General features: G+C 45.9%; 1 protein-coding gene, 2 non-coding genes and 1 pseudogene across 3 annotated transcripts; 3 read left to right on the forward strand and 1 right to left on the reverse strand.

Moving 5' to 3' along the window:
- Positions 1-33,960: 33,960 nt before the first annotated feature.
- Prp6 (pre-mRNA processing factor 6) lies at positions 33,961-107,444 on the forward strand. The gene is made up of 23 exons (XM_037421989.2): positions 33,961-34,096; positions 34,218-34,277; positions 34,698-34,794; positions 35,744-35,862; positions 37,777-37,855; positions 38,971-39,065; positions 41,214-41,295; positions 57,607-57,738; positions 59,062-59,156; positions 62,794-62,858; positions 63,563-63,690; positions 69,513-69,638; positions 71,579-71,746; positions 74,761-74,875; positions 75,632-75,810; positions 78,870-78,991; positions 80,168-80,261; positions 85,692-85,856; positions 89,613-89,789; positions 100,450-100,651; positions 103,566-103,704; positions 105,945-106,071; positions 107,041-107,444. Exons 1-23 carry the CDS (start codon positions 33,996-33,998, stop codon positions 107,191-107,193), a joined length of 2,820 nt encoding a protein of 939 aa, XP_037277886.1. The 5' UTR covers positions 33,961-33,995; the 3' UTR covers positions 107,194-107,444.
- LOC142796359 (uncharacterized) lies at positions 43,543-45,660 on the reverse strand (annotated as a pseudogene).
- A 4,740-nt stretch (positions 107,445-112,184) lies between the features above and the next one.
- TRNAA-AGC (transfer RNA alanine (anticodon AGC)) lies at positions 112,185-112,257 on the forward strand. The gene has a single exon. It is a non-coding gene; the product is annotated as a tRNA-Ala (tRNA).
- Positions 112,258-115,100: 2,843 nt separating this feature from the next.
- TRNAA-AGC (transfer RNA alanine (anticodon AGC)) lies at positions 115,101-115,173 on the forward strand. The gene has a single exon. It is a non-coding gene; the product is annotated as a tRNA-Ala (tRNA).
- The last annotated feature ends 29,006 nt before the right edge of the window (positions 115,174-144,179 follow it).

Below are 144,179 nucleotides of genomic sequence, written 5' to 3' on the forward strand. Positions count from 1 at the left end.
ATTTTGGTAAACTTCTTTGTATGATGGAAGTGTGCTGTGATGAAAGCATAGGTCGGCACTTTGAAAGACTACTCACTCATACTCACTCACCACAATTTTTTCAGCCTTCACCCTCACTCACATTCATACTCACGTCTACTCCCACTCATAGGCCCTCACTCACGTTCATACTCACGCCTACTCGCACTCATAAGTACTCACTAACGTTCATACTCACTCTTTCTCACACTCAAAGTACTTGCTCACGTTCATACTCATGCCTACTCACACTCACTCCTACTCATTCATGTTCATACTCACTCCTCACATTCAAAGTACTCACTCACGTTCATACTCACTCCTTGTTACACTCAGAGTACTCACTCCTGTTCATACTCACTCCTTCTCACACTCATGAGTACTCACTCACGTTAGAACTCCTACTCACACTGAAAGTACTCATTCACGTTCATACTCACTCTTACTCATACTCATGAGCACTCACTCACTTTCAAACTTACGCCAACTCACACTCTTGGCCCTCACTCACGTTCATACCGACGACTACTCACACTGATGAGTACTCAATCATTTCATACTCACGACTACTCACACTTGTGAGTACTCACTCACGTTCACACTCTTGCCAGCTAGCACTCATAGGCCCTCTCTCACGTTCGTACTCACGACTACTCACACTGATGAGTACTCACTCATGTTCATACTCACGCCTACTCACACTCATTGTTCATGGCTCACGTTCATACTCACACTCTTAGAGAAACACAAACTGCTGGGCAAGTTGGTAATTCATATTAACTGAGGTGCGCGAAAAATTGAAGTACAAAAGGAAGACACCTCGAGACAGCGCACCGTGTCCAGGTGTCTCCTTTTTGTACTTCAATTTTTCGTGCACCTCAATTAGGACTCATAGTTACTCACCTTCATACTCACACCTGCTCAAGATCATAAGCCCTCACTCACCTCTACACTCACATAAGAATTTACCTTCATACTTACGCCTACTCATACTCGGGGGCACTCAGCCACGTACTTTTACGTTCCCATACTCGTCATCATCACAGCAGGACAAAGGCCTCTCCCCTGTTCCGCCAGTCAACTCGGTCCTTTGCTTGCTGTTGCCACTTCATACCCGCAAACTTCCTAATCTCATCTGCCCACCAAACTTTGTCTCCCCTTTTCCCGCTTTCCTTCTCTTGGAATCTACAAAATTACAGGCAGAAAACGAAAGTAATGAACAACAACCTCGAGAAAGAAAACAGCGCTTCGAGATAGGTAGCAGTGCACTTGAAGTTGGAAAATGTATATACGTCTACTTAGGACAAGTAGTACCTGCGGAGCCGAGCCACGAGACTGAAGTAACTAGAAGAATAAGAGTGGGGTAGAGAAGATTCGGCAAGCATTCTCAGCTCATGGCTGGTAGATTGTCACTATCTCCTCAAGACGAAGGTATATAACAGCTGCATCTTGCCGGTACTTACCTACTGAGCAGAAACCTGGAGGCTTACAAAAAGGGTTCAGCTTAAATTGAGGGTGACGCAGAGAGCGATGGAAGGGAAAATAGTAGTTGTAACCTTAAGAGTCAAGAAGAGAGCAGAGTGGATCAGGGAACAAACCGGGGTTAAGGATATCATAGTTGAAATCAAGAAGAAGAAATGGACATGGGCCGGGCATGTAGCGCGTAGGCAAGATAACTGCTGGTCATTAGGAATAACTGACCGGATTTCCAGAGAAAGCAAACGGGTTAGGGGGAGACATGAAGTTGGGTGGGCATATGAGATTAGGAAGTTCGCGGGTACATAATAGAAGCAGCAAGCACAGGACCGAGCAGAGTGGCAGATCATGGGAGTGGCCTTTGTCCTGCAGTGGACGTTGTCAGGCCGATGATGAATATTAACACTGAGGTTGCGTTACGTGTACTCAGGTTACTCAAGAAACAATCGAGCTTAACAATTGTCGCTTTCTTTTAGGGTCAGTAGGCTTCACAAACAGGCAATGACTCAGCGCAATTACGACGCACCTGCACATTCATTTGTGTGCCATGACGCGTATGAGACGCTGAGACATCGTTTAGAATCTCAGTAATGTGTTACTAGCACTCAAAACATGCTTTCGTAGGCTACGACGAACGCGCGTGAAATAGAGACGCTCTCGACAGCTTCAGTATACTACACGGCCGCCGCTGTGATTACCCGCCAGAACCCAAGACGTTGCCATGCCATCCGGCTCGGCCGCTTCGTTCGTTCCAGTGACCCTAGCCCCTTCTGACTGCACTAGCGGGACAGGCGGGCGCCGGGGACTCGCCGCCGCGGCCGCCCGGCCACTGGTAGGTGTTCTGTGGCCCAGCGCGACTGTCGAGACGGCGCCTCCCCTCTCTGCCTCGCCTTCAGATGGAATGCGTTGCGTACGGCGTACGGCAGTTTTGCATTCGAGAAATTGTGCGCATCTTCGGAGATGTTTTCCTTCCTCTCTGGGTCGTGCTCACGCGGAGACTTCGTTGGCTCTGTGCCCCCACTGACGATTGCAGGGGGCCTTATTTATGGATCTGCGGACGGGGTTAAGGTTCATTGGCAGTGTGCGTACGCAGGGTTATCGCGGACAGCCGAATAAAACGGTAATTAACGAGCTGCATTATGTGTGTTTTTGTACAAGCCCGCGTTATGTGAATGATAGAATAAATTATCAAGGGTGATTGGGCGCTCATTGCACATTGTGTCTGCACTGTTGAAGGTATAATAAGCCGCCGAAAAGTGAAGCGAGGGTAGAGATTGAAACGGCGATGCGAACAGGGTCCGATTACGCTATCGCATACTATACTATTGACGGCGAAGCTCAACCGTCCTCCAAGCTTTCCTTTTTTTTTTTTTTTTTCTTAATGGGGCACTGAGAAGGCGAAGTTTGCACACAGCTTCGCGCTTGAGAGGTCATGAGATCACTTAAGGTTTTCGTTCAAGGCAACCTTCACTTGAGGAACAACGCAGAGATAGAAACTGCAAAATGTCTGCGCACAATGTGCGTAGCGCACACAATGTGCTTTCTCTCGCGGGCCATTTCAGAGCCTTTTTTTTTTTTTTTTGGTCGCTTGCGCAGTGCATTTCTTTTTTCTGAACCGGCTCGCGCGGCGATTTTCGTTAAAGGGCTTCTCAAGACCTTGTTGTTTTACATGTATAATCAGCGGGTTGCGTAGACTGAAGCGCCAGAGGTAAGTGCAGCAAGAACAGTAGCTATAGGGACAGGCAGTTCAAAGTTATTCAGCCTAGAAAATTCAAATTACAATAAAATGTACGGCTACCCTCAACTCGAGTTTTGCGCGATCACCTCGCCCCCCCACCCCCATCTGATGTAGGATGGCTCCCCAGTTTCCAAACTAATTGAAGGCTTTTACATACAGGAAACTTGCATGCCATATTGCCCGTTATTTCCAACGTATTGAGGACGCCGTTGTGATGGTTACAAATATTTGTCACACTCATAGTAACTCACTCATGTTCCTACTCGTTGCTACTCACAACTCACTCACCTTCGCAGTCAAGTCTACTCACACTCATGAGTACTCACCCACGTTCGTACTTACTCCTACTCACATTCATGAGCTCTCACTCACTCCTAATCACACTCATGAATACTCACTCACGTTCATAACGAATACTCACACTCATCAGTACTCACTCATGTTCAAACTCCTACTCACACTCATGAGTATTCACTCACGTTCATACTCTCTTTTTCTCACACTCAGAGTACTCACTCACTTTCATACTCACTCCTACTCACACTCACAAGCTCTCACTCGATCCTACTCACACTGATGAATACTCACTCACGTTCATACTTACGGATACTCACACTGATGAGTACTCACTCACGTTCATACTCACTCATATTCACACTCAAAGTACTCACTCACGTTCATACTCACTCTTACTCACACTCACAATACTCACTCACATTCGTACTCAATTCTACTCACGCTCAGAGTACTCACATTCATACTCACTTATACTCACACTCAGAGTAATCACTCACGTTCATACTCACTCCTATTCACACTCAGAATACTCATTTACGTTCATACTCACTCCTACTCACACTCATGAGCACCCACCCATGTTCATACTCACTTCTACTCACACTGAACGTACTCATTCACGTCTATACTCACTCTTACTTATACTCATGAGTACTCACTCACGTTCTACTCACTCCTACTCATACTCATCAGTACTCACTCATACTCACACTCACCATGTTCAAATGAGTATGAATGAGTGTGAGTGAGTGTACTCATGAGTGAGTATGCCTAGCTATGGATGAAAGTGACTTAAGTGTCCTGCACCTAATAGATCAGGGACAAAAAATTAAAACAGCCGTCATTTGTTATTGTACACAGGATTACTTTTGCTCCTTCACTTGAGAACTACACGTTTCTCAACTGCTAACGTGCATGTCGGGCCAGCACTGCCAAAGGTGGGCTTTGTATTCGCATTTCGAACCTTTCAGCTGTAAGCATCTTGAATATCGAATCACTGCAAAAGCTCCTCGATCCGGACCCAGAACGGCAAGTGAATCTTAAGAGAGAAGCCGTCGACAAGGAAGGATGGCGCAGTATTCTGAGGACCTGACCACAGGATATACCATAGAGGAACTATACATTAAACCGCCGCAACCATATATAACTTATTAGAGCTAGAAAACTATGGAGACTACAGCTGGAGCATGTTCCATGAAATAGCAATGAGCTTTAGTATCTGGTTGTCAGCTCAACTCAATAAAATTTGAAATGATTTCGTGGTCAGATCCACCGAACAGATTTGGACATTGTAATAATAATGTGACGGCGTTAAAGAGCTGGTTTCGCAGAAATTGCGGCGTCCATGTCGTTGGTTGAGAGCGAAAAATCATCTTGTGCGTGACCAAAAAAATCAGAACGATGCGCAATAAAAATAAGTAATGAAAAAAATCCGCGCATATCCACGAAGTAATCCTGATGAGTGGGCGAAGATCTGGGTATTGTATCGAGTAACCATACGTTGGGCAAGCGTTACATATATATGTGTATATTATCATCAGCCTGACTATGCCCACCATGCAGTGTTGCGGCCGGAGTTGCTGGGATCATTCCACATTTTGGGGACCCTGGAATACAATGGGATGGGGACAATGCTTGGAGGAATGGAGTTAGGCACATTTTGTCCGGAATGGAATTGTGTAGTTTTCCGAAAATAGAGCCCACGCGCTGTTTTTCAAACTCAGAACACTATAGTAAATCAGAGCCTTGAGTTTACCAATAAAGCAGCATTTTTAAAATGGCTCGGCTGGTTACAAGCAAGTACGTGTATAAACGCGCCTACGACAACTCTGTCCTTATATCGAGAGTTTGCCTCTATTCTTGGAGTTACCGCGGTTAAGCGGAACTACGGCGGCAGCATCTAGCTCCTCCCTTTTACGCTTTATGTTTTTTTGTTTTTGTTTTTCATCTGGCCACCCCAGCCACCTGCTGTCTCGCTCTTCACCCTTTGCGATATGTCGCCGTCGGTGACTCGGACGCATATTCGAAACAACGCTTCTCGAATTGATGATGCGTATTAACGCTGGCGCGATGCTTTTGTTCATTGCAAGCTTTCGTGCAACAGCTTGCGCGCCCTCTCACTTCATACCCCCCGTCCCCCCTTGCACTGTCTCGCCTGTCTGCGGAGGTCTGCAGCACACTGTCGTACACGATGTACTGCATGCGCTCCCCTCCGTACAGACAGACAGAGATTAAACTTTTGAAAGGATTGGTTCGGGAAATTTAACCGTCCGAAGCAGGAAAGCCCACGTAACCACGGCCACTGATCACGGTCACGGCGGCGCCTCCCTGAGTCCTGAAGCGACGATTCGTGCCGAAAAAAAAAAAAAAAAACACAGGAAGGCCCGGGTGGAAAGCCACCGCGCCTGTTGGCTGCTAGAGTAGCACTACCATAATGCACGACCAGAGTCTCTTGCGTCCATGGTGGCCCACGCTCGAGCAGCTCATGTTTGTGCGCGCAACATATAGATAAGTGGTTAAGTGTTATGTCTAATTTGTATTAGAACCAATCGTTCAGACAGCCGCCATTCACAATTCTGGTTTTAAAAACTAAACGGTGAAGCACCTATTTGGCTCATAACTTAGAAGTGTTATGAGCTAAATGGGCTAGTTGGTATGGCATGACGATAGTTATAGCGCGAGAACAGGACGACACAGATACAAGAAGGACGCTCATAAGGAGCTCATAACATTTTGTGGCAAAATTTCTACGAATAAAACCAAAATAACGCCTCTTTTCTTCACCTTGTCCGGCGTGCGACCTTTATTGCAGCATTTAAAAATCAAGGTAATGCGCTTAAGCACTTTTGTGACGTAAGCCTGGTGACCAAGAACTAGTGACCAATTGCCGAATGTGTTCGAAAAACAAGGCGTTCGGGAGATCAAGCCCAGGAGATCAGGCGTTTCTGAATCTCGAGCTGACCTGGTCATCCCGCACTTCCACTGCTTTGGGGAGGGATCATTTCATTATTATCGTTATATTTTATCTTTTCTTGCAACTTCACTCAGTGCCTATGACTCGGCATATATCCGTGTTTGCATCGCCTAACAAAGAAGTTATATTGTGGAGGAATGTAATATCACACTCAAGTTAGTCATGTAGGCCCAAGTACATTGTTGCGTTTGGCGAGCCAACCTTTTGCCATGGACGCCAGAACGGAAGAAAAGCTGCCGTCTCATTTTGTGGAGATAAGGAGCAGCAGTGCGAAGACGCCCTGCTGTTTCCATGTACTGGGCGCTGCATGGCTGAAATTACTCCACGGAGCACCCCTGTCCTCCCAATCCGTGCAGAGATGCTACACGTACGTGGCGTCTTCGTGCTCCAGTAAAAGCCACTATGCCGAGCTTCCGCGCCGATTACGGACTTCAGACCACCACGCTGTGCGTCACTGACTGATGAGCCGCCGACGCTCAAATCAGTACCAGATGTACAGGCAATGACCCCTTGGAGGCGCCTAGTCGCGACCACCGTTTGACAAAGCATGTGTGGTCGGCTTCAGCAGCGAGGTGAAAAAATGGCAGTGGCAGGATATACGTAGCGTTAGCAAAGGTTCAGCTGATTATTCTTAGCTTTCCAGATATCATGCTTACAGCTGTTCCAATGACACACACACACGGTATATGTGGCACATCTATATTTATTTTGCCGGGCAACTACTTCGGGATCCGATGAGTTAAGCTTCTCCGCTCTACTGCACCGTTGAGCAGCATTTGCACTCTCCTTCTCCATGGCTATACCACAGTGGCAAACGCCAGTCAGAGGCGCTATCAAGCGGCTCCAGCGCAGTGTCAGATGGCGACTGCACAGGGAAGTCGTGCGCGTCGGCGTCCATATGTCTACCAAGGCTATGACGGCACTCCTCTGGAAAGGGCACACCGGTGGTGGCGAGTCGCGCGCGGCCGAGTGCGAGGGAGGTGCCGGCTCCGCTGCGTGACACCACTGATCGTCTGCGCTGCACATCGAATTGCGCGCACACCAGCGGCGAGCCGCTCGCGGTGGCGACGGAGTATCATTGCGCATGCGCAGACCAGTGCCACGCGAAATTGGCTCAGCGAGGCCAGTGTAGCTAACGCTGCAAAACTCATTTCACCCCGCTCGCTGGAAGCGAGATTCGCCGGAGGAGCCAGCATCGCCGGGACCATACACGTATTTGGGCTGTGTATGTGTGTTTGTTCGGGCGATGCCGGCACCCTCGTGAGTGCTGTAGAAGATGTTATAGGGCAACTAGTGCAGTAAGGACCTATTCCCCGATATAGGGATCTGGGGAAATGAGACTGTTTAAAATATTCACGGTGCTGATTACATGGAGAGCTTTGCAATGTAGAGCTTCTCAGTGTAGAGCTTCGGGCCAGAGAGCTCATGCCATGTAAATAATGTAAAACCCTATCTGCTAAGTTCAACCTCCTCCTGCCTCGATATCTCGATCTCCGGTGCCTGTAAACACCGGTCGCAACAACATGTTCTATCGAATTCGAAGGCCACGACGTATTCTCTAGGTCCACCTTAGCTAAAGCAAAGGGTTGGCATGGTGTAAAGGTGGGAATAATCTGCCATTTTGTAAAAGAGAAACCGAGGCATGGTAGAGCACAAATGCATTACGCCAACAGATACTGAAGAGAGAAACGAATTATCCATGCAAGTTCGTTCACATTGGTTCCCCACACAAAAGTGGCGGATGCTCTGTGCACTGCCTGATCTTTATCTCAAGAGCAGTTTAGTACCTGACACACGTAAATAACCTTTGTGACAAGCAAGGCATTGCATAGCTGCGTACATGCGAACACTGAAAGATTGCCCCCACCCATGCTTACTAGACGCACTTGACAAGCGGGAGTGCTGACGAGCGGTGGTGCACTGTTCCCACTAATACCTGTAGATCTAGAGGGTTTTGATACCCTATTAATGAAACTTTAGTAAATCTTAGTTTTCTTCATATTCACGACCGCTCCATATGCGTCACAAAACAGCTTGGTCTTTTTGAACGCTACTTTTTGTCAGCATATAAATACACGCTATGTCGACATTTTGGCTTTAGCACATTTAAGCTTAAACATTATCAAAACATCACATTCATTCAAAAATGCTCACTATGCAAATACTGCTTGCAGCAGAAGAACTGCTCCCATGGGAATTAATAGGGTGGTTTTACAGCACGGGTTATGATGCAAAGTTACTTTTCCTCAGCTTTGGTAACGTGTTTTGCATACGTTTGCAGTTTTAATGCACCTCGTGACACCAGCTTTATGGGGGCGTTCATTATTAGCTCAAAGAGCTATCAAGATACATTTCCTACATTAATAAATCATAGGAATGGAATTGAACTGCCCAGCCATTCCCGGAGTGGGAATGGGCCAAGTTTTTTTTTTCATTCCGAGGAATTAAAATGAATAGAAGTGTGGTGATTTTTAATTCCCCGGAATGAAATCGGAATGGAACGGATGTGCTCATTCCGCAACACTGACGCCCACTGAAGGACAAATTGCTTCTCCTGTGTTCCACCAGTCAAGTCGGTCCTGTGCTTGCTGTAAATATCTGCCCACCTACTTTTCCTCTCCTCTTCACTCGCTGGCCTTCTCTTGGAATCTGGTCTATGATCCTTAATGACGAGCGCTTATGTTGCCTTTGCGCTACGTGCCCTGTTCATGACCAATTCTTCTTGTTGATTTCGACTATCAAAATTTCGTGGCCGAGATAGCCTGCGGGATCAATTCCCGTGAACATGCGTATACCGTCGGCAAAATAACAAATATAGCTTTAAACGTATTTTAAGATACTTTGAAGCTTGCGTGAGCCATCGTCTCTACCGTGCTATTGACACCATCAAAAAGGACCCTCGGGGGCCTCCTACTTCCCTCCCATGAGCACGCTGCAGCAAGTTATGACGACGTCATAGCCACCATTTTTCTTTGGTCGCGTTTGTTTTAGCAGGCTACTATTCGGCAGCTGCTGGTAAGTCCGTGCCGCGGTGCAAGAGTTGAGAAAGAGAGAGAACACAACTTTATTGTCGTCAGACTTGTGAAGGTAGGTGATCCGCCAGGCTGAGCCTGGTGGCCACCTCCTCTGTCCTTTGTATACGGCCTGGATAGCCTGGAGCTGAACTGCCAGGCTAATGGAGGTCAAAACTGCCTCCCATCCTTTTGGTGAGGGAGTGGCCACAATATCGGATCGGGAGAGGGGGATCTTCTCTTCAGACCCAGAGAATGTGATTAAACGTGGCTATTGAGCCACAATGCGAGCAATGCATATCAATCGTGTCGGAGTACACATGTGCGTAAATGTATGGGCACGGGAACGAATATGTGTTTGTAAGCGGCGCCGTAACGTCCTGGTGCTTATAGTTAGCTTATGATGCAGGGGTAGTTTTGACTGCCTCGAAAGACGGTAATACTGCGCGATGTCATGGTAGGATGTCAAGGCTTCACCGGAGTTTTCTGCATCAGAGGCGGGTACCACCGCTAGAGCTCGACTGACGAATCCTCTAGGTGGGCCGCCTCGATTGTTCCCTGGGTTCCCTGCGTGAGCCAGCACCCATAGCTCAATGGAGCATATAGTGCGTCTTTCTCAACATCTGTAAAGAGTTTGGGCAAGAGTAAACGCAGAGTTGGGCGGGCCAAAATGCCGCGTGTGAAGTTGGATACGGCAGCATTTGAATCTCTGGCTGCTGCTGCAATAGCTATGGCCGCTTCCTCGGCTTCTGTCGTGTCAAGCACATGGACGGCAGCAGCCGTTGTAATATAAGGTGAATTGGCGTTGTTACCGAAGAGAGTGATTACGCTTACGTTATTGCATATGCTTTGGTATTGGGCGGCGTCAACGTACGCAATGGTTGAGTTGTATGCATACGTTTTGTGCAAGGATTAGGCCCTCGCTTTCCTTCTACCGTCGTGGTGGTTGAACATGTTATTTGGGAGTGGTTTTATGAGGAATTTCTTTTTTGTTGTACATTACTTTCGTTTTCTGCAGATTAAATTTAGGACCTTCTTTTTTCCTCCTATGGCCTCATTTAGTAATCTTGAATTGTAATTGATCCCCTGAGTTACTCAGCAACGCTATACCATCAAAGCGCAGGTTATTGAGGTACTTTCTATTGACTCGTATATCCATAACTACTCCCATTCTATGGGCCCCAGAAAACATTTTATAAGCACGTGATAAATAACATTGGGGAGATCGTATCCCCTTCTCTTACCCCCTTCTGTATTGGTATTCTGTCGCTTTCTTTATGGAGCACTACGGTAGCAGTTTATACGCTGTAGATTTTTCCAGGATGTTTATATATGCTTCGTCGACGCCCTGATTGCGCAGTGTCTGCATAACTACTGATATATTTACTAAATCAAATGCCTTCTCGTAATCTATGAATAGTGGTTGCGTGCATTCTGAGCATTTCTTTATCACCTAATTGATAGTATGAATACGGTCGATTGTTGAGTAGCCTGTACTAAATCCTGCTTGATCACTTGGTTCATTGAATTCTAAAGTTGTCTTAATTCTTTTTGTGATTACCTTTGTAAATAGCTTATATATACGACGGAGAACAAGCTGATCGGCTTGTAATTCTTCAATTCCTTGTCGTCTCCTTTCTTATTGTTTAAGACCATGTAGGCATTCTTCTAGGATTCTGGCATGCTTGTCGTGTCAACCGCGGCCTGTCTTTAGATCTTAACCAGTACTAAATTAAGTAGCGTGGTTTTGCGCATTTCCTTCAACAAAAATGAGTCTACCGCAAGTATGCTTTAATACCTATTTGATGCTTCAATTCGGCACGGAATGACTCGTTATATTTCACAACAGCAGCGTGCTCTATCCCCGGGCGAACTGTTGATTGGCGTGACCGACCCTAGCCGCCTGATGGCCTTCGCGCTGCCCATGGCGACGGCACTGCAGTCGATTAGTACTGAAAGCGCACCGCACAGACAGGCAAACAGACGTACAGACAAACAGACGGAGGTACGCACGTACGGACAAACGGAAGTACGGACTGATGGATGGACGCAAGCACGGACGGACAGGTGGACGCTTCGCCTCACTTACCATCATTTTCTCCATGGATATGCTGTGATTTTTTGATGCAGCTGTCTTTATGGCTGCGCATCATTCATGTCTAGCACACGCTGTCATAACCATTGAGGGATGACACGCCAAACAGCTGAATTTCAGCTCAATAAACCCTCGTGAGAGATCGAAAGTTATTTATTTTCTTGAGGTTGAACCGTTAAAAGGGTTATTACGGGTATAAAAAATGAGAAAAAAATACCCGATCGGCACAGTGAGGATACAGTCTCGGTATTATTACACACGTTACCTAAAGTTATATGTGCTTTAAATTACTTTTCTACTCCGAATATCAGCAGAAGCGCGTGGTCTATATTATATATAGCAGGTAACGCGTTAATCAGAGAGAACTTGGCTTTGGAGATTCAAACAATCATTATTGTTGGGAGCTCATATACCTTGTCAAAAGCACTCTGAAACAGGAGGTCGTAGGGTACAGGAAGGGACAGAAAGGGTATTTAACGCCCCCCCCCCCCCCCCCAAAAAAAAAAAAAAGAAAAATCCTGCGCGCCGAACGTTACCGTTGGCGAAGCTAAGTATAGCATCTCTTTACAAATGCGCAACGTAAATATGGTTTTTTCGACATTATGAGGTGAATATTTCAAGTCGGACGTAGTCGTATGACAAATGCACGGCGAACACGACCGCGTACATATAGCGGCCGTTTTTAGGGGGCATTTCATGGATGTTGTGAATGGGTGAGGTAGGGACATGTGACTTAAAAGCATTGATTTTATTGATTGATTTGTGGACTTTAACGTCCCAAAACCACGATATGATCATGAGAGACGCCGTAGTGGAGGGCTCCGGAAATTTCGACTATCTGGTGCTTATATATATATCTATATATATATATATATATATATATATATATATATATATATATATATATATATATATATATATATATATATATATATATATATATATATATATATATATATATATATATATATATATATATATATATATCACAACGGGAGCGTTGTCAACAAGGATAAATATATTTATTTCCCAACAGTTTCGGGAGGGGTCCTCCCTTCATCAGGGGATGAGTTAACTCATCCCCTGATGAAGGGAGGACCCCTCCCGAAACTGTTGGGAAATAAATATATTTATCCTTGTTGACAACGCTCCCGTTGTGCCATATCCCATACCTTCACGAAGACTAACTGGCCCATTGAATTATTACTCCCACTATATATATATATATATATATATATATATATATATATATATTCAGCAGGAAGTTCAAGGGGTCTGGTACGTATAAAGAACACAAGCGAGTACACGTACGAAAGAGCAATACTTTTATGCCAACGTTTCAGCCGTGGCACGGCCTTCGTCAGGGAATAAAGAGTAGACAAGCAGATGCCCCTTTTAAGGGCCGTTGAAATCACACAATTGATCAGAATAGTGATTAGAAAGTGCGAAAGCAATACCAAAACAACATTGTCAGTATAATTTGATACGAGTATTGAGCAACAATATCGCTGTGGATAACTCAAGATATGAGCGCATAGCTTCAGCGTAGGGCAAATTTTTATGCGTAGGGCAAATTTTTAAAGCAATAAAGCACTTCATAAGCCAAGCGAATATCATGAGCACATGTCACGCACACTGTAAGATACCCGAGGGACAGTAAACAAAATTCAACTGGTAACTGAAGCGTCAAGTTTGATGCCAAACTACTGCATGCGCACATATAATAAATGGAAGCACACACAAAAAATATATATAATCAAACAAATGAGAGAAGAAACGATGGCATGGGTTGGGGGGCATTTAACGCATTCCTGTGATGGACAATGCTACATAGAAAGGAAAGTAACGCGTCCAACGCTTTCGTTGATGCCTGAGTGCAAAGTGTTGAACTTGTTAATGAGATAGGACTCGCGAACTTCTCGGTCATGATGAGTTTTAAACCCGGATTGTAATATTGTGGCTTTGATGTTTTCGAAAGAGTGCCCTGGCATCTGGACATGTTTTGACAGTGGAAGATGAGGAAGGTTAGAAGCATGGGCTCTGTGGTTGTTAAAACGTAACCTGAATGATGTTTCGGTATGCCCAATGTATTGCATACGGCAAGTGGAGCACTCAAGCATGTAGATAACATTAGCGCTGTCGCAAGTGAAGTCTCCGTTGATTTTTAAGGAAAAGTTTGATGCGGTGCTAGTTGCGGTATGAGTACTTGACATGTGCGGGCAAACCTTGCAGCGGGGCTTATTGCAAGGATGGCAACCACTGTAGTTGGACCGATTAATTATTTTCGATGATGTTAATGTATCATGCAGGTTGCGTGATCTGCGGTAAACTACCCTCGATGGTTCCGTAAAAATGTCTTTTAAGTGATCACTTTGTTGCAAGATATTGTGGTGTTTTCTTAGAATATTGGCCACATTAGGAACCGAAGCTGAGTGCGTAAGGATGAGGTTAACACTGTTACGTGAAGTGTTTGCAGATCGTTTGTTGCTTGTGAGCAACTCTTTACGGTCAATGTTGTTAGCCTTCTTGAGGGCGTCGTCTATGATTCCCGATGGGTATCCTTGCCTCGTAAGAGCACCTCGTAGGTCTTCGCAGTTGCGAGCGAAATCATTGTTATCAGAGCAGATGCGTTTAAAGCGAATGGCCTGACTATATGGAATACTGGTTTTGCAGTGTTTTGTGTGACTACTATGGAAGTGAAGATACTGATGTCTATCGGTTGGTTTCCTATATAGTTTGGTCGTCAATTTTCGATTGCACAGTGTCACTGTGACGTCAAGAAAGTTGACACTGGTGTCCGAGTATGAGTGCGAGAATGATATATTTGGATGGGCATTATTATAATCGCTGATGAAAGAAAGAAGCTGGGATTCACCATGATGCCATACTAAAAAAATGTCATCGATAAAACGCTTGTAATAAAAAGGCTTCAAATCGCGGCTGGCAAGAAAATCGCGTTCTAGAGAGCCCATAAAAATATTTGCGTAATTCGGGCCTATTCGTGTGCCCATGGAAGTGCCGCTAACTTGAATGAAGTGTTGTCCGTTGAACTCGAAATTGTTTAGTTCGAGAATTAATTTGAGAAGCGTAGCTAGTGTAGAGGAGTCTATCGATTTGTCGAGGTCAGACTCGTTATACGCTTTTACAACAGCGCGGATACCATCAGAATGGGGAATGTTGGTGTACAAAGAACAAACATCGAGGAACACCAAAAATGACCCATCAGGAATGTCTAAATCAATGATATCATTTAAAAAGTGATTGGTGTCTTTAATGTACGAGGGAAGTGAAACCGGAATAGAAGAAATGAGGGTATCAACGTAGCGTGACAAATTTTCTGTCACCGTACCTATACCAGACACAATCGGTCTACCGGGAATGTTTTCTTTGTGAATTTTGGGTAGGGTGTAGAACCTACCAGCCACCGGGCTTAGTGGAATCAGCGTACGTAATGCAGACTGAGCGATTTTGTTTTCTTTTACAAGATCTGTAACAACATCACTGACAATGCGTTTAAATTCCGCTGTCGGGTCGTCATTTAGACGCCTGTAGTATGTGGTGTCATCAAGTTGTCTCTGGGCTTCACCAATATAGCTGTCAGCATTCAATACCACTACTGCACCACCTTTATCTGCTGGCTTAATTACTATATCATTGCGGCTAGCCAATGCTTTGATAGCCTGAGCCTCTTTAAAGGTGACGTTATGGCGGAAGGGAAAACGTGTTTTGTACGCTTGAAGTACATCATCCTGTACAGCTCGTATATATAAATCGAGGCATTTATCCCGTTGAGTGGGTGGATTATCCACCCACTCAACGGGATAAATGCCTCGATTTATATATACGAGCTGTACAGGATGATGTACTTCAAGCGTACAAAACACGTTTTCCCTTCCGCCATAACGTCACCTTTAAAGAGGCTCAGGCTATCAAAGCATTGGCTAGCCGCAATGATATAGTAATTAAGCCAGCAGATAAAGGTGGTGCAGTAGTGGTATTGAATGCTGACAGCTATATTGGTGAAGCCCAGAGACAACTTGATGACACCACATACTACAGGCGTCTAAATGACGACCCGACAGCGGAATTTAAACGCATTGTCAGTGATGTTGTTACAGATCTTGTAAAAGAAAACAAAATCGCTCAGTCTGCATTACGTACGCTGATTCCACTAAGCCCGGTGGCTGGTAGGTTCTACACCCTACCCAAAATTCACAAAGAAAACATTCCCGGTAGACCGATTGTGTCTGGTATAGGTACGGTGACAGAAAATTTGTCACGCTACGTTGATACCCTCATTTCTTCTATTCCGGTTTCACTTCCCTCGTACATTAAAGACACCAATCACTTTTTAAATGATATCATTGATTTAGACATTCCTGATGGGTCATTTTTGGTGATCCTCGATGTTTGTTCTTTGTACACCAACATTCCCCATTCTGATGGTATCCGCGCTGTTGTAAAAGCGTATAACGAGTCTGACCTCGACAAATCGATAGACTCCTCTACACTAGCTACGCTTCTCAAATTAATTCTCGAACTAAACAATTTCGAGTTCAACGGACAACACTTCATTCAAGTTAGCGGCACTTCCATGGGCACACGAATAGGCCCGAATTACGCAAATATTTTTATGGGCTCTCTAGAACGCGATTTTCTTGCCAGCCGCGATTTGAAGCCTTTTTATTACAAGCGTTTTATCGATGACATTTTTTTAGTATGGCATCATGGTGAATCCCAGCTTCTTTCTTTCATCAGCGATTATAATAATGCCCATCCAAATATATCATTCTCGCACTCATACTCGGACACCAGTGTCAACTTTCTTGACGTCACAGTGACACTGTGCAATCGAAAATTGACGACCAAACTATATAGGAAACCAACCGATAGACATCAGTATCTTCACTTCCATAGTAGTCACACAAAACACTGCAAAACCAGTATTCCATATAGTCAGGCCATTCGCTTTAAACGCATCTGCTCTGATAACAATGATTTCGCTCGCAACTGCGAAGACCTACGAGGTGCTCTTACGAGGCAAGGATACCCATCGGGAATCATAGACGACGCCCTCAAGAAGGCTAACAACATTGACCGTAAAGAGTTGCTCACAAGCAACAAACGATCTGCAAACACTTCACGTAACAGTGTTAACCTCATCCTTACGCACTCAGCTTCGGTTCCTAATGTGGCCAATATTCTAAGAAAACACCACAATATCTTGCAACAAAGTGATCACTTAAAAGACATTTTTACGGAACCATCGAGGGTAGTTTACCGCAGATCACGCAACCTGCATGATACATTAACATCATCGAAAATAATTAATCGGTCCAACTACAGTGGTTGCCATCCTTGCAATAAGCCCCGCTGCAAGGTTTGCCCGCACATGTCAAGTACTCATACCGCAACTAGCACCGCATCAAACTTTTCCTTAAAAATCAACGGAGACTTCACTTGCGACAGCGCTAATGTTATCTACATGCTTGAGTGCTCCACTTGCCGTATGCAATACATTGGGCATACCGAAACATCATTCAGGTTACGTTTTAACAACCACAGAGCCCATGCTTCTAACCTTCCTCATCTTCCACTGTCAAAACATGTCCAGATGCCAGGGCACTCTTTCGAAAACATCAAAGCCACAATATTACAATCCGGGTTTAAAACTCATCATGACCGAGAAGTTCGCGAGTCCTATCTCATTAACAAGTTCAACACTTTGCACTCAGGCATCAACGAAAGCGTTGGACGCGTTACTTTCCTTTCTATGTAGCATTGTCCATCACAGGAATGCGTTAAATGCCCCCCAACCCATGCCATCGTTTCTTCTCTCATTTGTTTGATTATATATATTTTTTGTGTGTGCTTCCATTTATTATATGTGCGCATGCAGTAGTTTGGCATCAAACTTGACGCTTCAGTTACCAGTTGAATTTTGTTTACTGTCCCTCGGGTATCTTACAGTGTGCGTGACATGTGCTCATGATATTCGCTTGGCTTATGAAGTGCTTTATTGCTTTAAAAATTTGCCCTACGCATAAAAATTTGCCCTACGCTGAAGCTATGCGCTCATATCTTGAGTTATCCACAGCGATATTGTTGCTCAATACTCGTATCAAATTATACTGACAATGTTGTTTTGGTATTGCTTTCGCACTTTCTAATCACTATTCTGATCAATTGTGTGATTTCAACGGCCCTTAAAAGGGGCATCTGCTTGTCTACTCTTTATTCCCTGACGAAGGCCGTGCCACGGCTGAAACGTTGGCATAAAAGTATTGCTCTTTCGTACGTGTACTCGCTTGTGTTCTATATATATATATATATATATATATATATATATATATATATATATATATATATATATATATATATATATATATATTGCTACGTAGCTGACGTATCAGCGGTCAGAAGACGACAACGAGGAAGTGGTCTGTCGGTTGTGCGTGCTGCTTCCATTTTAGTCGACGCCATACGCATCATTTTGAACATAGATTTTAAATAGACACACCTCGTGTCATTTTCACGTAACATCTTTGTGGTGGACGTGCTGGGTACTTCCCCGTCTTCATCACGAAGCTCCGCAACGGTCGCATCATCATAGGTCCAACCATGTCACAGGTTGAACAACCATCGTCTTCACCACCTGCCCCTACCGTGACTTCTGCATACGTCGTTCTACCTCCTGCTCGTGATCCCGGTGTATTTTCCGGTCAGGATGGCGTTGACGTCGACAAATGGATCAACCGGTACGAACGGGTCAGCACAAGCTATAGGTGGGACCCGACTCTTATGCTTGCCAATGTGCTTTTTTACCTCGATGGCCCACCGCGAGTGTGGTTCGAGACGCACGAAGCGGAGATTACGAGCTGGGACTCCTTTAAAGAGAAGATCCGCGACCTTTTTGGCGACACCATTGGGCGGCAGATCGCAGCGCGGAATCAACTGGCGGCTCGTGCACAGACGTCGACGGAGTCGTACGTCACGTACATTCACGACGTCATCGCCCTATGCCGCCAGATTGACGAGCACATGAGTGAATCGGAGAAAGTGGCTCATGTGCTGAAAGGCATAGCAGACGACGCATTCAATCTTCTAGTTTACAACAACGTTGTCACCGTCGACGCCATCATTAAAGAGTGCCGGCGGTTCGAAGAAGCCAAGAGCCGCCGTATTACTCAGCGATTCACCCGGCTGCCCAACACGGCCGCGACCTCATCGTGTGAAGCCGCCCGCCAGTCCCCCACGTATGACAACGTCACACGCATTGTTCGTCGGGAAATCGAAGCCGCCTGTCCGGCTCCTCTTCAGCCACCCGTTTTCGCAACGCTTGCCTCTGACCAACAACAGCCGTCAGTGGCGTTAATACAAGCTGTGGTGAGGCAGGAGTTTGCGAACCTCGGACTTCCATCAGCATGTCCCTTGACTCGCCCTGAAGTCCCGTCCTACTCCCGAGGACACGCTCGCCGTTCACCTCCAACAACGGTCGTCGGGTGGCGAACACCCGACGACCGGCCTATTTGTTTTTCCTGCCACCAGCCTGGGCACGTTTCTCGCTATTGCCGCTGCCGTTGGTCCAACCAACCACGTCAGACTTTCTCTACCTCGGCGCTCATGCATCCGACGACCCCTCGATGTTCAGTCGCCGCACCCTTCAATTTCTATTCGTCGTCACCTTACGAGCCTTCTACTGACGCCCCTTTGCCCGGTCGCCGCTACCCTGACGCCCCTTCGTCCGGTCGCCGCAGCTCTCGCTCCCCGTCGCCGCTACGTCGCCAATCCCGCTCTCCGCCACCTCGGCGCTTTTCCTCGCCGAGCTTCTCTGGACGACCGCAGCAGGAAAACTAGATATCGCAGCTTATAGAGGTGAAGCTGCAATACCAATGACGGTCGAAAATTCTCTACTGACGCTTCCCACGCACCATAGTCTGCTTGAAGTACAAGTAGACCATGTTCCTGTGACCGCCCTCATTGACACAGGTGCGCACCTGTCTATTATGAGCGCTTCTCTACGCTGCCGCTTACAAAAGATTATGACGCCATCTACGACGCAGGCAATACGTGTTGCCTATGGCGGTACTGTAGCAGTAATGTGAATGTGCACTGCTCGTGTCAGCATTGCCAGTCGTCACGCCGTGGTCCTTTTTGCCGGGCCAGCCTGCTGCCCTCATGACCTCATACTTGGCCTTGATTTCCTTTCGGCACACTCGGCCTTAATTGATTGTTCGTCTGGTACCCTCAGCCTTGATCTACCAATCTTTGCCGACTACTCTGCAAAGCCCACCAGCCGCTTGAGCCCAACCACTTTCGTTCGCCTGCCACCTCGAGCCGTCACGTACGTGTCTTTGTCATCGACCCCTCCCGTTCCTGACGGTGATTATATCGTTACGCCAATTACTGACGTTCGGCTGACGCGCAGTGTTACTGTGCCCTGTACCATCGCGACCATAGCGGATAACTGTGTGTTACTTCCGCTCCTTAACTTTGGTTTCACCCCTCAAGTGTTGCCCTGCCAGATGTCTCTTGCCCAGCTAACTGCCATAACAGAGGACGATGTCAGTGTTGTCGCTGTATCTGCTCTTGATCGAAGCGCAGTCTCACGGTCACCCAGCTCAGACAATGGTATATTTCGAAACATGATTACATCGGAGCTGTCGCCTCACCAGGCCAACGCTCTCTGCCAAGTTTTGGCCGCATACAGTGACATTTTCGACACCGATGATCGTCCCTTGGGCCAGACTAAAATTGTCACTCACCGAATCAACACTGGTGACTCTGCGCCCATTCACCGTCGGCCGTACTGCGTGTCAGCATCTGAGCGAGAAGTGATTCAGAAAGAAGTGGCCAAAATGCTTACGAAAAACGTAATCGAACCATCAACAATTAAGCCCTTGGGCATCTCCCGTGGTATTAGTAAAAAAGAAAGACGGCTCATGGCGTTTCTGCGTTTATTATCGCCACCTCGACAAAATTACCAAAAAAGACGTGTACCCTCTACCACGCATTGACCATGCCCTTGATTGCCTCCATGGCGCCACCTTCTTTTCATCTCTCGACCTCCGATCTGGCTACAGACAAATTGCTGTAGATGACATGGACCGAGAAAAGACCACCTTCATTACCCCTGACGGTCTTTACCAATTCAAGGTCATGCCCTTCGGTCTCTGCAACGCTCCAGCGACCTTCGAGAGAATGATGGACACGCTCCTACAAGGATATAAATGGTCGACATGTTTGTGTTACCTGGACGACGTGATAATTTTCTCACCTACCTTTGCAACCCACCTTGAACGCCTTTCGAACATTCTATCCATATTTCGACGGGCCGGCCTGCAGCTCAATTCCTCCAAGTGCCACTTCGGTCTTCGTCAGATTACCGTATTGGGTCACCTTGTTGACGCTGCCGGCGTACGGCCAGAGCCGGCGAAAGTACGCGCTATAACAAACTTCCCAGTCCCACGCTCTGTCCATGATGTTCACAGTTTTGTGGGCCTCTGCTCCTACTTTTGCCGGTTCGTGAAGAACTTTGCGGCACTCGCACAGCCACTCACCGACCTTCTCAAACAAGACGTCCCATTTTCTTGGGGCCCTCCTCAAGCTGACGCCTTCTCTCAGCTAATCACCGCTCTAACGACACCTCCTATTCTTGCACATTTCGACCCCGATGCTCCCACAGAAGTGCGAACAGACGCGAGTGGTCACGGAATTGGTGCAGTTTTGGCGCAAATTCAGCGGGGCAACGACCGTGTAATCACTTACGCAGCCGTCTGCTTTCTAAGTCTGAACGCAATTATTCGATAACAGAACGGGAATGTCTCGCTCTTGTTTGCGTGGTTTCGAAATTCCGTCCTTACTTGTATGGCCGCCCTTTCCGTGTCATCACAGATCATCACGCGCTGTGTTGACTTTCTTCTCTGAAGGACCCCACTGGACGACTTGGTCGTTGGGCATTACGCCTACAGGAGTATTCCTACTCGGTTGCTTATAAGTCTGCACGTCTCCATCTGGACGCCGATTGCTTATCCCGCTACCCTGTTGATCAGCCCGATGAACCAGACATCGAGCCTAGCCTCAGCGTCATGTCAATGTCCCAGTTTCTTCAGATTGGTGATGAACAACGTCGTGATGCTTCTCTGCGACAATTTATTGACCGCCTCGAATCTGCTCCGAACGACACGTCACTTCGCATGTACGTCCTCCTGAATGGCACGCTGTACCGTCGTAGCCTCCAGCCAGATGGCCCTGAGCTCCTTCTTGTCGTGCCGAAAAATTTGCGTTCAACCGTGCTGCACGAGCTTCACGATGAACCAACTGCTGGTCATCTGGGTGTATCTCGGACGTACGACCGCGTGCGTCGCCGCTTCTTTTGGCGCGGTCTCGCCCGGTCCGTTCGCCGTTACGTGTCCTCCTGCGATAAATGCCAACGTAGGAAGCGACCTACTGCGCCCCCGGCTGGACTTCTTCAACCGATCTCCATCCCAACCGAACCTTTCTTCCGTGTTGGTATAGATCTTCTCGGTCCTTTTCCCGAGCCGAAATCGGCCAACAAGTGGGTCGCTGTTGCTATAGACTACGCGACTAGGTATGCCATCACTCGAGCGCTCCCCACCAGCACCGCTACTGACGTTGCGGACTTTTTGCTCCACGACGTCATCCTACACCATGGCGCTCCTCGCCAATTACTCACGGATCGTGGCCGCGCATTTTTGTCCCGTGTGATCGACGATCTTCTGCGCTCTTCCTCGACGCAGCCCAAGCTGACCACTTCCTAACACCCCAAACAAATGGCCTTACCGAACGGCTAAATCGGACCCTAACGGACATGCTCGCGATGTATGTGTCCTCCGACCACCATGACTGGGACCTGGCGCTACCTCACGTGACCTTCGCGTACAGTTCTTCGCGCCACGACACCACTGGTTATTCACCATTTTATTTGCTTTATGGCCGTGATCCGACGTTACCACTCAACACCTTACTTCTAACCACTACAACGCCGTCAACCGAATATGCACGCGACGCTATTGCTCGTGCCGACCACGCACGTCAGATCGCCCGCTCTAGACTTTCGGCTTCGCAAGCCACCCAGAAAGCCATCTACGACAGCCGGCATGCTGACGTTCACTTCTCACCCGGTTCTCTTGTTCTCCTGTGGTGCCCAGTTCGTCGAGTTGGCTCATCAGAGAAGTTATTGTCTCGCTACATGGGTGGTCCTTACCGTATCATCCGCCAGGTAACCGACGTCACCTATGAGATCGTTCCTGCACCTGAGACCACAAGCCTGCCTGCAACCACACCCAATGACGTTGTGCACGTCAGCAGGCTAAAACCTTACCACCTGCCTACTCAAGACCGTAGTTAATGTGCACCGAGACGGCGCTTTTACTGCCTGGGGGGGGGGGGTAATGCTACGTAGCTGACGTATCAGCGGTCAGAAGACGACAACGAGGAAGTGGTCTGTCGGTTGTGCGTACTGCTTCCAACGGTCGTGCTGGTCGCCATTCCTGGTAGAACGTGTCGCCCATCGCTTTGTTCGTCGACTGTGACTGTGAGGCTCGACTGTGAAGAAGCTGCCCGGGCTCAGGATCGGGCGGCAGTATCCTTATTGTTCTTTAAGAGTTCGTTATTTTCCGGTAACTGTATTGGTCTTTCTCAGCTGAAGCGAGTCATTCAATCTTGATGTCATTGTCTTCCCCCGGCCAAGGGCACTCCCCTTGGTTAGCTTCCACTCCCGCCAAGGATTGGCCGATAGACTATTTGTTACGCAGTGGAGCGAGAAGTGTCCCTGTGGCGCTGGTACCTACAGATGGGGGCAGTATTCCGATGAAGAACCCAAAGGCGATTCAAGTAGAGCTTCGAAAAGCCACTTCGCATCTCCAGGAGATCACTGAGGTCCGCCAGTTTGGTCGCAGAGCCATCGTATGCTGTTCCGCAGATCAGGAATGCATTCGTGAGCTCCTGCAATGTTCCGAATTCGCAGCGCATCCGGTAAGCCCATTTATTCCAGCACACCTCGCATGCTCGAAAGGATTAGTCCGCGGTGTAGACACAAGCCTGACACCTGCAGAAGCGCTCGATTTGTTTTCGGTGGCGGGTGTAATTTTAGTGTACAAGTGCACCCGTACAATTGACAACATAAAATCCCCAACGGAATCGGTGATAGCGACCTTTTTAGGAACAGTCCAACCTTCCGAAATTAAGGCATGACCACTGATCTATAAGGTAGAGCCACTTTCCCCCAAACCCCTGCAGTGTTTGAAATGTTGGTGATATGGACATAGCGTCAGAGGGTGCCGATCAGTTCTTAGATGCCGTCTGTGTGGTGAAAATCATGACAGCCGCAAGTGCAGCTCTGAAAAAGAGAGGTGCTGCTTATGTAATGGGGCGCACCCTGCAGACTCCGCAGACTGTGCAGCAAAAGAAAGGGAGCTTGCCACATTGGATATTGTAGAACGCAAGAGGTGCTCTCGGAGAGAAGCCGTTGCAGAAATGCAGGAGAGATCCAAAGGATATGCAGGTGTTGCAGCACGTAATACCACCGCCATGGATGCATCTCTCGCAACATCTATCGCAGAGGCCCGTAGAGAAGGCTATGGAAAAGGCAATGGAACGCCTCGCAAACAATCTTCTTGAAAGCTTGGCACAATTGGTTTCCAATCAACTATCTCAAATTCTAGGTGTAGCATCTACGAACGATTGGGCTCCTCAGACATCATTGGTATCGCAGCGTACGGAAACAGAAAGTGCGACAACACGTCAGCGAGCGGTTTCTCCTGAGGCAGGGACTTCCAAAACAACGGAAGACGGTGATCTTACGGATGATTCGGAAGCATGTGCAGATATGGATATGGACTCTCATAAGGCTCTGAAGCGAACCCGATCTCCCCAATCAAAAAACTCTTCGCATAATTCAAAATCTAAAAAGTATCTATCTAAAAAAGAATTCTTTGAGAACATGTCTAAGAAAGACTTTTTGCGAAAGGACATTTTGGACCAAGCAGTTTCTGTGACGGTTCTGTCGCCAAAATAGGTTCGCTAAGCGTATTACAATGGAATTGCAGATCTATATTTTCCGCAGCTACAGACCTATCATACCTTTCTTCACAACTTTCCCCGGATATTATATCACTGCAAGAAACCTGGCTTTCAACCAGCCAGAAGTTTTCCCTAAAAAATTATCGGCTATTTCGATTGGACCGACCTAGCAGAGGTGGTGGGCTTGCTGTCTTGATAGCAACTAAGTTTAGTCACAAAGCTACGATCTCTTATCGTTGTGTGACTCCAGATTGTGAAATTTTGATAGTAGACATAATATTACCAGACGCTTCTCCCTTGTCGTTTGTAAATGCGTATTTCCCAGCAGGGGTGGCAAGACACACGAAGTCTAGACGATATGTTTTCTGTCTGCAGAAATGATATATTAATCACTGGAGACTTCAATTCACATCATGTGGCCTGGGGTTTTAAAACAGATTTAAGCGGAGAACGCTTGTGGGAATGGGCTATTGACAAGAATTTATCTTGTTTAAATTCGCAATCTGCTACTTTTGTCCGAGGTCTCTCTAAATCTGTAATTGACTTGACATTTTCAAGCTCATCTCTATATATATGTTCGTGGCAAACTTTAGACTGTGCTACTAACAGTGACCACTTGCCTATTAGTTTTGACTTTCCAAGAATACATGTCGCCGAAAAGGCCCGCTCATTTCTCAACTATAGAAAATTAGAAAAAGACTTGAGGGCTACTTTTGATCACCGCAAGGACATACAAGGTGACATCAGGGCTATGAGTCTGTGTGCAGTGTTAAAAAGATCAGTAAAAGACGCAACGTTTAAATTAGACTCGGCCACAAGAGGTTCTTTTAGTCCATGGTGGACTGAAGAGTGCATGAGGAGCTATAGAAAACGGAAAGCTGCTTGAAAACAACTGCTGGTCATCAATGTCCAAAAAATTGGCGTGATTAAAAATTCGCAGCAACAGACTTCAAATGCACAGTAAGTACAGCAAAAGATGGTTATAATATGAAACGACATGAGTATCTTTCTAGGGCTAAAAACAAAAAAGCGCTCTTCAGATTTTTAAGATCTCAAAAGATGTTACCACCCGCTGAAAACATTGACTCTTCTGTTCTTTCCCCCCGTGAGCTCTCTGATTTAGTAGAAAATATTGCGAAAGTGCTCCAAGATAGATTTATGTCAACTATACCACTGCACATTGTGAACCCATTGGCAGGCGAGGATTTCGAGGAGGTTACTCTAGATGAGCTGGCAGAGATAATAAGGCACTTATCTCCTTCGGCACCTGGACCAGACGGGGTAACAAATGCAATGATAAAAGTAATATTCGAGATTTGTCCAACTGAAGTACTTAATCTGGTGAATTTTTCTTTGACAAAAGTTTGGATACCTGCGGAATGCAAGCTGTCTAAAGTGATTCCACTTCTTAAAAAGCAGGAAAAAGGATTCGCCTTGGACAATGTAAGGCCGATATCACTCACGTCAAATCTGGTTAAGCTAATTGAAAGAGTTTTGAATGCCCGGGTAATAAAATATATTAATAATAACGCAATATTAAACCCCAGTCAAATTGGTTTTAGATCTGGTTGCTCATGGTGTGCGCATGTTGATTTAGAGAGCCGAATACAACTGGCTCGGCGTCGGCGCCAATACTGTGCTTTAGTTACTCTAGATTTGGCTAAAGCGTACGATAGGGTTGAGCATTCATTTTTTTTTTAAACAGATGGAATATCACCACTTTACCAACTACATCACTGCGTGGGTGTCGGGGTTTTTAAGAGGGAGAGAATATTACTGCTTTAAAGATGGGTACTCATCGAATAGATATAAGCAGACACGTGGCGTACCACAGGGGGCTGTCCTGTCACCAGTTTTATTTAACATTTTCTTAAGCTCCATTCCATCAACTAAGGATATTCAGTTATATGTGTATGCGGACGATATTGCTTTCTTTGCAAGTAATACCGACCTTCAATCATTATACCAGAGTCTACAAAATTATCTCAATATGATAGAAAGATGGCTTAAAAATATTCATATGATCCTGAACGTAAAGAAAAGTGTGCTTCTTGCATTCTCTTTTCTGCAGCCTATCAACATCTCGTTAGTGTACAGTAATGAGCTCATTCCGCAGGCGAATTCCCTTAAATATTTGGGCATCATATATAATGACACATTAAATTGGAGAAGTCACATTGATGATGTGTACTCCAAGGCAACACGGGCCATGGGGTGGCTACGGAAGCTTGCAAACCGTAAAGCGGGTTTAAGAAGAGATGTGCTAATAATGATATACAAACTTTATGTGCGGCCCATCATGGAATTCGGATGTGTATTATTTTCTGGCAGCGCAGCTTATAAAATGAGACCCCTAATACTGCTGGAAAGAGAAGCGTTGCGTTTGTGTCTGGGTCTACCAAAGTTTGTTGCAAATAACGTGTTGTATATGGAAGCTCGCCTACCTTCTCTGCTAAATAGGTTTAAAATTCTTACTGTGCAAGCATTCTTAAAGATATACAGTTCACAACAAAGATTCTCATTTTACGCTTTCATTCAAGAACCGACTTTATTTTTCGAAACCCATTAGTCGCGACTACACACCCCGCAAATAGTATTTGCACAAGCGCTACTAAAGCAACTGAATGTAAAAATTAGACATATTGGTCCAATACAATACCTAAAGTCAATGCTTAGCATACAATTCGATGATATATTTCCTCATAACGCAAAACAATTGGCATATAGGTATTTAAATGACCAGTTAGCAGATTATCTAGCTCACCTAGAGATAAGCAACATCATAGCGACTGATGCATCTGTGTCAAAAGAAAAGGCTGGGATTGGCATCTTCTCTCCATCTTTGGACTGGTCCTTTTCGATTCGACTCCCAGATTATACCCCGGTATTCATTGCAGAATTATTGGCCATTGTTCTTGCCCTACGCAAATTACCCTCAAGCGAATCATTAGTAGTCATCCTTACAGATTCGTTATCAGTTTGTAATGCACTTTCTGCGGCAGTAAATTCAGAGCTGATGAATACGTTTCGGCATTTAGTACCGAAAAACGTAAAAAAACTGCATTTGCTATGGGTACCAGGCCACCGCGGATTATATTTGAACGAGATGGCGGACTCTTTAGCAGCAGTATCCCTGGGTGGGCCCACCATCCCAGTTTTGCCAGATACGGCTTACGTAACCGCGCTAAGGTTCCGAAATGCTTGCCTGCAATGGGGAAAAGGTAATTTGGATAAATTCAAAGATTTCGAGCATTTGAGCTATTGCAGGAATAAACAGTGGTGTGTATCTCGCCAGTTAGAGGTCACTTATACCAGATTGCGCTGTGCAGTTCCACAACTAAATTATTACCTTAACAAAGCTCGGCTCAAGGCGTCACCGCTATGCATTTGGTGCAATGAAATTGAAATAATTGAACATTTATTTTTATTCTGTCACCGTTATTCTTATCAGAGAAAAATATTTTTAGTAGCCCCATTACAAAAGCTAGGAATACAAGTAAATCTACCAGTAATTTTATCAATTGGTGGAACTTCATTTGGTTACTGCCACAGGGATGTATGCTCCGCTGTGTTTGATTACATCAACGCAACTAAAAGATTACCATGCTAGTGAACCCCTACCTTTTCAGATCTTTAGTTTTTAATTCGTAGTTATGTCTTTCAAAAACAAAAGATGGTTTGACCGCTTGCTCAGCAAACATTTTTGTTTTTTGGTAGTATTATTTTAAGCTACTTTTTCAGATTGGCTTCATTTTCATTTTAGTTTCATTTAAGTATCCTGCCGCCCGGTTCTTGGCCCATCCCCCTTAGTGGGTAAGCGCCATTCATCAGAGGTCATCAGCATCAGCATCAGCTTCCATCTTAGTCGACGCCATACACATAATTTTGAATATAGATTTTAAATACACATCTCGTGTCATTTTTACGTAACAATATATATATATATATATATATATATATATATATATATATATATATATATATATATATATATATATATATATATATATATATATATATATATATATATATATATATATATATATAATTAGCACAATATAAGCTGTTGATAGTAAATGAGAACTGGTTATAATGAATTTAGGCTGAAAAGTAGACAGGTTGTACAGCCGTCAACACCTTTAACACGAACGCTCCGCCGCATGTCCTGCAGCAGTTTGATGGACGCTGACACCACGTACGCTTGGGTTCTGTTGCCAAGATGCTAACCATACATGCCGACATACCATCCAAGCCTACCGAGGTATTAACTCGGCAAAAGCGCCCAGCACTTCACGGCTGGCATCAATCAAACTAGCCCTGCAGGCCACGCATCGAAGTGTTCGTGGTAAAGGGGCTGAGGGCTGTACATAAAACTGCTCTTATAATACGCTTAAGTCAAATAATTTCTTTCGCGTAGAGTTCGTGACTCGTACGTAAATGCGTTTCTTCGGCTCGGCTCCCAGCTCGGCCTTCACTATAAGCACTCGAAGCTTGCACAGGCGATGCACAGTAAGCGCGAAATCACGTGCATAAGCCTTTTAGAAAGTATTATGATCCTCCTCAAAACTGGAATTATAGAACTGACTCGTCACCAATATAAATGTTGTGGAAAAAGTACTTGAACTCGCGTTTCTCTAGGAACGATCAAGCGCATGTGGACTTATATGAGAATCAGTGCCGACAGAACGAGCATATGCTTTCATCGTAGTTCTCATACTTCTCCACTATTTGTAGTTCGCCAGGAGCCACTTATGATGTAGTGCGACTCACAGCACTGCTTGAGTGAGTACTAGGCGGATCCACGCAAATTGCGATGGTATACGTCGTGTGTTTGTAGGTCGGCAGTCTCCTGAAAAGGGTGTCTCGACGGGACTTTGGCACGCCGGCATATTCTATTAACTCGAGCAACAAGGCGCGCAGCAGGTTCGCACACTCCGATAAAGGCTCAGCAATGCATTAAACGCGCTAAAAACGAGCAGTTACAAGCTTTCGCCAAGTACGACACGCCCACTCCAAATGCAGACGCTCTTGACATATCTGGCTCGATGCACTCGTTCGCCTCCGCTCACGGGTGCGCGCGCATTGATGCACTTTTAAACAAGTTTCATCTCTTGACCTTAGGCACTCTGAGAACAAATATAGACTTTTTTTTTCAATCGGGGCATAAACTTCAAGTTAAGTACAAAGTAAATACTACAGAGCCACCGCTGCTGTCACTCGCCGGAGAATCTGCTCCAAATCAGACGCTCTTGACATATCTGGCTCGATGCACTCGTTCGCCTCCGCTCACGGGTGCGCGCGCATTGATGCACTTTTAAACAAGTTTCATCTCTTGACCTTAGGCACTCTGAGAACAAATATAGACTTTTTTTTTCAATCGGGGCATAAACTTCAAGTTAAGTACAAAGTAAATACTACAGAGCCACCGCTGCTGTCCCTCGCCGGAGAATCTGCTCCAAATCAGACGCTCTTGACATATCTGGCTCGATGCACTCGTTCGCCTCCGCTCACGGGTGCGCGCGCATTGATGCACTTTTAAACAAGTTTCATCTCTTGACCTTAGGCACTCTGAGAACAAATATAGACTTTTTTTTTCAATCGGGGCATAAACTTCAAGTTAAGTACAAAGTAAATACTACAGAGCCACCGCTGCTGTCACTCGCCGGAGAATCTGCTCCAAATCAGACGCTCTTGACATATCTGGCTCGATGCACTCGTTCGCCTCCGCTCACGGGTGCGCGCGCATTGATGCACTTTTAAACAAGTTTCATCTAGGGACCTTAGGCACTCTGAGAACAAATATGGACTTTTTTTTCAATCGGGGCATAAACTTCAAGTCAAGTACAAAGTAAATAATACAGAGCCACCGCTGCTGTCCCTCGCCGGAGAATCTGCTCCAAATCAGACGCTCTTGACATATCTGGCTCGATGCACTCGTTCGCCTCCGCTCACGGGTGCGCGCGCATTGATGCACTTTTAAACAAGTTTCATCTCTTGACCTTAGGCACTCTGAGAACAAATATAGACTTTTTTTCAATCGGGGCATAAACTTCAAGTTAAGTACAAAGTAAATACTACAGAGCCACCACTGCTGTCACTCGCCGGAGAATCTGCTCCAAATCAGACGCTCTTGACATATCTGGCTCGATGCACTCGTTCGCCTCCGCTCACGGGTGCGCGCGCATTGATGCACTTTTAAACAAGTTTCATCTCTTGACCTTAGGCACTCTGAGAACAAATATAGACATTTTTTTTCAATCGGGGCATAAACTTCAAGTTAAGTACAAAGTAAATACTACAGAGCCACCGCTGCTGTCACTCGCCGGAGAATCTGCTCCAAATCAGACGCTCTTGACATATCTGGCTCGATGCACTCGTTCGCCTCCGCTCACGGGTGCGCGCGCATTGATGCACTTTTAAACAAGTTTCATCTAGGGACCTTAGGCACTCTGAGAACAAATATGGACTTTTTTTTTTTTTCAATCGGGGCATAAACTTCAAGTTAAGTACAAAGTAAATACTACAGAGCCACCGCTGCTGTCACTCGCCGGAGAATCTGCTCCAAATCAGACGCTCTTGACATATCTGGCTCGATGCACTCGTTCGCCTCCGCTCACGGGTGCGCGCGCATTGATGCACTTTTAAACAAGTTTCATCTAGGGACCTTAGGCACTCTGAGAACAAATATGGACTTTTTTTTTTTCAATCGGGGCATAAACTTCAAGTTAAGTACAAAGTAAATACTACAGAGCCACCGCTGCTGTCCCTCGCCGGAGAATCTGCCGCGAAGCGGCGCGGCCGCTTCGTAGTCGTTAAAGCCCCTGTATCATTCATAGCACTGCCCTATTCTAATAAGTTAAGAGAGCCATAGCAAAACGTCAGGAGAAGCCTCTATGGAACACAGTCATGCTAAGCAGCGGGGTGAACCGACATATGATGTTGAAAGAAAATGGGAGAGCTTTCCAGCTGTAGAAGGGAAGCATTCTTTCAGATCAATGACAAGATTAGAAGAAATGGGGCTCAGTGGCGAGCAGACGTACATAAAAAGGATAGAAAGGCAGCTGAAAAATGTTGGAACCATCCAAGATGCCCAAGAAATGAGACAAGCCTATAGGAGAGGTTCATAACTACAGCTCAAGGTGTTAGGCTAGAAGGGGACAAAGCTATATTGAATATATAAGAACAAGGGAGACAGAAATATTTCAACAAAGAAGTGCCTTATATGTGCCTCAATAGACAAGGCTAGATCAAGTGGCGCAGTGGCTCCATTTTCACGAGAGTGGGAAGAGGCTGAGAAGAGGGTTCCTAGTAATACACGAAAACAGGCCCTGATGGTATCCCAATTGTGCTGATAAAGGCATTGGGTCCCAAGTCTAATCAGAGTTCGAGAGAGGCAACGAGCAAAACAATAATCGATAATGAAGCCCCCGATGGATGGAAATTTAGCAGGACGAGCATGATCTATAAAGGAAAGGGGGACAAAGCTGACATAAACAACTACCGTCCTATAATAGTGACATCATTGGTCTACAGGTTGGCGATGCAGACTAAAAAGACTGCAGGCATGGATAGAGGATGAGGAGGTGCTGGGGGAACTGTAGAATGGGTTTCGAAAACAAAGGAGGTTGGAAAACAATCTGTTCTCACTGACGCAGTGGATCGAAATAGCAAAAAAAAAAAAAGGGGGGGGGGGGGGACACAGGCCCCTGTGGCTAGCATTTTTAGATACCAAGGAAGCGTATACGATAGCGTGGTTCAAGAGGACTTGTGGGGACACACTATAGGTGTGGAGGATGGACTCACTATCTTTTAAATGACATCTATAAGAGTAATTCAAGGTAGTTATAAAATGGGAAAAACAGGTATTCAAGCCCACGAAGATAAAACGGGGGCTTAGGCAGGGGTGTCGATCCTCTGTCACCCTTGTTATTCATGATGTAACTACCAAGATTAGAGGCCAAAATACGAGGAAAACTCATTGAACAGGCACTACCAGCATTACGCAAATGATATAGTGCTAACGCCCGACAACAAGGAAGATTTGCAGAGATTAATTGATGTGCATCTGCGCTAACGAGGGAGATATGCTAGATTTCAGATTCCGGAAAGAAAAATCAGAAAAATCAGCAGTGATGATTTTTAATGATAATGAAGGTAGTGAGCTTAGGATACAAGAGATCGCTATAGAGATAACAGGTAACTACAAATATCTGGGCGCATAGATATGCAATGGGACTGAGTACCCAAGGGAACGCGAAATATACGCAATGATTTAAGATAACAGGAATGTAGCGGTGATGAAAAATAGGGCACAATGGAATATAGGACTACGATTTTGTGAGAGGAATTTGGAAAGGGGTCATGGTTCCTGGTCTGACGTTCGGCGAAACAGTCTGATGCATGAGATCAGAATCTCAAGCAAGATTAGAAAGTAAGCAACGTGGAATAGGTAGGCTTGCTTTAGGAGATCACGGGAATACACCAAATCAGGGAGTACAAGACGATATAGGGTGGACATCATTCGAGGGCAGCTAGGAAGCTAGCAGCAAGATAAAATTTGAGAAGCGATTGAGAAAAATGGGGGAGTAGCACTGGGCTAGGAATGTTTTCAGCCACTTGTACTTGAGGAATGCGTCGATGCGAAATGGAGGAAGCAAACCAGAAAATTGACGGGTAAATACTTAATTAGAAAAGAGCAGCTAGAGGCAAAACTAAAAAGAACTATCGGTTCAGAAGAAGGTGAAGGAAACGCAGACCGACATGTGGAGAATTGGCATGATTAAGAAGTTGGCTATCGGACTTTTAAGCAGGAAATTGCCAAGAAAATGATCTATAATACTCGGGGTAGTTCAGTACTGTTTGAGGCTAGGATGAGAGTATGCGAACCAATACTTATCGGGTCAAATATGAAGAGGTAGACACGGTACGCAGTGCGTGTCGAGAGGAGGAGGAAACTGCCGAACACTTGATAATATTCTGTAAAGGGCTTCACCATTTAGTTTAGGATGATGGCGCAAAGTTACTCAAAGCGCTGTTGTTTAGAGAAAGGGGGGGGGGGCAAAATAGTCTTTACAGAAGGAGGTTAAAGCGCTGAGGTTTAGAGACAGGGAGGGCAAAATAGACTTTAAAGAAGGAGGTTATCTGATTGGTGGCTACAATCAAGACACGAATAAAAATTAAATCCTTCACTGCAAAGTACTAGTCCTCCACTTCACTATTTAAAGAAAAAAAAAGATAAATATAGTTTTTGGTTCACTAAGTACTACGGCTAGGTAGCGTTAGCCGCCCGATCTAAAGGGTACAGTCATATCAATTTATCCATCCATCCATCCAGCGTCTAATATGGCGGCTATGGCAGCTCCCACAGCGCTTGTCGCGAAGCGACGAAAACATTTTCTCGGTGTTCCGGCACCCTTGGGATATGTTGCCGGTGTCGGAAGAGGGTGAGTACTTCTTACTGTTTAGAAATTGGGCCGCAGTCCTCTGATATTTGGACGTGCGAGTCATCCGATCCTGCCCGTCCGCGCGACTTGCTAAACACTTGTTTCATTCCTTTCGTTTCAGTGCCACTGGCTTCACCACACGTTCCGATATCGGTCCTGCTCGGGATGCAAGTGACGTTCCGTAAGTGTCAACAGGGCTGCTTCCAGCGTTCATAATGATTGGGTGTTCCTCGTCCATGTAATCGGAGAAGGTCCCCCTGACAGTGTTTATTTACATCGGGACCTCCTCCTGTAATACTCATCAGTCACCCATGTAACTTGTGTTTTCATGATGTTACAATATATTTCAATAAACTACAGTGTAATGAAGAAAGCGTCATGTGCATCGACTGTAGCGCTTGTGCGACCACATACCGGTTGAGTTGCTCACTGTTTACGTTGTTTTCGGAGGTGCTCGCACTCAATGCTTGTGTCATTTATTCGCTTATTATCTCACCAATCATCAGGATAAAGCGAAGCGGTCAGCATAATGTCGTGCAGAGCGTGATCATGGCCTTGCGCTGTTTCTGTGTAACGAGCCTGAGATCGTTTGCATACGCAGTGACGATCGCCACGCACCACCCACCAAACGGAAAAAGAACCAGAAGGAAGAGGAAGAGGACGACGATGAGGATCTTAACGACTCTAACTACGACGAGGTGAGTGATCCGTCTTTCGTCTATCTGCAAGCTGCGACTCGCGCGCCTTTGTTAGAGTAGGCGTCTATGCTCCAAGTGAAAACTTGTTCAGGGTGGTGGCAGATCTTCTCGGCTTCGGTATCATCACTTGCTTGTGACATGTGGTATTTTGCGCGCACTTCATAAATCTGGTCGCGTAATTCAGCCTGAGTTGTGCGGATTAAATGGGAGATTCGTTCCCACCATCGGCGCTTCTCCAATGCGCGTGATTTGAACGTTCGACTGTGCGCTCGAAAATTGGAGGGGCCGTGGACACAGGCCCTGGCAGAGCACATGTGTCAAGGGATTTGGTCCTCGTTGGTAATGGCTTGAGAGAAGATCCTGACATGAAATTGACCCAAATCCTCCTGTGCACAATACTAAGCTGCTATTGTTATAATGAACAGCTGAACCTTTTCTAGTGGCATTGGTGCCCTTCCTGGTTGTCTGAATGCTTGGAAAATTTTTTAAATGTGTACCTACTTTAACCAAAAGAACTCTATGCTATGCAACATCAAATTGAGCATGACTCTGGGGCCCCAACAGCACTAGTTCATAATATAAGTAGTATTGACTGGGTTGCAATTTTAAAAAAAATTAGTTGAAACTCGGCACACCTGAACTTAGAAACGTGCTTTAAAGGAATTATCAGTTTGTTAAGGTTACACTGTAGTCTGAGAGATGCACAAAACACTGGGTGCACAGTCTGAGGTTCTTGTAATTGATGCTATTTGCTAGATTCATGATAATAAATTTCAGTCAAATACTATAGCCTTGTTGATCATGACACTTGAACAGCTGCAAATTTCTTTATGTAAATCATGTTCTGTACTGGTTTATGTATATGGCAGTCAGGGGCGTAACAGCTTTTGTTAATTGTCAGAGCTTTTGACAAGGAGTGCACTGTTTTATGAGAAACTGCTAATTTCAGTTTGCAGGCTACGGTGGTAGCCTGTTCAGCAAGGACCCGTATGACAAAGATGATGAAGAGGCAGATGCCATTTACGAGGCCATCGACCGCCGGATGGATGAGAAGCGCAAGGAATACAGGTCAGTTGCCTATGTCGCAAGCTCATTCGGACAGATGGACCTTCCCATCAGTCGCAGACTATGTATTCGTGTGAACCTTCCTAAAGTTTTCGAAAGGTTCACACATCAGCCGCCACAGTGGTAGAGTGGCTGCAGCACCCGAATCTCGACACAAAAAGTCTGAGGTTCAAACTTGGCTGTGGTGGTTGCATGTCGAAGGGAAATAGCTAGAGACCCACGTAGCCAGATTTAGGTGCAAGTTAAAGAACCCCAAGATGGCGAAATTTCTAGAGCTCTCCACCACAGCGTGCCTCATAAATATTTCGTGGCTTTGACACGCAAAATACCAGTTAATACCAGAAAGTTGATAAATTTGAGCTCTGTTTTCAGTTTTATGAATATTCCTTAATATAAGATACTCATGTAATAATCATGGAAATGGTAATAGAAGTGCAATCAACTTCCTTTACGCCCGTGTGCTCAGGTTTGGGTGCACGTTGAAGAACCCCAGGTGGTCGAAATTTCCGGAGCCCTCCACTACGGCGTCTCTCATAATCATATGGTGGTTTTGGGACGTTAAACCCCACAAATCAATCAACTTCCTTTACATATAGACAAGCTTTTTAGTCAGATCAGTGAGTAAAGCTATCCGAGTTCATTTGTACAACATCCTCTTCATTTTGGTAGAGTTAAAGTAATGGACACACAGGGATCCACATTAAATGATGCACCGCAGTGCGTTATCTCATGTGCCTTTTTGTGTAGGCCATTGTTCTGTCCACATTATGACAAAGCAGCAGTCGTATTGCTACTAGAGACCTGGAATCAATGGTATCTTTCATTGACCACAATTAAACATGCTGATGTCAACTCCTGCGCTTTATAGACTCTCCTTTGTACTGTGGTGTGTGAGTGTTAAAAAAAAAAGAAAGAATTTGATTTGGCCACTTTTCGCAATCGAAAATGGCAGTCTAGTCAGAATTGTGAAATGAGTGCAGACGTAAAAAGACATGGCAGAAACAGCAGTTACATTGCATGTTTGGTTTTTGCAACTGAAGCAACATGACTGTTACTGCACTTTTAAATGCTGTGTGAAAGTGATTGTATCTCAGAATGTGTTTTTTCCAGGTCAAACTTAATTAACACTTTGCATATTCTGTATGAGACATGAGATATAGACATTTTAGTTACATTTCGCTGGTTCAGGTTCTTGTACGACTAGATTTGCTGATTTATTTAGTTGTCACTGTCATGCTTCAGCAGTCTTGTTTTTCTTAAAAAATTGACCATTCTATTGTATTTTCTGTTTGTTTCTCAGTATAAATATGAAATCTCTAAATGAGAATGCGTGAGGTACAAAGCAACCTTGTGCTGGACACTGAGCCTTTTGTTACATACCTACAACACACACTGCATTTGTTCTGTATTCGACAGCACACACTTGAAATGTTAGAATGTAATAGCTAATGTATATGTATACATATACATTAGCATACATTATACATATACATTAGCATTAGCATACTATATACATATGCAAATGTATATACATTCCAAGGCTCCTGCCTTGGAATGTTTATACATTTGCACCCCTTTATAAAAGACACTGATGTAATAGGCAAATGAGCATAAGAAACACTATCCGGCCTATATTGAAATAGGGGTTTAAAAAAAAAAATTCACATATGGTACCCTGCCTATAAGAGACACCTCATGTAAAAGACAACAATTGCTCCTCAGTGCATGTCTTAGAAAGAGGTTCAACTGTATGAGAATTTAAGAGGAGTTTAAGAGCTTAGGGCAAAAGTTAGCAAGAAGGTGCATGTGCCACCAGCGCTTGCAAGCAGTTTGGCAGAGATTGAGATCACTCTACAGCACCTTGTACTTGTGAGCATTGATGGTTTGCGTACGATGTCCTTTTTCTCTGCCTCACAGGGAGATGAAATTGAGACGGGAACTGGAGCGCTATCGTCAAGAAAGACCCAAGATCCAGCAGCAGTTCTCTGACCTAAAGGTTAGCTATGCCTGCTGGCATTGTGCATTCCGTTTTGCTCTCACTTATGCAAGTATATTTTTGTATGTGTGTTGTTAGTGATAATGTACAGGGACGTTTGTACTCTGTGAAGGCTGCGGTAAGCACATTACATCAGATCTTGTTTGGTACACTATCTTTTCTATCATAGAACTACTCATTGCTCTAATGAAAGGAATTGTTGAAAGCACCTCTTCAATAGCTAAGGGCGTTTCATATTCCTTAACTTCCACTATCGTGTGACTGCTCTAACTGAAGTTGCCCTTGGTTTTCATTCAATACTGCTTTTCACATAACTGGGTGCACAGTCGCTGCATACATTCAAATCACCTGCTGCCTCATAATACCAGTATCGGACATAAAGTTACGTAGTTGGTGTAGCACATCCTTTAAATCAAAACAAGCCTTTCCATGTTCTGCATTTGTTTGGTTTACAAATATTTGCTAGAGCCATTGGCTCATATAAGGTTTGTATGTGTTCTGATGGACTGTGAAGTCCGGCGCAAATTCCCTTCTCATAGCATCATGTGTAATCTGAGAAAAGTTTGAAGGTGCCTCTTTCTCAACTGTAGACCAATATTCAAGATAAAAGCTTCATTTTGCAGCTTGCAACATTCAGCAGGCACCATTGTTTCTAGTTGTTCCGGCCCCGGGTAACCTGTTGTTGAAGGCCACATGTCTTCGGCTGCTGGGGTGTCATCCATGCTCCGCTTACGAACTTGATCCACATAGTGGCGGACAAGCTCATCCGCAGTTTTCACATTCAGCAAACGAGTGCCACACGTAGACTCAACTGTGCATGGGCACTACTTGCCGCTGGTGCTGTGATTTTTCACGTACACGTAGTCTCCTCGGACGAAATTCCAGCCTGGCTCACTTGTAGCGTTAGCCGAATACACTCTGGAAGGAAAATAAATGCCCAGTCTTGTGCACAAACGGAATCCTAATAGCCTCTGCGTTCCGATAATTGCACAATACACGTGCCAGTTATGTGATGAGACAAGTGCCTCCTATCTTCTTCACGCCTTCTTTGATAATGCGAATTACTGCTGGGCGTTACTTACTCTCCTTCGCGTGTCTGTTTTTCTGTGATGCAGAGAGACTTGGCACAAGTCACCGTAGATGACTGGAAAACCATCCCTGAAGTTGGTGATGCCCGCAACAAGCGACAGCGAAACCCTCGGCCTGAAAAGCAAGTGCTCTCTTAATTCTCTTGATGTTGTGTTTTGCTGCAAGCTAATTAAGCCAATAGACAGTTATGATAAGGAAAGCATACACAGAACTGCCGTTTAGTAATTGCCATATTTATACACATAATTATTTGTACTTTATTTTCAAAAAATAATGCAAATGTTAGGCATGTGATCATTGTGTGGGGTAACTCTTACATGAAGAAAAAGTTTTTACATTATGTAGGTGCTGCATGAAATATACGTTGTCCTTTTATTTACCTCTTATTCTGTAACTGACCGCTCACTTTCATTCATTTTGAGCCCTCAGCTGCAATTGCTTCATGTGTTCATTGGGACCAGTAGTGTCTTCGCTGGGAGGCATTGTCACAGTCCCCTAGAAATTTTAGAAAAACAATGCCACCTTGCGTGGTACATTTTAAGCACGTCCCATCAGCCCTAAATGGTGTCTCAGCATCTGCAGTGCCATAACGTTTATATTCAAAGCCACTACAATACATGATAATGTAGGCTTTTACGTCTGGCTAGCGATCACTTTTGGCGATACAGTAGAATCTCAACGATACGAATTCATAGGGAGCACACAAAATATTCGTATCATCCTGAATTCGAATTAACCAAAACAAGTTAAAGCTGATATTGAAGATGACCAAAGGGTCAACTAGTTCTCACTAAAAAAAAAGTCCACGATGTTTTTTTTTTTAAAGCTATTCTGCCTTTGCTGTCTCAGCAAGGCCGCCTGATACGAATAAAATCGTGCCGCTGTATCTTTGCTCATGCTGCTGTTGCTTAAGGCGCATTCACACTTGGCCCCGAAGGGAGCGAAGGCGGCACAATTACCTGAAATTCGATTGCATAGCCGCCTATGCAGCCGGCAAATCACTTTGCGAAGTCACCATGAAAAAAAATTGGTCTCGGAGCAATCACACTGGAGAAGTGAAGCGAGAGCGAAAACAACAGAGCAGCCCGGAAACCACGTCTCCGCGCGTTGACTCGCACTCGCTTCGCCCTAGTAAGGTGCTGCCACCACAGCTTTTATCACTTGGAGAATTCATTCCATTTTACCAGTTTCTTGAGCACTGAAATTCGTGCTGAGTCCTAGTTATCCTTGCAAAGTTTTGAACAGAAACAGTTTGCACTTTTTCACACGTTGTTCAGCCGGCTGTGTACAATAGCAAGACGTGTTCGGGCATGCCGACTTGCTGCTTTTTTACTTCCTTTTTTTTACTTTCGGTGTTCTCGGCGATCATAATCGAAACCAGGCTCTCGGTGAATGCATTTTTTTCGAGGCCATAAGCTTTGTGGTGTTTCATGAGTAGTTTCCAGTGGCACTGATCTGAGCCATTGCCTACGGAAAATTAAAAGGCGAGGCCGTATTTCAATTTTAAGAACTATTGTGCAGGATAGTTAGGTCATGACGAATATGGAATTTTTTTTTATGATATGTCATATGCACCCTTCGAATTCAACTCAAAGTTATTCGACCAAAATCACTATTCGCTTCGAACTTGTTTTGGACCTAAAACTCGCTATTCACACAAGCCTAATCAGAACAATAAAGCAGTCTGTAATGTTTGACATTTCAGCATGGCACACGCAAGACAATGGTCACGCATATGGCTAATCCGGCCCTATGAAAAATAGAAGTAGAAGCAAGCATGGCAGTATTCATAACATTAAAAGATGGCCCAACAGGACAGAGGATCAAAGAACAGGCGGGTGACCCAAAAATATTTATCTGGACATGGTTCACGTATTGTGTAGAAGAAATAATCGGAGGTTGTTCAGAGCAACAGAATGGGCACCAAATGGTGGGAAATGTAGCTGAGGCAACAGAAAACTAGGTGGTTGATGAAATGAAAAAATTTGCTGGCATAAAATAGAATCAGTTTGTGTCGGACAGGGAGATTTGAGTTCATTGGAGAAGGCTTTTGTACTGCTGGGGACATCAAATAATAGGCTACTGCCAATGACAGTAACATTGACAACTTCTAAATAAACTTCAACAATAGTTTCTTGTTCTGCAGTGTGGCACTATGACGTGACAGAAAGTTGATGAGTATGTGGCTTTGATGTGGCCTCATGGATGCACGTTGTGATGCGTGCAGTTACTTATTTGTGCTGGCTGTGTGGCCTTTCAATTCTTATAGGTTCACACCCATGCCAGACTCCATCCTGTCCAAGGCAGGCATTAGTTCGGAGGCTGTGACAACGATTGATCCTCGTCAGCAGGTGGGTGGCTATTTTGTTAATAATTTCTTGCAGTCTAGTCATCAGGAAGAGGTTGTTGGTGATCAAAAGGACAAAGACGGCTTGGCAGTTGTGTTTCTGTATATTTGTGTTGCGGGCTCTGCAAGGGGAAAATAAATTGGAAAAGAAGTTCAAGTGAATGCAATACTGTCGAAACCTGCAATAGCGAAACTCCGCGAGTACAAAATCCCCGCGGCAACGCAATATTTCCGGATCCCCGGCGAATGTTCATAGAAGCCCATGTATTGCGTATCTCGCGGCAACGAAATGTTTTTGGACAGTGATCCCGCGTTAACGAATTTTATACCACGGTGCGTGCCTTAATTTACCCTCCCGCCAAAGATTAACTGTCGAAAATATGCCCGTACGCGTGTTATGCGCAGTCAAAATTTGTAAACGCCTGCTTTTGCCGCGCTAGCGTGGGTACCGCCATTTTTGTTTACTTAAGGGAGGACGGGGCTTTGGGATCACGAAAAATGGCAAAAAATCGATTTTTTGAAAATCAAGTTTTCAGTTTCTGGAACCCTTTTTCTATCTGATTCCAAAATATCTACACTGAAAACCACGCAGAAGTGCTTCGGAAAATTCATTTCACCCACTTAGGTAGCGAAACTTTTTCTGGAAGTCGCGAGAAAACAGCGATTTTCAAAAAATTATGGCTTCGCGATGGCGGGGCCGTGAGCCGGCTTCTTGGGCTCATCGAAAAGAGCGTTTCTCCGTGTTTAACTTTCCCGCCTCAGCTGGCTCCTCCCTTTAAAAACAAGCGCACAAAAAGCAAATGTCTTAAGGTCGTTTCGAGGCCCTTGATTGGCTGTGGCCGCCATGTTGCCTCAGCTCGCCTCGCCATTGGCCCGATGCTCGCTCCGGGAGATTGTCGTCTACTACTTGTGCGTCGCGAGGACATGGCTCTCGAAAATTGCTACTTCGTGACCTGTTCACGGCTCGATTATCACTTAAAATATAATTACGCTTTAGTTAGGAGCAGTAGGCGGATGCGCGATCAGGTTACTACGAGCGCGACACGTCATCGGAGTCGTCTTTAGCCCTCACTCCACCGACAGCGAAACTGCGGGCAGGAACGACGGGCTAGCGCATCCGAAACAACCCACGGGTTGTTTTGGATGTGCAGGACACCCTTCGCTCTTTCGGCGCACATGACGACGACGTAGCAATGGACCACTTTTTCCAGTGCGAAGGCAGAGCTTTGAAGTTGTTGCATGGCAAGGGTCGGCAAAGTAAGTTGACCGACTTCTGGCATTAAATTTTCGTTCTGCTGGCCGTATCACTGTTTTTATGTCTCATACTAGCGGCAACGAAATTCTCGCGAAAATGAAATTTTTCGGTTTCTTTGGCGATTTCGTTATTGCGGGTTTGGACTGTATAGGACAACAACTGGACGGGAAATGACGTACAGCGGAACTTCGATTATACGCCTCCCGGTTTCGCGACGACGCACGTTCTACAAAGAGTCGCTTTGGTCCCAGCAAAATCCTCGTAGAAGTAATGTATTAAAAACCTTAGTTATACGGTGCAATTTTACGTCAACCCGGCATCTTACCACGACTGTCACTTCCGGCCAAAAGAAACAAAAAAAGCTTTGATTGAATCAAATGTTGTCCAAATATTCGCGAGTGCAAAATATGAACTTGTGTTCATTCCCCTAGGTTGACGATTAGAAAAGTAGAGGGACACGATGTGTTCTTAAAATAGAAAATTTATCTTCCTGGAAGTTTATGCGCTTTTACTTGAGGGGAGATGCTACTCGAAAAGGTTTTTTTTTATTTCATAACCCAGCTCCTTGAAATTTTAGGTGTTAGTAAAGCTTGCAGTGCTGATTTCATAACTGCAATTATTTTTTTGATAGCTATAGTAGTTCCGGAGTTACTACAACTTTGATATCAAAGTATAGGGTTTTTTGTGCACATAATAAAGCTTACTAAAAATTTTCACACAGAATTGCAAAATGGCTCATTCTGCTGCACTTGAGCAGTACAATACAGAAAAGTACCTCAAATAGAAAATTTATTTGCTACATTTTTTAAAAAAAATTTAAAGTACTAAATGCGTATTTTACATCTATCTATCAGTGTATCAAGTTGTGTAACAAAACATCTGTGATGTATAATGCAACCTAAAGTAGATACTTGTATTCTAGAGTGGCTGATTAAGCTCTGTGCAAAATTTCATCAAGATAGGACTATTTTATGCCTAAAAAAGATTGTGCACAAAATGAGAGAATTACCTCAAAATGGAAATCGAGAAAAATGCATTTGAAAGTTGTAAATATGTTTACTCATGATTACACAGTGCGATTTGCACAAAACTTGGTGATATCATAGAAGGGACACAGCTAGAGCACCTAAAATTGTCCTGCTCCATACGTGGATCCTTCTCGCCGCTTGAGAAGGGAGTCATCAAGGCGCGCTTTCTTTGCCACGTTCCGCCGATGGGCCTTTGCCTCGGCTGTTTCACACGCAGACATTCTTTCGATTCTCTTCTGGTCGCGGGATTGGCCCAGGGTGATCAGTTGATCTGGTGGGACTACACCAAGCTCCTCTAGCACGTGTTCAAAGCTTGAATGTCCTTTATTGAACCACAGCACGGCCATAGCAGCTGCAGTTTCCACTGTTGTCCGGGAGGCAAACTTAGTCTTTGGACACAACAACCAGATTTTGCTGTTCAAAGATTCTGCAGCGTTTTGGGTCTTCCCTTGGATACAACGCACCAGCAACTTTTCATCTGTGAGCCGCTTGTAAATGGGAAGCACAGCCAATCCTTGAGCCTTGGTCAAGATTGGTGTGTGGTCGAGTGGGGCCTCCCCAAGCGCTTCGGCTCGCCTATGCTTGCACCAGGAAGTCGCCCCTTCTGGACAGTATCGGTGGCTGCCTGCTGTGTTGCTCGAAGATGAATGGAAATATGAGGCCCAGATGGCACGATGCATTTTCAGAATATCACCTCTGTTGTTTGTGATTGCAATACGGTAATAGTTCTGCAGCTTCTGAATTGTGCCATCTGTCAGCTTTTCCCCTCGTGGAAGTCGTGTTGGCAGTTTCCGAAGTGCAGTGCCTAGACGCTTGGCCACATGGTTTGTGCACTCCTCCTTGTCCACAACAACTTCACCATATACCTTGGCCTCAGCGACAGCGGTATAAGCTTTGCTGTCCCCATCACTGAGGAACTTGGTGAAGCGCAATGGTGTTGTGTATGAGGATGTCCTGCCTCATATGCGCAAAGCTGTCTCAGTCTCCATGGCATGAGAGGAGCACTCTGTATTTTTTTCGCAGACAGGTGTGTGGAATGCTTGCCATATTTCTTCCTCATCACCCAAGTCCTGGTGCTGGCTACAGGCAAGGCAGTAATTCGACAGCACTTCAAAATCTAAGCACAAACCAGTGTCCACAGACACAGCAGTGCCGATGCCATTGTGGCTCTTGTGCCCTCTTTTTTGCCATGTGCCATCATACATGACAGCAACATCAGCCACATCCACTTTCTCTTTAGTTATCATCCGCGCTTTCGCCAGGTTTTCTTGCACAGCTTTGGTAGCTGCAGCATGAACTTTTTTGCCGATTGCAATAAAAGTCTTATAATGCATAGGTATTGGCAGTCCAAGAATAGCGCAAAAACGCGACAGCTGTTCATGCCCGATGCCTATTGCACGCGCAGCCACAACTACCTTCACATTGACAGCGAAGCTGTCGCGTGAGCTGCCGCTTCGGTAGTTCCAGTCATCACCGGCATCGGTGGGCTGTCTTTCCGGCAGAACACGTCGCGAACTATGCGCGGCAGAAACCAGTGACTCAGGACACTCACTGTTATCACAGTGCAGCTCGAGGAACGAAGACAGGCCCTTACGTTTACTTTCGGTGTCGCGAACGACGAGTCCAGCGGTGTGGCATGTTGGACAAACAGCACGGCTTACCATCGATGTCAGTGCGCCGATGTCACAAAATACTCCGCTCACAGAGCCACAAACACTCTTCGTTCTCTCGCTTTCGAACTGTTCAATATTTTTTTCTGATGCGCTGATGAACTTGATTGCGGCGTCGATTTCGCCAAAGTTCCCGCAAGCCGCCGTATCCCCGCTGCCTTGATTAGGCCTAGTGGCCCGCGGCTCGCATTCTTCTACCGCTGCTTTGCGCTTCGGTTTACGTCGACGCCCTCGGTACTTGTTCTTGCTTGCACACTTTCGCGCTCGGAAGTCTCGCTTCTTAGAGTTATCCATGGTGAACTCGGAAAAACGTAGAAACGCACGGCAAGTGCCGATCGTCGCAAGCGCTCAGCGAGCGAGGCCGATCAGATGTAGCCAATGGCGGCCTCGGTAGCGTACCATGTGACCGGTAGAGATGCGCGAAGCGGCTGCAGCTTGGCTGTAAACCGACTTGGAAACGACTGTTTTGTGAATTTCCTCACTAAAATACGAAACTAGGGGGACGCCTGTGCACTAGAAGGAGCCTTGATCTACATCACCGAACAAACCCCGATGGCGGACGTCATCGTGTTGCCGAGTGGCGGATTTTCGAAAATAGCCGTCGGATGCGTGAATTCGCGACTTCGGGAGCTACCTTCACTAGCGCAGATCGACTTTTTAGCACTTTCTTGTTTGAATTCAGCTATGACCTTTGGGGAAATGATAGTTGAATGATCAAAAGTGATTTTAGAAACAATATCTCAAAAGTGGAAATTTTCGCAAAAAACGCGATTTTTCGACCCGCATCTCCCCTTAAGCCTTGATCGCGTGCGTACGTATGCGGGGTCGTTACCTAGTCAAACTCTATCCACACAGAGTAGCTTCAGCTGATCGATATGCTGATATTTTCCTGTTTTGGTGCGTGGAAACTTTTTTTTGGTCAAGATACAACGGATCTTCTGCCTTTGATGCACTCGCAGTCACAGGCTTGTGCACGCGTAAGGGTGCGATGCAGCCTTTTCACCGTGCATATTTATTTTCACTTGACGTCAATGATCATCATAACAGCAGGACATTACTAGTTGCACTTCTTAAGCCAAGTAGTAATTACAATGTGCATAGCTCAGTCGCGCACGAAAGCATTCTACGCTTCTAGACAAACTCGTGGTCTGTCGCCATTATGTGATACTGATGACATTGTGTCTGACTCTTCTGATGGGAGGCGGTTGGCAACGCTCTTTTGGTTTTGTTTTCCTGCACAGGCAATTTTCGGTCTCTGTTTATCGGTAGGAAGATGCACGTTGGGTTCGATTTTTTTTTTTAAAGTTGAGAATAAAGATTCGCTTCCGCCTCCTCCAGTTCAGTAATGCTGCTATCAGTTGCCACTGGCAAGAATAATTCGATCTACCTTCCTTGCAGATGCACAAGGTCATTCCGTGGGCTTATTCAGTTGGTGTGTACCCATTTTTTGGGCAGGTATGAGTGTCACTGCTTATAATTTTAGTTTTTCGATTAAACGATGCCCGGATTATATGATGGTATTGTGTAATCCTCCGAAAGTCGTGTAATCGGGGTTTCCTCTGTATAATGCGTAACAAGCGTGTTCTTCGGAGGAGTTTCAGCAAGAAACTCGCCAGGGCAAGCAAGACAGCTGCAGCACAGAAAACAGGAGGCCGAGAGCACGACACATGAACTTCGTCGTCTTTTCTCTCCCTGGCACAGAGCTAGTGCCGATGTGCACCGGTATTATTTCTTCCCCGCACAAAGAGGAGCCATCCTGGCTACGGCGACTTAAGGAAAAGACGCTATAGATGATAGGATATAGGCTATAGGTGGGTCTTAGCAGGGTTTAAGGGGGGACGCGGGGATCAAATCGCGAAATTCTCGCAAAAAAACGAATTTTGGATAAGGGCAGATTTGGATTCTGCATCACCATTTCTATCATATCTAAAAATATTTCCGCCGAAAACGATCTCAAAGTAAGCTTAAAAAATGTTTTTCTGACCGCGGATCGCAAAAAGCTGGCTGAAATCTGCGCGAAAATGGCCCATTTCCGAGCGCGATACTTCCGCGCCTTCGCCGCCGCTCGCGGAAAGCTTGGTGTCACTGGAAAGCTTGCTTCACCGCCGTACTTCTCCCGGTGAAACCACGACTCTACGAGCTAAGATAAACGCACAAACAGAAAAAATGCGAAGGCATCCGCGACGCCTTAGACGCGCACCCATTGGTCGCTCCTGTCACGTGGTACTGAGCGCGCTCTGTGAGTGGCTGCTGGGACGCGCTTGCTTGCGCTGGTCGTCTGCTCCGCGCACGCACGTCTGCTACGCACACGCTGGCACACTATAGTTTGCGAATCCCCTGCCGATACGCCGATACGGTCGCCGATACGCCAACTCTTCCCTAGCGCGAGGCTTAGCGCCCGCAATGGATCGTCGCGTGGACCGGAAGCGCAGGACGAAGTACCGGACGAAGTACGCTTACGGGAAGCGTAAACGCAAGCCTCCTGTTGGGAAAACGAAGCAGTCAGCAGCGATTGAATCAGACGAACCGAGTACCGCGTCGCCACCAAGCTACGTGTCGTCGGAAGCCGACACCTGCTCGCTGCCGATGCTCGGCAGTGAGGCCTATGACGCGGGGCCGTCAACTAGCCGCGACGTTGCGGTGCGGCCCGAACGCGAAAGAAGTTTCGTTTTCGCTGCGGCGGGTGACGATGCGGTGCCGGCTGTTCAAAGTGACGGTGAATCGACGCCTGGCAGTGACACTGAAGACCCGGGGCCATCAACTAGCCGCGGCATCACGGTGCGGTGTGAACGCGAGAAAAGTTTCGTTTTCGCGGCGGAGGACGACGACGTGGTGCCAGCTGTCCAGGATGTCGGCGATCGTTTGCCTCAGCGGAAGCGCACCGTTCAAATACACCTGGAACCTCGTTTCGTGTCCTCGGAAGGCGCCGAGAAGCAAGCCAGCAGTGTCCGCGATGCACTTCGCGAGGTGTCGGCAACGGAGCGGAAGTTCGGGTTCGCGCAGCAAACGGAGCAAACATCGGCAACAAAAGAGGATGAGTTCACCCTAATTCAGGTTTCTACCATGAATTCCCTAATAGGACCTGCACTCTGCCCAAAATGTTGTAAGAAGACTTTGTCAGTGCAGCATGGGACAAAATTGGGCCTGGCAGTAAAACTGGTACTTTTGTGTGCTTCCTGTGGCCCTATTCATTCACCTTGGTCATCCAGTAGAAAATCCGAAGGAAGGGCTTTTGAAGTCAACCTAAGAGCCATGCAAGCAATCAAGTCCATTGGAAAAGGGCCCACTGCCCTGAATGACTTCTGGGCTACAATGAATGTCTCTCATCGGGGCATTCATCAAAAAACCTATCAGGAACACCTAAAAAAAACATTCAAACCAGGAGCAGAGGAAGCTGCACAAAACATCTTTGCAGATGCTGTGCTTGCGGTAAAAGACGTGTACAGTAAGATGCAGCCATCAAGCCCAAACAACATCACAGTTGTGTATGACGGCACGTGGCTTACAAGAGGCCACAGCTCACACATTGGGGTAGGATGTATTATTGAGTTTTACACGGGGCTTGTGCTGGATTGCACAGTCCTTTCCAACTTCTGTCTTGGGTGTTGTCAACAACCAGCAGAGAGCGACCCCAACTTCGTCACTTGGGCTGAGAAACATCAATGTCAGAAGAATACTGATGTTGGCTCCGGACAGATGGAAGTGGAGGCTGCTCTGACACTTTTCAGGCGCTCTGTCAGCAGGTATGGCTTCCGCTACACCAACATTATATGTGATGGTGACAGCCGAACCTATCTTGCTCTGTGCAAAGATGAGGTGTACGGCTTCATACCACTGACCAAAGAAGACTGCGTGAACCATGTGCAGAAGAGAATGGGCACCGCTCTCCGCACACTGGTGACAAGAGCTAAGAAAGGGGAGCCATTGGGTGGGAGAGGTGGACTGACGCAGGAGTTGATTAAAAAACTGACCAGCTACTACGGGTTAGCCTTGTGAAAACACACAAGTGTCCCTGACATGCAAAGGGCCGTGATGGCCACTTTTTATCACGTCACGTCCACCGACGACGAGCCTCACCATGAGCTCTGCCCACCTGGCCCTGATAGCTGGTGCAAACATCGTTCAGCACAGGCCAAAATGGAGCCAGCACCACCTCACAGGTATAACCTGTCGAAACGTGTAGCGGAGGCTCTGCTGCCTGTATACCAACGTCTCTCTGACCCGCAACTGTTGGAGCGATGCAAAGGCAACAAAACTCAGAATGCGGCGGAAAGCTTGCATTCAGTTATTTGGTCACTGACTTCAAAGGACCAACACGCTTCATTGTTCGCAGTGGAGACAACAGTACATGAAGCAGTTGCACGCTACAATTTTGGGAATTTGCGAGCCTACACTGAAATGTGCAAGTCCGTGGGCATCAAACCTGCTAGCCTCGCCCTTCAAAGAGCTGAAGAAAAAGACCAGCAAAGAAAACGAAAAGCACGCAGTGCAGAAAAAATGAAAGAGAAAGGACGTAAGAAGACCCTCGCAAGCAAAGACACAAAGTATTACAGTCCCGGGGCATTTTGATGGACCTTTACTGACTGTTCAACTTTAACGCCAGTTTTCTCAGAAACGTGTTTTGACCCGACTGTCCAGCTTGCCACGATGCTTGCATGACTATGGCTTGACGGATTTTCATGTGGTTTTTTGCATTATGTTCCTCAGTGAACTTTCTATGTCGTGACGTTTTCATATTTGTTAATTACTACCTCAGTATTTTTACTCCTAAGCTAATTTCACATTATGATAACGACCACATTTACAAGCATGTATACAATGTTCTCTGTAAAATAAAAACAGAGTCATAAAAATATTTGCAGAATGTCACGACATCAACCATCCCAATGGCTAAAATATAAGAGCAACTATAGGCTTCTACCATGTTTTTTTGTCACACCAGGCTTTGGGCAAGTTTGGTTGTACACTGATGGATAAAAAAATTTATAATGCCAGAACTACTGGAGATAGCTGAATGAAACTTTGTCATTTATCATTTAGCGCAGTTTCCAGTAAGCATGCCAAATTTCATTGCTCTACGAAAAAACTAAAGAATTTCACTTTCGATCCCCACCTCCCCCCTTAAGTCGCGTGACGTGAACTGTTTCACGGTCTCGGCAGCAATGATCGGGCGATGGGTTGACCGGCTCAACGACGTAGTTTACGGGAGATGTCTGCTCCAGTATGTGGTAAAGACCGAGGTACCGTGACAAAAGCTTAGTGGAAAGTCCGGGAGTTGTGGACGGGACCCAAAGCCAAACCAGCTTTCCCTGGGAGTAATGGGCATCAGACGCAGCTGTGTCATGACGGAATTTTTTGGCGCGACTGATCTTGAATGGTGTACGAGCGAGCCAGTTTACGGCATTCTTTAGCGTAAGCAGCAGTTTGAGAGATGGGTTTGCCCTCAGAAACGTCCGGTTAGTACGGCAGAATGGTGTCTATAGAACATGAAGGTTCACGTCCATACAGGAGAAAGAAGGGAGAGAAGCCAGTGGTTGTTTGAGACGCAGAGTTGTAAGCGTAGGTGACGAAAAGAAGTACGCGGTCCCAGTTTGTGTGGTCTTCCGACATGTACATCGCAGCATGTCGGCAAGGGTACGATTGAAGCGTTTTGTCATGCCGTTAGTCTGAGGATGGTATGCGGAAGTGGTGTGGTGTACAATGCGGTATTCTTTGAGCGGAGCCTCGATGGCATTTGAGAGGAAGACGCGGCCATGGTCACTAAGTAATTCACGTGGGTCCCCATGGTGCAGAATGAGATGACAAAGAAGGAACCACGCGACGTCTTTCGCAGTAGCGGCTGGTTGCGCAGATGTTTCTGCGTAGCGCGTGAGGTGGTCGATGGCGACTATTATCCAGCGATTGCCGTCAATAGTGGTCGGGAGTGGACGTCAATAGTGGTCGGGAGTTCAGGGCACGACTGAACGTACCCGCGAACGTATCGATACATGCCTCGCCAGTAGTACTTCAGGCGAAGACGCGAGTACGTCTTGAACAAGCCAGCGTGACTGCACTGAGGGTCATCGTGGAAGGCACTGCAAATGTCTGTGCGCAAATGACGGGGGATCACGAGGAGCCACCTACGGCCTTCGGTCAGGTATTGCGACGATACAGCAAGCCTTCACGAAGTGCGAAGTGTTGGACTTGACGACGTAGGGTGTGTGAGGCGGAGTTTGGGGCCCGTTGAGACAAAATGTCAAGCAGGGAAGCGATCCAGGGATCTTTGCGCTGTTCTTCCGGCATGTCGGTGATGGTCAGAGATGATGAATAACAAGCGGAAGCTGGTGAGCCGGCAGTGTCGGAAGGCAGTGGAGATCGAGATAGAGCGTCAGCATCCAAGTTTTTGTCCAGGGCGATGAATCACATGTATATCGTACTCCTGTATTCGTAAACCCCAGCGAGCCAGGCGTCCAGTCGGGTCTTTCAAGGACGACAGCCAGCGTAGCGCGTGGTGGTCGGTAACAACATCAAACTGACGCCCATAGAAATAGGTGCGAAATTTACCGATTGCCCAATTGCCAAACACTCCTTTTCTGTGACAGAGTAATTTGACTCCACCTTTGTGAGGGTACGACTGGTATATGCTACAACGTACTCGCCAAAGTCTGGTTTTCGCTGGGCGAGTACCGCGCCAAGGCCGACACCGCTAGTGTCCGTGTGTATTTCTGTAGGCGCATTGGGGTCATAGTGGCACAGAATTGGAGGAGACGTGAGAAGTAGGTGAAGCTTTGTAAATGACTCATCGCAATCGGCACTCCAAGCTGAGAGGTCATTGCTGCCGGCGAGAAGCTGTGCCAAAGGGGGATATAATGGAGGCGAAATTGCGGATGAAGCGCCAAAAATATGAACACAGCCCAATAAAGCTTCGGAGTTCCTTTAGAGTGCTGGGCTTGGGATATTCAGCAGCCGCTCGAAGTTTGGCAGGATCTGGCGAAATTCCTTCTTTGGAGACGACGTGGCCTAGGATGGTAAGCTGACGGGTGGCAGAATGACATTTCTTCAAAGTTAACTGCAAGCCGGCGTTAGTGAGGCACTCGAGAACTTGTTCAAGGCGAGCGATATGAGATGGGAAATCTGCAGAAAAAACCACATGTCATCTAAGTAGCATAGACAGGTCTGCCATTTGAGGCTTCTGAGAATGGTGTCCATCATCCTATTGAAGGTAGCAGGCGCATTGCAAAGGCCGAAAGGCATTACGTTAAATTCGTATAAACCGTCAGGGGTGACGAACGCTGTTTTCGGACGGTCGGCTTCAGCCATGGGCACTTGCTAGTAGCCTGAACCCAAATCCAGTGATGAGAAATATTCGGCTCCTTGAAGACAGTCCAGGGAGTCATCGATGCGGGGTAGGGGATGAACATCCTTCCGCGTAATCTTGTTTAGGCGGCGGTAGTCAACGCAAAATCTTATTGAACCGTCTTTTTTCTGCACCAGCACGACAGGAGAGGCCCAGGGACTGTTCGATTCCTGAATCACGCCACGTTTCAGCATGTCATCGACGTTGTCGCTAATAATGCAGCGTTCGGCCTGCGATACCCGGAAGGGACACTTTAGGGGAGCATGATGACCGGTGTCAATACGATGAGTCACTGCAGACGTGCGCCCCTATAATGGCTGGCCAACGTCGAAAGAGGCGCGAAAGCGTTGAAGCAGTTGAACAACCTTTGTGCACTGGACTGGAGTAAGCGCGTTATCAATGCTACGCAGGAGGATGTCTTGGACAGGGGAGGTTGTAGCCGCGGCGGAGGTGACGGCATTTATCGTCAACGGTGTCTTTTCGCACGTAACATCCAAAGGGAAGATGGCTTCAAAACTGTCTAAATAAATGTCCAACACATTCGCCGCGTAACAGAGTTGCCGAGCAAGGAAAGGGATTGCACGCGTAGACCTCACCGGCACCATGCACAAGGGTAACAACGGCAAATAGGAGTATGAGGTTCTGTCGGTGTGCACAGTCTTCAGACGGTGTAAACAGGGCAGTCAAATCATAAACTGAGTCAGAGGAAATGGACACCAGGGTGGCAGAGAACAGAGAAATGATAGCGTCAGCAGCGACAACCAATTTAGGCACTGGGCTCGGGACGTCAACAACTGTGGCACTGGAAGGGGACAAAGCGAGTCAAGCTCCAGTGCGGTCAACGAGCGCATCATGTGTAGAAAGGAAGTCCCAACCGAGGATCACGTCATGGGATGCATCTGGTAGGACAACGAATTCCACAATGTAGAATGCGTCGTTGATAAAAAGACTTGCCGTGCACGCCGCCACAGGCTTAATGTGCTGTGAGCTCGCCGTCCGTAATAAAAGATCAAAAACGGGTGTCGTCACTCTCTGCAGTTTGCGACACAAAAGTTCACTTAAAACAGAAATGGCAGCTCCTGTGTCGACAAGAGCGTTTGTCGCGACACCATCAATAATAACCGCGATCTTGTTCGGAGGCGAAAGATGAGGCCTTGAAATTTTCGACGAGGGCGCAGTTCATGCCTCAGGAACTGCGGCTCTTGGTTTTCCTCTTGCGTGGGGTTGGTACGGCGGAGCATAGGAGAAATGGAGCGGCGCCGGGGAGGAGGAGATCGACGTGAGGGGAAACTGGCACGGCGCAAATAAGCGCCCGATGAGTCGGCGGAAACAGGGTATGCTGGCTGCTGTGGCATGTAGCCGAGGTTGGGGATGTAATCATTGGCATAAACACTGCGCTGACGACGACAGTGACGCGCAACATGGCCAGGAATGCCGCAAGCGCAGCAGATGGGCGTGTTGTCTGGAGTGCGCCAAGGGTTGTGAGGTGGTCCGGGAGGCGAGAGGGGTTGCGCGAGAACCGAGCGTTATGGGTGAACAGGGCGTGGTGGCGAGTAGAAGTTGGTGACTGGGGCGGATGGTGTTCGCGACGGTCGAGCATAGGAACGGGTTACGGCCTCAGCATAGGTGAGAGGCGCTGCAGGCTGCGTTGGTGGTACAGGAGGTGGAACCGCCTCAGCAACTTGAGCTTGAATGACACGACGGAGCGAGTGATCCAGTGCCGTGGGACTCTTGGTGACAGACGTGACAATAGAGAGCTGACGAGCCACTTCCTCATGGATGTATTGCTTAATTTGCGGCACTAAGGTGGAATATTCAGCGCCAGTGCTCTTAGCTTCCAAAGATGAGAGTTCCACTGTGGGAATTCCGGCGCGATGGGTAGAAAGGCGCTCTTTGCGCAGCTCGTCAAAGCTTTGGCACAGTTCAATGACTTGCGCTTCTGTCTCAGGGCGCTTGGCTACCAGCACATAAAATGCATCGTCATCTATGCCTTTCAGTATGTGCCTTATTTTGTCAGACTCCGCCATAGATGCATTCACGCGCTTACATAGATCGATGACGTCCTCAATATAACTCGTAAACGTCTCACCATTCTTTTGGGCTCTGACACGGAGGCAATGTTCGGCGCGAAGCTTGCGCAATCCAGGCCGGCCGAAAACCGAAGCGATGATTTGCTTGAATGCCGACCAGGTGGTGAACTCGGCTTCATGGCTGTAGCACCATAGCTTTGCCACATCGGTCAGATAGAAGCTGACGTGCTTCAACTTAGCAGGGTCATCCCATTTGTTGGGACCGCTAACACGCTCAAACTCTACCAGCCAGTCTTCGACGTCAGGTTCGTCGGTGCCACTGAACATCAGAGGGCCATGTTGACGAAGCGTTCCAGCACACATGACCGTAGGTGGTGCTTGGGAAGGAGCGGCGTCCTCGGCCGTTCCGGGGGCAGGTGGTAAAGTACAGTTGCGGAGCTCCAGGACGAAAAGGGGAACGACCCAGCATCTCCACCAAATGTAACAAGCTTGTTCTTCGGAGGAGTTTCAGCAAGAAACTCTCCAGGGCAAGCAAGACAGCTGCAGCACAGAAAACAGGAGGCCGAGAGCGCGTCACACGAACTTCGTCGTCTTTTCTCTCCCTGGCATAGAGCTAGCGTCGATGTGCACCGGTACAAATGTAACATACTGCATGTGATAAAAGCAGGGTTCTCTCTCACATGATCATAGCAACAGTGCTTGCATTTCTTACCTTTATTTTAACCAACAAGACCTCCTTTAGCACTGGATAAAAAAAAACATGTTTTTTGAAGAAAAGAGAAATGAAAGCTTGCAGTGGTCGTGCAAGACTGCAAGCTTTGAGAAGGACTAATTTTTTCAGTGTGATCGCAGGCGCACGCATGGACAAGTAGTGGCCTCTTGTGGCGATCTTTTTAACGAGTGAGCGCGCCATGTTCAAATCAGCCAGTGCGTGATAGATGAGCTTGCTACGTTTGATTTTGGGGCATATTCCGTGATTTGACGAGAGAAGAGATAGCAATTTTAGCTGACTTTGATAATTTATCGTGAATTCTAGGCCGCCTGCTGTGCTAAAATATTTGGCTCGCATGTTGTTGGGAGCCTCTATTACGGATAGGCAGCGTTTTGTGACCATGATAAAAAAGTGTTGCAGGGCCCCTGTAAGGCTTACCTCAACAATAGCACAGGTTCAACACAACGCAAGATTTATTTGAGACGCAAAAGGCGCAAGCAAATAGTTGAGAATTAGAATACCGTACGCAAAGCTTGTTGGCATTGCGGGTGCAGCAGTAGCATTCGTCACTCAACAAGAGCCCACAAAAGGTTAGTGTACAACGTTAGTATTGGGCTGGTAGCCATTTAACACAGAATCGTCTGCAGTTGCCTTTTGCCGAAATAAAGTTTACGATCCTTTCCAGTCGTAAGGGGTCAGACTGGTCTTTGGAACCAAAAAGTGACAAAAAAAATGCATTTTTTAATGTTGACATATTTGGTTTCTGCAAGTATACTTCTATCTCTCTGCAAATTTTCACACACCAGGTAGTGGTAATTTTTTTGTAATGTCATTTTAGCTGTCCATATTCTTTGTGCTGTTAACATGTAGAACCTGCAAAAGATGGGGAACCGACTTCGAGGCTTCTTTATAATTTGCCAGCACCTGTGTTAGAAGCTCTGCTACGAATTTATGAGCACCTTTATGAAGATTGCAAAATATGCACACCATGATTGTGGCTTTTTAAAGAAACTGTGTGTTTTCAGTTTTTTCCATTTTTCTCAAAAAAGTAAATTTACGGCTTGTTCAATTTTGAGGCCTCAATATCTCTGCAGCTGGGACATGTACAACAATAATTCTTTTTGCAATGGAAACCTGCATGTATGAAGAATGCAAGTATGGGAGCAGAATTTAGAGCACAAACCTTTTTAATTAATTACTCATCGAAATTGTAACACAATTCCAACTGCTTTTGAAAATGGAGAGTTCATTTTGCTTTAATATAACCAAGAAAGGCCTAAAAACAAAAAACTCTTGCATACTCATTCTATAGACATTAGTCTAAGTTGGCATATCGTTAAATATCACTTTTAATTAAGCACTTTTTTCTATGGCGGCCTTAAGCACTATGGGGTGAACTTAAATTATCTCAGGAACAAGATGAGTTATCTAAAATCTAATCAGATATTTGAAATCGGCAGAAAAAACTGCATAATCCTGTGCAGTTTGATCAAGATCACTGAAGAAATAAACAAAAAAAAATGTCTAAAACGACTTTGCCTCCATAAGCACACGGAAGGCCCAACGTGTCTTGGTGGCTTTCAGCTGCCGTCACCAGTAGCGAACACAAAACTCGTCGACTCCGAAGGGCCTACTGGTGGCGCTGCTGCCGTTGTTTAGTGCATGATTAATGGCTTTCAACTTGAAAGCAGTCGTGTAGCTTCTGTATCACCCCATAGCGTAACATTACAGACTCAATGTACAAAACACACCGCAATGCGCACTTGCCACTTTGGCTTGGCTTGGATTGGATTAAATTTCTGTGAAATAATAGTACGCTTTATGCTTAAGACATGGCGCCCGATGACACGTGCTATCATCATCAGTGGCTGGAACGAGCAGATGACATTATTGCGGCAATTTGCGGAGGTGCGATAATTACTCGCAGGAAAAAAGAAATCGTATTTTTGTTAGGTGATGGGGGTGTTCGAGAATTATGCGATTGTGAGGATTACGTGAGTAAATAAGGTATTATTGATAAGAACACCCTGGAACATAATTTTTCTAATGTGTGCATCGGCACCGTCATCAGAAAAGAGCAACCTATGCAGTAGCAAGGTGGAACTCTCTTAGTTAATGATCTCACGAATAAAAGAGTGCAAGTGATTCTTCTAAGCCTGACACCACCAAGCCATGCTTCCCGCTTCTATTGAACTTTCATGTTTCTCGAGACTTCATTCTCCAAGAAATGAAACTTATTGCTAGCCATAATAACCTGAGAAGTTTGTCGGTAACTATTGTGCAGGCATACGGAGGAGGGCTCACGACACCATTCCCAGGCACTTCGACCCCTGGTTGGGCCACTCCATCGGCTGACCTCGACTTGCGCAAGATTGGCCAAGCTCGAAACACTCTCATGGACATTAAGCTGAACCAGGTCGGTATTTCTTTCAGGCCGTTGTAGCTCAGTGGGGTGCGATCTATAGGGGCCTGCATTGTGTACACAACACACCAGTATGCGTCCTGTTTATTTTATTCATTGTAGTAGTTATTGCCTCCTGAGTAGATTTAGAAGTACTGGCACAGTTTCGTGTAGTTTCAGAAACACTGAACACGGCTTTTTTTCATAGAATGATAGGCTTGAACCTCACCGTTAACATGCGTACTTGCTTTCTTTTATTTTATGAGCAGTGCCTTTCTCACTTTTTTTGCTTCACGTTTTATTGCATGGCATGGGTCGTGCATTAACTTGCATGCTTCTTTGTGAATGACACCGACTGTACTACAAAGGTTGCATGCCCAGTGTGCATGTGTCTGAGTACCTTCTAGGTTTCAGTATCCTAGAATCAGTGATGACGCTAGAATGTACTGTGATGCTTGTATAAAAGCTGACATATCTTGCTGCCAATCAGATAACTAATAGTCAATGGCTGTGATCGACACTATCAATGTGCCGTGTGTATTGCTTGTAACTTCACTTTTCATTTACTGTGCACAAGTTTGTCCAATGAAGCGTTTCACCTTTAACAGGAGACTGCCGCATCCTTCATCGACTTGATCATGTGACACCATAATAAAATGGGACGTGTTGAAGTTAATGACATGGCCCTTGAAATCCATATTAATATAAAAAAAAAAGCACAGAATGGCAAGTGTATTTAAATTTCTAATGCTACATGTCCATTTGACACCTTGCATTTTCAAGCTCAGTATGGTGAAGCTTTTTCTTTGGTTCTTCATGAACAGTGATGAAGTTGTGTCTGAAAGTGATGGCTATCCTATTCTGGAAAAGTAAAGCTTATTTGTTTCAGTTTCTTATAGCCAAAGTTAGAAGCCTGCTTCATTGTAGTCCTTTTTTTTCTCCTTTTTCTGAATAGTATGTGGGGAATGCATTTGATTTCCACTTTGTTTAGAATGATGTAATTTTCGGCACAAGGGCCCATTTATAAAGTGGGTGTACGCTGAAATGGGGGACAAGCAGCAATCTGCAAAATGCTGCTAACGATCTCACGGTGTTTTTCAACGTTTCTTCTGCCCCTCGTTTAAGTTGATACATTGGTTAGTTCAACCAGTTTTGTTGATATTATCAGTCATATTAACAAAAGCTTCGTTTATGCTTGTCTGTGCATGTGCCTGGGCGCTGCTGTGATTGCAGTGTGGCTGCTGCTTGGTAGGGCCAGTGCTGCCCATATTGATGGGTTGCGTGGTGAATGCTGTCCAGTTAAAACTAACACTGTGGTTCTTCCTCAATGTATCGCAGGTGTCAGATTCTGTCAGCGGCCAAACTGTAGTGGATCCCAAGGGCTACTTGACTGACTTGCAGTCTATGATTCCCAGCCACGGGGCTGACATAAGGCAAGTGGAATTCATCCGACTCTCCTAGGAACACGATGTTCATGCATCACCTCTGAAGGTTTTTTTTTGCTGTTTGTGTATTTTTTGTAAAAACTTATTGTATATGTGGTGTTTGCCACTACACTCAAACCTCAATACTAACTTGGATATAACGAATTATTGGTTATGACGAAGTGAAGAATAGTTTTGTGAAAGATACAGTGTTATGAACTTATGCTTACAACAATTTTTTTGCATATAAAAAAATGGCCATATTTCTCACTGCCTAACTAACCTGCACAATATATACTTCTTTAATTGAAACAAGGCCAGTGCAAATGCTATTTCTTTGGTTCAAAGAAAGTCGTAACAACTTTGAATAGTAGCAGGATTTCACTTTTATTAGAATGTTAGTCATAACCTAAACAATATGATATGTCTCAATTTTTTCTATACTTACAGCATATAAGCCGGTATAACAAGCTTTTAAACGTCAAAAATGATTAAATGATGTGCCAATAATATGTTCATTTATTCTTGAGGTGGAACTTCGCGACAGTGTGAATTTACAATAAATTGGTGTTTTCATGGCATGGCACCCTTCCACTGCAGTGAAACCACCTTCACACACACAAAAAAATATAACAGGCAAGGCTCTGTTCAGTTTGCTTAAGTTGTTGCCAGACTTGAGGGGCGGGTGTTGCCAGACTGCCGCTGAATATGGTGGCTATGTTTTCTCGTACAGTTTAAGCTCGCCTGTAATGTTTTCCCATCGGCTCTCGCTGTTTTTCAAGTGTACGTGGTGTGCCCGTGTTACTAGGGCACCAGCAACATATATGCCGCTTCGGGATTGTCAGTATTTTGCCATGAGTCGTCTGGGTCACCGCACAGCAACAGAATTATTCATATTTCGGCGACAACAATGTATGCTGCCCACGCTGGGTGTGGAGTTATGCAACACCGTTCAGTTCCCCTGGTAAATCTATTGTCGGGCGTGGGTTCTCTACTTCGAGTTCGAACTCGCAAATTCTCTGCTTCTGAGGCACGATCGGGTCCATGGAAAAACAAGGGCCCACACTTCTGCAACACACACGAGCCATAGAAAAAGAAAAGAGTTAAAAGAGCGGACACTCCCATAGACCCCGGCGGCCCAATCGACCCTAGCGCACCTGGTGGTTGGTGAGAGCAACTGACCTGTGCTTCCTGTTTCGGTTTCACTGGCGCGAATTTTAAAATACTGTGCATAATTGACATTTGGCTACAATGAAAGTTAATGATTTCAGACACTGTTCTCAGGCCAAATGACAAGGCTATTGTTTGCCGTTTTCATTTAGTGATTCCCTATTTTGTCTAGCTCGAAATTGATTATGCGCATTGAATACTTGATGTTATCTTTATTTTGACTAAGTTATCATAAAAAGATGCAGGTAATCATGTCCTGGGAAGCTGGATGGTACCGGCGTCGCATGTCTTTTTGTAGCACGTTTTCACTGCCTCCTTCTGCAGCGGACGACATAGAGCACTTGGACGCATTGCTTGCAATCCTTGTCTGCTGTGATATGAGGCCCCTCGCAGAGGGCGCACTTGGGCGAGCACTCATGGTCTTCTGCAGGAGATGCGGTGCCATATCCCCTACAAATCATGTTCTTCGGGGTCAAGCACACGTCTGCACGGTGATTCAGCCTGCCATAGACGTAGGAATTGTCTGTCTGGTGTCTGTGGAGCGTACAGCGAAGCAAGCTGGTGCCACACATAACATGAGTCAGCACTTTGAGTCCATCAAACAGAACAATGATAGTAGTAGTGTTCTTGACGTGTTCTACTTTGAGGGATTTCAGGTTCCTCGGCTGGATGATCATTTCGCGCAGCTGTTGTGGTCAAAGTTGAGGTCGACAGCCCGCACTATCTCTTTGCATTGTTATCCGGGGCCGCGAGGTACGAGTTGACTTTGTCTTGGGTGGAGCCTACGAGTAAAGGTTCTATTTTCGCGTAAGCACGGGCATTCTGCTCCATAAAGTAGTAACGACAAAAGTGTTTTGAACCACGGCACAAACGATGTCCTCTTCTGTCTCAGCCAGAGTGAGGTGAGCAGCCTTGGTGAGAGCCTGGGTCACCTTAATCTAGCTGATTTTCCTGACGCCCATCTCACCCCTGGGGCAAACGATGATCCTAAAATGCTCCCTCATAGGTGGCGGAGCCTAGAGGTGCGGCAAGGAGTTTTTTAATGACTCCGGCGACGGAGGTGCGGAACCCGCCGCGTCCGCTGCGGCGTTGGGTCGAACTTGCCCTGACGCTGACTCTATGCTGGCTTTGCGACTTGCGCTTCGAAAAAAAGCCATGGTCCATCCGTATTCTAGGTGCTCTTCAGGGGTGATGTCCTCCCCCTCGACCGTCACTTGCATGGACATACTTGGGAGTAGCGAGCGTACGGTGGCATTTGAGAGCTAGGTCTCGACACGCCAAACAACCATGCCTCAGGGCCGGAGTGAAAAGTCCCGAAAAATGGCGAAAATACCACCTACCGGCACAAACTTGGTATCAGCATTGTACTTTGAAAGAACTGTGTTCAGTGCTGGAAAACTTGTTGAAGATGAGACGTGTTCCTGATTGAAAACGTTTACAGTAGCGGGGGCTGATGTTTGCGCGTCCGCACTAGTTGATGCTGTTTATGGCAGTGTGGCTTAAGAAAAATAACCATGTAATGTTAAATGAATTGTTTTTATGTATAAAAATATGCCAAATATGGGAGTATAATTATTCTTTTGTAAAAAAACATTCCGTTGGGTTAGGTAATGATAACTTTTTTGTTTTTCGCACTTCTGTCTTCTGGCGTTTGGTGAGAGCACTAGTTTTTTACGTAGTCATGATGTCCTTCCTGAGGTGAGATTTTTTCTTTCTTTTTTTCTTTGTCTATGCACGGGCCACTAAATGAAACGACCGTGTCAACAGACCGCACAAACACAACTGATTACACAGGAACCGTACGGGAAAGCCGGAACTGCGGGGGCAAACACCCTTAAGTCTGGCAACCGACTTATGCAACGCCAAACGTAACCTTGCCAAATTACATGCAAACTAATATACAGTTGGATAGGTGTTTTCACGGTTTAGCACCTCTGCACTGCAATGAAACCACTTTTACAAAGATTACACACAGACCAATATACACTTATTCATTCATTTCGAATGCTTTGGAATTTTCAATAACTTAAATTCGAAACTGAAGCAAATGCAGAACAGACTCTGATATTCGTTCTAATAATCTAAGCATTCGAATATTCACGCAAGCTTACAGAAAACACAGGTTTGCAAAATGCAAACCTGTGTTCAAGCAGCAAAATGCTAGAAACTTCCGTGTACTGTGCGCTGTCAGTGCAGGTTAAAGAACTCCAGTTGGTTGAAGCTATCAGGAGCCCTTCACTATGACACATAGGCTCTGTTGCTTTGGTACTTGTGTTAAGCCCGTAAACCGAACCACCCTTTCTCAGTGCCTTCCAGCACACTCATTATCAACTTTTTCCTGAGGTGCACATCATGTGATCTGAAATACAGTTGACTCCTGAGGTTCTCGGGGATCCGTTAATAGCTGGTAATCTTGGTACAGAGTGGCAACTTGTTCTTTAAAAAAAAAGTCATTCCACATCTCATCACTTTGCAGTGACATCAAGAAGGCTCGACTGCTCCTCAAGTCCGTCAGAGAGACGAACCCCAACCACCCTCCGGGTGAGTGCTCAAGCAGTCTCATTCGTTGATTGTTCATTATTCCTCTGATTTTGCATTATCTATAGGCTGGGAGTAGTCTTGAGCAATGTGGGAGGTGTTGCATTCTATTCCAACTTCCTGGTGCTTATGCAAATATTATGGACGTCGACTTTAGAGGAAAAAAAAAGGGCTCAGCAGACAGTACATCAATAAATTTTCTGTTTCTGGGCCGTCTTCTACAAACTTGGGTGTAATATCTACCAGACTACTACACTCAAACCTCGATATAACGAACATGGATATAACAAAATATCGGTTATAATGAAGTAAAGGAAATATAGACATACAATAGATCCAGTGTTATGAATAATCTTTATAACATATTTTTAGATATAACGAATTTATTTTTATCTAACATGAAACTTTGTTATAGTGAGGTCTGAGTGTAGTATACTAATTTTGGTGTTCTCGTGAAAGGTGTTCTCACAATGTGAGGCTGAGGTTCCACTGAAATTCTGAAAAAGGAAAGCTGCTTGATTTTTACGTTTTTAATTTTTGCACTATTAAATGTGTGATTCATCAGGGAACATGTTGCCAAAGCAGCTACATTACCACATTGTTTCTTTGCAGGTTAGGGTAAAAGCTGTATTCTCACTTATCAATAAATTCTTGTCGACCTATAGTGAAAACCACTTATAGCATGATTTTTTTTCATGACTGCACAGCCTGGATTGCTTCCGCACGTCTTGAAGAAGTGACTGGCAAGATCCAGACGGCTAGGAACCTGATCATGAAGGGTGGTGAAATGTGCCCCAACTCTGAGGACATCTGGCTGGAAGCTGCTAGGCTGCAGGTAAGCACTGTTAAGCACGAATTTACTGTTCCCATTGTCAGCGAGTTCAAATGACTTTGGGCCAGATGCCAGAGTTGGGATGCAGCGAAAGTGTGTTGTAACGAACTGCAACAGCGGGTAGGCATAGTCTGCAAAAACATGGTAATTGCCCTCAATATTTCTAGTGGCCTAGTGAAGTTTGAGGCGTTAGCTTGTGCCACAGCAAAAAAAATACTGAGGGCAAACAGTGGAGGCAAAATTTTTCATGACAAAGTGAAACGGCCAGTGTTCTTATTTGACTCCGTGCCTTCATTCTTTCCATGCTTTCTTAACTACTTATCAGCTGCTCACATACACATGCACGCACACATGTATTTGCACGCATGCACAAACACCCACGCAAAGAAAAATGAACTGGACCTGACGGAAAGTGCGCAAAGCATACAAGGACAGATACTTTGATCGATCAAATAAACATGCCTGCTCATTTCACTTGCATCTTGATTTTGCGTTCATGAACAGCGTAAATTTTTCAATCACAGTCAATGATGCCGATGCCGACATTTCTGCGAAGCAAGCTCTTAAACGCTGTCGCGTTAAAATTTGGAGCCAGCGAGTAGACACTTGAACACATCCAATTGGGCGCAAACAGCGATTCCGCGCAGAAGTGGCCTTGAACGAAAACGTGGTGAGGGCGGTGTACACGTTTTTTTGTAGGCTAGCGGAGTTTTATGATGAAAAGTCATCAGTGCTGTGCCCAATTTCGGGATGTTTTCAGGACGCCGAGCGAGCGCAGTTTCGCCTTTTCAATTATTCTTGCTCCATGGTCGGAGGCATGTACTGCCAGACCTTTGTTGGGGGCGTCATGCTTCCGTGGCTGCCGATGTCGCCGGCGTTTAATGACTGCTACTAGATGGCGGAGTAGCCGCCATCTGCATGTGCATTGTCTAGGCAGTTACAACGGCGACTACATACACTCAAACCTCTATATAACAGACCGAGATATAACAAAATATTGGTTTTAACGAAGTGAATGAAGAAAAGTTTCGCGATAGATATATTGTTAGGAATATGCCTTTGTAACAAACTTTCAGTTAAAATGAACTCATTTTCGTGTAAAATGCAACTTCGTTATAATGAGGTTTGAGTGTACAACCACGGCTTATGACTTGCTGGAACTGGTGCTGCATCATGAGCATGAGTGTTTTGTCATGCTCTCGCCGACGACTGTGGTGGTCGACCTGAGTGAGTCCGGTGTGCCTCCGTCTTCAGGCGGCAGCAGAGTTACCTTGCTGGGCGACTGAACAGTTACTGCGTCCGGCGGCGTACGAAGTGCCGCGAGGAGCCGGGCATTGGCTGTGCCGACGTGTGGCCGCATACGCCCCATGCGGTTCTCTGTGGCCGTGGTTAGCCAGGACATTCGCGTGGGTTAGCTGTGCGGTGTTGCCTGCGTCCTTCTTTTCTGCATTCTTCGAGGGGAGGGGGCAGTATGGGGGTGCTTGGTGTCTCTGAGCGCTCGCCAAAGAAGGGGGTGATCGCGGGTGGCTTGTGGCAGGCGGCAGCCGCTGGCAGTGGGTAGTTGCGGCCGAAGCTCAGACAATTAAACATGCTTCTTCGTCGGCCTCCGCGTCTTCCCTGAGGTGTTTTGGGCTAGCCGCTGCCCGGAAACCCACACAAAGTATTGCATGCTAACAATAGCACTGAATCTGTAACGCTTAGTACAATGATGTTTTGTCATTTACAATAATGAAATTCAAAGACAGATACAGGGCTTTACGCACTTGATTTTCATTTTTTGGCTCTGCGACAGGCTTGCCAGCACACTTTTCAATAGGCTTGTGTGAATAGTGAATTTTAAGTTCGAGGTGAATGTCGATTTTGGTTGGATAATTTTAAATCAAATTCGGATAGTTTATATATTGCATATTATAAAAGAAATTGGGTGCATTTGTCATAACCTAACTAACCACCACAATATATATATTCTTTAATTGAAACAAGGCCCCTGCAAATGCCATTTTTTTTATTGCATCAAAGGAAGAGGAAACAACTCCGAATTTAGCGGGATTTGACTTTCAGTAGAATGCAAGTGGGACAGCCTGTAAAAATTATGTTACGTTTTAAAATTGCTATAGTTAGAGCATACAAATTGGTGTATAACAAAATAGTAGAAAATGAATTGATGTGAGGGTAATAGCTTATTTTAACCTTGAAGTGGAGCTTTGCTTCAGTGCAGATTTTTTTTTGCATTGGTGTTCTCACGGCTTAACATCATTTCACTGCAGTGAAACTGCTTTTGCAGGAGGTTACATGCAAACTAACATACACTTAAAATAGGTGCTTTCACGGCTTAGCACCTCTTCACTACAGTAAAACCACTTTGACAGAGAGTTTGCAGATTAGTATATTACAACAATTAGTACAGATTAGTATGTTTCACAGCAACTAGATCATGCCAATAAGATAAGGGAAATAAGCTGCCGCACTGGCGCATCTAAAATGTTATTTTTTCCCGGGACGATAGCGCGGTGGAATAGGTTGCCTTCTGAAGTAGCAGAGGTTATTTCACATGAAGTTTTTTGAAGATTATTTCAGGGTCTAGCAGTGTTCTCGCAAGGGTGTGTAGGGACGAAACAGTACTGTGAAGCTGCTTTGTATTGTGTACTCCTATGTGCCACTACGTAATTGACAATGAATTGCGTTATTATTGTGATGTAGAAGTGTGAGTATCTGTATTCAGTGTTGAGATTTTGTGTTCTTTCCCCCCCCCCCCCCCCCACTGTAATGCCATTGGGCGCTTTGGGAACTATGATAAATAAATAAATAAATTCAGATTAGTATATAATTTAATTATTCATTCCTTTTAAATAATTCAAAATGTTCAAGAATTTGAATTTTATTTGAAGCAAATTTGAATATACTGCATTATTTATTTGAATAATTGAAGCATTCAAATGTTCGCACAAGGCTGCTTTTCAGTGCCAGTGTCGAGTATCGCGGTGCAGGTTTCGTTGCACCTCTTTCAAGAGGTGGCCTCATGCTGTGTGACCAATCAAATTTGTCAGTGACCATTTTAATACCTAAATCAACATTAACCTAAAATAATGCCAGTCATTCTTTTTTTACTTGTCCTTATGGTGCATGCTTTGAGGAAAAGCCAGGTTACTATAGGTGGGGAAAGCTATGGAAAAAAAAAAAGAGAAAGAATTTTGAAAAATTTGAGACAGTCGAGCTTCGTCACGCCCAAGCAGCAGCGACATGATGGAGGCTCTCACTCTTGCTTATCATGCGACTCCCACAAGGTGTACAAAATGCAGTTGTCTGATACCCTATAAACACGTGTAAAGGCTGCTTTTTCAAGTACATATTATTTTTTTTAAAAATCGGCGTAAGGGCTGCACCTGCATTTTCTTCAACCAATACGTATTCGAAACGTGCGCGTGGGTGAGAGCTTCTAGGCGTAGTTGATAGATGACACAAGGGAATGGAATCACTTCGATTGCCATCCTTATTACTAGATTTTTTTTTCTTCGTGTTAAGATGTTAATGAAGTGGGCTAAAAATTTTAACTTTTTCATTAGTGTTTGTACACCCGCCAACTAAAGGTTATAAGCAGGATTTTAACTTCTCGGCGCTATCCCTATCGACATTAGCGTGACCAACTTTGGCATGTTGTAGCACGGCTGGCATGGCATTTGTGTAGTTTGGTTTGTGCAGTTCAACCAGCCGTTTGGTGTAGTTTTCCGCAGACCTTCATGATAGATTGTTTTATGTAGGGCATTTACGTTTTGGTGCGATGGGCAAGCCCCTTAATAGCTACATGGCTAAGCTGAAGGTGATTCAGTATGCTCTCGAGCATGGAAAACAAGCCGCCTGCAAAAAATCCGACGTTGACAAGAAATATGTGCGACGTTGGTGCGCACAAAAGAAGCCTTATGCAACACCAACAGCAAAAAGCTCTGTTTTTGCTGTTGCATCAAAGTGAATCACAAATGCGCTTTGAGTTGAGAAATGAGTGTAGTAAGTTTATTTGCAATATAATCCTGAAGAAAATGGAGAGAAGTCCTCTTAAGTACCCTCTCATTCGAGGGTTGCCGTGTTTTTACCCCAGAGAGATGTCGAAGACAGAAATGTGCCTTGCGAACTTGAAAGTTGTTCTTGAAAGCTTATTTGACAGCGAGCTTCTTTCTGAGCACAAAAAAATAATGTGTGTGCACAATATGTTCAGTTCTGCCAAGAAAAAAAGCATGAATTGTAAAACTCTGTAAGAGACTGTGAACACCTTGACATTCTCTTTGTGCGCTAATAAAGCAAAACCCGTCATTCTCAATATTATGGGAAGTGCTGTAGGTCCTTCTCTTGCTTGGGCATGAACACACTTCCGTGGAACAAGGTTTCAATGTGAACTAGCAGATCGCGGTCAAAAGCATGGTAGAGCTCTCGCATATCTCTCAACTAGTCATCTGCAAAGTTGTTAAAACTGACGGTGGGCTGCTCAACGTTCAACTGTTGAAAGGACTGAAGTCATCAGTGCACCAAGCCAGGCCTAGATATTGTCGCGGGTTATAAATTACAGGGGGTTTATTTAAAAACACGGGCAGTGGAACTCGTAGAGACGCTTTAAAAAGAAGGCCGCTAGGATTGTCATCTTCTTCAATCGCCTGCGCTGTGCCTCTCGAGCAAATCCGCGTTCTTCGTTGTCATCACTATCTCGCCGCTAAACGCAGCTATGCACGCGGCAATATGCATTATATATGGGACAACAGAAGAAGCAAGCAGTGGCACATTAGGTAACTTCGAAAAGAAAAGAACTCGAACTCGAGCTGAGCATGCGAGAGAGGAAGCCAAAGCTAAAAAAAACTGTAAAGTACTTGCTGGAGTCAGCGGATCACTTTTTGGAAGACGCCGAAGCAAGAAATGACATGACTTCTCTTGTCAAGGCAAACGGTTTTCGTTGTATAGCCAATGAAAAAGAGGCTGAGATAGCTACTCCTGTAAAAGAAATTAGTGCGAAAATACAGCTTCTTTCTGGAGTCATGTGCGAAAATAAAATTACGTTGAAACTTCTTGAATTTTTCCTGTTTGTAGCCTTGAAATCCTTGAAAGCTCCTTGAATTTTCAGCCAAATATTTTGTGCGGACCCTTTTTTTTTTTTTCACATTTTGTTCAGCTTTTAAGGGGCCCTGCAACACTCTTCCAAGGAATGATTGGATGGCTTCATTAAAGGAATGAAATGTCTAACGAAAGACTGCCACGAAAATTCTTAAAATTTATCAAGTAGGAGCGCAGTTAGGGGGATTTGACGCTCACTTTAAATGCTTCCTTTTTCTTTTTGTACTGGCGAGCGTTCTGAAAGGTGCAACAAGGGGGATGAAAAGGCACAAAAAAAAAAGGGGATTTATTCATCAGCATGCGTCATGTGCTCTTTGTTCTCTCTTTTGTTCATTCAATACACGGCTTACTTTCAGTATGGTTGTGAGTGCACACGAGGGCACATAGTGGCATCTTGTGGCATCTGCAATAGCTATGCAGCTCACGATGCTTAAAGCAGCCAATGGCCGTGGACTTCAAGTGCATGACATGGGTGATTTGAATTTAGGGCATCTTTTGTCAAGAGATTGGGGGAGGGGTGGGACAATTTTCAGCTGACTTTGAGAATTGTGAATTTTATGCTTCATGCTTTGCTATAATGTCAAAGCCCACATGTTCTCAAGAACCTTGACTACAGATGGGCAGAGTTTCTTGATTATGCTCAAAATTGCCATAGGATCGCTTTAAATATCTTGTTCCCTCAAGCCCCTTCTGGGTTCATGTTGCCTAAGTTGTGGGTTCTCACGTTGCAGCCAACAGACCTGGCCAAGGCTGTCATAGCACAGGCCGTGCGCCAGATCCCCAACTCGGTGCGGCTTTGGATCAAGGCTGCCGACCTGGAGACTGAGCTGAAGGCCAAAAAGAGGGTCTTTCGCAAGGTACGTTTCTTTGTCTCTCACAACCGCGGCTACTTTATATGATTCTGATGGCTAGAAAAACAAGAGAGAGGGGCCAGAGCTGTCTAACAAGCAATGAAAAAGTTAATGGTAGGCATGATCACTAACGGGTAATGTAGGATGCATTTGCCAGATCTGAACTTGATCAGTGGGCAAAAACCTGCTTAACATGAATGAAGTTGAGCCTCAAGTGACACTTTCCTGTTCGTTACATTTGCCAAGCTCTTGTATTCCAAAGGTATAAGACCTGTCTGGTAGTTCCTATGGGGTTGTGTGTGTGCCATTTGGAATGTTTTTTGCCTTCCCAGTTCTTATGTGTTTAAAAACTGCAATGGCAATTGGGCACAGTGTTATCCTTGACTGACAGTGCCTATACTGAGTGTTCTTGCATCATGTGGCTGTGAGACTGCTATTCGCATATCTTGATGTTCACCAGCAGCCAGCCTTAACACAACTTCAGGCATTGAAAAGATAAGATTGGTTAAGCTATAAGGAAACAAAGGAAAGCACAGCATCTTAACAGACTGCTTTATTTTAACATTTTCTGCTATCCATTCTGCTTAGGCTCGCTTACTTGTTCAGTCATATGTACAAAGGGAAGGAAAAAATAGTTTTTTTAGCTGAGCATATTGCTCATGAAACAAGTATGAAGTTGCTCGTCACTAGTCACTTGTCATACATGCCACTGCTACATCTTTCGTGCCATCAACAGTACACGTGGATTTAAATGCGACATCATTTTTCTTTTTTTGCGTAACGACTTTCATGAGTGCTTGATCATGATAATCATATCATGTCACTGCAAATCAGGCTGTGAATGTAATGTTTGCTCTTGTGTAAGTGTTCCATTCAAAATCAGACCGATATGACCCAAACTGTAGATCCTGGCCATGAAAGTACAGGCATTGCATAGCGAATTTTCGAATTTTCTAACTTTCTTTTGTGTGTACTGTACAACCAACACAGCAATGCCTCTGAAGCCTATTGCACGAAGAAATTGTCAGTTGCTTTTGCAAAAAAGATGAAATGGTCACGAATACTTTGCTGTCGTAGTGTGTAGACGTAAACCTAGAGTGAAGACAATTGTTATTTGCAGACACACAGGCATGGTCGTCGGCAGGATTTTCTCTTGGAAGGTGCAAACCAGTGTCGCACCGTGGTTTGGAGAGGGGGAAAGCATAGGTGTAGCTTGGGTGAAGGCAAGTGCTGGTGAGGCTTGAGAGGAGCAGGTGCCCCTTTTGCAGCCTCCCAGCCAACACCCATGCTCAGTGGTCAATGCATGAGATAGAATGCATGATGACAGCTTAGCATATTCAAGAAGGATGGCACTCGGGCAGTGGAATGATGTCTGCTTTTCTACTTCAGTTGTCTGTTCACTTCACCTGGTGGCCATGTATCCTTCACCTCATCTCTCGGTGCTCCTGGCACGGCATGAATTGCAGGAAGATGAGGCAACTTTCTCTAGAGCTGTTCATTGTACAGATATACCAATTGCAGGTCATATGTTATTCGGTTTGTGGAGGCTGCCATTTCAGTTTCCTTTTCATGCTCGTGCTGCTCAAACTGCTCTATGTTTCACTGGGCTAACTTTCAAATATGGCAGAGGCACAGGTCTGTTTAGGTCTGTTTGCGGTGGAGTGTACGGTACATGTAGAATTGCGCTTTCATCCACTGTGTGAACCAGGCCTGTAGTCAGGAGGAGTGCTCTAATGGCCCGAGCTCTGCCCGAAATTCGGATGGAAAGGATTGTGCTACTGAGAATAAGCAATGAAAAAAATAGGGGTTTTTCAAGACCTTCAATAAGTGCCCCCCCCCCCCTCTGAAAAAGTTTCCTGGATAAGAGCCTGGTTAAGAGGCAAAGAACACATGGCGAAAACTGTTGAAAAGTAGCTATCGGCAGTACGACCACTGTTTGTGCCCAGGCCCTGGAAAGCATTCCAAACTCTGTGCGTCTGTGGAAGGCAGCTGTGGAGCTGGAGGAGCCAGAGGATGCCCGCATTTTGCTCAGCCGTTCTGTCGAGTGCTGCCCCACCAGTGTTGAGCTGTGGCTGGCCCTGGCACGACTCGAGAGCTACGAAAATGCCCGCAAGGTACCCTGCATTTCATTGCTTTTTGTGCTTGGTGTGTCTTGTTCCTATATGTATGAGTTTTTTTTCTAGAACAGTTGGTAGATGCAGTGGGCTTAAATAAATAGCGTCTCCCTTCCATATTTAACTTTATTTTAAACTTCATAATTTATCTTCTGTGTCAGCCTGGACTACCGTGAGTGCATTTTTTTTTTTGCTAAGACAGTCTAAATTTGTTCTTGAAATGGCTGGCAGATTCGGTCAAACTATTAGACGGGTCAAATTAAGTTAGAAGCAGGAAAATAGGTGACAAACAAGGCTCTTTGGCAAATAGTAAACTTTAGGTTCGAAACGAATAGTCATTTCAGTCGAAGAATTTCAAATCGGATTCGGATAGTATGTTCTGTAAAATTCTGAGCAACTGCTCCCACCTGTACGAGCCCCCCCCCCAACTTCACTGGAAGTTTCAAATATCTGCGTCGTACCAGGAAAGCGTCGCCTTCCTTCCACTGCTCTACCATAACGTGCCCAGGCGAGAGTAGTCTGCCACATCCAGTTAGCAAAAAAAAAAAAGTTTCCTTAGATATTTATACAAATATTGTTTTTTTTTTGCCCTGCTGGCAATGCGCCGTGCTATAAATGAGAGCCAGAAGACGCGCGAGGAACATTTTCAAGCTTTTTTTTCTGCTGCGAAAATTTCGCCGCCATCTTGAATTTGGTGCCGTTCCGAAATAGCCATGCATTCCCCCACGTTTCTGGCGATTTCGACAACGTTGGGAGGAAGGCTTGCTCAGAATTTTACAGTATATGTCACCTATTATGAAAAAATATGAGTGTATTTGTAATTACTCAAGAAGCCTGCACAATATCTTTTAACATGGGCACAAGGCCTGTGAAAATGCCATTTTTGGGGCTAAGTGCTTGCAAGATGACCAGGCATAGGTAGATATTTTGGCACCTCGAATATTCAAACGAATATTTCAGTAGTCAAATTCACCTCATGATGAATTTGGATTCTGCAAAGTTTTGGAGTACTTGAAATAAGAAATGTATGTCTGTTTTAGTGTTTAAAATCCCGCTGTAAAGGTGCTTTCACTGCTTAGGGTAGGTGCTATGTCATGAAAATAAATGATGCAGAGAAAATCGCACTACCTCTGTGACACACTTAAAGGTTAAATGTACATATTGCCTTTACTTTAGTTAATTATTGTTTCTTCTTAAACTTAAAAAGCTTGATATATGGGCTTGTAGTTGCTTAGTATAGAAATTTTTAAAACATAACATCTCGTACCAGTTATAACTTTCACTCTACTGCTACACAAATCTCGTTAGTATTCAAGATGGCTGCCGCTTCTCTTTAAACCAATAAAATGAGTTTCACACATGCCCTGTTCTAATGCTTAAAGGTATTGTGAGATTTAGTTAGGTCATGAAAAAATACTAAAAGATACTGAATTTTTTAATAATATCAGATAAACAGACGGGCGCAGGATTTGCAGAGGAAATTCAGCAAGCGCAAAGAAGTGGTTTTCGTTGACGTGGCTCGTTACGCGCACAAGTGCGGCTTTGTGGCTGCGGCTTCGACCACGAAGGCAAATGCAAGACGAGCGTCACGGTTAAAACCCAGCACACAGAGACGGCCGAGGAGGTGGCCATCGCCCTTGCGGTGGCCATCACTGAGGCTGAAATAGTGATCAGCGACTCGCAGGTGGCGATACGAAACTATGCGTCCCGGGAGGTGCTGCGAATATTGACGATCAACGCGGAGGGAATATGAAACAAAAATGATACATTTGTGAGATGGACACCTGCCCACACGCACTGCCCTCTGGCCGGCAACGAGGCTGCAGACGCGGCGGCTCGAGAGCTCACGAACCGTGCAGCTGCGCATGCCGATGCCGCCTGTACCGAGGCCACACGCGGAAAAGTGTGGGAGTGGGAGGAACGTATGACTAGCTAAAGTGAGATTACGCAGCACTACAAGCTCGGTTGGCGTAAATACCCACTACCACATAGCAAATTAACTAAAAAGCAGTCAGTTGCGTGGAGACAACTCCAAACAGACACTTTTCCAAATACAATGATCTTTTGCCTCTGTTATACCCTGATCTGTATTCTACAGATAAATGCAAAGGATGCGATTCCCGGGCAACCCTGGGCATATGTTATGGGAGTGCTCGAGTCTCGATGACGCAGTCGGCAGTACAAACTAGGAGGCAGTCTCGAACCGCAGGGCGTGCTGGGAGGCGGCTCTGCTCAGCTCTGCATTAGAACAACAACTATGGGCTGTCTAGCGAGCCGAAGAAGCCGCCCGAGCACAAGGGCTCGCGGCCGATGCCTAGGCCGGGGTTCAAGCCCGCCCCGATTTATCATCTCCGGACTCCTAATAAATGTTGTTTCTCTCTCTCCAACCTCGATATAACGAATCTGAATATAACGAAATATTGGTTATAACGAAGTAAGTTAACAATACTTTCCCAATAAATATAGTGTTAGGAATATATCTTTGAATAAATTTTTGGGTATAACATACTAATTTTGCTATAAGATGCAACTTTGTTATAATTAGGTTTGAGGGTATACTATTCGAACTGTTCACTTCGAAATTATTCAACCAAATTACTGTTCACTTCAAGCCTCATGCTTACTATTTACCCATCTATAAGGATGACGAAGCGTGGGTTGAGAGCATTGGTCAAGATTGAATTAGCTGAAGTTGAATTAATGACAGCCTACCATATTGAATGTTGTGATTTGTTTCCTATTAAATTACACTTTTCAGCTATGTTCTTCTGTACGTAATTACGAAGGAATCATTATTGATGTGTTCTTCATTCTGTTCCCTTTACGTCCCTGTTTTCTTAATTCTGTTGCCGGATCCCTCCTCCCCTCCCAACTACACCAGTGCTCGTACAGCAGCTGTAGGTATTGTGAATAGTGGTAGACATTATAAGAGACTGCAGCATGATCAGCAACATTTGGGTGGGATCAGGCATATTTAGAATGCTCGTATGTTCCCATCAATTTTGCTGTGACAGGTGCTGAACAAAGCCCGAGAGAACATTCCAACTGACCGACAGATTTGGATCACAGCTGCCAAGCTGGAAGAGGCCAACGGGAACACACACATGGTTGAGAAGATTATTGATCGAGGTGAGACTGTAATCCTACAGTTGTTTGTTATGGGTAATAAATTTCATACCTTATGAGTGTTATATTATGGCAACATGGCCCTGCCAATTAAAGTGAATCAAGATGCTTGGGCTCCGGCAGCCCAGATTTTGTTTGCTTTGCGGAACACATTCTGCACTGTCGTCTTTAAGAGGGAGGGTCACACTTCACAACAAAAGTCTTGTAGGCAGACTCGACAAATTAAAGAATGAATGAGAATTATTCCTTGCAATGAGCAGTCATAACACTGGAGTGAGAAGAGCTGTGAGAAGTGCAGTGCAGCCTTCAAGCTATTTCAGTATGCTTTTATTGATGTTGCCAGTACAGTAAAGATGCAAGCTGAAACAAAATTGAAGAAAGCAAAGAAAAGACCACTATCTAAGCAACAGGGCAGTTAGGGACAGTTTTTGTATTGGAGCCACTGTTGCAAGCTGACCATGCTACAGCTTCGGCCAAAGTACTGGAGTGACTCAGGAGCACTGTTTCTTTTTCTCTATTGTGACAAGAGCGCACCTCTTATGCTTGGTTATATGAAATCACCATGTGTAATAGTGGCTTCCATAACTGTTAAAACATGGAGTCCCTACCACATGGCTAGACAGATGAGCAGCATGACATGAAGTAGCTGACAAGAAAATTGCGGCTACTACATTGTTTTTTCACGCTTGTATTTCATTCTTGGCATGTGTTTATGCAAACATGCGAACGCCACGAACACACACATACCTGCTCGTGCAGCCATTGCGTCCTTGCGTGCCAACGGTGTGGAGATCAATCGTGAGCAGTGGTTCAAGGATGCCGTGGAGTGTGAGAAGTCCCAATCGATCCTCACCTGCCAGGCCATCATCCGCACTGTGGTGGGCATCGGTGTTGAAGACGAAGACCGCAAGCACACCTGGATGGAGGATGCTGAGGCGGTACGCCAGCTCTTGCTCTTCTCCCTTTTGACACAAAAGTGTTTTCTAGTTAGAAAAATAAAAAGCATGCAACCTGCTGGCATCCACAAAGGCCATGTCTGGAAGGCACTTCTTTAAACTTGTGGGAATATTCGAATGCTCGGAATATCTGAATGAATAGTAGAGTATTCAAATTCTCTTCAATTTGAATTTTAAGTATTGAAAATTTGGAAGTATTCGCAATGAACGAATAGATGTATATTGATGCGCATGTAACTTTTTGTAAAAGTGGTTTCACTGCAGTGTGCGGATGCTAAGCCGTGAAAGCACTTTTTTAAGGAAAATTTGCATTGCCGTGAAGCCTTACTTCAAAGTTTTAGGGGCCCTGCAACACTTTTTGAGCGTGGTCAGAAAACGCTGCCGATCGGTAGTCGAGGCTACCGTAAACACACGAGCCAATTATAGTGCAGCAGGCGGCCTGCAATTCACTATTTCTCAATGTCAGCTAAAACTCTTTTTCTGTTTTCTCAACAAAGGACGCTACAAGCTCAAAAATCGCTCGTCACAGCGATTGACTGATTTGAGCATGGCGTGTTTGGTCGTTACTGGGGCCGCCACGGGAGGCCGCGACATGTCCACACATTCGTGGGCAAGCGCACTGAGAAGCTGCGTATTCAAAGAAAAAAGAAAAAGTGCGCAAGGTCATGAGGCACGCGTGACGTATTTTCTTTCCCTATGCCATCCCTCTCTGCTTAGCATCTAGGGCTTTTGTTGGAACGAGAGAAGAGGAAATGCAATGGCAGCGTGTGACAAATCTTTGTAATACCCCTGTCACACGGTCACCACTGAACTCTGTTAAACTCCGTCAACGTGAATTTCCCCTAGGGAGTTCAACGGAGATTGAGTTGTGGGAGTGTCACACGGCAATGACAAGGTTGTCATAGCTGCCGCGAGAGGGCTCAGGCAGCGCTGTTGGATTTTCGCAGAAGTATCCTAATGTCATCCCTAGATGCTTTTTTGTGGATCTTCGTTATGCCGTTTTTACAAAAACACTATTGAGTAGGTCTGAAGCAAACAAAAAATTTAAATGATTTCAAATGAAAACGCATTCGCTAAGTGTAGCGATGCTGGCAGCAACGGTGGCCACTTTGTGCCCAACGCTAGGTTTGTTTACATTGCACCATTCTCGACTAATTGTTGTTTTTGTAGCCCGTTCATGAAAGTTATTGTGTTTTCTGCTTTCGTGAGCGCACTCCAAGTTGCCGTTGATTTAGGTCGGGTTCAATTCTTTCAGCCGTCGAAGCAGGTGACGATAATTCAGCGCTGCCAGTCATTCCTCTCACGGTCAAACTTAAACACGGCGACGACAACAATCGCACGAATGGACGATATATTTTTATGTGGCAGCGCCCGGCCCGACTGGCGAGGCACGGTGTGGAGAGCATCGGTGTGGAGAATAGCAGCACTCCGGCGAGTATATATATATGCAAACAAACACGTTATGAATGAGTACTGCTACAACAACAAAGAAAAATGCTTAATACTGCCAAAATGTATTATTGTACTCACTGTGGCAATTGTTACGCTCTAATTTTTTTCTTGCCTTCAGATACTGGGGACGAGAGTAACTCGTTCCGTTGCAAAGGGAGATCGTCGAACGCGGTTTGCGAAATGCTTCGTTTATGTTCGTTTGCGTAAGGGTGGATGGTGACGTAGACCCCATCTCCTTTGTCGTAAGGACGAGGGAGTTAAATGGTGTTCGTGGGTGCCCGTGTGACAGGGGTATAACTCTACTCGTACCGGACACATTCTAAAAATTTTTGCTGCAGTGAAGTTCTGAGGCAATAAGCTCTTTTAGTGAATTCATTTCATGGCTACTTGAAAATGTGTTGCATGGCCCCTTTCAATGAACATATTACCCTCAAATCAATGCATAATTTTTTCAACTTAAAGAGCTTGTTATGCCAGCCTGTAGGCACTAAGTATAGTAAATTTTAAAATGTTACATATGTTACATCTGTTACATATTACTTGCAGTCTACCGAATGCCAAATGCCAAATCCTGCGACTACTGAAAGTTGTTTAGGCTTCCTTTTTACAAGCAAAAAACAGCTGTACAGAAGCCTCATTTCAATATTTCAAAAATATTTTGCAGGTTAGTTAGGTTGTGATATATATATATATATATATATATATATATATATATATATATATATATATATATATATATATATATATATATATATATATATATATATATATTATTGCTCTGCTACCAGCTCGGAATAAGTTCACATGCTACTTGACGCCAAACAGGCGTCCACATGATACTTGACGCCAATATTGACGCGAAACAGGCGTCTAATAGCTGTCACAGTAAGCAGCTGCATCCAGGGTGTAGGAGAAGGGAACCTCAAGGTGCAATTTGTACACCCCTCTGCAACAACTACTTGGCCAAAAGAAACACTTTCATATTCTCAGCTCTTTAATATATGCTTAGGGATACTCTGCAATATTAATTTTTCTCTTGATTGTTGCCAAACAAATGTTGCTAAATGTTGGCTATGAAGGTGTATTGATGTAATTGCCTTATCACTGCTGCAGTAACTTCAGACATTCCCGGCAACAAATTCGTACAGAAATGCCATTACAGTTTGTATGAAAGGAGATCTTTTAGGTTCTAGCAATAAAACCGTGTTTTCAGACAAGTCTCCACTAAAGATTGAAAAGAAGCAAAAGCGACGCAGCACCCCTAGAGTGGCACTGTTTCGAAAGGCAGGCATAAGTAGCATGGAATGTTTTTCTAGTTGAAAGTGCTGGGAAAGATGCGTCTTTTAATATGTGCAGTGTGCAATGTATTGCGCAGGTTGGTTAATTAAAGCAAAGTGAAACAAGTGAGAGAGGTTCCTCAGAAGCTCACTTCTTGCCGACCAGCAATAGGCCGTCCAGCAGGCCCACAAAGCGGCTGCCAGGTACTTGCTCCCTGTCGGTTCCTACGTGAGAGGCGTGCCCGCTATGCGCTAAATGTGTCCTGCAGGACAAAAACAGTTTTCTCATTCCATTTAATTTTCTCCCTACAGGTGGCTGCCCAGGGTGCCCTGGAGTGTGCCCGTGCCATATACGCACATGCCTTGTCCGTGTTTCCGAGCAAAAAGAGCATCTGGCTTAGGGCTGCCTACTTCGAGAAAAGCAGTGGCACCAGGTTAGTTTGCGCATTTTGATGGCAGAAAAATTTACTGTGAAAAGCTTTGTTGTTATGGATGCAAAGAAAATATGAGATGCATCGTTTCGGCTCACAGAAAGGCCATCTTTATTCCAAGTGTCTTTTGTTTAGGCTGTTTTTCGCTTGCTTGTCAGCTCGCACAAGCCTCGGTTCTCTCCTCCTTCAGGAGACGGGCACTCAGCATTTCATGTCGGCTTGCCACCACTGCATAACCTTTTCTTTTCGCCTCTAGTGTGCTTTTGTGAGCCTATGCCTCTGTTTGAGATCATCTCATCTGTATCGCTCCCTCAGAGCACATGGATGGGAGAGTGCTACATTATTCTCACTCTTTCAGCAGTTGTTTTAATGTGTCTGCTGTGACCTCAGTTGTCGTTTAAATGGTCTCACTTTCATTAAATTGCACGCTACACTCGGCAACAACTTATCTTGACGTTAGAGGGAAGACTGCGGAGGCGGGGCTTCCGCACATTCGCGCTGCTCCTCAAGTACTAGTATGGCAGCTTGCGGATATCAGTTTTGCTCATTCCCATTGTCAACGGGTTTAGAAAAACATATACAAGAAAATTATGAACAGGAGAAACTTTTCGATTGTTCAGTGCACATTTTACTGTCCTATTACGAGTGAACTTCTCTTAGAGAACTAAATAGCATGTTTGTGGCCACACACTGATGTCACAGATGCCATGTTTCCTTGGAAAATGGGTGGGCTGAAAAGGTGGTGCTGTATAAGAAATGGAAAAAGAAGGAAAATAACCTTGCCAGGGTTTAACAATAACTGTATTCTACCTACAACTTTCCGCAGCTGTTTCAGTCTGATAATAAATAAAGCAGCATTTTTCACAGCAAGGGAAATGAGAAAATTCTCAGTGAACTTAAGTACTGTTTATGCGACGTGGCAGCAGACATTCATGTTGCTTGTGTCGCTTCCGCAGTGCTGTCAAAAAAAGTCCCCAAGTATAGAAGAGTATTAAAAACTTAACATGACTTTGTTACCTCTCGCTTGGCATGGAAAATAAACTGAATAATGTGTCGTTAGTAGCTGCCAAAGTCTGTATTTTATTGTTCAATATTTGAACATTATGAGGTTGAACATACTTCTCTGAAGCAGAGTGGATCATGTGATCAGGTGTTGCACTGCGCTGTGTCTTTTCACAGGGAGACGTTGGAGGCCCTCCTGCAGCGAGCAGTGGCCCACTGTCCCAAGGCCGAAGTTCTCTGGCTCATGGGAGCCAAGTCCAAATGGATGGCTGTGAGTACTGTGTCTACATTTGCCAGCTGTTTATTTAGACACTGAAAATCCAGACAGCCTCGTTTATCCAGACACCTTTGTGGCACTGCCACTCATCCCATTGGAAGTACAGTTGAACCCCTTTATAAGAGGCATGCTCCGAGCAGCAATTCTCATCTTTTATACGAGATGTTTCTTATAAGCAAGGTACCATGTATGCATTTTCCTATCCCCCGTATTTCACTGTAGGCACAGTTGTGTCTTTTATACCCACTTGTCTCTTATATCAGTGTCTTTTATAAAGGGGTTCGACTATAATGTAAACTCATGACAGGAAATATGAACGCCCCACAATGCCTCATTTAATTTTTCGGGCTTCGGCTGGCTGATTGAGTGCAACATCAACACATTACAAGTTGTCAGCGACATTCACAATATTTTTTAAGGTGGGCAGTACTGCAAAGTTGATTAAAACCGATCGGTGGGCTAGTGGTACTGCATCTCTTATGTTTCAGCACAAGTAAGCGCGAAGACGATAGAGAAGGCATGAGGACAGTAGCTAGTATCGCCGTGTCCTCGTGTCTACCCGCTCATCTTTGTGCTGTCTTGCACCAAAACATAAAAGACTAAAAAGGTTGCTATACTAAAAGGCCATGGCTGGAGAGTGTGGCAGTGTAAAAATCCACACACGAATTGCAATTGCTCATCTTCAAGGCTATATTTGTTGGTTACATGTGGAGGTCGTCTTTCAGCTTTAGCCAGTAAGTACCCATTGAATAGCTACCACGGTCATACCGCAGGTCATGGGAAGTCACGCTGAGAGTCGACTCAGTGTGGCGTTTAGAATGACAGTGCTTTACAACATGGGCAAAGAAAGAACTACAACGCAAGAACTGCTGCAAGAACAAACCCAATGTCATTCCATTTTAATGTTTGAATAGTGGCATTGTCAGTTCTTTCTGCAGGTGGGCCTAGCCTGGGTCTTCTTATTTATGTCGCGCTCAATCATTTGTTGCTTGCTGTGAGAGGCACGATATGCTGAAAGTGCTCAGAAGTCATTCATTCCACCTGTGCCGTTAGGACTCATGAAGAAATGCAGGAACTACACGACACCAATGGTGGCAAAAAAAAAGTAGCAATTATTTTTCAGGTGGAAAGTGGCTTACCACAATTTGGCGTTGCTTGGCATTTCTCGTTAAGTTGGACAATGATGAGATCGTCTTTCAGGTCTTTAAAACAATGCAAGTGTACAGCGGCTTTGATGATGCAATGCCCACACCACCATTACGAAACGCAGATTTAGCGCAGGTTAAGCAATGCTATTCGAAACTTCCAGGTACCGTGGCGCCGCTGTGCGGTGGCGGCCAAAAGCTCTGTTGAAATGATCGAAGTTTTGGACCTGCTTCAAACAGCAGTTGCTGCTTGTCTCCCCGCAATTGTGGTCATTTTGCATCGTTGTGAACGGCCTTGATATTACCGGAACCCTTTAAGTTTCTCAAGTTAAAGGCAAAGTAGAAAGAAAAGAAAAATCTGACTGATTTTACTCGACAAAAGCCGACTGATTGCGAGCCTCGATGCTCACAGCCTACATGCATCGTGAGGAAAAGTGAAACCTCTCGTTCAAATTAGCGCCCCAAAAAGCCATGAGTGGTTAAAATTAACTGGCAAATGAAGCCCGTGAATGTATGCAGCACCCATTTTGTGTACGAGTACGGCAACTTCCAGGTTTGCAGTTTTTGCGCTTAGATCTTCTGCTTGACACGGTCACTGTGCAAACAGTACCAAAACTAAATTAGGAATGCGTTCCGCCTCTAGAATAAAAGGAAAAGATCGGTTCCAAAATGTTCATCGCATTATTACACATCTGAGGCGCCTGCGAAGTGCCTCCATGACCTTCAGATCTGCAGAATTTTGTGCTCGGTCTCAATTGTTGATGGGACTTTTTTTCTGTCACTTCTGCCCCGCATCATGCTATCTTTTGTGCTTATCAAACACCAGAACATATAATAGTAATAGGAATGACCCCTCTCAAGCGTGGAAATTGTATATTACCACTGGTTTCGTTTGTGCTGCTTACTGAATTCATTTTCTTGATATTCTGTTGTTTTCATTTTTGTCAAGAAAGCACACTAAAATTATATTTTTGGTAATATGACATGGTGCTTGCACTTCGGCATTGAAAAACGGCATTTTTTTCGTCAACTTACTCTGCTTCGTGCATTCGGTGAGCTGAACAAGCTTTGTGCAGAATACAATGCAAGCAAAACTGTAAGACAAATCGTGACTCTGAAAATGTTTGACATTACTGAGAAATTTGTACTGAGACTCCCATTATATTTTTCCAACACGACACCAGTTGTTGCGCACGATTGCGCACGTCTTGTGAAGAGTGTATTTGTGTGTGCCTTATTTAAAATTTTGCACATATTTTTCTACCCAGTGTTACCCAGCATTTATTCACTTAATAAATAATGTTCGCTCCCCCGCTTTCTCAAAAACATAATTCAAAGGGCCACCGAAGTGCGAAAAATTGCAGTCTTCGCCAAAGGTACTACTTTCCAGTACAAATCCAGTACAAGTTTCCAGTACAAGTGTACTTTCCAATACAATCTCTTTTGGAGTGATCATCTCAACGACAGCCATGTTGGATGTAGAGTCGCGCCACCTATAGGTCGTGAAAGTTGCAAATAGACATACTACAGCAATGCCACACACTGGCTGATATGATTTGGTCATGTTTGAGCATGCTTGTGTGCAGACAAGTTCTTTTGGCCATGGGGCTTATAGAGATGCATGTCTTTCTAGTGTTACGACCGTCATCATAAATGAAGTTTTTCGGCCTTTGTGAACGGGACGAAAATATTTCGACGCATTCCAAGCAAGGGTGTGCCGTCAAGACGGATTAATTTTCTCTCCGCAAAACCTGAACGAGGGGTTCGGGACTGGTTCGCGCAAAGAAAACGCACGAGCCAAGAGAGGCCATTGTGAGCTCGACTCAAGAAAGGCCATTGTGTTTGCTGCGAGCAAGGCTTTCGAGGCAGACAAGGAGGCAGCTGGGCCATTTTCGAGGTCACCGAGGATCTGGAAATCTCGGAACCAGCATGGTATTTGCATTTCAGGCTGCAAGCTAAAGCCAAATTGGTTGTGGCTGCATCTTGCGAGGACAAGCGGAGCCCCAGGATATGTGCAGCTAAGCCACAGCTTCTAGCAAACAACCAGGAATGGAATGTGGGGGTGAAGAAAATGATAATGCACTATCTTCTGCAGCCCTTGCCAGAGCCCGCCTCGGGGACGAGGGATTAGTTGACTAATCCTCCCCCCCCCCCCCTTCTCCATAGGATCGGCTGAATGGGGTGGCATATTTTGAAGATATGCTGGCCCACCACTACATTGTCCTACCCAAACAGTCAGGCAAGTTTGACGCGTGTACTGGCAGCCAGTTTTTCAAACCTCACCCAGCTGCCAGAAGAGTCTTGGAAACCAAGGTCTGCTAAGATCATCGGACGTGCACGAAACTTGGTGACGTGTGCGAAAATGTCGGTGCAGTGCATTTGGGACCATATTTGGGCATCGTGTAGCCCTCTCCGCATGTATTATGTGGTGTCTTTCCTCTCCTTCGTGGGTGGAGCACCTAGACCATCGAGCACCCTATTGGCGGAAGCCATGGACAATGTTGGCAACGAGGCGCTATATAAGCCGAAGACTTTTGTGTATAGGAAGTTCTACAGTTAAACAGCTCTCATGTACAGTTCTGATCACTTGATAACCTCTTTTTGAATTCTCAGTTACTAACCATGTAAATAAATTGTCGTTATTACGAGCGCCTCTTCTGACTTGTTCGACGATGGGTCCTAGTACGGGGGCCCGCTACCTAACTGAGACCCGCAGGACCCGGAGTCGCAACACTAGGGAATCTTTTTTTTTGTTGGTCTCTTGATTATTCGGCCTTTTAGGTATTGCTATGAATTTCGAATAAATGTTTGGCAGCTGTAGTCTATCAGCAACACAGTTGATGAGCACAGATCAGTGGACCCTTTTTCTTCAGGCTGAAATATAACTTGGTACAAGGGAACATAGTGCAGAAAATGAGACGGGCAGGAAGGACTGGGTGCCAAGTTCAACCAAATTTTTCTCATCTCACCGACATTGAATTGAGATGTTGCACAAACGATATTACACTGCCACAATTTTCTAAGCTTACATATATCAGTTGAAGAAATTGCTGCATTCACTTCTTCCTTTGTTTGTGTTTTCTTTTAAGTGTAACTAATCTCTTTTTCATACCGAGGGCCAGTAGCAGAGCTTTCATGAAATATTTTCCGCTTTCTAGATGCAAAATGTGTCAACTGTTGCTTTATTCCTTAGTGTGTCGTCTAACAACAAGTACACTCGTGCTACGGCAGTGATTAGCTTGATCAACCTGGCATGAATGCCTTGAGTGCTTCACTGTATTTTCATTGACATGGATTATTTGCTCAGCAAATTGCTTGACTGGCACCTCTTTTGTACAAGGAAAAAGAACGTAGATAAACAATTAAAACATTGTGTCTAACAGGTGAAGCGGCATGTTCCTTCTTACACGCGTCTGTCAGTTTTTAAGTTACTTGTCAAGCGATAGACTTGCAAATATCTGTCTCTGATCAAAAAAATCAACACTTGTGCTTTTTGTTGTCCCATATGTTCTGTGCCCCCCCCCCCAAATAACCATTTAACTGAGAGGGAATGGATGTGAATTGGACAGGGTAGAGCAATTTTCTCATGCTCTAAGGACTATAAGGCACGGTGATCACATCATTAATGCATGCAGTCAGAGCATGATTAATGAATCAAGCAGGTAAAGCAGAGTAGTTGGTCGGAAAGTTATTATTCAAAAGACCAATTAATGTAGTAATGTTCGACAGTCTTGGAAGGGAGCAACACTTTGCAATGGGTAGCAAGGCACTGGAGGCGGCAAAGGAATACGTTTGCTTTAAACCACAGATCTGAACTGTCAGGCTGAAGAATGGAATTAAGAATGGGGTGGAGTGCATTTGGCAGGCCAAAATGGCAGTTTACTTCTATTTCTCAACAGAAATGTATATACCAGCTGCATCTTACCGGTATCTGCGTATGAAGTTGTCAAGCTATTGACAGCACATATTCTCAGAAGTAGCCAAGTATTAGATAAAACTAGTTGGCATTCGATAATTCTGGTAATGTGTGCGGTACAAAAGGGGGCAAAGGAGAGAAAGAAAGGAAGTATGTAAGAGTGTTTGTCTCTCTTGCTCCTTTCTGTCCTTAGTCTGCTTTCCTGCTGAGCACATTACCTCACTAGATGAGTCTTGCTTTGTATAGGTCATGCAATTTGAGGAGGTGTCATAGCCTTTTCTTATTTGCCTCTCTATTCATCGAGTTTATTGAAATAAGAGTGTTCCCAGTAAATTAATGCTCATGTATCTTTCTCGGTGGCAGGGTGACATTCCAGCAGCTCGGAGCATCTTGTCTCTAGCCTTCCAGGCCAATCCGAACAGTGAGGAGATCTGGCTGGCTGCCGTCAAGCTGGAGAGTGAGAACAACGAGTTCGAGCGTGCACGACGACTCCTTGCAAAAGCACGTTCCAGTGCCCCAACTGCCAGGGTGGGTTTCATCGTGCTGCACTTGGCGTGCGTGCAGTTTTTTTTTTTTCAATCATTTAGCTTCTTTTTCTTGTGCCCACCGGAGGCTCAGAGCTGGAAACATGTATATTAAAAGCTTGTTAGTTTGAACTCGAAAGGCACTATAAAGTTGTTTGAACTTTGTGGAGTTCGAATCACACTAAGTGACTGATAAAATGAACAAATATTAAAAAACTGCATAGCCAGAAACCAAAGAAGCCGCCCCTGGCTCGTGACCGTGAACTACACTCAAACTTCTATATAAGGGACCCGGATATAATGAAATATTAGTTATAACAAAGCAAATGAAGAATACTTCTGTAATAGACATACCTTTATAACAAGTTTTTAATTATCACGAACTTATTTTCACGTATGATACAACCTTGTTATACAGTCGAACCTGTTTGTAACGAACTCAAGAGTGCCGCGATGAGTGGTCGTTATATCAGTAGTTCTTTGTATGTGGACTCCCCCATAAAAACGTGCACTTGGCAACCTAACCATTTTTCTTTGTGTGAATATTTATTGAAAAGTGCTAACCACCCCTTCGCTGACAAACTTGGATTTTCCGCGTGCTAAGCGATGCCCGTTTGCTCACAAGTGAATTAAACCACATTCGCAATGAACTCACGCTGTTCCACTGAAGCATGGTACTGCCACGTCGAACCAATCATCCCTGGCTAGTCACGTGTGGCGCGTCGCTTACTTGACTCCCGCTGGCGCATGCCTGGTTGTTTGCGGTTCAATGCATGCATGTGTATGTGCGTTCGTGCATGCTTCACTGACGATCGTGCTAGGGTGCGGTGAGTAGCACTACGAAGACGAATTTTGTAGGCAACGCGCGCAAGTGGCCTCGCACGACGTGCAAGCGGCAAACTTGAGAACGGCGGCATGATGTGCTTGTACTGCTGTCACTTGAACGAGCAATTATCTGCAGATGACTGTAATAAGGTTGCCGGCCATGGGTCAAAATGGCCCACTCATCTCCACTGGACCCCTCGCCATTGCTCATTTCTGATACTTATCTGTTAAGGCACTGCCGCAACCACGTGGAAGTCATTGTCACTAATCGGCCGGTCTCCGCCGTAACCAAAAGGCTGGAAATGTTTTGCGGCACCTTCTGGTGTCAGCAAGCTGAGTATCACTGTGAACTTTTATACGATAAAAAGTTATCGCTTCTCGAATTTATGGCTTTGCGTTCGAAGGCGTTCGGCGGTCGTAGGGGCTGAGGACGGCGTTGGAGAAGTTCGCCGTGCGAAAGCTGACAGCAAGTCTTGATGCTGCCTCTTATTTCTTTTTTTCCTCACTTCCAGTCTGCCAGTGAAGAAACGCCTGGAAAGTGAGCGACTTTGCTCACAGCGTCTGAAATATACATGTGGTGCTCGCCGCTGTCTACGATATATTCGTCGCAAGTAAACTGCAGCGGGGCACACGCGAGTGCGCGCCGATCACATGCCGTAAAATGCCTGTTATAACATTTTTCTTGCGCTTCGTATGTGCCATATTTTTACCACGATCATGTCGGAAGTATTCGTTGTAAAAGTAAGAGGCTTTGAAAAATGTTCGCTGTATGTAGACTCAGTTTCAAATGGTAGCATAGGAAAATCGTATGTGTCCTGAAATATAGTCATTATAACTGATAGATCGTTATATCTAAGTGGGTTTGACTGTAATGAGGTTTAAGTGCTGATGCTACTACACAGTTGTGGAAGGTTAGCTCATGGATATGTAACAGTGAACTTAATTGGATCATTCAGTAATATGCCAGAAACAAGCACTCACATGCATTCGTGTGAGCAGTGAAACTTAATTTTAAAATATATTTATTTGATTTATTGATTTATTTATTATGTAGTATTGCAGCAGGGTGTGTAGAATACAATAAGCCAGTAAAGGTAAAATAATCACATTCAAACTAAACGTTTCTTGGCATACAATTGGAAAACCCGCTTAAGACATTTTTAGGAAAACTACTTGAAACAACCAAAGTGGAAAAAGTAAAATGTAATGTAAAGTAAATGTAATAATGCAGCGTTTACAGAGGTAAATTGTTCAAATTTATGATTTGGTGGGGAAAGAAGGAGTATTTGAATAGGCTAGTTATGGCAAAATAGGGGGTTAGAGCATTTGGGTGATGTTGGTAAGCATCATCATTAGTGGATGCTAATAAGCACTAATATCAAATTTCAGAATCGAGATGTGCCCTTTATTCAATTCCTCGGTGTGCGCAGTTCCTCTTGGCCAAATTTGAATCACGTCTCTTACGTGCAAATTATTTTATTTTGACTGCAAACAGTGTATGAGAGCTTAATGGAGAATGGTGTGTCCCTGTGGATAATTGACGCATTCAAATTATCAGGAGTTTGCCCCCATAAAAACATACAGTGTGGTGCCTTCACCTCAGGCTCAGTTCAAATTGACAGCCGTGTGCTCAGATTTGGGTGCACGTTAAAGAACCCCAGGTGGTCTAAATTTCCGGAGCCCTCCACTACGGCGTCTCTCATAATCATATAGTGGTTTTGGGACGTTAAATCCCACATATCAATCAAATTCTTCAGTTCAAATTGACAGTTATTTTTAATTAACTGAGTTCATATTAATTAGCCTTTACTGCACTACTTCTCTTCTCAACATTTTACATGATTTCAGCTCTCAAATTAGTGGCACAGTGATATTTATGGCACGTTGACTAGTTCTTTTTCAAGTCGGTCCTCAGTGGTGCAAAATTCTTTTGAGGAAAGAGCCGATAAAGAAAGCAAGTGGTACCATATGTCACCGTTAAAAAAAGTAAATGATGATAATTCAGTGGGGTTTTTCTGAATCTTGCCACACTGTACAAAACACCCATGCAGTGGCCACCTTTCTTTAGAAGCTGAGTGACCGTAGGACAAAATTTGCATTGGGTAGTCTCAGCATCATAGTGCTAACTATTATGAAGTGTGTATTAAAGACACACTAAAGGCAACTATTGAGTCAATGTTGATTGTTGAAATAGTAATTCAGAAACCTTGTAGTATTACTTTTGTGTCAAGGATGGCTTATCTTTAAATAAAATCACGTTTTAGTGGTCCGCATTGGGTTAGGGCACTTCAAACTACCTGCCTCAAGAAGCAAAACGTTTCACGTCACTGTTGCCGTGCACAACGTTGCCCGGCTATATTGCGCGGTCTCTGACACTGGTAGCAGCAGAACGAAAGCAGCAAGAGCCACAGCAGCAACGGCCATTGATAAATTTCCTGCCATTGGCTCCGAGATGGCAGACACATTTTAGTTCAACTGGGTCCTGCTAGATGGCACGACCTGTCCAGTTTAACCACACGAAAATTTAATTTTTGAACCACTCGTGCCCTTCCGTATAGTAACGGTCTGGCGGTTCATTTTTCCATGAATCAAACAGAAACGAACAAGCAGCATTTTATTGTGTCTCGTGATGCACAGAAGGTTCTTTATTTAGTGCAGCTAGATTGATTATACTAGTGATTAATTGTAGGCAGTTCATCTGACATCATCGGGACCATTTTGAGAATGTCCTACTGTGGCACATCGATTCTTGCGCATTTACCTTAATTTCTCAGTAAGTAGGGCACTGCTGTTGATAATACTATCATTTTAGATGTGGTAATACATTGAGCTTTCACTCTGACATAAATTTTTATTTGACTTTAGTGTCCCTTTAAGCTATTGTTTCGTTATATAGTGCCTGGGATGTACTCTGATGTGTCATTCTCTGATGCAGGTGATGATGAAGTCTGTGCGGCTGGAGTGGGCACTGAAGGACCTTCAGAAGGCCCAGCTGCTGTTGGATGAAGGGCTGCGCTTGTATGCTGACTTCCCCAAGCTGTGGATGATGAAGGGCCAGATTGAGCAGAGCCAGGGCCAGACCGACCTGGCACGCAACACCTACAACCAGGGGGTATGTTGTTAAACTTTACGATACACTTCATGACCCCACACCTTCATTACACCCTCTGCACATATTTGAATTTCTGTGCCTCATATCTAACATGTCTGACCTCCCCTTTGTACCCTCATCTCTCTCCTCCCGTAATCTCGCACGAACACGCGCGTCCCCTTCTGTTCACTTGACGCTCGCGCCATCTCGTACCTCCACCGTCAACCACACACACAGCCTCCAAGACCTGTGCCCACTTTACATGCACTCAATACACCATCTCATCTCTCACAACAAAGCAGACAGTTGAACAGCCACAATAGATTGGAATTGCTTTCTTCAAAAATGTCATTGCTTGTAGTTACTAATTACTGTATTTACTCGAATATAAGGCGAGATTTCTTCCCAAAACCGTGGCCTCAAAGTCTACCCCCGCCTTATATTCAAGATAAACATCAATTATTGCTTCTATGCCAGGAAGGCATACTGTTATTTTTTTGCATGAAAATGCAAATAATTCCAAATATTTACCATTATAACGCTATTGCACATGTGCACTGTAACCTAATAGGTCATCGTCAGCGAGATTGGAAAAAAAAAAAAAAAACTGTTTGACAGCAGTTACCTCTGCAAAAACAATGACCGAGAACGTCATGGGCTCTGAGATCCGCAGTGGCGCGTTAGAAAATCACTGAAAGCCAAGAACAGCCAGCCAAAATCTAGCATGTTACAATCCACAAGCCGAGTTCCAGCCATTCCGGCCACTTTTTCATGTGGGCTTGTCTTTTATGTTCCCTTGCTGGTGAGCGTGCAGCCTCCCGTGACCTTTGTTCGATATGGCATTAGGCACCCGGCACTGCAGTTTGCTTGTACACGTCTCCTCGCCTAGAAGCGGTGATTAGAACCCACGGAACGGCCCTTCGCGGCATTTCATCGTTGTGCGAACAGGCAAAACAACATAGCGCGTCGTTTTTCAATTAATTCACTGCAGCCTGTTGACAACTCCATTGTCAGAGGTGAAAAAAAAAAAAACAAACGCAGATACTGCTGTGTTAAGGGTTGCTACAACAAAGAAGGAGATGTCGGTGTCATAATGTATCGCTTCCCATCGAGACCGTGGGAAGCGGGTCCCCAGTCACTGCGGAATTAAGGGAAATGAAATGGCGAATGAGTTGGCGAAAACTGCTCATAATTCTACGCAAACGTGCCTCATTCGGGTATCTCAGTATGATGTAAATAGAATTTTAAGAACAACAAAGCGTGAATTATGCCTGTCTACCTGGTTCACAGACGAAACAAAGGAATCGATCCTATATTCTCTTGATCCTAATCTTGAGTACCAATTAGACCGTGACCTCCCAAGACGTTTCGACACACTCATTCTTCGCCTACGACTCGGAACTGCTTACACAAAGCACTTCTTACTTCGTATTCATCGTGCAACATCGTCAGCATGTTCATGCGGCCACGACGACAAGGATATCTGTCACCTCTTGCTCGACTGTACGAAACACGACACACACCGAAGGCGACGAGAACAAGAACTGCATAGGTTAGATCCTTAGCGACCATTCGGGTTGAATAAAATACTAGGTCCATGGCCATCCAAAACAAATGGCAAAGCAGTGAAGGTGCTGCAACAGTTCTTCAAAGAAACGAAGATTTGTGACGAATACTGAGTGGACAAAAGTTAAAAGTGAGAGTGTCGTCTGCGTGTTTGTTCTGCCCATATAGGAGAACTCTTGCTCTCACCCTTTTAGGACTGTATATATGTATACATGCTATTGTCTTTTTTTCATTTTTTTATTTGTACCAATTAAGTGGAAAGGGGTAGCCGTCGCCAAGTAACGGTGACAAAAACTGCTTCGTTTATTTTCTACTTCAATAAAAAAAAAAAAACTCGGCGGCAGAAGTGGAGCGTCGCTGTTCGGCGCGTCAAGTAAGTGTCGCCCTTGCGAATTTTTGTTAAACGACATCAGAGCAAAAAGAATAACAAGAAGCATTCGTGCAACGCACAGTAACATTACAACCACTCACATGCCTGTGTTAAAACACGCACAGTGGTTGTCACTCGTGAAACGTAACGTCATAAGAGCTTGGACGCACGGCGTATTTTCCCACGCATTGATTTGCCAACGTGCCTTGCCGCTCCTTTGTGCACCAGAACGATGACTACTGCTGGAACGGGCTCATTAATGCCGAGGCTTTCTCGCGCTTAGTACGACAGAAATAAGGCTGGAGTGCACCGCGTATAACGTGGAGTATTCGCAAATTACCGCTTCTCTCGCGCACACGTTATTGTCAGCTGATTGCTTCATCACTCGTCGTGTATTTGCATATTTGCATTTCGCTCGTGCACATTTGCACACGCTTTATTTTCGTGTTGTGGAGTGTCAGCTGATTGCTCTCAATTCAATGTTTTAGCACCGATGACCTCTCATCTTGGAAACCTAACGAGAATACCAGCGTATGCTCGAGGCATTTCGACAACAGCGAAAAAGCACCATCGAGAATCATCCTGGTTACCTTCCGACAATATTTCCTCCTTTATACAAGAGGCAGTCGACAGCTCCTGCTCAACAGCATTCGAGGTTTTCGAGTAATAAAACTACAAGTCACAGCTGATCGAAAAAACGTATACGGTCGTATTCGTGCACTTAAGTGGAATTCAACGTCGTAAGCATGCTTGCTTTGCTGTGACAAGCACTTCGCTGCGATGTCGGTGTTCAATTCTTTAACACTATACACATGGTCGTTGTCGTACAGTGCGCATTCCTTTTCAAGCGTTGGTGGTCGAAAATGGGCATCGAAGTTTTCAATCGCCTTAAAACCTCAATGCAAAACCAACGACATGCCTCAAACAGCACGATATACTCACATCATGCACAGTAGAAATGGCTCGTTGGCAGTCTCGATGCTTCATGAAATCGACACCGTGGCGCCGACGGCTGGGCCGATCGCTGCGCCACCTAACCATTGTCGGTTACCTTTTGGACTACCTACGAGAACCTTTCCGTCGTCACTAGTCATCATGGCAAGTGGTCGTCACTATGATGCAACCTTCAAGAGGAAGGTGATGACCGATGCTGAAGCTTTAGGCAACTGCGCGGCAGGTCAGAAGTACGGCATCCCATAAAACAATGTGCGTCGTTGGAGGAAGAAGAAGGGAGCTTGCTGTGCCTGCGCTGCGACGTGGTAAGCTTTTCGAGGTGGTGTGTTTCCCGAAGTTGAGGAAAGTCTGACAAAATTTGTCAAAGAAACTAGAAGCTGTGCCTTGACTGTGACAATGAAATGCTTCAGATGAAGGCTCGAGAGTTTGTAGCAGATCGCAGCATCACCGGGTCGCAGTTCAAGGCTAGCCGAGGCTGGGTGCAAAAGTACATGACAAATGCCTGCTTCTCACTTCTAGGCAGACTTCTATTGCGCAAAAACTTCCCCGCGACTATGAAAAAAAGCTCCTGTCTTTTCAACGTTATGTAATCTGAGTGCAAAGACAGTGCAACTACCTCCTCGGCCAGATCGGAAATGCAGACGAAACCCAAATATTTTTTTACATGCCGTCAGCACAAACCGTACACGCTAAAGGTGATCGCCAAGTTTACGTACGTACCGCAGAATGTGAAAAAGTGCGAATCATTGTCATGTTAGCGTGCACCGCCGACGGGCACAAGCTGCTGCCTTACGTGCTGCTGAAGACAAAAACCATGCCCAAGAATGAAAATTTCCCTAAGGGTGTGCACATCTGCTGCCAGGAAAAAGGCTGGATGACTGAAGCACTCGTCATCGATTGGATAAAAACTGTGTAGTGCCAGCGTCCCGGGGCTCTGCTGGCTCGCCAATTAATGCTTGTCCTTGACGCTTTTCGGGGACATCTGACCGAAGGGGTCAAGAAAAAGCTACAAGAAGTCACCACCAATCTCGTTGTCATCTCTGGTGGCATGACAAGTCAGCTGCAGCCACTGGATGTGTGTCTGAACAAGCCTTTTAAGGACCATGTAAGACGCCTCTACAACGAGTGGATGGCCTCCAACGATACGGCCTTGACATCGTCGGGCCATTTGAAGCATGCATCTTTGTCTGTAGTGTCTCGCTGGATAGTCCACGCTTAGACAGCCACACCCAGCGCAATGGTGGCAGCTTCTTTCAAGAAGTGCTCCATTTCCAACTCGCTGGACGGCACCGAAGTTAGTGAACTTGAAGAATGCAACAGCAACAAGGAAAGCAGTGGTACTTCAGAGGATGACAGCTCTTGATTATGCGGTTTCACAGCTGATTTTTGTGCACTTAGACGTGGGATGTCAAATAAAGTCTTTGGCGAGAACTCTTGCCTTATTAGTGTGCAAACTTTTTTCCTTTTCTTTGGTTCTTCAACTCCCCCTCGCCTTATAATCGTGACCGCCTTATGTTCAAATAAATACTGTAGTACTGGCACCGAGAAAGCAGCTGACAAATTAATGAAAAGTAAGGTGTAATTTTTATGTTACTTTACTCTGCTCTTTCATTAATGCTGGACAAGTTCTGTAAATATAGGAACTGCCTAACCTGCCTGTTTTAATGTATCTTCTGCAGTACTTCAAATGTCTTATATCTTCACAAGCAGTCACTTTGAGACATCTTCTTGCTCATCCTTTATCATTTTCTTTAAAAGTGTGTGAATATTGCAACTTTCGAATGTTTCTATTGGTGTTTCCTATGTCAGGCAGTTTAGGAAAATGAATTCATCTGTTTTTATTTTGCACAAGTTATCAGATTGCTACAGCCACATTCAAAATAGCTTCAGTGCCTCTCAGTAGACTTATCAGGCATTTTGGCAGGCACCCGAGCTCTCATGAATATGTTTGGTACCGCCATGAACCCTACTAAACGATGTTAATTTTACCTTTGTGATCAGCACCACGGATACCGGCAAAGCGTCGAATTAGTTACGGTTCTATGGAGCGTTTGGAAAGGCTTGCGCAGAAAACAGAGACTGTGGCCAAAGAGTGGAGAACTCATCCGGCTTTCACCGATGTGTGCGCACACGTGAACAATCGCCGTATCTTCACCGATGTACAGAATTTGCTGCCGCTCGAAGACGATCATTCTTAGTTCTGTGCAACACATCACGATCTGACTTGAAGCCTTCAGTGTCGGGGTACTTGCTGTATCGTACACACTCATTTCTTGATGCCCGCTCCATTCTTGACCGAACGGGGGCTGCGGTGATGACAAGCTGCTTACGTTCATGAAGGAAATATCTGTATGTCTGTGCTGCACTCTTTGCATTCTTGCACAAAATGACAGTGTCAAAGGCAGCGTGGTGTGTTTGGGCTATGCATACCTGCTATGTCTCCCCGATTGTTATGGAGACTCCCAAATTTCGAGTGTTTCTTCCGTTTGTACTGTTGTCATGAAAACCTCCGGGAAATCAGAATTTCTGTGCGTGATGTGGCCTCATTGACAAAAATGCAGGTAAATTCGCTCCAGGCTTTTTCTGAACCCACTGCATCTTATTATAAACGAATTTAGGAGGGGTTCATCTAAACAAACGTATAATAGAACCTCAGTGATGTGAAGCCGCAGGAGGTACAAATTCGTGGAATTCCTGAGGCAGATTTCACTGTGTCCAATAGGCCAGAATTCGAATGTTCCAAACACTTTTCCTTATCATGGCAAGTGATGTGAACATTAGTGCCGAAACTGTCGAACGAAGGTCGAGGGCAGCGTGCTTGAAGCTTCAGATGTATGTGTGTGACCAGTGCACGCCCTGTCTTTTACAGTGCGTGGTTGTCGTTGCCACAACCGCTGGGGACGAAACCGCGGTCATTCTTGACAGGATCATGTATGGCGACAATGTGACTGACAGAACTCTGACAGTGTGCACGCGTTCAATGCTCGACCTGTCAAAGCAACGCTGCTTGCCACAAACTCTGTGGACAAAACCGCAGCAGATGCGATCATAGATAGCATGAAATTACGTGTTTTGAAGGCATGTGCGCAGCCAGCGCACATAGAATAAAAACGTTTGCCGCAACTGCTGCACACGAAACCGCAGTTGTGGTAACGCGATATCGATCTACGAGCTCCGAGGGCACACGGCTAATGCAGCGATAGATTAAAGGCAATATCACTTCATTGGGCACGACACCACCTCTGTGCAGTAAAGACATAAATAAGGCTAGATGCGTTGTGGTGTTTCTGTCAAAAGAATGTAGTAGCGAGCCAAGCTTTGGCTTGTGCTTTTGTGGCAGCCAACTGCGCCATCCTGTCCGTTCACATTTGTCCCAGGAAGACATTCGCGAGTTGTTTTGACAGAAATCGACTTTGCTAGTTGTGATGATAACACGAAATTTTGGTAGTATATGCGTTCTCTTTTTTAGACTTTCTCCTTAGTGGGAAATACTACCCTCATGTGTTTGGCCACTCCAAGCTATAATAAGACCACAATGCCGATGTTAGCGTTTGCAGTACCCCAAACCCTTTTGTTTTTCACATTCTTTTTTTTTTCTTTAGTGCCCTCCCTCCTCCCAAAAAATGAGGGAAATAATTCAGCATGACTCCTCGCCCCATTATTGCAGAAATCTCCCGGATTCAGAATTCTTGAACAGTGTAGGTATGGCTATGTTGAACTTGAACTTTAAACTTTATTTTCGAACACAATATTGGGGGTACCTTCAGGCAGAAAGCTGTCAGAAACAGCTTTGAGGGACTTGTGGGACCTTAGAGGCAGCAGTGAATAAATACAGTCAAACATGGATATATCGAACTCGAATTAGTTCGATATATGAAAAATTCGATATAAAGAAAAAATAGAGGTCCCATGAGCTTACCTGTAGCTGATCATCGCCTACAATAGGCGCATTCAAGAATGACAACTAATTCCCCACACACGCCGCAACAGCATGATTTATTTTCGTGAAAAAAAAAAATCGCTAATCTTGGTTTGCTCCTTTCTTCTTGAAATGTTGAAGACGCTAGTCTCGATCTTATCAAGGATGTCTAGGTGCGACAGCCCGGTTCTCTCCATGGGGCCAATACAACGGTGAATGATGCCGAACGCTGGTGCCACTTCAGCTACCGAGTAAGCGCATGTAGCCATTGCCTCGTCCGGACAATCCTCTTCGTAACATGAGCTGTCGGCCTGGACATTGCAGTTCGCTTCCACGCGCTCGTTTGCAAACACTTTGTGTAGCACTGCTACCGGGAAGCGGGACGACAGCTCGCGAAAGGCGTCATCTGTGCGCTCGTCATCGTTGTCTTCACCGGTTTCCACAAGTTCCACTGTCTCGAAGCCTGCCTTGCGAAAGCAGTTGACCGCTGCGTCCGTCTTCACATCTCGGCAGGCATTGAGGATCTCCGTGGGAGAAAACTTCGCAGAGATTTCCAGCCACTCCTTCATCATCCACAGCTGGATGTCCTGGCTGCTGACAGCTTCGCTTTCGCCAGAGTTGGTTTTGCCAACGATGTTGTAGCGCTGCTTAAATCGGTGAAGCCACCCGCTGTTGTCGGCGAAGTTGTTTCACCATGTGCAGCGGCAAACCATTTGGCCTTGGCGATCAGCATCGGGCCACCCACCGGAATGTTCTTCGCGTGCACTTCTAAAAACCAGACATAGATTGCCTTGTCTACATACCTGTGGCAGAAGCGTGCACATGACAGGCTCCCGACGTTTGCTGCTCCGCCACCTTTACCTTGATATCTGCCTTATGTTTCAACAAAGTGCTCTGAGTGCTTCGTGGTATCCTGAAGTCGTCCGCGATGGTCAAACATGTCTCGCCCACCTCAACACGCTGTCGCAAAGTCGAGGCTCTTGCGCTTCTTGACTCTGGCCGAGTCCGCAGCGGCTTTGCACAACACGCTTGCAAAAGAAATATGCTGCACGTGCAGTGGTACATAGGCGACGCGACAGCGGAAGCAACAGAGCACTTGGGGCTGGTGAGGCGATGGCCACCTGCCAGGGCAACAGCAAAAGATGTGAGCTGTGGTTGGCTGATCAAAATTTGCAAAACAGCAACAAAAACTAAAAGAAAAGGCGAAAGGAGGACGTCGACTTCTTCGTTCCTACTCTCCGAGCGCAGACGGGTACGCAGAGAAAGCATGAGAGAGAGAAAGTGAAGTGAAAAAAAAAAAAAAAAAAACGCGAGTTAGAGATTGTGCAGTCCGAGCCCTCTCGCTGTTACCTTTTTTCGAGGGTATCGCATTTTGGCAGAGGCATGACGCCGCACAGAGGTCATTGGGTGTTGCCAGTGCCAAAACACGCCTTCCAACACGGACGCGGAGCCGCGCTGCCGATATCGCGAGGGGGGGGGGGGGGGGGTGTGCTGAAGCGCATCTTCCAGCTCGTGTGGTGTTAGATATATCCGAAGGCGAGCAAAAATATTGTTAGATATAAACGTGCGAATTTCTATACTTTTACAAAAGAATTTCAAGGGGATAACTTGGGAGTTCGATACACCCGAAAATTCGATATATGTGGGTTCGATATAACTGTGTTCATCTGTACTCGCAAAAAAAATTGTAATTCGTCATTTGAAAATGCACATAGCTGAGAATACAATAGACAAATACAAAAACATACAATAAAAAAGCACGAATACAGCTTGGTGTACACTACATCTATGAAGGTACACAATCAAAGTAAAATATGAAACCATATATGAAAAATGCACATTCAGGTAATGTAAACGTACATCACTCCACTTGCATGAAAAATAAAACAAAGCAAGAACAATAGTGCAGTGACATAAATTAGGCTATGTTGTAATGACTGTAGAATTGTAAGCAAGGAAAAGTGTTATTCTCTTTAGGGAGTGCAAATTCAAAGTTAGTTTGGGGAGACACACAGGCCGCATGCACTACTGAGCACTTAGGTGGAAATGCTTTTCAGAATGGTTGTCAGTGACTAAGCTGCACAGGTATGTTGGCCGCCTCCCACCATAACGCCTCCGAGCATCTCCAGTGCTTATTCGTAAAGACGTCAACGCACTGCACACCAACAGTGGCAACTCCAGATTGTACACTCATACCCCGTTATAATGTAACAAGGTATAACGAAATAATGGATATAACGAAGTAAATGAAATTCCCCTTGAAAGCTTCATTGAGAACCATGCATTTTAAGCCTCGTCGTAACGAAAGTAAAATTGACCGGTAAATGGAAATAACGAACTAAATTAGTCTAAAAAAAAAAACGACCGTTGTGTGTTAAGTATATCGTTTTCTGCGGAGTTTGACGCTCGTTCAGCGCCGCTATTTCGAAATTCCCGCGCCGACCTTATAGCTGTGCTACGCGTGGCAGAGAGAGCCGTGTGTGAGGAACACAGCCAGTGGAGAGGATTGAGGAAGTGCTCAGCGGCTCACATCACCGAGAAGCGGCGCTGCGGTCTAAAGCGATTTCCCTCTCACTTAAGAACACACGATGGGGAAGCTCAGAAGACTTAAATTTATTCACAAATCAGAGGACATCCATCATTAATTTAAGCAATTGGTGATGCATGTCTGCACACGTTTGCTTTGCAGCGAGTCAATCAATTTCGCACGCAGTTTGCAAAGCATAATAGCACACGGCTAAGCCCAGCGCCAACTCTCTCTAAAGATGACGGCAACGACTGCGTCTCTGCTGCTATCCTCTGCACCGAGAAAGGAGGAGCGTCTCCACGCGGAGAGAAGCAGATCGGCATTACAGAGAGAGCCAACTCTCCGCGACAGCTTTCTTTTTTTTCCTCTCTCTGCACGTGCGGCCTTGAAAGGAGAAGGGTCTCTACGTGCAGAGATGGAAAAGAGAGAAGCATGGCACAAGTGCATCGCAGAGCGGCATTTGAGAGAAAGCAAACAATCCGCCACAGTCTTTTCTTTCTTTTTCTTCTTTTCCTTCTTCACACGCAGCGTTGACAGGTGCCGCTGCGGAATTAGGCATAGTGCTGAGAGCATTTTCAAAGCGTGGTATGTTTGAATTAACTGTCGCAAGTGCTTGCGCGTTCGAATTACGGGGCGTTTTCGCCCATTGGAATACACATAGGTTTTACGGGGCCACAGTGCGAGTTCGAATTAACTGGAAGTTCGAATTAAGCATGTTTGAATCAAGGAGATTTGACTGTTTATTTTCCGTTGCACGCGTGTTCGCGTGGCGGTACATCGGGCCGCGAGGCGGTTTCCTTCTTTGCATGCTTATAGGTCTGCGTCCATCTGAGCATACATTGCCACAAACTGTTATAATAAATATAATGAAATAATGGATATGACAAAATAACTGTGGCTCTCCTTCAATTACGTTATAAGGAGGTTGATGGCAGTGTGCCGTTGTCCGTCGCATGGATTGGGTCTTGACAGAAGCTGAAAGGGGAGGCGAGGTTGAGGAAATGGCATCTTTCTTTTCACATGTAAAATTTTGTGAATATCATATTGGTTATACAAAAACATAATTTGGCCTCTTCAGTTCTTCGTTCTTATTAGGACAACTGCTCCACCAACGTGTCGCCAACCTAGCCGACAGAAACACTTTCATGTTGCTATCTCATAATAGCATGCTTAGGAATCCTCTGCAACTTTTTTTTCTCTGGAATTTTGCTTCGAAAGTTTGCTTCACATGTTCAATGGAGGCAAAAACGGGCCTCATGTGCCATCCCCGGGCTACGTCACTGCCCTTTGCTGAAGCCCCTTTTCCCTTCGCATACTTCTAATAGTACCATGTGTTTTCATGCAGCTCAAAAAGTGTCCTACATCGGTGCCCCTGTGGTTGCTGCTGTCTCGGCTGGAGGAGTCGACGGGGGCACTGACCAAGGCTCGCTCTGTGCTGGAGAAGGCTCGGCTGCGCAACCCGGGTTCTGCAGACCTTTGGCTTGAAGCCGTGCGCATCGAAGTTCGTGCTGGTTTCAAGGAGATTGCGCAGAACCTCATGGCGAAAGGTCAGCTCTTCGCACTACTTTTGAGGGATCTCCGTCTTGTTAAAATAATGAGCTACCTTCATGGGGGACATGATTCTACAAAAATATTTCAAAATTATGCTGGGTGGCATAGGTAAATTTAAGGGGGGACATGGGTCTATGTGATATCTCATCTATTTTTTAACCAAATATGATGCGAGTTGGCATGCTTACTTATTTTGTTCTCATGATTCTAAAAATGTGATTAAGTTTACAAATGACATAGCGATTAACAGTATAAAGCATAAGACACACAACATAGGAAGCACTTTTTTTATTGGGTTATTGTTTTTTGCATTACAGTGCGCTAAACTTCATAGCTCTGAATGTGGCCATGGTGTGGTCACACAAAAAGACTAATTTTAAAAACTTGCACGAGGAGAAATTAAAATCAGCTTCCTATGTTGTGTGCTCCAAACATATAGTTTCATGCTGCAAAAGGAATTATTCGCTATCTGTAATAGTTTCCGATATATTGCAGGAATTGTCATACAGTGTGTACAAAACTGCCATTGTGAGAAAAATCAATAAAACAAAAAAGTCCAACATTTTTAACTGTAAAAATGTATGTACATAGAATTACATAGCCATTAACATATATATCGATATTGGAAAGCCTAAGAAGTGCAACGCTGCAAGCTGATCAAAAAGTGAACAATTACTTCTCGAATACAGCACAATAAAGTTCATTGCATGTAACCAAGAACAAAAAAATTCATATTAAAATAAAAAAAATGGAGCTGAACAAGTAAAATCAGCTCTCAGTGTTGTTTTTATGCACATTTAGCTACATTGTGCAAAATAATTACAGCTCTAGCTGTCCTAAGTCCACTTTTACAGAAGAACCAAACAAGGAAAGTGGTGAAAGTCTGTGTACTTTTAAAACTTTATTTCGCCATTTTGAGTGAAAAAAATTATGGCTCACATACTTTTAGTCAGTTAATATGCACCGGGCATGTAATCAAACTGATTGTTTGCATGAACGTGTCGTTACTTCAAGTCCTGCTGCAAGTTGTCACCGTGTGCTTGTACACCGACGAGGCCGCTTATCTGTTCGGTGACGGTACTGATGCCGATGTGCGACGAATGTGCACGCGTGATCCGCGATCTGCGGATTGACACGGCGATGTTTTCAGGCTTGTCTAGAATGAGTTACAAGTAAATGTCGCGAACCGAACTTGTGCACTCGCTCATAATTTCGAGGCTACATGAGTGCCAAGGTGTTGGTTTCTATTTTACGTAAGAGTGCCGCATTTTAGAGTGGACACCACGACATTGTTGCGAACACGTCATTAAAAGCAATCTACCTGTTGCCGGTAGCCTCCATTGCGCAGGTGGCGAGCACGTTTACCGCAAACAGATTCATTTTATGTTGTTCGTCAGCACCCGTCGTACTCCACTCTGACGACCCGTCACGCATCACACACAAACGAGGTCGCTTCGTCAGGCACACTTGGCGATAAGACTGTGCTTCCGTTCTGTCGCTGCAAAGATTGATATCTCTCGTAGCTTCACTTTTGCTTTTTACTTGCCATCCTCTAACTGATGAGGCTGCAAAACACGGCTGTTTTCCGTGATGTCGGCAACAGACGGGCTCGTATGTGAGCTAGGCCTACACCCGTGACTCGATGAATGCCGTTAACCGCCGCGAGTTCGTTATCCTCGTCCTGAGCCATAGCGGGGCTTTTTCTGAAGTTCATGGCGAACGAACGATCGCCACACCCGCTTCACGAATTAGTGTGGCGCGGAACTTCTTTACTGCAGCAGGCAGTCGACAGCACCATGACAAAATGGTGCATGTCCATGCGCGTCACGATGGTGAAGCAGACACCAGAAGTGCCACTTGGCTAATCGGATGCCGAGGTTTTGTCACGTGCCACAAGCAGCCAATAGAATCGCGCGCTGGTGCCTCTCGATGACGCGTTTTTGCTGAAAAACCAATCAGCAAGGCGAACCAGCGGTGGCGAGAAATTGAAGATGAAGAACGATCTTTCCAAACGAGACCAAAATGACCACGACAGCTCGTGTGTACCGGCAACGGTTTGGCGCGGAAGAAGCGCGATTTTAGCATCCATTTGCACTTACATTCATCTCACAGGGGTGTTATAAATTGATTTTGTGCCAGGAATAATGACGCGAGAAGTTAGAAACTTCTCAGAAAAGTACATAAATATGTACAGATTCCGAAAATGTCAGCTTCAAAAAGTCGATCTTTTTGCGATTTTTCGGCCTTCTAAGACCCGTGTCCCCCCTTAATACAGTTTTTTTTCTGCTTTTCTTCTCTTAGACTTTAATTAGTAGTGGCGTTAAAACAGGATACAGTTAAATCTCAATATTATCAACATTATGATATCATGAATCTCGGTATAGTGAAATAGAGTTCACTTCTTATAACTTCATTTACATGCAACACCATGTTTTTAACATATACATGCTTTTCCACAATCTTCTCATAGTGAAGTTTCACTAAAAAAAGAATAAAAATTAGGCAATAGCTTTAAGCTACTCCTGGTGCAAATTGTCAAACGGTATGACACGCAGTTTCCATGAATGCATTTTTCAAATCATAAGTTGGAGATGAGCTTCCAAGGTGGAGCAGTGTCTTTGTTTCTTTTCCTGTAGTGGCTGGGGGGCAAGGATATGCTTTATGAATGCTATCTCTTTCACCGGTACTTAACATTTCTTTATTTAGCACCAGATATGCCACAATGTGTGCTATGAATGTGTCTGTGGGGCTGACGGTGACTGTACGGTGAACTGGACAATGACTGCACAGTGTGCATGGGACAGCAAGCTTGTGACATTGTGTTCCACAAAGGCATATGGAATGGTAGGAATAAGCATTTGCAGCATAGCATTATTATAACGCTCTCCTCTCGTTGTGCTCTCTCCACAGCCATGCAGGACTGCCCTGCCAGTGGCATCCTGTGGGCCGAGGCTATCTTCATGGAACCTCGGCCGCAGCGTAAAACCAAGAGTGTGGATGCACTCAAGCGCTGCGAGCATGACGCCCACGTTCTCCTGGCTGTCAGCAAGTGAGTTAGCATTCTTTGCTCTTTCTGACTTTTTAAATTATTGGGCACATTAGGTATTTGGAGACTCCTTTTCTAACTGTGAACGCCGGCGTAGCCAGTGACCACGTTACCGTAATTACTCGAATCTAACGCGCACCTTTTTTCCGGTTAAGCGAGCTCATAAATCGCATGCGCGTTAGAATCGAGTACGAACAAAAAAATTACGGTCAATCTATTGCCATCGCAAATCCAAAATGGCCGCCCCCTACGTGCGTCGGCATGGTGCGTCGGCTATTTCTGCCTATGTGTTTACCATGTGCGGCACTTCGTACGTGTGCTGAGGAGTTCGTCATCTAGTAGTGCATTAGCATCGACGACGTGGAAGGGCCGACTCCAAAAACTCGAGTGCACCACGATGCCGCTTTTAAAAGAAAAGTCATCGCGTGTGCAGAAACGGACGGAAATCGGGCCGCATCGCGGTCGTTCCCGAAACGTGCGTGCGGGACCGGCGGAAACAAAAGCAGAAGATTGTCGACAGTAAAGCCTCACGCAAAGGCTTCAGTGAACCACAGCAGGGTCGGTTTCCGCAAATTAAAGAGCTGCTCGGTGAGTATGTGCTTGAGCAGCGAGCGGCACAGCGGCCCGTGACGACAGAACTGCTCCAAGTGCGGGCTATGCAATTAGTCTTAGAAAAAGGTCTAATGCGGAGCCAGTTTAAAGCGAGCAGGTGCTGGCTAATTAACTATATGAAGAGGAAAGGCTCTTCCCTCCAAAGGGGAACATGCATATGCGAAAACTTTTGCGGAGAAGTACGATGAAAAGCTTTACAGTTTTCAGAGGTTCGTCCTAAACTTGCGGCGCAACAACGGCTACCTGCTTGGGCAAATCTGGAATGCCGATCAGACGCCTCTTTACTCTGACATGCCTGGCACCACAACTGTCGAGAAGAAGGGGGTGAAGCAAGTTCGCGTGCTGACATCGGTCTACGGTAAAACTACAGTGACGGCAATGCTCTGTTACACGTCAGATGGGCACAAGCTTCGCCCGTACCTCATATTTAAATGGAAGACAATCCCGAAAGGAATCGTTTTTTCGAGTGGTGTGATCGTGCGGGCCAGCGAAAAAAAATGGGTGCGCGTTGCAATCGATGTCTTACGTTTTTTTTTTTTTTTCGCGGTGGAAATCGGGTGCGCGTTACAATCGAGGGCGCGGTAGAATCGAGTAAATACGGTAGTTGCCATAGCAACGGCTCTCGCGAGAGATATCTCGTCTCATCGCCGGGCTAAGGGGCGTGTGCTGCTGTTACTTTAGTCAAACAGGTGCCCAGTCGTTTTGCCCTGAAGGTACATGAAAAAGAGGGGGGGGGGGTGGAAGGGGGTGAAGCAGTTTGAAAATTGCTTGGCCTTGTTCTAACCTGTGTAGTACACCGGGTACACAGGCGGCCTGCCGGAAAGAGTTTTGACATTTGGAAGGGGCTGTTAACACTAGTCACGGGACACAGCACACTTTGTTCAGTTGCTCATGCAAGGATACTCCGCATAATTGTTAGTACTAATATGATCGCTGGCGTCTAAAAAAATATTACTGGCAATCATTTGGAGCACTGTATGACATTTATGCAGCCCTCTAAAATCAAATAAAACTGTGCTCCATTCCTTGTTTTCGTCTCCCCTGCTTCTCAGTTTTATGAATTTCTTCAATCTCAATGTCGCCTGCTTGGCATATCCACGTTTCAATCCTCAGAGTCAAACGATTTGGCCGGCATGGAAGATGCTAACGTGGACTTCATCATTGTTTGTCAGTGGGGTGGTTCAAAATACTACTTTTATTGAAATAGCAGCACTCTTATTCACTCTACATGGTTTAGGGAATGTTGAATGGTTTTCACATATTTTTTTGTTTAATGTAATCCCAGTTTTTCATGCTGCTCCAAATTCGGTCTTTTGCAATACAAAATGAATTTAGAAGTGTGGCAGCTTGGGCTAGTTGGTATGGCATGACGATAGTTATAGAGCGAGAACAAAACGACGACACAGAGACCTTCGTGTCCTTCTTGTCTCTGTGTCATCATTTTGTTCTCAGCTATAACTATCAACATAAAATGAATGTTTTTTCCCTGTAACCTGCTCCAAACTTGCATTTTAGTGCTTCAGAAGTAACATTTTTCTGCTCCAAAAATTGCTGCAAATTCCATTTCGGCTGTTGCACCCTTGGATGTTGACATGCATTTGAGCCTTTTTCTTCCCTTTTTTTTCTCGTAGGCTTTTCTGGACCGAACGCAAGACAAATAAGGTTCGGGAATGGCTAAACCGTACTGTGAAGATTGAGCCAGACCTGGGGGATGCGTGGGCCTACTACTACAAGTTCGAACTTCTCCATGGCAGTGAGGTGAGTGCCCGGCTTGTACTGTAGTTCTGAGTGACATTATTTTTTGTAACTGTATCTACATGCGCAGCAAACAGACTTGATTAGCTCAAATATTTATACTGCATAGTGAACTGAAAGTTTAGCAAACATATCATAACCTGTTTACAAGTGTGGAAGCCAATTTGCTTGATCGGATTAACGTTATCACGATCTGCACTCTTTCAACTTTGATCTGCACTTGAACAAGAGTAACAGTACAAAGCACATAGCCTTAGAAAGGTTACTGGAAAATATGGCATTTATCAGTTAATAAAATTATGAACATGATTTGTGTATTTCTGTACACTTGCGAAAAGCTGTTATGCTTATGATCACTAGTTTCTTGCTCAGAGGAAGCAAGGCTCTTTCTCATCCCATCTTCGCATAGCAGTCGGAAGTGAGCAGTTACCCATGCGTCACAGCAGGGTTTGGTCTTTCACTGGTGCAGTTCCACTGGTAAAATAGGTACTATGTGAAAATGTTTGCTGATGCCAATGCTCTGTATAAAGCAGCTATCACCATCCTATTTTTCGGACATGAATGATTTTGTAAGAAAAAAGAGAGTCCAGTAAGATCTGTTTTGTTGTTTGTGAAAGTGGCAGCACAGCAGGATAGCTTGATTAATTTTGCGGGCTTCAGGTGTGTTTTACGTCTAACCATTGCGCAGCATGAGTGGACGATTCAATCAAAGTACCGGCCAAAGTAAAAAATATATTTCTAAGAATATATTTTTACTTTCGTTGGCACAGTGTTTCCTTCTTCCACGTCTTTCCCTGGCCAGGCGGGTGTCCGCCAAACTATCGACTTCACAACATTAGTGTTTCAGTTCATCAAGCAAAATGTTGAAGAAACGATAAAGCAGTAAAAGAGGTAGTACTTTGTTGAGCAAGTTGGTTCATGGTAATGAACTTCTACTCAAAGATATGTCACCTCTGGCTGTGCCGCTTGCAGGAGCAGCAAGAAGAGGTGAAAAGGCGATGCGTCATGGCAGAGCCAAGGCACGGACCTAACTGGTGTCGGGTGTCCAAAGACATTGTCAACTGGCGAAAGAAGACGGAAGACATTCTTGTCCTGGTGGCAAACGCTCTTCCGGTTCCAACATAGGCTACACTGAACCTTTAGTGTTGGTACTGTAGTCACGTGATTTTTATTTGTTTTTTAACTTTATTGTCCTGAGGCACGGCAGTCAGCAAAAGAGCATTACACAAGGCACAGATTTCTCATAGTGTTTTTGTGACCACCCAAAGAAAGAGATCCCATTTCTTTAGGTGTAAGTCTACACCAATTCTTGCACTCGAATAAACTCTACAGCCACTGCGTGCAAAGATTGAAGGATGCTGGCTGCAGGATTTCTATTCTCTTGAATTCAATAAGTTATAACACATCACATTTGCGCTTCTTTTGTGTCCACAGTGTATTTATTCTAAAAGCATTCTCTGGTACGTGCACAAGGAAACGTGTGATAAAAAGGCAAGAACATTGCCATCACATTTGTGGATATATGGTTTAGCAGGTTTATCAAACAAGTTGTACATTGCTGTAAAATGAGCACAGACCACAAAAAAGCTTGAATGCAATAAAAATGATCTTGATAATTCTGTCTTCCCGTTCACCAGAGTATGGCTGGTTACTTGCTCACCTGACACAAGTTTCAGTGGCGAAGTAGTGTGCGAGAAACCCGGCTAATGTACAGTAATTTGGTCGTTAAAGTTGCACTGATCATGTGTGCTAGCACAGTTTTCTAATAAATGATGCTCTCTGGATCGGGGGCTTGTTGGTGATCAGCCATTGCTGATATGGCCATCTGATATTTTATCGAATTGACTTGGAATTTCACGTTGCCACATTTCATTGCTTTGTTGTTATGAATGCATGACCGTCATTGTTGCCTGCAGCAAAAGAAGGTGCGCTGCGAGACAAGTGTATGTGGTGCAGTTCCCAGCATCGGGGAAGGACATTGTCTGAAACATTGCACATTGCAATATAAGGAAAGCAAGTACGAAACAAAAGGGTTACATCAGGCATGCACCCACCAAGCTTCGCATGCCATCATCAGCTTGGCAGAGCAAGAGTTGAATTTTCTCGACAAGAATGTTTTAGTTTTCGATATAACAACACGGTTATATCGAACCCGCATATATCGAATTTTCGGGTAGTTATCCCCTAGAAATTTCCTTATAATAGTATAGAAATCCGCACCTGCATATCAAACGGTATTTTTACGTATTTTCGGACATATAGAACGTCGCGCAAGCTGGATGACGCGCTTCAGCACTTGCCGCTCCGCGGCAGTGCGGTTGGTTCTGAGCGAGAGTTGGAAGGTGCGCTTTCCACGCCTCCGCCAAAACCCGAAAAGCATGAAAAAAAGTAAAGGCGAGAGGGCTCGGAATGCACAGTCTCTAACCTGTAGAACTTTTTTTTTCGTTCTTTCTCTCTCTCGTGCTTTCTCCTTTGCGTATCCGTTGGGTCGGCTCAGAGAGCAGGAACGAAGGAGGTGATGCCTCCTCCATTCGCCTGGAAAAGTTAACATCACTGCCGCCGCTCCCTTCGCGACACATGTTAGGCAGGGATAGAGTGTACTAGAAGTGTTGAGTGGCGTGACCGCGCCTCGCCGCCTGATGCCTTCCGCGTTGCCTGTAGCGGTGGTGCTGCAGTCGAATAGTAATGAAAGAGCCACACGCGGCGCACAGGAACTGCTATGCGCTTCGGCTTCTCCGGTGCACTTTTTTGATGCCGATTTCTTCGACCCTGCCCATCATTCATGTCTAGCACATGATGTCATAACTGTTGCAGTATGACAGGCCAATCTAACGAATTTGAGCTCCATAATAGTCCTTGTGAGAGATCGAAAATTATCTAGAAAGGCATGTCTTATTCTGATTTCTTCTCTCAACTCTTTTTTTGTTGAGCAGGCGTCTACAATACTAAGAACAACTGAGTCGATTTATTGGAAGTTAGCTGTGCTCAGAAAGCTGTGGGATGAAAAAAAAATACCGTGTCAAACGCACGAAGAACCAGGAGGCCGTAAGTAGAGAGGGACGAGGAAGGGAATCTGAACCCACTATACCACGAAATGTTTTCGTAATTTAGCTTTTCAGGGTATACTAAAATATTTACACGTATTCACAGCGACCACCAAGTGCCAAAGTTAGTCGTTTTGATGCACCCCCCCCTCGAAAAAAAATCCTGGGTAGCTCTGCGCCGAACGTTTATAGTTGGGGTAGCGGAATATAAAACTGGTAGGTGTTCTGTGGTCTCACTGTCTGAGCCGATTGTCGGCGGATAAAATGCATTGACTACAGTTTACTGTTAATATCAATACGCTCTTCTTTACTGAATCGGTGCACAAAGCCTATGTAACTTTAACATTACCAGCGAGTTAAGCGCATTCTGCTTTTCATAGGGATGCTTGGCCTGGGTGACTCTATTCACGCTTTCGCACTATATTACACATTTGCTGTGTTGTTTGTACGTGGTTAGCTTGCGTTCTGCCTGCTACGCACTGCTGTAGCGTGGCTGAACTACTTTTTCATCTTGGTCATCTGAACAGTACAAAAAAAAAAAGAGAGAAAGAAAGATCGTAGAAACCCCACGTATTTATGAGATTAGTTCAGTACCCCCATTCGCACCTTATACGCATGTGATTTTTTTTTTCACATTCTGTTCCCCATGAAATGTGAGACAGTCGATAAGTCTAGTCAGGAAAGCTTATAGTGCCGCATGGCACTTTGCGCTACACTGCTTGACCACATGTACGCACATTCTTGCACCAGTAAAAACCTTATATAAGGGTTCAGCAGAAAGCTTTCACTGATGGATTATGTGCATGATGGTGCTACAACAAGGACCTATATGGGATAAGCACGTTTTTTTTTTTTCAGACAAAAATTACTTTTGCCTTCCGCCGGTCACCAACCATGCCACACAAACGCTGAAAACAATGTAAAAAAGATGAAATTTTGACTGAAGTTTGTGGGGGCTTCCAGGCTGCTCGGACCAGGAACCTTCTTTATTAGGGAGTCTTAATAGCGCTCCGCAAGCTTTGCGGTGCGGTTGCTGCCACTGCGCATGTGGCGTAACGCGAGTCGGCGTTCGCGGACCGCACGCAGTAAATCCGAGAAAGAAAGAGAGAATAAACTTTATTGAAGTGTCCCTGCTGGGGTCAAAGGTTGCGAGGGGCCGGGAGACGGGCCCCTCTGTCCCCCTTCCTCAGGCGGCGGCCAGGCCTTGAATCCTGGCGGCGTCTTCGGCCAGCCGGACAGCCCGGAGCTGGTCCTCCGGGCACGTGCTGAGCAGCAAAGCCTCCCACTGCTCGGCTGTGGTGATTGTGAATGTAGGGTTCGTGCTGTGTTTAACTGAGTGAGTAGGTTCGGGGCAGGCCCATATAATATGGTCGAGCTCAGCGTTAGGTGCACCGCACGTTTTGCGTTGTGGTGTGTGAATAGCGGGGTAAATACGGCTGTACAGTGACGGACAGGGGAAAGTGCGTGCCTCTAATAGACGCCAGGTAGTGGACTGCTGCTTACCAAGGCACTTGTCTGGTGGTGGGTGTTTAAGTCTGGCCTTGCGGTAATTAGGATTCCTCCAAAGGTAACCATTCTGGCCTTCGCATTGTCGCGAAACGAGAAGACCATCATCTCTCGCTCTGCCGCGTCAGGTCGCGTAGGGTGGTGCTCTGTTGGATGACGCGCCCGGTGGACGAGAGCTCGGGCGGCGTCATGAGCGTGTTCGTTCCCCGCGAGCCCCGAGTGGCCTGGAGTCCAGATGATCTCAACGCGGCGACGGCGTAACAGAGGTGTACTTGAGAGCATTCGGAGCGCTGGTTGGGACATCAAACCTTTGGTAAAGTTACGGGTGGCAGCTCTTGGAGTCGCTGATGATGCAGCATGCTCAGGTTGAAGCGTATAGGCGAGAGCGATGGCTGCTTCTTCGCTTTCTCCGGGTTTGTTTGAAAATCCGAAATTGCGTGCTGTGATCGCGGCCCGCATGTGACCCGCAAGCGCCTGTTTCGAGGCTACGGTGTCGCCGCGATCGTGCGTTGCGGTTTGCAGCATGGCAAACGCTCGTATGGCGCCCGCAACGCCCGCAGCGCTTGCAAACGGTATTTCTAAAGCTCCCTATTGACCGCAACTGCCAGCGGCTGCCGCGTGCCACCCAGCGCACACCCGATCGTCCTTGTCCTCTTCTATTCTCCAATGGTCGGCGCGCTCACGGCCGCTGCTCCCATAAATTATACGACAACATATACAAGTAATGCCGGCTGAATTAATTTTTCAACGTCTATACTCTATTGAAAGCGTTCTTAAATTTAAGCACGTGTTTGCGCATGGTAACTGCGCATGGTGCGCAGTACAGTTCAAGTACCGATGTGTCAAAATTTATATGATAGTAATACTTTTATGTAGTGGTACCACGCCCAGATAAACACAACTAAGGCTCCTCGCATGATCTATAAACTGCAATGCAGACTGAGTAGGAATATACAGTCAAGATCGCTCGGAAATTTGAAGTTTTCTCAGGCCTGGTCACAGAACACCTATCAGTTGGCCTGGTGGTCTCTACATTTCTGACGCTGACTGCACATAAGGGCTCATTCATCGTAGCATCCATTAGCTGTCGTCTAAGACAAACGCATGTTGTACGCGACGGCGAAACTCGTTCAGAGAAGGTGCTATAGGCCCGTGTGCTCAGATTTGGGTGCACATTAAGAACCCCAGATGCTTTGGGTGCACGCTAAAGAACCCCAGGTGGTCTAAATTTCCGGAGCCCTCCACTACGGCGTCTCTCATAATCATATGGTGGTTTTGGGACGTTAAACCCCACAAATCAATCAATCAAGAACCCCAGATGCTCAAAATTTCTGGAGCCCTCCACTACGTCGTCTCTCATAATCATATGGTGGTTTTGGGACGTTAAACCCTACATATCAATCAATCGTTCAGAGAAGGGATTTATCGGCGGCTTGCTGCGACCAGTTGCGTAATGACCGCGAGTGCGCGCAAACGGATTCAAGCTGGGTCAAATGAAAGAATGATGTCCAAGAACGCAGGTAGTGCCTGTTCCGAAGCACCTTTTCTATAACCGTTCCACCGTCCGGGGGTGTAGCTCAGATGGTAGAGCGCTCGCTTAGCATGCGAGAGGTACTGGGATCGATACCCAGCACCTCCAAGACAATTTTTTTATTTTACTTGATTTTTTTTCTACGTTCCAGATTAAGGACACGTAAACAGCATCGAAACCATGAGGATAAATTCATCGGTAGACGAAATACTTCATACAGACTGAAAAAGGAATTCCTCTCGTGCCACCGCATCCAACGCACGACCTTCTATATAGCAGGTCGTGATCCAACGTCATGGGTGTATTTACAGCTTGTGCGGTTGGTTAGTGGTTCGTAAGGAAGAAGGCACCTAATTTCTGTGCCCGGCGCAGTGCATTATAGGGGTGGGGGGAAGGAGGGATAAAAATAATAGAAGGAAATAGATGAAGAAATAGAGAGGCAAGCGACGGAAAATAGAAGGAGATAGGAAAGTGGGGATCCGGTCGAAGCAGTCCAAGGGCGGGGCACCACAATGCGAGAGCAGCACGGTGTCAGGAGACCGCGGAGGGCGAACCAGTCGGCGGGAGCTACGCTGGCGTCGGAGATCGCGAGGGCACGACCGTCCAGCTTGAAATCCTGCGAGCGAATCCCCCTCGAATGCTTGTGCGGCGGAGCCCCGACAGGGCGCTTGATTAGCAATTTTGCTAGACTAGCCCATCAGTGCTGTTTGAAGAGACCGCGGTTAGCTTAGCTCCAAAAGAAGAGCAAGGAAATGCTGGAAAGGCATGCCATCACAGCCCACCTTGCTACACTATATGCCCGGGAATGAAAGGAGGTGTGAAGAGAGAGAGAATGTGCCAGGCAAATTTTCATACACGTGCGACGTAATCACTTGAGTTAAAAAAAATTCTAACCTGGCCTATTTTTCCATTTAACTTGAAATTGGTGCAGGCTTTTTGGAAAGTTATACACAGTACAGAGCTACACCGCGAGAAATAGGTCCATCGGAATATATGAAACTTAACCATGTTGATGTTGCTAGTCAAGAGTTTGTTTATCAGAAGGCAATCCTCTGTTACGTAATAGTAAAATTGTAATTGTCGGTGGCTATCTCTAGGGGGTGTACTAATATTGGAAAGTTTTGAATAACGAATCGAATAACACTGTATTCGATTCGGTGCTCAAATCGAATACTTTCCGAATACTTTTCGAATAAAAAGCAGCGACAAAATAATGCTCAAAATAACGAGACGTTAGAACATCTATAGGGGTGACTTTTCTTCGCACGTTTGAATTAGCCAGGTGCATGGGGCTAGTGTACTTACAGGACGGTCGACGTGGTATCGATCACAGCCCGAAGGCGTTTTACAGTAAAAGCTGTTATGAGATCAAAACTTGGGTCACGCGCGGCGCCGTAGTTGTCCACTGCCGGTGTTCGTAACCACTTGTCGCACGAAATAAGGGCGAAGCTTCGAACGGCTCTATTGGCAAACCGTAAATCGTCCACTAGTGTGCTCAGATTTGGGCACACGTCAAAGAAACCTAGGTAGTCCAAATTTCCGGAGCCCTCCACCTGGCGTCGCTCATAATAGTATAGTGGCTTTGGGACGTTAAACCCCATATACGACGGAACGAATGCTAACTCGCATTCTCAAAATCAAGAAGTTTCTTTCAAATGGCACATACTTTTATACAAGGACATGTCACGTACACATCGAAGCGGTTAACCATAAACCAGGATGGAACGGGTGCATAAATCTATGTGCATGCGAAGATTCCTCGCACAAAATTGTGCGCATTAATTAAGTGCACCTAGGCAACATTAGTGGGAAACACCTCACTAAGCGTGCATCGATACAGGAGACTGAATTCAGGAAACGGAAGTCTTCTAAAGGGTTTTCGTCATTCGCCAGCCGGCTTCTCTAATGATATGTCCAGCATCATGATTCGCCGAAATACTATCTTACGGAAATTTTCAGCGTAAGACATTTTTTAAAAAAAATCAGGCCCAGATCGAGGTAGCTTCTATAGGAAAAACGAAGTGGCACGCACTCCGCATTGCACAACGAGCTTGTCAACACCGTTGAAACGCATAGGTGAAAATTGAGGTAGTTCTATAAGCACTGCTTAGGCGAAATGATTTTGTAAATTAAATTGTTTGAAAGGTGCTTTTAAAAATTTTTCTTTCGTTTTTCTTGAGCGCTTCTTTCCTGGTTTAATTAACTAAAACAGCTGTTAAAATAGGGACATTCTTAGTAATTTCTCGTATCGAAACAAAGCATAGCTACATATTTTTAATATCTACGCTTCCATATACCTGATGCATCACGAATTACTCGGCGTGAGTTGGTACCCGCTTCTGACGTTGTATAGAATCATCGATGTCAACGTAACCTTCATACTCATCCCCACGAGACCAGCTTTTGCTCGTGAATCTCAAATTCTGTACGCTTAGACACACGGGTCTTGGGCAAACAGCTTATGGCGCCCTCCCCCTTCACTCCATCGCAAGCTGGACGTACGTACAGGCAGCTTCAAAAGTACAAGGACAACGACACACCAGAAAAGTCTGATTGTTCCGCCTGCTTTGGCAGGCAGTCATGAATTTGGTTGTTTGGCCTGTTCTCAATGTGTTTAAAATTCATTCTCAGTTCGACTCATTATACAGTCAAGATTGGTCGGAAATTTGATGTTTTCTCAGGCGTAGTGGTCTCTAAATTTCTGACGCTGACTGCACATAAGAGCTCATTCATCGTAGCATTCATTAGCTGTCGTCTAAGACAAACGCATGTTGTACGCGACGGCGAAACTCGTTCAGAGAAGGAATTAATCGGCGGCTTGCTGCGACCGGTTGCGTAATGATCACGTGTGCGCGCAACCGGATTCAATTTGGGTCGAATGAAAAGACAGTGTCCAAGAAGGCAGGTAGTGCTTGTTTGGAAACACCCTTTCTATTGCCGCTCCACCGTACGGGGGTGTAGCTCAGATGGTAGAGCGCTCGCTTAGCATGCGAGAGGTACTGGGATCGATACCCAGCACCTCCAAGACACCTTTTTTTTCTTAATTTTTTTTTTTACGTTTCGGATTAGGCGCACGTAAACAGCGTCGAAATTATGAGGATGAATCCTTCGGTAGACGAGACACTTCATAGACTGAAAAAGATTTCCTCTCGTGCCTCCGCATCCAACGGCCAGGGTGTAGTTACAGCTTGTGCGGCGGAGCCCCGATAGGGCGCTTGATTAGCACTTCTGCTAGACTAGCCCGTAAGTGGTGTTTGAAGGGACTGCGGTTAGCTTAGCCCCAAAAGAAGAGCAAGGGAATGGTGGAAAGGCATGCCATCACTTAGCTCACCTTGCTACACTATATGCCCGGGAAGGAAAGGAGGTGTGAAAAGAGAGAGAGAATGTGTCGGCCAATTTTCGTGCGACTTGATCACTTAAGTTTTTTCTCCTCCTCTAAGCAGCGTAACCGACCTCTCAGCTGATACCCTCTTTTTGGAGTAATAAAGTTTTGATCATCATCATCTGCTGCGCCTTCTGCGCTGGCGTGGCATTTTTTCCCCTTAAACCCCTGTGTCACTGAAGCTACGGCATCATGACTCCTCAACCTTAACCATGGCATAATGTTGATGCTAACTCATTAATATTGCTTAATATTTATGTAAGAGTTTTATTGAAAAGCTCTTGACGTACCACGTTGAATGCTGCAGTCACCACTATACTTCGTTCTGCAGTTAGAAAATACTTTGAAGAACCTAGTTGCAGCTGTTTACGTGCATCAGTCTAAATAATCGTTTTTTTTTTGTCGCTTAGAAGTTATCATAACGTTTCTTTATTAAAGCTTCTAAATATATGCTCCAAATGAAATGCTGCAGAGTTCTTGAAATATTTTCAAGGCTCTTAATTAACCATCAAATGTCGCTTTCGAAATGGCCGTCTCACTATTCGATAACCATTTCAATATTAGATTTGTATTCGTATTCGATGCCATGCCTATTCGATTCGTATTCGATACGGTTCTGAAATTGTCTGTTCGCACACCTCCACTATTCGACCTTCGTTATAAGATACAGCCCATTGCTCTTGCATTATCGAGTACGTCGTACTCTAAATCGTCGATCATTTGTCAATAAGTTGCGCCACGATAGTATCCACGTTTTAACTGATTCGTCAGCGTTTTATAAGTGATGCTTTCCCATTGTAGAATATATTGTACTTTGAATCGTCGGAAATTTTAGGGGCGAAGCTCCTCTTAGTCTAGCCTTGTCCTGCGTGTGGCGTAACCGAGAGAAGAGACGAGAAAAAATTGGCCTCGTATTTACATGTTACACTGCAAATGTCGTCGGAAGACGATAGTCTTGCGTTTGGAGAGAGGAGGAGGAGGAAATAACTTTATTCAGAGTCCGGCGAGTAGATGGGGTGGGCGATTGGCCCCGCCTAGGTTACGGCCACGAGTCCTTGAATCCTGGCGGCTTCTCAGCCCGCTGGACGGCCCACATTTGGTCTTCGGGGACGGAACTGAGCATTGCGGCTTCCCAGCGCGCGCGAAGGCTGTCAGCAGAGGCCGCATACTTGTTATGAGTACTAATCCCTCTACATTCCCATAACATATGCTCCAGAGTGGCTCTGGAGTCGCAACGCTTGCACCTGTCCGTTTTGTATATATCAGGAAATATAATGTGCGATAGTGCAGGATTCGGATATGTCCTAGTTTGTAACTGTCGCCATTCGACAGACTGTCTTTTTGTTAATTTTGGGTGAGTGGGCGGGAATATGCCCCTCTGTAATCTATAATGCTTTGTAATTTCATTGTATCTGGTCATTCTGTCTTCCCACTCCCACTCGTCTGCCACGCCGTAATCACCGGAGGAGGTTGGGGCGGCACTTGAGAGGGCAGCTCGGTCGGTGAGCCCTCGAGCTGCGTCATGTACAGCCCCATTGTTGCTGTCCCCCGCGATGGCATGAACAGGTGTCCATATAATGTATGTATTTCTGGGGCTTGTTCGACACCCTCCTTTGAGAATACGTAGTGCCTCCGGGGAGATGCGGCCGTTGGCAAAGTTTCTCACTGCCGTTTGAGTGTCACTGACTATCACGGTTGCGTTTGTCTGAGCTACAGCGAGCGCTATGGCTACCTCTTCCGCTGTCTCGGTACTTGTGGTGCGTATCGTCGCGCATGTCATACAGCGTTTGTTGCTATCGATTACGGCTGCGGTAAACCCCCGTTTGCGCTTGTATCGAGCAGCGTCTACGAAAACTGCGTCCTTGTCATTACCGAACTTTTTTTGTATTTGTTTTGCTCTTGTCTCTCGTCTAGCTTTATTGTGTTCGGGGTGCATGTTTTTTGGCAAGGGTGGTATCATCATTGTTTCCCTGGTCTCTTTTGGAATGTCCACCTTAACGCCGTGTTGCGTGTGATACGTTATACCTAGTCGCTCTAGAATATGTCTTCCTGCTCGTGTCTTAGAGAGACGATCATATTGTGCCGTACGCTGCGCCTCAATAAGCTCATCTATTGTATTGTGCAGGCCTAGCTGTAACAGTTTGTCGGTGCTTGTGCTAATGGGTAGCCCTATAGCTAGTTTGAATATTTTTCGAATGAGGCAGTCTAGCTTAATCTTTTCCGCGACTTGCCATTTTAAGTATGGCGCTACGTATACTATTCTGCTAATCACGAATGCCTGTATCAACCTTATCGTGTTTTCCTCTCTCATGCCACTGTGCTTAGTTGCTATCCTTTTTATGAGTCTCATTATTTGGGCTACAGTTGCATCCAGTCGCCTGAGGATTTCTCCATTGTTGCCCTTGGCTTCGATGAGCAGACCCAGTACTCTGATCCTGTCGACTATGGGTATGGTTTTTCCATCGGCTGTTCTTAACTGTATTTCTTCTCTATGAGAAAGACCTTGCAGGCAGTTGCCTGGTTTGCGACCTCTACGAGTAGGTCTGTACAGCAACAGCTCTGATTTTTCCGCAGAGCAGGCTAGCCCAGTACCTTCCAGATACCGCTCGACCGTTTCGACTGCTGTTTGAAGCGTTTCCTCTATTTCGCCATCACTACCACTTCTCACCCATAGGGTGATGTCATCTGCATATATAGTATGATTCAGTCCTTCGATTGCTTGGAGTTTGGTTGGCAGTCCAATTAGAGCCAGATTGAATAACATAGGTGATAATACCGAGCCTTGCGGCGTACCTGCACTGCCCATCTCAATTTCCTCTGAAACTAGGTCCCCTATCATGATCTTTGCCTTCCTTCCCGTCAGGAAATTACGCACGTAATTGTACGTCCGTTGTCCCAGGTCTAGATCGTTTACCCTTTTTAGCACCGTTGCATGGGTTACATTATCAGAGGCCTTCTTGAGGTCTAACCCTACAATGGCCTTTGTCGCTGTTCCCGGATTATCTATAATCTGATGTTTTAACTGTAGCATTGCGTCTTGCGTTGAGAGGTTCCTCCTGAACCCTATCATTGTGGGTGGAAGCGCATCCCGGTCCTCTAGATAGGTAGTTATCCTCTCCAGAATCACGTGCTTCATGAGTTTCCCCACGCAAGATGTGAGAGATATGGGTCTCAAGTCCGCAATCTGCACTCGCTTGCCTGGCTTGGGTATTAACACGATTTTTGCCGTCTTCCATTGTTGCGGAATCTGTCCTGCCTTCCATGATTTGTTAATGAATTCAGTTAACTTAGTTATGGACTCGTCATCCAAATTGCGTAGCGTTTTGTTAGTTATGCCATCTGGTCCAGGTGCTGATCTAGTATTGAGTTTTTGCAAAACGGCCCTCACTTCTGCCTCCCCGATCTCGTTGTCTAAATCATCATTTGCTAGCCCTGTGTAATCAGGGTGTGTAACGGGAAGCGCTTGAGAGATGTATGTTTTCTTGATTTCATTCAGGAAATCCTGCTCTGTACCTTGATATCTTTGTATTAACCGATTAATATTGTGCCTTTCTGCCAACTTGTTTCCGTCCGGGTTTAACAAATGTCTAAGGATGGTCCACGTTTTCGCCATTCCTATCTGGTTGTCCATGTCATTGCACTTTTCCTCCCACTGTTGTCTGCACAGCTGCTGGGCGTATTGCTTTATATCTCTGTTCAATTTAGCTATCGTTCTACGAAGTGTCCGGTTGTGCCTTTGGTTTTTCCACCTCCGTTGTAAACCTTCCTTAGCTTCCCACATGTGGAGAAGCTTATTGTCTATATACTCTAGCTGCGCCTCCGGTGGCACCGTTTGCGTAGCGGCCTCCACGTCTCGTTTTAACTTTTTGGAGAGAGTGAAAAAAAAAAACACGTTCGTTTGATGTTCTGCGCAAGAAAATCGGTGAATGGTACTCCGGAGGCGCTGCGTTAGAGTGCCTCAAGCGTGCAGCGGAGGCGAACGAGTGCATCAAGTCACGTCACACGTGAGACATGAGCGCTATCTGGCAGTTGTCCTGGAAAATGGAGCGTGCGGCGTGGGCGCCCGTCTCTGAGGTGATAAGGTGTAGAACACAAGGCGGCGGGTAGGTGCTACCACCGTGTTGTCTTTGCGAAGCGTTGGAAACACTTGCCTTTTTGTGCAAGCGTTGTATGGTAAGCGCAGCGTGATAAACGCTACGGTCTTTAGAATTACTTAAGTATGCCTTTCCTAGTAAAAAATACACATACATAATATTGACGTGTTGTTATAGTGCCTCAGATATGCGCAATAATTGTTTTTTAATTCACAATTCCACAAGTATGAACGCTGAACCTTGAGCAATATTGGCGGACGCTGCGGATGGGGTCGGCCGTTTGGAGTATCGTTTGCCCACCTTAGTGCCGTTTAGGATACCGTTAAGAGCGGACAAATAGACAAATGCACAGACAGACAGACCAAAAGTTTTGCGTCGAAGTTCCCCAAAAAAGACTATCGTCTGTTAAAAAGGAAGGCAGTATCTTTCGAGCTGTATAATAGATGGCGCTATCTCATAGAAGTACACACAAACTGCAGTTGAGCGAAATATTTTAGATGACGCTGTGCCGCTACTCTGCGATTGGCTGCTGCGCGGGTTGTGCCTGGGTGCGCGAGGAAGGAGTGCCTTCTCAGTCTCTTGGAAAGTCGCCGTACTTGGCGGATCGTTGGTGGGGCATGGACGAAGCAAAGTGGCGGACGCGTTGAAGACGCTTGCGCTAAGCTTCCTTGGCTCGCGTCTCATCGGTGTTACCCACGCGCCGTCTGCATTTTTGAGCGTGATTGGGTGGACAGACAGACGGACGGACAGACAGACAGACATATGGACGGACGCACGAACGGACGAATGTATTGACGCACAGAGAGACACACGGACCAACACACGGATGGACGCATGGATGAGCAGCTTGACAGAGGCACGGATGGGCGTACGGACGGCTCACACCACTTACCATCATCCACTCTGGGGACATGCAATGATTTTATTATGGGTGAATCTCCTGAAGCCGTGGGTTTGTCCATGCATGTTTCTTTGTGACCGGTTCGTACCCACCTAGCTGTATCACTCACTCAGCAGGTGGCACTAGTGTGAGTGACAGAGGGACAGACAGAAAGACGAACAGACGGACGGATACAATCAAGAGCGGGCAGACGCATAAATGGACAGACAGATTGATGGACGCAAGGACGGACAGACCTATGCTTGGAAAGAAGCACAGATGGATAGACGGAAGCTCGGACAGACAGACAGACGGAGGGACGGACGGACGACAGAAGCATTGATGGACAGGCAGACGGACGTACGGATGGACTCGCGGATGGACTCATGGAGGGACAGAAGCACGCGGACGGGCAGAAGCACGGGCGCACAGACGGAAGCACGAATGGACGGGCGGACGAAGGGACGGACGCATGGATGGTTGGGCACACAGGTGGACGCTCCGCCCCTCTCATGATTCACTTGGTGGATATGCTGTGATTTTTCTACACAATGTGGGGTTTCCGCTAGGAGGCCACGGAGTGCGGCTGCACATCACTTGGGCTCCTGCTTTTCATGCTAGGTTTTGTGGTTCAACGCTGTGCTACTTCTGGGTTTTTGCGCTGGCCAATCCACCAAGTTGCAAGAAAAGGCCTGTCACCTCCCACTAAGTGGTGAGTGATTATCTACACCGAACTCTTCACATCTCGACGCCAAGGTCCTCCCCGCTAACCCTTACGCCATGACCGACGCACGTGCGCGTCTCGCACTTGTGAATCGCGTTGCATGTACACCCGCCGAACGCGCGAGCTTGGGAAGGAGCTTCGCGTTCCTTTCTCGATCAGAAAACCTGATTAGAGGGAGACGCCCCTTGCTGCCAGCTACGTATTCTTTCAAAGCGTGTTGATGGCTACTACAGGACCACAAGAAGAACCAACATCAATGCAAACCGAAGTGAACGCCAATATGTCCACGGAGAAATCGGCATGGACGTATGATGTCAACAGTGGCAAAACAAAAGAAATGGAGCATAAATAATGGCTGCAAGTAGGACGCAAAGAAAAACGAGCGCGGAACCTGATTCAAGCATCCAACGAGAAGCCCGAGAAAGAGCCCGTTCCCACGCAAAAAGCTTCGAAGCAACGCAACTTGAAGATGCCCCCTTTTCATACAGACGACTTTAAAATAGTCTACAGGCTACAAGCCGGACTCGACTTATCGAAATGGAGTCTAAAATCAATTACGCACGCAATCACACGATCAAGCGGTCTCACATAACAGCGGTCGACTGACAACGTTCGAGTTCAAGTGCAGAGTGTTGAAAACGCTCTGCACTTGTTGCATAACTATGCAACAAGCTGCGTGGTCCTGTCCAATCAGTGGCAATGCCACCACCACACAAAGAATACGAAGGCATGCCCAACTCCGACTTTGACAGGCCTTTCATACCAGCAGAGCTTCAAGCAGCTCTTTGCAAGCTTACAAGAAACACGAGTCCAGGCAAAGGCAGGATAGTTAACAAGCACCTCCGACAGCTACCCAATCAGGCTATGACTGCTCTCCTACAGTACTACAATGACTGCCGGGACAAAGGAGAGCTTCCAGCCGCGTGGAAGCATTCGGAGGTTATCATGATACATAAGCCCAACAAGTCCATAGCTGTTGACAACCTTAGACCCATTTCTCTGACTTCGTGCGTCGGCAAGCTGTTTGAGCGTATGATCCACGACCGGTTCATGTCGCACCTTAAGGACAACGAGTACTTCCCAGACACCATGTTCGGTTTCCGCCAGCTGCTTTCTACGCAGGACATCCTCTTACTCCTCAAGGAAGATCTAGTTGATCACTTGAGCAAGAATAGCAAGTCGTTTCTTCTTGCAATTGATATGAAAAACGCCTTCGACAATGTTAGTCATAAAGAAATACTACAAAATCTCGAAGATACCGGCTGCGGTTCCAAGATTTATGGCTATGTTCGAAGCTTCCTTACCTTTCGTACGGCCACGGTGGGAATATACAATATATGGAGCGAAAAATTTGAGCTGCCGAACAGGGGTACACCTCAAGGCTCTGCTGTGTAACCACTCCTTTTCAACGTGGCACTCCTTAAGCTCCCCCGGCTTCTAAAAAAAATAGAGGGACTACGTCACGCCATCTACGCGGACGATATTACGCTTTGGGCTTGAGGCAAGAACACTGGAGAGCAAGAAAACTGCTTTCAGGAGGCGGTCAATATCATCACCTGAAAAATCAAAATTACTGGTACTCAAGGCCTGCACGCGAGGAAGACCTCCAACCTGCGAAGGGCCAGACCCATGCATCATCCTTCACGGGGTCCAAATACCGAAGGTCACCTTGCTGCGCGTGTTCGGCTTGCACCTGCACCACGACGGATCAGGGGCCGCCACGCTTCCTAGACTTTAACGCACAGTCTTCCAGCTCACGCACCACGTAAGGAGTGTCGTAAACCAACGCGTTGGCCTGAAGGAAAAACGATACCCTGAGAGTTGTGCAGGCTCTTATAACCAGCCGAATCACCTATGGAACCACGTACCTCGCTCTCAAGACATCTGAAGTCGAAAAGCTGAATGCGCTCATCCGCAAAGCTGCCAAGCTCGCCATAGGGCTACCTCTAATGGCGTCGACCGCCAGACTCCAAAGAATCGGTATACACAACACCTGGCAATAGCTGGCAGAAGCCCAATGGACCAGCCAACTCGAGAGACTTAAGCTTACGTCGACGGGCAGATCAGTCCTTGAGCGCTTGGGCTTCAGCGAGAGGTTCATCTGCGAGGCAGACCGCAAAGAAAAGATGCCGCCATACATGCGAGAATCATTCAGTATCGCCCAAGTACCGCAGAACATGCATCCCGAGTACCATCGGGAAAGACGAATCGCTCGAGTCGACACCATCCGCAGAAGACACCAGCAAGATCCAGACGCTCGCTACGTCGACGCAGCAAAATACCCGGGGAAAAATACCTACGCTTTAAGTGTGGTCGACGCGGAAGGACAAGAGCTGGCATCCACCACCCTCCGGGTGCGGAGCTCCGAGTCTGCCGAGGAAAGAGCGATCGCCCTTGCCACTACTACTGGTGAGGACGCAGTCGTAGTTTTCACAGATTCCCAATCTGCTGTCCGCAATTACATGCGAGGCCGAATCTCCACCGAAGCTCTCAAAATTCTGAGAAAGAGCCGCACTTCGCTTCCGTACATGTGCATGGTATGGGTGCCGGGGCACGAGGGGCTTGAGGGAAATGAAGCGGCTCACGCCGCGGCCCGCGGTCACGTCAACCGGGCCTTCCTCAGCGCCTCGCTTGACCCGCGGTTAGCCAGCGCTGCAAAAGAAGTGGAGACCGTACCACCAACATACAACGCCATCCTACAATATCGTCTAGCTCGCAGGGTGTACCCGCCACCTCACCCCAAGCTGACTAAAGAAGAGGACACATCATTTTGGAGTCTTCAAGCCCACACCTATACACACGGCACCCTACTGCATAGAGTCTACCCAACGCTATACGCCTACAACTGCCCGATATGCGACGTGCCAGACACACTGTCCCACCTACTACTCGAGTGTCCGTGGCGCCACGAAGATGCCAATACCAAGTCCGCAACGACTGCACGTATCGACCCCCTAACCGAGACGTGGGAGGCCAAGATTGCCGCACGCGACCTAGACGACCAATGAGGACTTGTCGCCAGGGCCCGGGAGGCAATTGCAGCCAGAGGATTCCTGGAATAAGGGACCCTCCCACCTAGGGTGACCCTGAGCTCACAAACTCGGGAACACTATTTCAAAAAATAAATGTTTATTTCATCATCATCATCATCTACACAATGTGATGTTCTGATGTGCCTTTGCATCTTTAGCTTTTTTTTCAAGTATTCCCTTGCGTCTCAGGGCGTACCTGGGCTGGCGGGTGCCCATCATGTCAAGCCAGCCCGCGAAGAAGGCGCTAGCCTTTGACGTTCTCGTCCTTGACCAGTCCAGAGGACGTCGTCGACGCGACGTTTTCAATTGTAGTAATCGAAGAGGTGTACAGCGTGCAGCACTTCGGAATCCGGAATTATCAAGTCACCGTTAACAGGGATGCTGCTCTCAGCTCTGGCTCGAATCGTCGACGCGTCGCACCTCATTATCAGATAGAGCGCGTGGACATCGTGCCCCTTGTGATTTAGTTTTCCTGGGTAAGGGCTTGGGGATCGGCCCCGACCAGGGATGGCGTACTGCCTGCGATGCAGTGAGGTGCTCGGATTGGCGACAGCGAATGGTAGAGTCGTCGGGGTGTCGACTACGTCTTTGTGATGAAGTCCACAATTTTGAACGGTTGTTCACTCTGCTGTGGGCGTGGCCACGGCGCGTAGATGTCGAAACCACACAGAGCCATTTGGCGGTAGTGGCAGCGGCGGTAAGTATGGCCAGCTTCTCCGCAATGGTAGCAGAGAAGGCAGTGGACGAGGGCAAGCCACACGTCGGTTTTGCTCGGAGCGTTGCGCTGGCCGGCGGGTGGATGGTATGGCAGCATTGTCTGGCGGCGGAACTGCGACGGTGCGGCCTCTTTACAGGGGCGAGGAGGAAGAGCGTAGCGTGGGGCTGCCACCGCGTAGCTCATATCCGGCGGCAGCAGCTCTGCTTGCTGAGGAACGCCCAGGAATCGCTAGATCTCATGGCGCACGACGTCAGCAATTGGATCCACTTGAGGACGTACCGATGGTAACAGTTTGCGGAACTCCTCCCACGCGATCGCTAAAATAGTTTCACGCAGGTAATCGAAGAAGAGTGGTTGAACGTCTGCCACTCTGGCGTCGAGCGGCGATCGAATGGTTGGGTGCGCATCTCCAACGTCGTTTCAATCTTTGTTTCGGAGATTAATTCCTGGACTGTGCTCGGGGGGTACCGCATCAGACCCGCAAACAGCTGCTGCTTTAATCCTCGCATAAGAAAGCGAATTTTTGAATGCGAAGCATTCCTTATCAAACTTTGGCAACTTTGAGCGTATCTATCTATCTATCTATCTATCTATCTATCTATCTATCTATCTATCTATCTATCTATCTATCTATCTATCTATCTATCTATCTATCTATCTATCTATCTATCTATCTATCTATCTATCTATCTATCTATCTATCTATCTATCTATCTATCTATCTATCTATCTATCTATCTATCTATCTATCTATCTATCTATCTATCTATCTATCTATCTATCTATCTATCTATCTATCTATCTATCTATCTATCTATCTATCTATCTATCTATCTATCTATCTATCTAGTAGCCACTTACATTTGGGTGTTCTCGTGGTCACCGCATTAACGTGTCGTAAACCAAAATTAACATGGGAGGGTAAGATGGTTTGACGAATATGACACGCTGGTCAACACATGAATAATGTCAAAATCCCGTCGCGTACGTCGTCAAAAAACTTCCCGCCAGACAGTGGCACATACCCACGGGCGGATATGGGCCGCTGATATGCGAGTGTGTGCCACAGGTGATTGACTCTTAGTATCTACCCAGGAACGACGAGAACACACATGGGCAATTTTAACACGCGAGCGTTAACACGCGATACCCGACGTCGGTAGCGTTGACCCGATGAATGCAAAGAATAAATTTCAGGGTCCCAGCTGGAATCTAGCCCAAGCATTCTGCGTGGCAATGAAGCATTTTACTACAGAGCTACGCCAGGTCTCGGAACTACTTTTCAAAAAGACGCTGATTTTCGTGAAACGGGAATAGTGGTTGCAGTGCTGCCAACGCAATTTTATAAACAATACATATGTATTCCTTTGATACAGCCGTCACGTCGGGTTAGCGTCAATTGTGGTTAGTTGCCATGCGCTGAAGTTGATTTATGTAGCAGTGTCCTGGGCCAGTAGCCTCGCGAGCATAAGCGCTTCTTATAAGCTTCCGGTATTGCTAATACACATGTTCCATTTGGCATTATTGCGCAAGTGCAAACAACTGGTTATATAAACATCTGCAACTCTTCAGCATATGTTTGTGCGTGCAACATCTGTGCGTATATTTAGCGTCATTTCATGACGTGTCGCTCAATAAAACAATTGCAACACGGTCACCTTCCCTCCGCATGCTTCGCATTACATCGATTCCCAGGTACGCGGGATCTGCCTAATTTTTTCTTGTTTTCAGGCATTTCAGGGTCGGTGTGCCAAAAGGTTCTGGTCATTTTTTCCGTGAATATCACCACGTTTTTGTTCGTGAGGCTGCTAAAGGGTTTCAAGCAGTTCTTGGGCCCTCTCCTTGCGTATAACGCTCGTAATTGTAGCCAAGAACTTTGTGCGAAACATCCCCTACGTTGTGTGGTTTCGCTCTCGGTTCTCGAACAAAGTACGAGCGGTGCCTTGCAAGGCGAGAGAGAGAGAGAGAGAGAGGTTTATTTACAGAAGGCAGTGAGGTTGACCTGAGCGATAGATTGCGTTAACCTGCTACTCTACTCTGGGGGAGGGTAAGAGGAGAAGAAAGGCTAATGGATGACGATGGTGAGATAGAGAGGTGAGTATATAGAATCCGTTCTAGCTGAGAAAAATTTTATAGCCGCGCATATGGTCCAGTTGCTTCCAAAAAGGCTATAATCGCTCTTATGACCACAGTTGCACTGTTGGTCTCTGGCCAAGCATAGTGAAGCTTGGCTCCGCTGGCGCAGGAATAGAAAGCAGCAACTTCATCGTATGCTTCCAGCCAGATATCCGGGTATTCAAGGGCGAAACCATGCAAGGTTGGTGGCTCCTTCGGTAGCAGGAGCAGGATAGGTGCAGGTGGAACAAGGGCAGTCATTTTCGCTGTGGTCCTTGTCTTCCAGGCCGTTTCAGGTACAGGCCCGTACTCTGGCAGCATCCCTTGTTGCCGGCGGCTCGCTCTCGGCTCAGCGTTTGTGTCGTTCACGACGTAGGCTTGGGGGGGGGGGGGCATTTGGTACCTGTACCGGGAAGCACCTACACTAGGCGAGCTTTTCTCGCGCTGTTCAATTCGTAAAAATATCCCATTTGGCCTCCCTCGATTGGCAGGAGCACGCCGGCTGTTTTCGGCATTTCTTCCGCAACGTCGTTCTGATGCAACGCAGGTTTCACAACTCCTGACACAAATGAAAAAGGCGGAATGAATTTCGCCCCAACGAATGCTGACCCCAGATCTCCGCTTTTAGCCACACGTCTCTGAGGCCATGCATAGACTTTGATCACGTTAGCCCTAAAATTATGTTTAATGCGGCCGCCCGCCTGACCCCGCTGAAAGCATAGAGCTTCCTTAACTAGAGGGGACTCTGTCACTGCGATCGTTCAGCGACCATGGGAAGGATGGGTAGTACACACATTTTCCTAGTCTTCGTACTGGCGGGCGGCAAATCGTGCTTGCGGCTTCGTTTATTGCTGGTTACGGTTTTGTTTTGATTGAAAGATTGAACCCTTTTGAATTTCGTGACCCGATTTGGAAAGTTAAGTCTAAAAGAATAAGGTGGTGAAGCACAACCACTGAACATTTGCTGATTTTGTTTCGTGAGAAAACAGCTCCAAGCCAAACGAACAAACACGCAGCCAAAAGCAGGCCAGAAGTACGCAGATTAGGCAAATGTAGCGCTGTACGTTCCGGCTCCCATAGACGCTAGCGCCAGAGTTCCCTCTAGTGCATATTAGGAAACTCTTTGCCTGAAAGGTCTGTGTGCATTCCCTGCATCGCTCTTCACACAAGTCAACAGGTTCATACGCATGTGCACACTTGTCAAGTTTGTTTAGGAATCCTGTTACTCTATACTTCATCCACTTAGTTTTTTTTTTACTCTGGGAATGTGCTGTTGGGGTTGGTGCACCGAAGCACGCCATGTCGTCACGACTCACCATTTTTTCCGGTGAATTAGACATGTCAACGAATTGGACACAGAGAATAGCTCCCCTGATGTCACAGGGTCGTGACGTCGATGAAGGGAGCAGACTGCATGTCGAAGATCAAAGTGTTTACTTGGCCGAACTTGTGGATGGTCGATGAGAAGTCAGATTACAGCGATACTTCCTGGTACTGATAACGGAGAACAGCGTCGGTTACCTGACAATCGGCGAAGCGCGTCGGCATTTTTACACGTGCCGTCCAGTATTCCAGCCTTATCACTAGTCGTTGCGCAAGCTCTGAAATAATCTCGAATATTCGCGTCTTGGGTGCAATTTCAACAAAACGATCAACAATAACTGTCAACGCCTTTTTCGAACAATGATGTGCAGTTTGCGCTGAACATCCATCACAGGCTTTGTGGGCGAAAACCGAATGAAACGAAAGAGAAAATAAGAAACGCGCCTGGCAATATGTTTTAATACTTCGGAGCGATATTGCAAAAAAAAAAGTAGGAGAGGATTCCTCATCACATTCTTGTGAGATAGCAACATCGCTATGTTTATTTTCGCCATGTCTATGAAGTGCTGGCGGGGTGGTGTTTAATATTTGATTTGGGAACCAGTGTTGCCGACCCACGGAGGGCATAGATGGTCTTTCCTCAGCCTCTTCTACCTTCTTAAAAGGACTGTCTACTGCTCGGAAAAATTTTTCTGATTGTGGCACAAATGAAAAGATCGTTCATCTCATCGGCGGCAACGACTATGATTTTGGGCCAGAAAAAGAAAGTATAACTTTAACTTGATGTTGACAGTCGATAAAAAGTGACCAATAGCAGCACCCAATAGCGAATGTGGTCAATCTTGACAATCTATTGGTAGGGCAATAAACCTTCGCAGGTAGGCTTATTTCACTTTCAAACAAGGACGTTGAACTTGAATTTGTATTTTATGCAGTTGAGGCACCTTCAGTTTGCACCAGAAAGTAATTTTTACTTTTTTTTCTCAAGTGTTCAAATAGGCGCCTGGTGGCGCTGCCAGTGGTGTGTTCGCTTACCTGCATGCTTGCCTGCAAACAGCCAAGAAACGCGACCACGGCGTCTGCCGCCGCTTATGAGAACAAAAAAAAAGTTTGTGCGTGCCTAAAATGACCACTGAGATATTCGGTTTAATAATATTCAAACTTGATGACGCCTGCAAAAACCACACACAGTTTTGGACTTTCACAATTTCACCGGCACCGACCAGTGTTGTAAGCATTCATCCCACCGATGACAGGGGACATAACGCGGACAGAAAAACTTTGTTTAAAAATTTTTTATGGACTTTCCAGAGAAACCGCTGCAAGCTTAGACACTTCACGCTTTTTATAGCGACACAAAACAGGACAGCAATGAAAGACGGTAGACCGTCTCTTTAACTTCTGTATAATAGTGCAACTGATGTGGCGGACAAGGATGAGTTCCCTTCGAGTCCAGAGTTCCAATATGTCTCGTAGACATCAATAAGAACGTCTGAAATTTTGGATGCTAAAAGTTTTCGGCGTCCAATTTTTCGGACTTCCTGCCCGAATTTCAAGCCCAAACTGCATTGAATGAGCCCACACTTCTGCCAAATCTGTCATCTTCATGTTCGAACCAGTTTTTTTCTTGAGTCAATGACTGTAGGAGAGTTCGAAAGGAAACTTTGCTGAAATAGGACACCGTGATGTGGTGATGCATAATAAAATTTAAAGTGATGTTCAGTTCATTCGCGTCTACTGTGGACTAAATAAACTTGTTTCACTCACACACTGCCGATGGGATTGACTGTATTTTCCTTCAGAAATTTTGAATACTAACATTGCGTTGCGAATCGAATCGAATGCAGACACGTACTTTCCAAAATTTTTGAAATTTGGAATATTTGAACACCTATACTGAATAGGACAATCAGTGTTCAGAAAAAGTGGTTAACGATTTAGGGTACTCGATACTCTACCATATAAAAAAGAAAAAAGGTTAATAGTGGACACTCTACGAAATCAGGCCTCAGGAAGCACGTCACGACTAAGCAAAACTTTAGTGCTCTCACCAAACGCTGAAAGACGCAAGTGCGAAAAAAAAGGTTATCATCAACCCTACGGAACGTTTTTCACAAAATAATAAATATACGTTCATATTCTGCATGTTTTTTATACACACACAAAAAAAACAATTTATTTCACACACCTTAAACGTGGTTATTTTTGTCAAGCCGCACTGCCATACACCGCATCAACGCGCTGACTAGTGCGGACGCGCGAACATCAGCTCCCGCTACTGTAAATATTTTCGATCAAAAAGGCGTCTCAGCTTCAGGCATTTTTTCCATTATTGGACGCAGTTCTTTCAGAGTACCACGCCGGTACCAAGTTTGTGCCGGTGGGCAGTGGTATTTTCGCCGTTTTTCGGGACTTTTCACTCCGACGCTGAGGTATGGTTGGTTGGCGCGTCAAGGCCTTGTTCTCGAACGTCACTGTGCGCTCGCTACTCCGAAGTATGTCCACACGAGTGACGGTCGATGGCGAGGACATCACCCCTGAATATTACCTAGAACCCGAATGGACCACGGCTTTTTCAAAGCGCAAGTCGCAAAGCCAGTACGGAGTCAGCGTCAGGGCAAGTTCGATACAACGGGGCGTCGACCTCGGCTTTGACCACAACCAGCTGTGCGAAATGATCGTCCACCCGAGGAACCTTAAAGCCCTCGAAGTGAGATGCATCAAGGAAGGAAGGAAAATAGAGGGAAAAGAAAGGCAGGGAGGTTAACCAGCCTATAGGCAGCCGGTTTGCTACCCTGCGCATGGGAGAGGGATGGGGGAGATGAAAGAGCAGAGAGGGAAGAGAGAAACAGCACATTTGGCAGCACACGCGTGCACACTCAGTCATAGTCCAGTCTTGTCTTTCGCGGTGTGTGACATTGCTGTTACAGTCGCTTGTTCGAGTCGGTGTCACGTAGGAATTTCAACAGAGCTTTCGTCGCCTTCTGTTGCTATGTCTTCTCTCGGGCACTTGACAGAATAGTGTCCACAGACATTTGGCTGTTGTCGATGCGCGCCAAAGCGGACGCCAGTGACTGTCTCTGGATTTCATACAACGGACAGTCACACAGGATGTGGTGTAGCGTCTCTTCGCAATGACAGGCATCGCAGAGAGCGTTGTCGGCCATTCCTATGACAAAGGAATAAGATTTTGTAAATGCCACTCCTAGCCATAAGCGATGAAGGAGGGTGGCTTCTCTTCGGTCGTGTCCAGTGGGCATGCGGAGAGCCATCAAAGAGGACAGGTGGTGTTGACGATTCGTATCGATGCTTAATGGGCACCATAGTGAAAACGTGATTTCACGCGCAAGTCGTCGAAGATTACTGCCAGCATCGGTCCTCGAAAGTGGTATGGCTTCTTCTCGTGTTCCTTCAAGGGCTGTATCGGCATGTTCGTTCCCTATTATGCCGCAGTGACTTGGCAGCCATTGAAGCGTCACATGATGCCCTTTCTCGTGTGAAGTATGGAGAAGGCATCGAGTTTTGAAAACAAGCTGTTCGTATGGCCCACGACGCAGTGCTGAGAGCACAGATTGTAGGGCAGCCCTTGAGTCGCAGAAAATTGACCATTGTTGTGGTGGTTCCCGATTGACCACACAATGTGCAGCGCGCAAAGCAGCTAGTTCCGCTGCTGTAGGTGCCGTGGAGTGCTCAGTCCTAAAGCTGATGGTAACACCTCTTGCTGGGATAACTACTGCCCCTGACGAACACTGGTGGTTCGTGGAACCATCGGTGTATACATGTATGCTGTCTGAATATTTCTCGTGCAAAAGAAGAAAAGACAGTTGTTTCAGCACGGGCGACGAAAGCTCAGATTTCCTCCGGATCCCTGGTACACTAAAATGCACTGTGGGTCGAATAAGACACCAAGATGGTATGGATGGTTTAGATGCAGGAAAGAAGCCCGAGGGAAGTTTATCGTTGTATTTCACAATCATTTTGGCGAACGATGCTTGGCGCCTCTATGAAGGCAACAGTGCAAGGTGATGGCAGGGAGCACGTGCGAAGTGTCTGATGTGCGTTCTCAGGACTTCTACAACAATGTGAGTTTGTATCGGATAGTCACCAGCAATTGCAATTGTTGCTTCCGTTGACGTACATCTGGGCAGACCGAGGCACACTCTCAGCGCTTGGACTTGTACTGCCTGTAGAACACGAACATTGGTCTTGCAGGTATTGCTAAGCACGGGCAAGCTATATCTGAGGAAACCGAGAAACAGGGCCCTGTAGAGCTCCATCATTGCGTCTACTGACATCCCCCACGTCTTTCCTGCCAGGAACTTGAACAGTTGGGAAATAGCGGTCAGGCGCTTCTTCATATAGGTCACATGCGGACTCCAACAGAGGTCCCTATCAATAATGATGCCCAGAAACCAGTGGGTTTTGGCATAAGAAATCGGTCGCCCGCAGGTTGAGATGACATAAGGGGTCATTGCTTTGCGAGTGAAGGCCACCAGCGCGCATTTTTCTGGTGATATGCTGAGACCTTGTTTGAACAAGTAGTTGGCAATCATAGTTGCTGCTTTTTAAAGCCGGGAACGTATCTGAGGACGTGTGACTGCCGATGTCCAGACACAGATGTCGTCTGCGTATATTGAGATTTTAATGGTGCTTGGCAAGTATTCAGCAAGGCCAATTAGTGCAAGATTGAATAGCGTCGGGCTAAGAACTCCGCCTTGAGGAACACCCCTGGAAGTATAGCGTCGCGTAGTTGGGCCATCTTCTGTTAACACAGAGAATGATCTTGCAGCCAGGTAACTCGAAATCCACCGAAAGACTCGACCACCAAGGCCAACCACCGCAAGAGCACCCAAAATGGCTTCCTGTAGTACATATCATAAGCGCCTTTCACATCTAGAAACAAAGCTGCAGATAGTCGCTTACGGAATCTTTCATGCTGAACGCACAAAACTAGATCAACGACATAGTCAATAGAAGAGCGGTCGCGTCGGAAACCAGCCATTGAATTCGGATAAATCTTGTATTATTCAAGATACCACTCCAGGCGGCCTAGTATAATCCGTTCCATTATCTTCTCTACGCAGCTGGCCAGTGCTATTGGGCGGTATGAGGTGGGTTCGAGTGGGGATTTGCCCTGCTTCAAGATTGGTAACAAGCGGCTTACCTTCTAGTCATCAGGAACATTGTCATCCTGCCACGAGATGTTGTAGAGGCTCAACAGTTTTCTCCTTGCACCTTCCCCAAGGTTGCACAAGGCTCGGTACGGAATATCATCTGGGCCCGGAGAAGTTGAACCCTTGCAGAGAGCTTGTGCCGCCTCAAGCTCCTCCATTGTAAAAAGGAAGTCCAAGTGGTAGTCACGGGAACGGGGTACGTCACCTCTCACTGGAGAATCTGGACGAGTGACTTGGTTGGCGATCTGCGCACAGAAATCTTCTGCGACATCGATGTCTTGCCTCCTTTGAAATAGCGCGAGTGCTTTGAATGGAAAGCGCTGTTCTGTAGGGTGACGCAGACCTTGCACCGTTTTCCAAATGTGTGAGAGTGGCTTGCGAGGGTCTAGTGACTGGCAAAACGTTGTCCATCGTTCCGACGCTAATCTATTCATGCGACGCCGAATCTTCTTTTGAATCCTCCTGGCTGCCCTAAGATCGTGAATTGATTTTGTACGCCGATACCGACGCTCCGCTCGGCGTCGCAGTGCTCGGAGTCGCTCCAACTCTATATCAAAGTCGTTTCGTGTGGAAGATATCGTCACTGTGCAAGTGGCGTTTTGCATTGTGCTCTTAATTGTTTCCTCTAACCCAGATTGTAGGCCATCGCTGGAAAAATCTTCCATGTCAGATTTGAAGTTGGTCCATTGGACTGCTCGAATGGTCGTCCATGGACCATAACTAGACAAGCCTTTGATGTAAAGGTAGATTGGAATGTGATCACTTTCTAGTGTCTCAACATCTGGAAACCACTTGACGTATCTCGCGAGGGAGTTGGAGACAAAGGCAAGGTCGAGACAGCTGCCGTATGTCAACCCTCGAAGATAAGTGGGGCTGCCGTCGTTCAGGAGAGTAAGGCCATAGTTGTAGGCGATGTTTGCTAACCTGCGTCCTCTTGCATTTGTCCGCGTACTTCCCCATGCGTGATTGGGCGCATTGAAATCACCTATGAGGACCCATGGTGTAGGACACACTCTCAAAATATCCGCTAATCTCCTGGAATCGAGATTATTCGACGGCGATATAGAAACGCCTATGAGAGTAAACATGAGTTTGTTCTTTTTCACAGTGACGCAAACATACTGATTGTCTTCGTGAGGTGCAATTGGTTGCACGACATACGTCAGTTCACGACGAACAAAGACGATGATTTTGTTGCACGCACCGTTCGTTGAAGACATGACAGCTTCGTACCCCGACAGTCTTATAGGTTTCGACAAATTGGGTTCACAGTTGACGATGATTGGAAACACGTTGGTAAACACAAACTGACGCAAACCTGAAAGGCGTGATTTTAGTCCTCTGGCGTTCTATTGGATGACGGATGCAGCCTTGACTTCTTTACGAAATGTTGAGGTGTGAGTAGCCATCTTCCTAGTTGAGAGATTCAAGCACTGGGCTTAGGGCGTCCAATAGTTCAAGTGCGCTTCGAGCAGATGGTGTCTTCATGTCGACTAATATCACTCGGATGGCTTCTATGAGAGAACGCAGCACCGAGATCACTTGACGATCAGTTTTAGGCAAATCTTCCATGGTTGGAGACGGCTCTTGTGTGGCCACAACCTGCAGAGGTTCCTTAGCAGAAGATCGCGTCGGGAGCGTGGGCCATTCCTCCAGAGAAGGAGGCTTCTCTGTTTCTTTCGTAGAAGTGGTAGGCTCTTTCGCGGCGCTACTGGATGGAACCGCTAAAGAGTGGGAAGGAGCGTCTGGGGAATGTGCCTTCTTTGAAGACTTTCGATGATGCCGACGTCGACGCCGACGCCGGACTACTTCGGCTGCCTCCCTGTGTGTCGAGTTGTCTCGGGCCATTTGCCTGAGAACCGCACGCTCCTTTTGGATTCGAGGACAGTCTTTCGACGAGGCAGCATGAGGACCGCTGCAGTTGGCGCACTTCAGAGTAGTCGCCCGACAGGCGTCTTCAGCATGAGGTTCGGCGCAGTGGTGACACAGTCGTAAGTTGGGGCATACGCCCTTGACGTGTCCTAGCCTGGAGCACTGATGACATTGAAGTGGCTTTTGGATGAATGGTCGAACCGGATGTCGAAAATGTCCAACTTTAACGTGGGACGGTATGCAATCTCCCTTGAAAAACACTTTTACGCAGCGCGTATTTCCAAGGCGCCGCACTTGCGTAATGACAGTTCCCTCGTTTGCAGGCTTGATGAGAGTAGACAAGTCAGCATTAGCAATGGCAATGTCGATGTCGTAAATCACACCGGCAATTGATTTATCATACATCGGGATAAAGGGGCGCATTTTAATGCCACCTAGCTCAGTCGTTTGCTGCAGCTGTCCTAGCGTACTCACATCGTGCACGTCTATGGCGAGAATGTTCTTCCTTGGGTTTACTCGTACGTCCTTAATTTGATGTGGCACCGCACATTCGAGAGCAACGGAAAGGGCTTGCTGCTCAGAAGCCGTAGGTTGCTTGATGGATCTTCGGGCATGAAGATGATGACGTGCGGCCAGCGCGCAGGCCTTGACTGCACAGTCGCTGTGCTTGCAGGAGCTGATGCTGCTGTATTCGCCGTCCTTCTCTTCGCCCTCTTACCCCGGACAGATATAAAGCTGCCATCGGATGTGTCGTCTTCCGACATAGAATAAAGATCGGTGTCCTCAGTGTCACTGGGAGAGCCAGCTCGCTTCCTTGTGGTTGACGGGTGTGAGGACCTGTGACCAGGCGGGCCTCTGGCATGTTCCACGGCCATCACCGCAAGACGGGGAGGCGAGGCACCTCAAAAGACCGATGATTTCACTAAAATAAAACAGAGCGCAGAAACAAGCGTCCTTGCATCAAAGACACTACTATGGTCATCGTTCTGTTCGATGGACGCAAAGTGCCGAACTATGTCATGTGCGGTGCCAGCGTGCTCGCTGTACGCTCTACAGTCGCCAGACGGACATTTGCTACGTCTGTGGAAGGCTGGGTCACCGTACCGACGTGTGCCTGGCCTCGAAGAACGCGATTTGCAGGAGACTCGCGACACCGCGTCTTGTGCAGAAGACCACGAGTGCTCACCCAAATGTGACGTCTGCGAGGGACCTCACCTCACAAAGCGCACAATGATTGCAAGCAACGCTTCCAAGTGCTCAATGTCATCCGCCGCTGAAGGACGCAGCGTTGACGCGCTTCAAGGGGCATCCAGCGGCTTGAGGAGGCTTTGGCGAAGTAACGGAGAAAAGGAGCCGACGACCCGTCTAACGGGCGCGGAGGCACTCGAGTTACAGTACCCGAGTAACTGTCGCCTAGTCGGAGCACAACATCATCGAGGTCTAGGCTCTGAGATTATCGGACTCTAATTGCCGTAATCTCAAGATAGGGAACAACCGCGCCCTGCGAGGCCGGGGACTGCCTACACGCCAGATGTATAAATAAATGTTGTTTCTCTCTCTCTAAACGCGCTACAGAAACACCAGTGACGCCAGTGGCGTCCAGCTGCCAAGGACGTGATTACCTGCATCTCTTTTTAATATAACTATCTTGAAATAAAAATTACATCATGACTTCGATTCGCACAAACATTTTTTGATCTATACAAAACAGGGAATCGCTAAATCAAAACGGCGCGCCATAGCGAAACTTCAGTTGCGGAAAATTTGCGCCAGTAAACCGAAACAGGAAGCGCAGGTCAGTTGCTCTCACTAACCACCAGATGTGCTAGAGTCAATTGGGCCACCGGGTCTATGGGTACAGTGTCTGCGTAGTGTGCTGAGCGCGCGCATTCCATACGAGAGTGGGTGGCCGCGCATGACGTGATGACTGCACTCAGATGCCACAAGCGGCACTGCGTGTCGCAAGGGTGCACGAACGCGCGAAATTCCTCTCGTCCTGTTGCTGCCGGAGCCTCGCCACGTTTAGGAAGAAAAGGAAGGAAAAACATTATTTGCAAGGGATTGGGACAGGGGTCATGAGCTTGATGGGTGGGGCCCCATTACAGGGCTCCACTGGCTGCCGCCACCTGCCTGACGTGACCCAGAAGTGCAAGTTGCACCTCTGGGTTAGAGCTGGTGAGCTGTGCCTCCCACTGCTCGAAAGTATTACAAAGCTTGTACTGACCTAAAATTATGTCTAAATTTGGTGCTCGTTTTAGGCATTCCCACGAAATGTGGTAGAGCGATGGCGAGCCGCCACACCACGGACACGCATGCCCATACAGCGTCGGAAAAATTTTGTGTAATCTTTGAAGATTGTGAAAGACTCCTGTTTGAATTCGGCGGAGGTCAATCGCATCCTCCCCTTCTAATGATTTGTGGAGAGCGCTGTATTTTTGTCGCATGCCTCGCTGGTTAGGAAGATATTCGCGAGGGGCCATTCTGGATGGGTCATTATCCTCCTCGATAGTTTCCTACTGGAGTGTTTCAAAGGGCTGAATGTGCTGTCGAAGCTCTGCTCGGTTCGTGAGCCCTCGAGCACAAGCGTCGGCACTTTCGTTCCCCTCAAGGCCTGCGTGTCCTGGACACCAGATCAGCCTGTATTTGTTCGTCAATCTCCCGCCTAAAAGTTTGCTTATCTTTATCGGAAGGCGGCCTCTTAAAAAGAAATGGCTCGCTTCCTGCGAGTCGGAAATGATAGTTGTCTGTGGTCCGGCTCTCTGTTCCTGCGCTTTGATTGCAAGGGCAATGGTAAAACATTCCGCCTTGGCGATCGAGGACGTGTACAGTGATGCACATGTCACCATGCAGTTGTCGTCGCTAAGTACTGATGCAACTGACCGTTTAAAATTGTACCTCGAAGCGTCCACATACAAAACATTTGATTTGTTTTTGAATGTTTTTCGGAGCCATGACAATCTCTCCTCTCTGTGCTTTCTGTTTGTTTTTACATCCATGTCCCTGGGCAGCGGTGAGATCGAGATCTTGCTGTGGACGGGATCCGGGATTTCTACAAGAACCTCTTCCAGGTTCTGGGGGTATGGCGGAAAGCCCACCCTAGCAAGTATCTCCCTCCCCGCTTTCGTTTGACTTAGACGATTTCTCTGCGCAGTCAGTACCGCTGTCTTTAGCTCAGGGTATGTATTATATATACCGAGGTCCAAAGCTTTTCATTTGGTGTGCTTACCGGTAGCCCTATGGCAACTTTGTAGGCGCCCCTAATTATAACCTCTATGGTTTCTTCTTCTGATTTGTTTAACACGTGGAAAGGTTGACTATACGTAACCTTACACAGTACAAGTGCCTGTACTAATCTAATTGTGTCTCCTTCCTTCATTCCCTGTTTGTGGTATGATATTCTATGGACCATTCGTGCAACTTGTTTCGTGGTTGATTTTAATATGTTTATTGTATGGTTCGCTCGTCGATTACTTTGAACCCAGTAACCCAGAATACGTGCGACGGTCACCTCACGTGCTTTGACACCTTCAATGTGTATGTCGATGCTTCCATTACTTTTGTATCTTTTTTCCATGTAACCTGATAAATTCAGATTTTTTCTGGGGCACAGCTGAGCCCGCTTGCCTTCGCGAAGTTTTCAACTGCTGTTGCAGCCTCTTGAAGTGTCTGCTCTTTGTTAGCCAGAGATCCGCACGTTGCCCACAGGGTGATATCATCCGCATGGAGAGTGTATCCTAACTGCGGAACTTCATCCAGAGCTCGCGTGAGTCCTAACATGGCGATATTAAAGAGCAAAGGAAAGAGTATGGCTCCTTGAGAGGTACCTTTGTTTGGCATCTCAAAAGCGTCTGACGTGACTTGTGCTACGCTTATCGAAGCCCGCCTTTCTGTGAGGAATGCCTTGATGTAATTGTAGGTGTTTGTCCCACATCCGATGTTGTTTAATTCTGTTAGGATGGCCTTAAGTGAGATATTGTTGAATGCTCCTTTTAAATGAAGAGCTAGTATTAGGTGTTCTCCTTCTGTACGTATATAGCTCAAAACTTCCTCTTGTAATAGGAGAAAAGCGTCTTGAGTGGAGAGGCCATGGCGGAAATCCAGCATAGTGGCTGGAAAAAGGTCGTTGTCCTCTATAAAGTTTTGGAGCCGATTATGAATAACCCTCTCGAAAAGCTTTCCCATACATGACGTCAGAGATATGGGCCTGAGTGCTTGCAGGTATGGCTTCTTCTTGGGTTTCGGTATCGTAATAATTTTGGCTACTTTCCATTCCTCGGGTATCTTCCCTTTGAGCCAATAGTTGTCATTAAAATAGTTTGTCAGTGCCTCTATAGTCTTATCGCTGAGGTTCCTTATCATTGCATTTGTGATTTGATCTGAACCAGGGGCAGAATTTCTCTTGGATGCTTGGGCAGCCGCAAATACCTCTTCCTTGGTGATTGGGGCGTCGAGTCGCTCGTTTTTCGCACCAGTGTACTGCATTTCAATACTGCAACTATCGGTATTCTCTCCTATGTATCTGTCCTTAAGTGCTTGTATTAACTCCTCTTCTGTGCCCGGAAAATCATGCATTATTCGTTGTAGTGTTATATTCGTGACCGATTTTAATTTTTCTGGGTCAAGCATGTTTCTTAGGTCGGCCCAAGTTTTTGCAGTGCTCAGAGTGTCCTGTAGAGAACTGCAGAGCTGTACCCATCCCTCAGTTGCAGTTTTGTTAGCGTATTGATTTGTCTCCTCTCCCAAAGCAGCGATTCTGCGGAGAAGGTTCCGGTTGAGTCGCTGGTTTTTCCACCTTTTCAGCATACGGCATCTGCTCTCCCACGGGTGGAGCAGGTGCCTGTCGATTGCAGGAGTCTCTGCTGTTCTTGCGATACGTTTAGATGTTTGTTTGTGAACTGAGATTATGTAATCTGACCATTCCCCAATCAACACCGGTACATAGTGGGGTGGGGGATCGCGTCCTCTGTACCGTTCCCAGTCAGTGATCACCACGTCTCCTATGACTCTTCGTAGTTTTGGAGTTGACAGGGAAATGCTGATTATGTAGTGACCGCTGCCGAAATTATCTTCCAGGTTTGTCCAGTTAGAGTCGTTAATATTACGTGTGAATGTCAGATCTGGGAACGTGTCTCGACTTACGCTGTTACCTAGCCTCGTAGGTGTTGTGGGTAGAGTAATTGGGCTCAATCCTAGTTTGGATACGGCGTGTTCGAGACGCGTTCCTTTAGGGGAATCTCTCGAATAACCCCAGGTGGTGCTGGGTGCGTTAAAGTCGCCCTATACCACAAGTCGATCTCTCGCCCCTGCAATGCCAACGACATCTTTAAGCAGTGCACCAAAGTCCTCGTGTTTATCTTTGGGAGGGCTGTATATATTTAATATTACCGTTTTCACTTTGCCTCTCTTCAGAGCAAGGAGGGTGATTATCTGATGATTTATCCGCAAACTTCCTATGTGCTCAACCTTTGCTGCAATACTTTTGCTAACCAGCGAGGCTACGCGGGGATAATTTGGATCTTGTAAACAATAATATCCCTGCAGTGTGACCATCTTGGGCCCGACCTCCTGCAGGCATATTACGTCTGGCTGAATTGGTACCGAATTCATGTAATTTTGGAGTGCTGCGGCGCGCTTGTGAAAAGTGCGACAGTTCCCCTGCCAAATCTCTGAATGTTCTACACTTTTTATATTATTTTTCGCCATGCTGCATGGTCGTATTCATGCGGTCGCGGCCCGCTTTGGATGGTTTGTCAATAACTGGGGCGGACAGGGTGCGTTTGTTTAGTGCCCTCTGCAAGCCTCCCACAGCATCGTTAACATACTGCTTCTGAATTTTTAGTTCTTCTACGACAAACGTTTTCATTTACGCCATGAAATCAGCTAACAGTTTTTGTAAAGTAGCTATGCTTTCCGTGTTTGCTCGAACCTGCGTCTGCACTTGCTTTACTAGTTCACTGCTTTCTGATTGAGTAGCGAACGAGTCTTCGTCTTTCGTTTCCTCACTCGTTTCTGCGCTATCCTTCATGTCGGCTAGACGCCCTCGCGCCTCTTTATTGCCCTCGGTGGGGTTGCCTACAGACCCTAGGTTTTGTATTTTCTTCATTGCATTTTCTAATTTGCTTTCCATTGACAAGATGGCCAGTTTATACTCTTTCCGCTCCGCAGCCATTTGATTTCTAAGCTGTTTAATTTCTTGTGTTAATCTTTTGTTCTCCTCTAGAATTTTTCTATACTGGGGGCTATCAGTTACCGGAACATTGGGAGGCACTGGACTCTCCCAGCTCATCTTGTTTGGTTGGTTGTTTCGTACGTCCTCTGTACTGAGGCCAGTGGTTGCTGCTGCTTCTTCTTTCCTGGCATGGGCGGAGCTTGTTTCCCAGCTGCTGCTTGGTGTTTTCTTCACGTTTGGCTTGCCAGGGGCCTCCGCAGAAGTGCTGGTGTTCCGCTGTTGCGGGGTCTTTGATGTTGACCTCGATCTTGATCGTGATCTGGAGCTGGATATAGATGTCTGCCACTTCTGGAGCGTCGCTTCCTCTCGGTCTGAGCTGAACCAACGATGAGGTTTCTGCTGGTGTTGCTCAAGTTGCGGGAAATCCTTCTCGGCGTAGGTACACTTTGTTTGTCTCCGAGGCGTCTCCACTCGTGATATTCGGGGAGCTACATTTTTCAGTTTCTTTCCACACGATTTGTCTCTTGTAGCGTGCCTTTCACCGCATATGGCGCAGTTCAGGGCACATTCGTGTCCTTGAGTAGGATCACACGTCCCACACTGGAGCACACATTGGCGTTCAGAGTCAGGCACACATCGGTTCGGTGTCCAGTTGATCGACAAATCTTGCAAACCTGTACGGTAGGCTTGTATAGATAACAGATTGCCTCTGCACCCATAAAATAGACACACCTGGAAAGCACGTCACCTGTAAAAGTTATTATTGCTGACTACGAAGAGCCCAATATCCTGGCTCTCTCTATCTTCACCCCTTGTGTCCGTATTCGTAGGTTTGCCATCAGGTCGGCCTGAGTGGTTCCGGGCGGTAGCCCGTGAACTATGTCTCGCAGCACGTCTTCTGGGTCGGCCACGTACGCATTGAAGGGGTGAATCCGTCCTCTGATTTTCAATTGGTTTTGATCTCTCTCAGCCTGCCCGCCACTTGTTCGTGTGGCGTGGACAATATTATAATATTCGATGAATTTAATGACTTTATTATTTCGCATCAAGGATACATGATGCAGGAGACCTGCAGAAAAAGCTGACGTGATGCCAGCTTGACAAGGCTGCAGGCCCCCCTTCCCCCTCCCCGAACACATCGCAGCAGCGGTAACACTTTCATAAAAACATTCGGGATCATACGCGTAAAATAAACAGGTCTATGACAAGAAAGAAATCATCCCTGTACATGTGTGATAAAACGAAACGTCTAATGCTTAAACAACAACAACAAAAAATCTATTTCAAAAGATGCAAAAAAAAATGTTGGCGTATTTGCCTTAAAAAAGGAAGAATTTGCGTAATACATCCGAGCGAAGCATACAAACATGTATACGAAAAAAATGAGCAATGAACACTGTACAGGTGTAACATATTGGTACATATAATGCTATAAACAAATAATTTCGCAATGTGAAATACAGGCGCATATGCCTTGCAAAACACAGAAAAAAGCATCATAAAAGAAATATGCCTAATTTATTGCTTTGGCAACACCACAAATGCATACTCATTTCCTAAAACAGAAAAAACAAACAAGACACCAAGAAACATATCGTGAAAAAAACACAAAGCAGTATACAAAATACACGTCAACAAAAACAAAATACAAAAATACATTCTTTAGAAAATTGCAAGTAACAGAAACGAGTGATTATAACGTCTGGAGGAAACGATCTGGGGTGGACCCGCAGCAAAACACTTTCTACTTCATATAGAGCTTCGATCCAAATAGATTTTTCACTGTGAGGCCCTGTCAGGATAACTTTATGTCTTCCTTTGAAAGGGGCGTCGGTCCTCGCCGTTTTCTGCACTGGAAATCCCGCTTGACTTGGCTGTCCCGTGCTGCGTCGACAGGCGGATGGCCTGCTGACTTTTCGTTTTTCTTCTCTAGTCCCTTCTCGGGTTCTTTGTGGCTTTTTTTTTTGCGTGAAAGCAAGGTGTGCCAGCCGTCCTCGTCCAAGTAAGAGCCAGACGCGCGTCATTGTCGTTCTTGTTATCGAGAGACGCCGCGCTGGGCTCTCGCGCGTCGTTACTTGGTTCCTCATTTGACGAGACGCTACTCGCGTCGTTCGGTTGATTCTCCGACACCAGAGATGTGCCGGAAGGGTCTTCGTCGACGTCCATGTAGACGAAGAATTTCTAGGCGTCCTTTTGCATGCATGCTCAGTAGAAACAAGGGAATGGGCCGACCTCCATTTTCCTCTGCGCAAGGCGTATAGTCCGAAAAGGGGGTTAAATGGCACTCACCATTGGCTTCTAACTCGGTGAGAAGATGTCGGAGAAAGTCGGTCGAATGGTTGTGAGCCAGTCGACGCACACACACCTGTCGCCGCACCCCGCACGGTTTAGCGTCCCGGCGCCGCCAACCGAAGCCGGTGATACGGTGAGCTGCGTTCGTGCACGTCGTGTCTTCCAATGTAGATAGTTTCTCGTGAAGCTGGTCCAGGTCCCAGATTTTGGTGTCCTCCGAATCCTCGCAACTTCACGAAAAAGATGACACACTCT

This window comes from Rhipicephalus microplus, chromosome 2, assembly GCF_043290135.1.
Source record: "Rhipicephalus microplus isolate Deutch F79 chromosome 2, USDA_Rmic, whole genome shotgun sequence".
NCBI classification, from domain to species: Eukaryota; Metazoa; Arthropoda; class Arachnida; order Ixodida; family Ixodidae; genus Rhipicephalus; species Rhipicephalus microplus.

Excerpts from the sequence above, each read along its gene's own strand:
- Prp6 (XM_037421989.2), top strand. The coding sequence starts at position 33,996 with ATGGCGGCTATGGCAGCTCCCACAGCGCTTGTCGCGAAGCGACGAAAA. Across the intron at positions 35,863-37,776 it reads GAGAAGCGCAAGGAATACAG|GGAGATGAAATTGAGACGGG; the intron begins GTCAGTTGCCTA and ends TCTGCCTCACAG. Across the intron at positions 85,857-89,612 it reads CCAGTGCCCCAACTGCCAGG|GTGATGATGAAGTCTGTGCG; the intron begins GTGGGTTTCATC and ends TCTCTGATGCAG.